The 138,143-nt window shown below is 41.1% G+C and overlaps 9 protein-coding genes, 2 long non-coding RNA genes and 6 other non-coding genes across 19 annotated transcripts in view; 12 read left to right on the top strand and 5 right to left on the bottom strand.

Annotated features, from left to right (window-relative positions):
* si:dkey-185m8.2 (trichohyalin) overlaps nucleotides 1–6,397 on the bottom strand; it is a 6,979-nt gene extending 582 nt beyond the window's left edge. Inside the window, 15 exon segments of the mRNA XM_034230372.1 lie at nucleotides 1–1,094; nucleotides 1,097–1,466; nucleotides 1,468–2,309; nucleotides 2,312–2,395; nucleotides 2,398–2,736; nucleotides 2,739–3,087; nucleotides 3,090–3,170; nucleotides 3,172–3,252; nucleotides 3,254–3,429; nucleotides 3,432–3,528; nucleotides 3,531–4,541; nucleotides 4,543–4,584; nucleotides 4,586–4,608; nucleotides 5,181–6,005; nucleotides 6,229–6,397. The exon segment at nucleotides 1–1,094 is cut by the window's left edge and continues 582 nt beyond it. Coding sequence (XP_034086263.1) covers nucleotides 1–1,094; nucleotides 1,097–1,466; nucleotides 1,468–2,309; nucleotides 2,312–2,395; nucleotides 2,398–2,736; nucleotides 2,739–3,087; nucleotides 3,090–3,170; nucleotides 3,172–3,252; nucleotides 3,254–3,429; nucleotides 3,432–3,528; nucleotides 3,531–4,541; nucleotides 4,543–4,584; nucleotides 4,586–4,608; nucleotides 5,181–6,005; nucleotides 6,229–6,277 — 5,463 coding nt within the window. The 5' untranslated portion in view covers nucleotides 6,278–6,397.
* A 7,393-nt stretch (nucleotides 6,398–13,790) lies between these two features.
* f13a1b (coagulation factor XIII, A1 polypeptide b) lies at nucleotides 13,791–27,036 on the top strand. Its single transcript, XM_034230373.1, has 15 exons — nucleotides 13,791–13,901; nucleotides 17,492–17,713; nucleotides 18,682–18,870; nucleotides 19,385–19,633; nucleotides 19,894–20,012; nucleotides 20,095–20,202; nucleotides 21,240–21,414; nucleotides 22,034–22,172; nucleotides 22,619–22,722; nucleotides 22,801–22,889; nucleotides 23,014–23,167; nucleotides 23,831–24,106; nucleotides 24,509–24,669; nucleotides 25,072–25,208; nucleotides 25,835–27,036. The coding sequence occupies exons 2-15, from the start codon at nucleotides 17,527–17,529 to the stop codon at nucleotides 25,974–25,976; spliced, it is 2,229 nt and encodes a 742-aa protein (XP_034086264.1). The 5' UTR covers nucleotides 13,791–13,901; nucleotides 17,492–17,526; the 3' UTR covers nucleotides 25,977–27,036.
* Nucleotides 27,037–27,388: 352 nt separating this feature from the next.
* LOC117555499 (protein mono-ADP-ribosyltransferase PARP15-like) lies at nucleotides 27,389–29,120 on the bottom strand. Its single transcript, XM_034230374.1, has one exon. The coding sequence runs from the start codon at nucleotides 29,010–29,012 to the stop codon at nucleotides 28,530–28,532; it is 483 nt and encodes a 160-aa protein (XP_034086265.1). The 5' UTR covers nucleotides 29,013–29,120; the 3' UTR covers nucleotides 27,389–28,529.
* A 2,663-nt stretch (nucleotides 29,121–31,783) lies between these two features.
* parp142.2 (poly(ADP-ribose) polymerase family member 14-related sequence 2.2) lies at nucleotides 31,784–40,331 on the bottom strand. The gene is made up of 14 exons (XM_034230402.1): nucleotides 40,037–40,331; nucleotides 39,814–39,938; nucleotides 38,060–39,589; nucleotides 37,734–37,970; nucleotides 37,261–37,485; nucleotides 37,131–37,185; nucleotides 36,863–37,009; nucleotides 36,720–36,779; nucleotides 36,453–36,629; nucleotides 36,194–36,376; nucleotides 35,492–36,109; nucleotides 35,025–35,161; nucleotides 33,289–33,469; nucleotides 31,784–32,677 (listed from the first exon to the last, which is right to left on the bottom strand). The coding sequence occupies exons 1-14, from the start codon at nucleotides 40,206–40,208 to the stop codon at nucleotides 32,391–32,393; spliced, it is 4,134 nt and encodes a 1,377-aa protein (XP_034086293.1). The 5' UTR covers nucleotides 40,209–40,331; the 3' UTR covers nucleotides 31,784–32,390.
* Nucleotides 34,864–51,042, top strand: LOC117555525. Its single transcript, XR_004570402.1, has 5 exons — nucleotides 34,864–35,194; nucleotides 49,429–49,615; nucleotides 49,711–49,819; nucleotides 49,912–49,992; nucleotides 50,485–51,042. It is a non-coding gene; the product is annotated as an uncharacterized LOC117555525 (long non-coding RNA).
* Nucleotides 51,043–54,686: 3,644 nt separating this feature from the next.
* On the top strand, nucleotides 54,687–60,216 carry cxcl19 (chemokine (C-X-C motif) ligand 19). The gene is made up of 3 exons (XM_034230403.1): nucleotides 54,687–54,844; nucleotides 56,598–56,733; nucleotides 59,397–60,216. The coding sequence occupies exons 1-3, from the start codon at nucleotides 54,793–54,795 to the stop codon at nucleotides 59,524–59,526; spliced, it is 318 nt and encodes a 105-aa protein (XP_034086294.1). The 5' UTR covers nucleotides 54,687–54,792; the 3' UTR covers nucleotides 59,527–60,216.
* Nucleotides 60,217–68,813: 8,597 nt separating this feature from the next.
* Nucleotides 68,814–69,030, top strand: LOC117555570. The gene has a single exon (XR_004570411.1). It is a non-coding gene; the product is annotated as a small nucleolar RNA U3 (small nucleolar RNA).
* A 2,708-nt stretch (nucleotides 69,031–71,738) lies between these two features.
* On the top strand, nucleotides 71,739–71,955 carry LOC117555572. Its single transcript, XR_004570413.1, has one exon. It is a non-coding gene; the product is annotated as a small nucleolar RNA U3 (small nucleolar RNA).
* A 2,271-nt stretch (nucleotides 71,956–74,226) lies between these two features.
* Nucleotides 74,227–74,443, top strand: LOC117555573. Its single transcript, XR_004570414.1, has one exon. It is a non-coding gene; the product is annotated as a small nucleolar RNA U3 (small nucleolar RNA).
* A 1,624-nt stretch (nucleotides 74,444–76,067) lies between these two features.
* On the top strand, nucleotides 76,068–76,284 carry LOC117555574. Its single transcript, XR_004570415.1, has one exon. It is a non-coding gene; the product is annotated as a small nucleolar RNA U3 (small nucleolar RNA).
* Nucleotides 76,285–78,652: 2,368 nt separating this feature from the next.
* Nucleotides 78,653–78,869, top strand: LOC117555575. Its single transcript, XR_004570416.1, has one exon. It is a non-coding gene; the product is annotated as a small nucleolar RNA U3 (small nucleolar RNA).
* Nucleotides 78,870–80,472: 1,603 nt separating this feature from the next.
* intu (inturned planar cell polarity protein) lies at nucleotides 80,473–102,091 on the top strand. The gene is given in 20 exon segments (XM_034230395.1): nucleotides 80,473–80,709; nucleotides 82,892–83,484; nucleotides 84,874–84,959; nucleotides 88,029–88,244; nucleotides 90,486–90,604; nucleotides 90,715–90,804; nucleotides 91,336–91,413; nucleotides 93,477–93,660; nucleotides 94,036–94,089; nucleotides 95,333–95,395; nucleotides 98,214–98,345; nucleotides 98,347–98,424; nucleotides 99,079–99,111; nucleotides 99,113–99,172; nucleotides 99,667–99,729; nucleotides 99,731–100,081; nucleotides 100,345–100,439; nucleotides 100,517–100,706; nucleotides 101,207–101,343; nucleotides 101,613–102,091. Coding segments are annotated over 20 exon segments (2,865 nt in total). The 5' UTR covers nucleotides 80,473–80,578; the 3' UTR covers nucleotides 101,725–102,091.
* On the top strand, nucleotides 88,833–88,906 carry trnan-guu. The gene has a single exon. It is a non-coding gene; the product is annotated as a tRNA-Asn (tRNA).
* On the bottom strand, nucleotides 99,371–100,501 carry LOC117555519. The gene is made up of 2 exons (XR_004570401.1): nucleotides 100,318–100,501; nucleotides 99,371–100,046 (listed from the first exon to the last, which is right to left on the bottom strand). It is a non-coding gene; the product is annotated as an uncharacterized LOC117555519 (long non-coding RNA).
* On the bottom strand, nucleotides 102,080–111,186 carry ino80b (INO80 complex subunit B). 2 transcript variants are annotated; one of them, XM_034230397.1, is made up of 6 exons: nucleotides 110,787–111,186; nucleotides 110,226–110,345; nucleotides 107,307–107,481; nucleotides 107,064–107,233; nucleotides 103,492–103,661; nucleotides 102,080–102,875 (listed from the first exon to the last, which is right to left on the bottom strand). In XM_034230397.1, the coding sequence occupies exons 2-6, from the start codon at nucleotides 110,263–110,265 to the stop codon at nucleotides 102,411–102,413; spliced, it is 1,020 nt and encodes a 339-aa protein (XP_034086288.1). In that variant the 5' UTR covers nucleotides 110,266–110,345; nucleotides 110,787–111,186; the 3' UTR covers nucleotides 102,080–102,410. The 2 variants fall into 2 exon arrangements, with proteins under 2 accessions (XP_034086288.1, XP_034086289.1); XM_034230398.1 differs by having other exon boundaries at nucleotides 103,492–103,625; nucleotides 110,787–111,184.
* Nucleotides 111,187–112,840: 1,654 nt separating this feature from the next.
* aadat (aminoadipate aminotransferase) lies at nucleotides 112,841–121,469 on the top strand. 2 transcript variants are annotated; one of them, XM_034230401.1, is made up of 14 exons: nucleotides 112,841–112,950; nucleotides 113,832–113,902; nucleotides 114,307–114,475; nucleotides 114,827–114,935; nucleotides 116,158–116,232; nucleotides 116,317–116,526; nucleotides 116,756–116,821; nucleotides 117,281–117,363; nucleotides 117,796–117,892; nucleotides 118,493–118,554; nucleotides 118,696–118,760; nucleotides 119,024–119,130; nucleotides 120,611–120,712; nucleotides 121,082–121,469. In XM_034230401.1, the coding sequence occupies exons 1-14, from the start codon at nucleotides 112,931–112,933 to the stop codon at nucleotides 121,121–121,123; spliced, it is 1,278 nt and encodes a 425-aa protein (XP_034086292.1). In that variant the 5' UTR covers nucleotides 112,841–112,930; the 3' UTR covers nucleotides 121,124–121,469. The 2 variants fall into 2 exon arrangements, with proteins under 2 accessions (XP_034086292.1, XP_034086291.1); XM_034230400.1 differs by lacking the exon at nucleotides 112,841–112,950 and adding an exon at nucleotides 113,354–113,433.
* A 6,722-nt stretch (nucleotides 121,470–128,191) lies between these two features.
* mfap3l (microfibril associated protein 3 like) lies at nucleotides 128,192–135,461 on the top strand. The gene is given in 3 exon segments (XM_034230399.1): nucleotides 128,192–128,215; nucleotides 128,217–128,511; nucleotides 132,834–135,461. Coding segments are annotated over 3 exon segments (1,377 nt in total). The 3' UTR covers nucleotides 133,892–135,461.
* The last annotated feature ends 2,682 nt before the right edge of the window (nucleotides 135,462–138,143 follow it).

Consider the following 138,143-nt stretch of genomic DNA (forward strand, 5'->3'; position numbering starts at 1 on the left):
TGGGCAACGAGACGACCAGGACTCTCCTAACACCACCCTCAGATCTTTTGAGCTTATGTGACCCTGACTTGGAGATAAAAACTGTACATCTTGAGCAACCTTTGCCCTTTTACTCTCCTTCGTCTCTTCTCCTTTATCTCCCATCCCTTCCTTTCCCTGAGCTGTCTCTATCTCTTCCAGTATTTCAAGGTGCCCATTACTACTCTCTGCTATCCTCTGATCCTCCCTTTCCTTCTCCCCTTTATCTGACTCCCTTCCTGTTCCCTTTTCCCTTCTGTCGCTGACCTCTCTGGACATTAAATGCATGTCGTCTTCTGAGCTCTCAATGGCATCTGTCCCATCGAAACAATCCATGTCAGCATATTCTCCACTCTCTTCTCTGCGCAACCCTTCCTCTCGTTCTTTGAGATTCTGTTCCCATTGGCCCAGTTTCCTGAGTGACGTCTTCAGACTTCTCTCTTTGCTGTGAAGTTCTTCCTTCAGCAGAGCCAGGTCCCTCCGCATCTCATCCAACTGCTGCGTGGTGGAGTTGACGCTCTGGTTTTGCACCTGCAACTCCGACTTCCAGTTGAGCAATTCCTGTTCTTCGTTTCTTAAGTAACACTCCTTGTCCTTCAGCTCCTTCCCCTGATCTTTCAGCCCTTTCACCTTCTCCTGAAGATTGTGACCGTGACAGTTTAGTTCTTTCTGTTTCCCCTCCAGAGCTCTGAGCAAGATCCAGCTCCCTTTCCTTTTTCTCAATGTGTGCGACCTCATGCTCACATCATGCTTGTATCTATCTTTTTCCTCTACACTTGCTTCCTTTTTACTCACTTCTTCTTCCCTACTTTCCAACCCTTTCACTTTTTCAACAAGCTCTTCCTCTTTCGCATCAAGGTCATGTCCTCTTTGACTCAACTCTTCTTCGCTTCTCCTCAGAGCCTGTTCCCTTTCCTCTACTTCGTTTTCTCTTTTCAAGAATTCCTCATCCTTCATTTTCATCTCTCTTTCTTTCTCGACACAGTCTCTCATTTCCTTAGTTTGCCTTTCTGCCTCCTCTCTCCTCCTTTCGATCTCTACTTGCAGTTTGTCGTTTGCCTCCTTCAACCCCTCACTTCCACATTTATCTTTTTAAGAATGTCTTCTGTGTTCTTCGCCTGCTCTTCATATCCTTTGAGATGTTTCCTTACTTCTTCCTCACACTCCTTCAGATCCTCGTATTTTATTTTGAGGTTGTCCGTGTCTTTTCTCAGCTTCTCGTTTTCCTCCTGCAGCTCCTCAACCCTCCTTCGACTGTCCTCATATTTCTCCGCGACTTCCTCTGAGCGACTTATAGCGCGATCTCTCTCCTTCGCTATAGTTTCTACGCTATCGTTCCTTCTCGCAATCTCCTTTTCATACCCCTGAATCATGCTTGTCGTCTCCTTCTCCATCTTGTGGGTGAGCTCCTTCAGCTCTGACTTTGTCTGCTCGATTAGAGACTTCAGGTTTGAGGATCTCTCTCTCGTTTGCTCTGTCTCTCTGCGTCAGTTCTTCATCTTTCTCCTGAAGTTTTCCCATCATGTCGGCATCTCTTTTCTGCTCCTCCTGTATCTCCAGGATACTTGAGGCTTGCTGTTCAATTTCTTTTAAGTACTTGGCACATGTCATTTTCGCCTCTTCAATTTCTTTGCCCCTCTCTGAGAGAAAACATTGTGCTCGTGTTATTTCAGCCGTTTTCTTGTCGATGATTTCCGTCAGTCGGTTCAATTCGTTCTCTGTTTCCTCGTCCTTCTTCCTCTGCTCTTCCTTCCATCTCGTCCCCGTAGATTCGACCTGCTGTTTAACACTTTCAATCTCAGTTTCCTTTTCCTTCAGTTGTTTCTCCGTGTCATTAAGAAGCTGGAGTTTCATCTCCTCCATCTCTCGCTCTCTGTCTTGCAGTCGCTGCTCTGCCTCTTTCTTCTGACTCAGAATAATCTCTCCTCTCTGTTCGTCTTTCCTCTGCAGGATTTCTTCAATATCCTTTACATGCTGAATCAACTTTTCTATCGTCTTCTCTTTTTCTTGGAGTTTTTGCTGGATCTGTTTCTTGTGATTTAAATGATCCTTGTCTCGTTCCTCTTGTTTCTGCTGCCATTGTTGCTCCAGGTCTTTGAAATGTTCTTTGAGCACTTCCGTTTCCCTTTTTGCTCCTTCCAGTTTTTCCTCCATTTCTTGCTTGTAACTTAAATAATCTTTCTCGTTCTCCTCCTTTTGTTGCAGCTTGTCTGTCATTTCTTTGACACTAAGATTGATATCCCCCATCTCCTTTAGTTTTTCCTCCAGTCTTTGCTCCATCTCTTTCTTTCCTGGTCACTTTGTTGCATTTTGTCTTGGATTTCATTCATGTGCTGACGTTTTAACTCGTCTACTAGTCCGTCTTTCTCTTGCATTTTTGCCAAATGTTTTTCTCGTGATTTCCATTCATCGCTTTCTTCTCGTTTTCATTTTCTACCGCCATTTGTTCTCCTTTGGCCGCAAACTGTTGCTCCAGCTCTCTTATCTCTCTTTGTCTCTCTCGCTCCATCTCACTGTATTTTAGTTTGACGCTTTCCACTTCTTCTTTCTTCTCTCTCACTTTTCTTTCTATTTCCTCCTTGTGTTCAGCACTTGTCGTCTCCATTAGTTTTTCCATTTCATTCATTTTTCTTGCCATTTCCCCCTGATGCTGCAGTTTGAGCACTTCTACCATCGTCGCCATGTCTTTTTTGTATTTAAGATGAATCATGTCCTTTCTTTTTCGTTTTCCAACATGTGTCCTTCAATTTCGACAAAATACCCTTGCTCCATCTCTGTTATCTCTCTCTTGTTTGCCTCTATCTGTTCCTCTGTTTCTGTTGCGAACTGCTCTTTCAGATCGGCAATCTTACCATGTTTTTCTTCCTGCATTTCCTTTATTTCCTTGTCATGCTGTTGTTTGACCCTCTCTATATGTTCTACATTGTCCATCAACTTCTGATCAATTTCTTCTTGATGTTGAACTTTCATTGCTTCCATCATTTTTTCTATTCCACAGATTTTTCTGGCCATCTCTTCCTGATGCTGCTGTTTTATTTCTTGTATCTCGGTCTCTTTCTCGTGTGCTTTTCTCTCCATCTCTTCTCGTGTTGTGATTTCATTTCTTCAACTTTCATTTCTGATTCTTTCTCACATTGTTTTAAATTTATTGAGAGTTATCTGCTTTTCCTCTGAAGCGTTCTTTCTCAGTTCTTCCTGCTCTTTGTCTTTATCTTGTTTGAGTCTTTCTTCCAATCTCTGCCATCTCCCTCTTTTTCTCTTGTTCTTTCCTCTGGAGAAAATCCTCCTGGTGTCTTTAGTTTCGTCCATTTCCACTTTTAAAGAACTCCACTTTTTCCATCCACTCTGCTGTCTCTTTCTTCTGCAGCTCAATGTTTTCTTTCAACTTCTTGACCTCATTCATCCATTCTGTTTCTTCCCTTTGATGCCGTCTTCCCACTGTTTTCTCTCATGTTCCTTTTCTACAGTGGCACGTTCAAGGTCGAGCATCTTCTGCTGCCTGCTCATCAATTTCTTTCTGTCAGCTCCTCAATCTCGCTTTCTTTTAGCTCCACTTTGAGCACGGCCTTGTCCCTTTCCCCTTGGCTCTGGTTTAGTGCCACCCGGAGTCTCTCATTTTCTTCGCTCAGATCTTGAATTTCTTTCTCTTTATCCTCCGTCAGCCATCGCATCCTCTCCTCTAGCTCCCCGATATCATTCCTCCTTTCGCCCATCCTCCTGTCCTCTTCCTCCTCCTCTTCCCTCTGAACGTCGGCCTTTCCGGGCGATTTCACCTTTTTCTTCCAGTCAAAAAACCACCTGATGCTTTTCATCTCCCTCTCTCTGATATTTTTCAACTCCTCCTCCTGACGAAGCATTTTGTCTCCTATATCCTTCAGGCGCTGGTTGAACTTCTCGTTTCTCTGCCAGCTCAGATCCCTGACGTCTTGCACCAGGCCGGAAAAAGCCTCACATCTGTTCATCGCGGCCATCTTTTCCACCTTCTGCAGAAGCTCCGTCACTTTACTGGAGTCTCCATTTCCTTTCCCTCCTCCATTTACGCTTCTGATAACGTGGTACCTGCCCCGGCACTTCTCCAGGAGCCACTGGAGGTCCCTGCCTCCAGATTGGATGTGCTGCTCGATATCCACCCCCTCCCGAAGCTGATCACCGTGTGTGAACAGCAGTATTGTGTGTCTCCATACACCCTCGCCTAAAAGCTCCAGATGTTCCTTGACATGTGCCGCCTTCACCAGTGTGTCTACTCTTAGAGTCAGCAGGAGAGCGTGAGGCCCTGGAGGACAAAGGGCCACACTACTGACAATCTCCCTCTTCACTCTTTCAGGTGTGGCCCCCGCTACGCCTACCTCCCAACCAGGAGTGTCCACCACCGTCACCAGCCGCTTGGCCACCTCCGCTTGCTGACGGACGCACTCCTCTGTTACAGCCCCGCCTTGGAAGAAGGACGTGTTTCCCAGGATGGCGTTTCCAGCGGAGCTCTTTCCTGTTTCACGCTCGCCCAGGAGGACCAGCCTGACCTCGGGGTAAACGTCGAGGAGCCTTGGAGAACGAGTGGTGGGCGTCCAGCTTCTGAACCCTGAAGACCATCACCTGCAAAGGAGGAAGGTAAACAAATGTTACTATCTCTGTGAAATAAAGTTGATGTTAAATGCTGCATCACTTAATTGATTGTACTTGCAAGACAAAAACACTTTTAAAAGCTACTGAAACAGACATCAGCCACTACCTTAAGTTTCTCCATTCATATCATATATATATATCATATATATCATATAAGCGTCTTTGGGTTCAAGAAAAGCGCTATAGAAATATCATTTATTATTATTATTATATCAGTGTTAATATAGCACCAAACAACTAGCTGTGTAATAATATAGTATTATAATGTCATCCTTTGCAGAGAATGAAGTCGCGTCATGGACTGGCACTAGTAGACATGTAAGGTACAGTGGGATTTTAAAAGTTTTTTTAAAAGTAAAAAGCTGACTGCTGCTTTTTTAAATCATACTAAGAGTTGTTTTCTTGCCAGGAAAAAACTAAACTGAGTCTTTGTGGATCCAACACTTAAAATGAAATTTTTCTTATTGTACTTATACATATTGAACATAAATATAATTGTAATAGGATTCTATGTTTTTGAGAGGACCGACTGAAGAACTTACTCATTAGAGCTGCTTTGATGGTCCCTCTCTGCATCTGCGCCTCCATCTGCCTCTGTTTCTTCCTCCTCTCCCTCGCTCTGCTCTTCCCGTCAGCTTCCAGACCCACCAGGACCGTATTATCCATCTCTAAATGACTGCTTCCACCCTTCTTCCTCGCCACCATCTCCTCCAGCTTCCTTATCAGCTCTTTCACCTGCGCCCCATCTCCTTTGCTCCGGTTATCCACCACATGGTACCTGTTCCCGCACTTCTGGAGGAGCTTCTGCAGCGCCGGGCCGCTTGTCAAAATCCGCTGCTCCATGGAAACCAAACCCAATTCATCTCCCCTGGTGAAGAGCAGCATGGTGTGCTCCCAGACTCCTTTCCCCAGCGGCTCTAGATGCTCCTCTATCTCCCTGATGTAGTCCTCTGTGACCGAGGCGCAGGAACGCACCACCAGGAGCACAGCGTGGGGTCCAGACGGGCAAAGCGAGACACTCCGTACAGTCTCTCTCCTCACCCAGTTTGGGGTGCTGTTGAGCGGGTAATACCACTCCCACCCTGGGGTGTCCACCACTGTGATTTTCCTCCCCGCCACATCAGCTCGCCTCTTCACACACTCCTCCGTAGGCTTCCCGCTCTCGAAACCTCCCGCAACTCCTAGGATGGTGTTGCCTGCTGCGCTTTTCCCAGCTCCTTTCCTGCCCAGTAGGACCAGTCTGAGCTCTTGGAGAGCCGGGGGGGCGCTATGGGAGGCAGGGGGGGTTTGAGAGTCCATGGCGTCCTGCAGACTCTCATCTGTGAAGAAAGGCAGAAGGACTTCCTCACTGCATCGTACCGGGTAAGCTTAATGACACAAAACACAGAAGTAGCAACAATGAGTCATCTGCTATGTTCCACTTCTAAAACTGCATTTTAAGCCACATTTTAACTGTATTTACCATAAGAAAGTGCATTATTGTTTTAATTACATCACACATTAAGGTGCCTTTATACAACTCACACAACATCAATAAAACTAGGTATAATAAAAGGTAAGCAAAGAATCTAAGAGCTCTGACAAACTCACCACCGTTGGTGACGATGACTGGACTAAAGCTCTCCTCTGTCGTGTCCATCACCTCTCCGTCGGCTCTCTTCCTCTTTTTAGTTCCTGTGTGTCTTTTACAGGAAGAGCTTACTCACTTAGATTGTGAAAGAAAACCCTCTGTAGTGAATTTCAAAATGACGATTCGTGCCGCACAAACTGAACACAGAAAGTGGAAGACTTGTCGTGTCACGTGACCACCGTTTGGTTTTCTAACATGCTGTCATTCAGGACGACCGGAAGTGAAACAATGGCAAGGTGAGTGTCTTTGACCCAGTAACGTGAACATGTTTGCAACACACACACAAATGCATGCTGCACAGAACTGCAACGATTCACTTATAAGAACATACAGAGCGTTTACATGCATGGTGTCACACGTATGCAGACTTCTTGTCGAAAGCTGCAGAGCTTGTATACCGACGCTGCCTGTGGTGAACGTGTGTCACTTCTGTTTCCTCTACTCACAAGACACTGAGCTGCCTTGTGGTTAAAGAGTTCCTGCCTTTAAAAAGTACATGAACGTACAAAGTTGGCAGACAAAAGAATCGTACAAAGTGCATCTACTATTATCGGCTAAATCTTTCTTTGTCAAAATGTCAAGCTGAAAGGAACAGCATCACATGGCGAGGGGCATCTTTCATCAAGTGTATCTAAATATATTCTATGTTCCTCAATTTAATCAGAAGTTATAATTCTGATGCAATGATCACTTCCCTGTATTGACTATTAACGTTAAAAGTTCAGTCTTAATCTTAAACGGTAATGCTTTTTACAAATGAAAGAATTAAATACTTTAAAATAAGTTCACATCTGCTAAAAATACTACTTCATAATGTTTATTAAACCATTATGAAGGCAAATACATTTTCGTAACACACGTGGGTTTGCTATCCTGGCTCCAAGATGGTGGAATGAGCTCCCCATTGACATCAGGACAGCAGATAGCTTGCACATCTTCCGGCGCAGACTGAAAACTCATCTCTTTCGACTCCACTTCGAGCGATAGAACTATTAACGAAGCACTTGTATACTAATAAAGGACTGGCTTACCTAAAGCCAGTTGAGTAGCACTTGAAATGTTTGTCTCTATGAAACCTGATGTACTTATATGATTCTGTTTTCTTCAAGGTTGTGTCTTCCTGGTCGAATGTACTTATGGTAAGTCGCTTTGGATAAAAGCGTCAGCTAAATGCAATGTAATGTAATGTAATTCAAGTATGTTATGTCATCAACAATAAAGTCTGAAACTCACCAAAGAAAATTCATTGGGAAATGTTTACTTGGCGAACACTTCCATAGAATAAAGCTAATTTGAGTTGGTCCATATGGTGCAGCTTCAACCTGATCTCATCAGAATGCGTGACTCCACCACGCAACCTTAACACCACATTGCGTGGTGGAGTCACGCATTCTGCTACATTTGCGTGTCGGCACCACGCAAAAAACCCCAATGTAAAGTGAATGAGGCTCTTTTGTCGTGGTGCACACACGCATTTCTACAACGTCCCGCAGTGAGCTTTTATTCTATAAAACGTTTTTTAAATCTACTTTATAGCTTGTAGTAACTCACGGGAGGCTTCTTTTATTTTATTTGTATTCATAATCATTTGTATTTGTCGTCAGAATGTATTATGGTGCATTAGTTACGAATTTTTGTTCTCAAAAAACAGTGCATTGTGTGTAATACAACTGTGATTTTTATTAAATTAGTTAGTTTTTAAGGAAGGCCAGAGCTTCAGCTGTGTCAATAGATTGTTCCCTTTAGTTAACGTTATTTAAAAGATAATGATCATGTCCCCTTTATTGTATTACGAGCGTCCATTCCCATTGGATAACGGAGAATTTTACACCCGGAAGTGAGTATTCTCTTTACTGTCGATTGATTTTACAGTGATATCTGAACTACTCATCAACTCAAAAACACCAGATTATCCTTGTTAATTACACAACATTGATTGGTTTAAATTGTGTACAATGCTTTTGTATTTTCCCCCTTCGATTCGGAGAAACGAATATTTGTTCGGAGTTTTTGGATGGCAGAAGACACTACACTACCCAGAATCCTCAGCTATCGTTTGGGACTACACCATGTGCTTAGCTTGACAAACCCCGTGATCAGTCCCAAGCTCTGTGATTGGATGTTGGAGTGGCAGTGCGCGAAGTTTACACGGAGCGTCAAAAAGCACCTTGAAATGGAATGAAACCCATCGACGGCACACTATTCAAAACAGGAATCGAACGTGTCCTATCCCCCCACCCCCCCCCCCTTAGGTTGCAGGCTCCTCCAACAGTGCAACACAATAAAACAGATACACAGAAAAAAATAGTGAAATAGTGCAATAAGAGTCTATATACAAGATTGATTGGAATCTTTTTTAATTTTTATTTAACCTTTATTTAACCAGATAAAAGCATTGAGATACAATCTCATTTTCAATGCTGACCTGGCCAAGAAGTTAGCAACGTTACACATAACACATAACACACACATATAAAAGAGAACATAACTAAGAAAACAAAGACAAAAAAGCAGTCACTACATTGTGAATATGATATATTAGATAAATAATTTCTAAGTAGCAGCCAGATGAATGTTATGGATGTTGTTTCTAAGTTCAGGTGTTTCATAGTCTTATGGCCTGTGGGATGAAGCTGTCCCTGAGTCTGGTGGTTTTAGTCCGGATGCTGCGGTACCGCCTGCCAGACGGCAGCAGACAGAACAGTTTGTGGCTGGGGTGATGGGGGTCTTTTATAATCCTGAGGGCTTTCTTTAAGGTTAACGTGGTGTTTTTACTCCACTACATTTATTTTAGTTACTTTACAGATTTGGATTAATGATGTGAAATATAAACAACCCTTAAATCAGACTTTAGTTACACCTGAGTAAAATTCAGGGAAGGTGATTGTCAAGTGCCAACAATCAGGAGAGATATTTGATAGTTGGTGCTTGAGAAGACTAAACATTTATCTGCAGATCCGTATAAAGCATATTCATTACTCGTTATTCTCTAATCGTTCATTAAAGACTGCATATAATTGATATTTTGCACATCCCTTTCAAGATTTCAAGATTTTCAAAGGTTTATTGACATATCATATACACAACTACGGTGTAGTTATGCAATGAATGAAAAACTTGGGTCGCAGGTTCCTCAACAGTGCATTACAAGACATCTATCAATATGTGTGTACCTCCACCATTAAACTGTCATATTCTGCACATTTCTTATACTATCTACATAAGAGTATAATTAATGTGTATAATATCAGTTAAAATAAATGCTTCAACATAGTTAACATTGCAGGAAAGTTGATTGTCAAGTTCCAAAACAAACCATGCAATATATTAGACATTAAGCACTTTGTCAGGCTTAATATGTATCTGTAGATAGATACCCCCAAAGCTTTTTTCTTATTTAAAAGAAGACCTTAGCCTAAAGTATTCTTTAATGTTTAAATAAAGCCTTATTAGTTTGTCTGTTTTGCACATCCTCCTATCAGGCACTAAACTGTTTTGTTGTAGATATTATTTACAGTATCTTCTTGATATTTTCTATTCTATATTTATATCATTGACCTTCTACTTTCCCACTATTTTGTATGTACTCTTAATATTTAAATGTTTTCATCAAATATAACACATTCAAAAGTGCTTTACAAAAATGAAAGACATTAAGAAAAATGCATTTTAAACAGTCATTAAAAAGCAACATAATCTTCCTGCATTGCAATTACTCCAAACGTGTAATAACGTGCTTTAACCAGTGCGGGTTAAAAAACTGTCAAGTTTAAAGTGTTAACAAAATAAAATATATTGCTGTTTCTGGTTTAGTTTACGACGGATATATGTTGTTATTGTTTTGATATTTGTAACAAAAGCGATGGAAAAAACCCCACAGTAACACAGAAAGATGGTCTTAACATGACCCAGCGGTCTAGTAGTTAATAAAAAACAATAATATCAAAACAGATTATTACTACTAACTTTATTGTGAAATTAAAACAGAACGGTAAAATAATAGTTTCCGGTCTATTCTGATGCCCGATCTCTGTAGATAAATAAAGAACTACGATAGATGTGTAATATTTAATGCAGCCAAACCATTTATTACAATGCATTCATGTGATGACTTTCAAAGAGTAAAGCAAGCACCGCTGAATAAAGTATGATTTGATCTTTTACGAAACGTTTTTTTTCATATGGAATGCAGTTGGAGGTCAACCAATCACAGAGCTTGAGGACTGATCACGGGGTTTGTCAAACAGAGCACATGGTGTAGTCCCAAACGATAGCTGAGGATTCTGGGTAGTGTAGTGTCTTCTGCCATCCAAAAACTCCGAACAAATATTCGTTTCTCCGAATCGAAGGGGAAAATACAAAAGCATTGTACACAATTTAAACCAATCAATGTTGTGTAATTAACAAGGATAATCTGGTGTTTTTGAGTTGATGAGTAGTGCAGATATCACTGTAAAATCAATCGACAGTAAGGAGAATACTTACTTCCGGGTGTAAAATTCTCCGTTATCCAATGGGAATGGATGCTCGTAATACAATAAAGGGGACATGATCATTATCTTTTAAATAACGTTAACTAAAGGGAACAATCTATTGGACACAGCTGAAGCTCTGGCCTTCCTTAAAAACTAACTAATTTAATAAAAATCACAGTTGTATTACACACAATGCACTGTTTTTTGAGAACAAAAATGTGTGACTAATGCACCATAATACATTCTGACGACAAATACAAATTATTATGAATACAAATAAAATAAAAGAAGCCTCCTGTGAGTTACTACAAGCTATAAAGTAGATTTAAAAAACGTTTTATAGAATAAAAGCTCACTGCGGGACGTTGTAGAAATGCGTGTGTGCACCACGACAAAAGAGCCTCATTCACTTTACATTGGGGTTTTTTGCGTGGTGCCGACACGTAAATGTAGCAGAATGCGTGACTCCACCACGCAATGCGGTGTTAAGGTTGCGTGGTGGAGTCACGCATTCTGGTGAGATCAGGTTGTGCAGCTTCTAACGTGATCAAATCTGACATTTGCGACTCTGGAAAAGTGCAACACAAATCTTTGTATCCTCTCTAAGCATAAGGGACTAACACCTAAATCTACACTGGTGCAAAACATAACCAAGTGATTGATGCATTTCTTAACATGATGCATTTATTTCCGAACAGTCGTCTCATTGTGTGCAGAGCCTCTCATCATGCCTGCCTGCTGTCACTGAAACTTGGCATCACACCTGGTACAACGTGTTCTCCAGTCCTTTTAAAAACACATATTATATCACACTCGCTATGATTCACCCTTTCCTTCAGCACCAGTTAGAGTTAATAAAAACAAACCCTGTTCATGGAAAGGCCTGAGTCAGCCATATTGATTTGGCGCGATTAACTTGAGTGGAGTTTGTTTTGAAGTCTGTTAAGTGTTGGCTGAATACAACCATGATGGATGCCTTTTCACAACACTGCTGCTTTCTGTAAATGTCACATGAATTACGTTTTATTGGACTCACAGCAGCAAAACCACTTCCCTCAAAATGACGCATGCATCTAAATAACATACTATAAAAAGAAAAACAGCCACAAAATAATTCCACTGCAACAACACTTAATCTCAAGGTTGCTCCTTGTGATGTACATTATTCTGCCAGTTAGATGTGCTAGAAAAAAACCCTTGCCTCTTCCTGCGTTTAGATGGAAATTAAGCTATATTTAATGTTAATGTTTTGGGTCGTACTTATGGAAATTCTTCCTCTTGGTGGCAGCATATCATTAAATGAATGAATGAAAAATAACTCTTGTGCACATACAAAGTGGAGACTGAGTTCTTCCTCTTTACTGCGCTTCAAAGTAGAGGTGCCATTATGGAAAATAAAACTGCTCCAAGAAGTAGCAATAAGAGTCATAATGATGGGGGAAATGTACAGGTGTATGCACATTATATATGCGGTCAATATCCTTTATTAACCAGGTAAAAGACTCATTGAGATTCAAATCTAGTATCTTCAAGAGGGCAGAATCAACATTGTTCCAACTAAAAAATACAACTCTTGCACCAGTCCAGATAATAAGCAATACAAAAAGTTATTATGCATAAAACAGGTATCGTTTTAAAACAATTAAAGTGGACCTATCATGCTATATTTGAAACATATATTGTAGGGCCATACCTATATTAAACATGTCTGTGAATTATTTTTTTCAAAATACCAAACAGATCATGCATTTTAGCCATGCCTCATTTCGCTCTATTTGCTCTTTTCCAGCGCTGTTTTTGCAAGGGCTGATTCTGCTTTAGTGTTAGACTACAGCTCCACTTACAGGCCTGGCATATGTACTACAGCGTCTCCAGCGCTTTCCAGCGGTCTCTCATTCCCCTGAGGTGGAGAGTTGCCCATATAGGCGGAGCACCCCTTTTCTGACGTCAGAACAATTCAAATAATAATCAGCTCTGTTGCAGCCCCGTTTTTAGAGATGTGGGTATGGAGGAAAAGAGAGAGGGTTGTGTTTTCTGACACTTGGTGAGTTCCCTGACACACCGGGGACACATATTCATGTATAAAAGACGTACAAAAGTGCATTTTGCATGATAGGTCCCCTTTAAGTCATTTTTTTGCGTTGAGTTTGATGGGACATTTCGCAGAGAATGCACACGCTGCTATTAGTTTGGGGAATGTGTATATACAAGTTTTCTTAAAATAAGGCTTTACTATTTGCCAACAAAGGTCTTAACGGTGTTAATACTCGGCTAACAAATGGCTCCAAAAAGTGTAACTGGGTAACTTTCTAAGTGATGTCGATAACCCGGGCCAATTTTGGTTGCCACAGACCAGCTTTAGGCCACTTCAGTCATCCTAAATCTGACCAGTGCACTATGTCAGTCTTTTATCACTAGTCAGCCATAAGTCAAGTCAGGAATTACCAACTGAACTTCATTAAAGAGGCCACAACAGTCTGTGTTTATTTACATCCAAAACCTATGCCCTCTTTATTTAGAGCTGAGGCCTAAAACAGAGGAACTAATGGTGGAGCAGTTGGAGTAAAGAGAGCACAAACCAACACCTGAAATAAAAGCATCACTCTTAAATATGCCACCACAAACCATCAAAAGAGTGGGTTCCTCAGCACAAGACCACGCCTTTTTAAGTAGAAAACTAGGGGGACAACATTTTTTTTTTAAAAAGGAGGCAGCATAGACCTTATCTGTTTGAGCTCCAACCAGCTGTGGGTTGTGCAGCGATGGTAGATTCTACATCCTGCTCGTAAAATAGGCTGTCCAGTTACACACACACACACACACACACACACACACACACACACACACACACACACACACACACACACACACACACACACACACACACACACACACACACACACACACACACACACACACACACACACACACACACACACACACACACACACACACACACACACACACACACACACACACACACACACACACACACACACACACACACACACACACACACACACACACACACTCTCTCATGGATGGCTCTTCCTCTCCCCTGTAGGGTATTTAAGCAGAAGCAGAAGTTTCCCAACACGGAGCAGCAGCAGCGGATCCACTCCATCCAACAGCAGCTTGTCTCTCCAACTTCATCTGAGGTGCGTCCACTCTCCATTTGAACTTACTTTATATTTACAAAAGTTGCTGTAATGCTACATTAACCGCAACATTCCTCAACAGCATGGTATCTGTTTTTGTTTATACCTTCCAGATGTGAGTTGTTGTGTAATCGTTCAAACATGCTCTAACAATGCCCTTTGTGCATCACTACGATTTAATATTAATCAATGCACTTTTCTGTTAACTTAAGTTTGATTTAATGCCTGGTTTACATTCAAATAAGTAGGAGTAACTGTAACAGTGTTATTACCTGGATTGTATAAATACTGTAGAAGTAGCAGAAACAATAGGACAAAAAGCTTTGAATCCTACTTTGTTTCAAGGTTTTCTAGATTTTTGAGGTGCATGTTGTTTTGTCTCTAGCATGTATAAAATGCATGCAACACTTTGACCATTTCACTTTACTTTTTGCCGGGTAAAGTATGGTCTTTGCAGAGAGTTTTATGGCAAGTAAAAAACCTCCCTTGAGCATTAAATGTCTCAGTCCTGCTGGTTAACGTTCAGAGTTCCTGTGTCAGCATTTGCCAAAGTTGTGTTAAAAGTCCTTGTACGCAGAAAAGTAACAAGTGTCAGTGATATGCAGTAGTGTGAAGAAACTATATGCATTCACTCCAACCCTCAAATTAACAACAGTTTGGAGATACTGTGGACTACAGTATTTCCATTGTATGCCACTTCCGTTCAAGATTTGATCATTTAAAACGTTTCTTTATGCAGAACTGATACCACCAACACACCCCTACTTTCCAAATGTAGCACTTAACCCTTGTGTTATGTTCACATTTCGCACCCTTTGGTAATGTTCGGGTCAATTTGACCCGAACACCACACAAGGGTTAACCACACAAGGGTTAACATAGATTCTGCATATTTCTTCCAGCAATGCCCGTGAAGAACAAGTATGACTTTATCTTGGATCTTGTAGGATATCTAGGATGTGTATATGACTTTGAAATCAGCAAATAAGAAAGTGGAAATGCAAATATTTAAGAAAAATTCAAATAAAAGTAAAAATGTTGCATTCAAATTCCTCTTCCAGTCAAAGTACAAAAGTATCCATCTCAAAGTGTTCTTACAGCATGAAAGAAAAGGTATTGTTGCTCCAGAAGCATGGTCATACACTGCATCAATTCACAAGTGATATCTTTATGCAGCTGGGCTGAGGTAGAGACCGTTTTTAATTAGTTGTTATGAAGTTAGGTGGTTTAGTGGGCTGGTTCTGATCCTGGGAAACCCCTGAAATTATCCCAAGATAAAGAGTTGTAGTGGTGAGATGACCAATTACATTTCGCTACACAATTAGCATAAATATTGTGGCATTTTTTTCATGTGAAATATTCAAAAGTGTTACCTCTTTGTGCCTCAAACAGTGAGTTAAATGAACCCTGTGACATGTTCCAGGTGTAAGGGAAACTTCTGCAGCAATGGAGAGTCAGGACTCAGAGAGACACGAGGAGAGTTGGAGCTTTGATGTCAAACAATGATAGTTTATTGCTAGGATACGGCCGGAGAATTCATATCACAAGTCACAGCGGCAAAAGGTTCTGACTGCACGGGTGGGTTGCCATGTCAATTCTGATCAGCCTTGCATCTTGGTAGACCCTTTAACTAATTTACAGAGAGTCAACCCACATATTGGGGGAAGGTATACGTGAACACCTGGAGACACAGAATCACTTATCTGACTCTTTGGCTCTGTGACCGAGAGTTGACCAGTCATAAAACTGAGACTAAGTGCTGGAGCACATTCCTTAAAGCTGGCGTCACAGATCAGGGTTATTGATAAACGTCAACAGGCAATATGGTTAAATATCTTAGGAGTAAGGAATAATTATTCTTTGACACTTAGGAGTAAGACAGAAATATTCCCTTACACCAGGTGTTTCAGGTGTTAATGCCAAAGAGCCCCAACTTCTGGCTGCTATTTCTTCTTTTTTTAGTAACTCTTTTTATTGGGTGTTTTTAAATAGTAAAATGGTGCTTAACTAGTACAGGTAATTAGTTCCTTTCCACCAATGAGCTGCCGCCTGTCTGTCTGCCCGCTCGTCCTGTGCCAGTCTGCAGAAGGTAGGCACGTCTCTGAGGGGGAAACAGAGCTCTCTCTGTCTTTAGCGGTGACTCATGCCGTCCAGTCGTCCCAAAAGCGTCTCTCCGGTCCAGCACACGCCCCCGTTATGCAACAGGTGCAGGTGTTCGTCCCATAAGCCTGACGTACTGTACACCCCGCTCGCACCTCATGAAAACACCTTTTGTGTACCTGATGTTTAATCAGCCTTCCCACATGGTTACATAATCGTCATGGCAGTAACTGCTCGGTGTGGTATGTAGACCCGATGTGGGTTTATGTCACTTTGGTTCTGTTTTTAGGATTAAATGAGTCACTCGGAGTACACTGAGGGTCTTTGTTTACATCAGTTTGTTGTGTTTGAACCTGATGTTCAGTTTGTGTTTATTATTCTCACCTTCACAGACTTTTTATGAGGATTTTTAAAGACTTTTATTTACCTTGTTATAGAAATAAACTCTTTACGAGACTTTAATAAAATCTTTTTTTACTAGCGTTACTCCTTGTATTGCAGTAGTACTAAAGGTCCATGACCAGTGTGTTTTCAGTCATTATTAAATGGTCACTTTACCAATTATTGGTCATTAATCTGTTTCTTTTCTCAACTAATCGATCAATTGTTTGGTCTATAAAATCCTGGTTTTGTCCAATTAAAAGTAAAAAACCCAAATATATTAAACTTTTTATCTTAAGAAACGTATTATTTTTAAATATAAAAACACTATTTTATTCCAGGACATTATAATAAAAGTATTGGTTATGTAATTATACATTTCTGGTTATCACAAGTTCTCTCCCGACTAATAGTACTGCTACTTCTACAACTTCCTTCTAGTACCAAAATCCAAACTCAACTCAATGCTTAACAATTTTAAAATGATTAACCCTGCAATTGGTTGGACTATATTGGACTGCATGCAATATGCGGTTCTAGTGTCAGCGGGTATTTATATTGTGTGTTTATTCAGGAACTTTCACAATGACATGATTTCACACCCACAGTCAGTTTCACTGTGGTTTCCCTCCATGACCGTTCTGTATTTTAATACACATGATAAATGCTTCTCTTTCCGACCACAAGGAAATATTCAAATATAATATTTGTGAAGTGTAAATAAAGCACAACAAGTGTCTTTGTTTACCAGCATCTTCCAGGAAGGGGAGTGGCCTAAAACTCTCCCCCACCCAGCACACATGGAAACCACATGGGACATAAAAGTATTCACACGGATGTAATTTTTTAACAAAGGGATAATTACACACACACACACACACACACACACACACACACACACACACACACACACACACACACACACACACACACACACACACACACACACACACACACACACACACAGGCATGTTGCCAGTTTTTCCACAGATGTGTAGCAGATGGGTTTTACACAGCTTGTCTTCACGCAGGAATGAATAGTTTTCAGTAAAAAAGTTGTTGCAACAAAAATAAAAGTGTAAAAATTAGTACAAATGTTGTGTTATCAGTCTTTTCAGATCGTCCTTCTCGAGTTATCGTCGCCATGTCTGATCCAGGCGCCACCGCGACCTCCTCTCCCGCCCCCCCTCCTCCCACCGGACCCCGACCCAAGATGACGAGCAGCGGTCGCTCTGCAGTTCCCATCTCCAGCTCCAACTCTGACTCCACCGACATCCCTGAGTTTGAACCGTTTGGTCTGCCGGGTCCAAGAGGATTCCCCCCTCTGACCGGTGAGAGAGGATTCTGCAAAAAAGTGGCTATTAAACTTAAGTTTTATTGAGTTCAAGTAATAGAAAAACCTTTATAAATCCCTGTATGGAAATGTGGGTGTCTTAGCAGCAACTGCAATAAGGGTAAACACAGGATAGGACAGATATGATTGCACACAAGCATAATAACAATAGTTATATATACATCATATAATAATAGTAGAAGAAATGTAAGAATAAAAGTGCAATGTGAAAGAAAAAGTGACAGTATAAGTTTTACGTATATACAAGTATGTATAGCTATGGGATTGTAATTATTATATAGTAAGTATTGTACTCTTAACAATAAGATCTAGTTCATACAGAATTAATTAATTTCTTAATAAAAAATTGAATTGAAGGAGACAGATGTCACTTCTTGGTTTGAGAAGACTTTCCCGACACTGATACAGTTTCCAGTAGATACATGACTGACACATGAATGACATCCAAGCCAGATACACTCTAATCACTTCATGCAGCTGTCGCACAAGATGACAGCCAGAACGACAAATGAGCGGCTGTAAGGATAATGCAAATAATAAGCCATCACTGAGTTTTCTGATAAACTGCTGACACTTAGAGAGCACTGGTCTCCACCACTCTCTTTTTTTAAGCAAATATCCAGTATAATTTGATGGCTGAGGCTCGATCTTCCATTGGTTAAAAGGATATCTAATGTTTCATTGATATAAGGTTTTAAAGAAACGGGCAGTTTAGCTGTCCCCGCATGTTCATCGGGGCTAATTCATTTCAGTTTTTAAATAATTAAAACATCTAGGTTACCTGGATGTTTAATACAAACACACACATTCAATAGTTTTGTATTTATTCACTTGAATTTTTTAAAACAAGAACGGTAGCCTTATGTGTGAACACTTAGGTCAGAAAACCACCAAACATGTTGTTCTGAGGCTTACATGGGGCTCTTTATTCCTCTTTTCCTTCAGACTATCTTGACATCTTGGACGTGGACATGATGCGACTGCCGGAGGAGAAAAATAAGCAGCAGCACCACACCAACTTTTACAACTCGGACTATCTGGTGGTGCGTCGAGGACAAGAGTTCGAGGTCAAGATCACCTTCAACCGTCCCTACAAACCTGCCTCAGACAAGTTCGCTGTGGAGTTTGTGATCGGTGAGCTCGTCTTCAAACTCATGTTTTCCATCCTAAGATACGATAATACTTTAATGGTCAGATCAAGTCTGAAATTTGACTTGCATCACAGCAGCTCCTTGTGTAACATCAACATAGAAAAATATCAAGACACAATACATGAAAAACAAACAACAAACATTTATCACAATCACTGAGAGAAAACATTTTCAATGGCCCTTTAGCGTGCCTCTGATCTGGGATTCAGCTCTGTATTTACTGAGAGGATTGACTGACGCACAAAGGATGCTTCAGTCTGACTTTATTGAATCGCGGGACCCTGTATCTCCCATTAGATGCTAGCAGTTCATATTCGCTGTTCAGAGCATGGTTTGGGTCCGAGATGATGTTGTTGGACAGCCTTATTAGGTTGTTATGATGAGTCATAAAGTCTCTGACCAACAATCTTTGAGCAGATTTGAACAGGTGGAGCAGTATCCTGCAGGTACCAAGTCTTTATTCTGTTTTAATGTCAAACGTCCCTCTTTTCCTCCAGGCTCCAGCCCTCAGTTCAGCAAGGGCACCTACATCCCCGTCTTTCCCCACAATGAGCGTCCGAGCTCCTGGGAGGGCAGCATCACCAACACCGCTGACAACACGGTCACTATGGGCGTCACGGCTGCTGCCACCTGCATCGTGGGGAAGTACCACATGTACGTCGCCGTGGTGACGCCCTTCGGTATCCGCAGGACCCGAAAGGACAAAAGACGCGACCTCTACATCCTCTTCAATCCCTGGGCCTCAGGTTGGGTTAAGGCGTCCACAACTTCTTTTTTGAACCACTTTATTTTTGCTTTTATCAGGTTTTCAAGATTCAAGTAATAATAGTGCAGAATAGTCTATATACAAGTAATTGGAATATTGATATATATAAGTTGCAAACAGATGGATGATGTTTCAAAAGTTCAGGTGTTTAACAGTCTTATGGCATGTGGGATGAAACTGTCCCTTAGTCTGGTGGTTTTATCCACAAATATCCACGTGACTTGTTGTGTTTTTCCTCAGCTGATGCCGTGTTTCTGGATGATGAGAAGGAGAGGGATGAGTGTGTGATGAATGAGATGGGGATCATCTACCACGGCGCCTATGATGACGTCGCTGAAAGAAACTGGAACTATGGGCAGGTAGAAGAAAAACGAAACAAGAGCCTCAGGATTGATTATCTTAAATATCTTTTGACTTCTTAAGGTTTTTTTTTCCTTATAGTTTAACTTTGGAGTCCTGGACGCCTGTCTGTACATCATGGACCGGTCCGACATGCCCATCACTAACAGAGGAGACCCCATCAGGGTGACCAGGAAGGCCTCTGCTATGGTGAGGAAATATTCATAGACATCCATTAAAACGTAAGATATACAGTTAAATGGTGCAACAAGGCAAACAGAATATTATTGTGCAGTTGTTACGTTCCCTCTTGGACTAGGGGTACAAAGGGAAGTAACACAAATGTAAAAATAACCGGGAGAGAGAAAGAAAAGAGGAAACCGATTGCTGAAGCCACAAAGTGATGTTTTAATTAATACAAAAGTAAAGGGGCTCACCAGCCATTTTGAAAGTGACTAAATGAAACATCTAACAATGAGCAAAATACAAGTTAACAAGTCTTATACAAAGAAACCACACAATGCTGCACATATCACACATGCAGCCAGAGGAGAAGGAGAGAGCGACTGCAGCCTTCCTCAGGTCCTTTATGGAGGCCCTGATTGGGGATTGGGACTTAACCTGGAGGGAGACAATCAGGGGGAGAGGGAGAGAGACACACACACACACACACACACACACACACACACACACACACACACACACACACACACACAAACACACACACACACACACACACACACACACACACACACACACACACACACACACACACACACACACACACAAACACCCACTACGGCACGTAACAGCAGTAAAATATGAAATATCAATGATATAGTGGAAGGAATTATGGACTATGTTTTCTTTCCATGAGACTGCATTAAGATTGTGGAACCAGCTTGAAATATAATGAGCTGTAATCAATTGTTTTGGTTTTCTCTCATAAAATGTAGATTTGTTTTTCTGGGAGACTTTTGCAGAAAGCCTTTTCACATAGCCATCACTTTTCAAAATAAAGTGTAATTGGACCAACACAAGGGTTTCTACTGTTTACATTATATTTTTACTTCAACTCCCTAAATTCTTATTTCTAGGAATTTTACACATCTTTTATTTATTGAATATAGTTTGTTCTTCTTGTTGAAAAAAGTAAATGATACAGAATTAGGCCTTTTTTAAAGTGCAAAGTGCTTGTCGGATGCTCCTTCCATAAATGTCTTAAATCTGCTCTTTGTCACACTCAGCTGAACTCTCGTGATGACGAAGGTGTGCTCGTGGGGAACTGGAGCGGCGACTACACCTACGGCGTGGCGCCCACTTCCTGGATCGGCAGCACCGAAATCCTGCTCAAATACGCCAGCGTAAAGATGCCCGTCTGCTACGCTCAGTGCTGGGTCTACGCCGCCGTCTTCAACACCTGTGAGAAGTAGAAAATATTACACAGATATACTAGTTATTTTATTGATAGCCCCTTTGAATAGTGGTGGCCCTGTTTTTACTAATAGGTAACAACCCACATTTTAGATGATATTTAACTGTTCCAGTGTTGTAGGTAGAGTTAGGGTAAGAGTTAGGGTTACGGTTAGTCACAGTAATCAACCTGAAGTTGGAAAATCAACATTATGATGGAAGTATTCGACGGCCGATTAAATGCACAATTTGGTCTTTTAAGTTGTTACAGCCATGTTTGGGTTAATATAGTTTGTTACACCGAATTGGGGCAAAACTTTTGTAACACAATTAAGTGTGTTAATTGTAAAGCCCAAATATAGAAAAACATTAGCACTTTTTTTGTTGTTGACCAAACCCCTTCAGAAAATTATTGACATCAGTTGAGAAGGTCCTAAAAGGAAAGATAAAAAGTCATTAGAAAGTAGGAAAAGACAACCATGTACAAAAATGAAACCTTGATACAAGTTTTTTTCAATTGATAGGAAAGGAAGCATATTACAAACGTTCTCCCCTTTCAACTCTTGTCTTTGCTTCTGTTTTAATCTTAATTTCAGTTTTTTATTGTCCTTTTAATGTTTGTTTCCAGTCCTGCGCTGTCTGGGCATCCCATCGAGGGTCGTCACCAACTTCTACTCCGCTCACGACACTAATGGAAACCTGAAGATGGACATCATCCTGGACGAGAACGGCAGAATCGACCGCAGTCACACCAAAGACTCTATCTGGTATCACCCTCTATGTAACTCAGCATTACACTGAGATTTAAAAACTAGTAGCTTCAACGAGTGCTGAGATTACAATGACATTCGTTATGAATAATCATGGTCCTCAGAGGATGAATCCTAATACCTTGGGTGACACCCTGACCTTTTTCTTTTACAAAGTTTCCACCTGAATATAATGTTGCTATGAAATCAATTAAGCACTTAAATGCTCCTCAGATGATGAACCCTTTTTCATTTTGACTTCTCCACGACCTTCATATTGGGCCGTTTTCAGACCAAAGCCTCAAGATATTAAATGATGAAGTTAGCTGCAAACATTCAGGCTTCCTTAGAGGATCCTTTTAGATTTTTCAAGACTTTTTCTATTGTAAGGCTTCTTTTAGTCCCACACAAGTTTTTATTTACAAAAAAAGACTGTAATTATATTTAAATGTTGTTTTTATCAGGAATTATCACTGCTGGAACGAGTGCTACATGTCCAGACCCGACCTCCCAGCTGGCTTTGGAGGCTGGCAGGTGGTGGATGCTACACCACAGGAGACCAGTGATGGTAAGTAATAATAATAACATGAATTAAAATCTTGCTTTATAAGAACAGGTAATTGATAATCCTCTCTTATCTGTAAAGGCATGTACAGATGTGGCCCTGCCTCAGTCCAGGCCATCAAACACGGGCAGATCTGCTTCCCATTTGATGCTGCCTTTCTGTTTGCTGAGGTGAGCCTTTTAAAAGGACATTATTTCAGTGTAATTTTCCTTAAAAAAAAAAAGACATGTTATTTTTACTAAAATTGCGTGAATCCAAGCCAGTGTTTTTTTCCTCTGTATTTTTTGCCAACAGGTCAACAGCGATGTGGTGTTTTATTCCCGGAATAAAGATGGCACCATGGAGCCTGTCAGAGTGAACCGGACCCACATAGGCCGCATGGTGGTGACCAAATCTCCAGGAGACATGACCCGCCGCGAAATCACCGATCAGTACAAGTTCCCTGAAGGTCAGAGACTTCATACGACACAAAGTGCAGGGTTTTTTAAAGCCTCAGCTCCTGATTAGGAAACGTTTTTACAAACAAATGTTAAATCTAAAATGATTTGAGTTTAAGAACAGTCTAAAATTAATCTTCCACGACAACTAAAACCCTGAAAGAGGCGCCAACATGAATCCTCATAATGAAAACTGAGGCACAGTGTGAGGCTTCATGTCGTGATGTTATTCTCTCAAGCAGTCTCTGAGTCAGTGTTAAGTCCATTTGTTTTTCACACTGGGCAAAAATGACGGGTCCCAGGTTAATTTGGGATGATGGTGGCTGTGTGTTTGCACAGTGGGCCTTGTTACGGCACCAGAGGAACAGCCATGTACCCCTATGTGGCTGACAGATTTGGGAAGGATTAAGCATGTGGAAATCGGTTGTAGTTTGTGTCAAATTTAGCTTGTTGTTACTTTGGGACCAAATGTTGTTTCCTCTCACGCAAAAGAACTCCCAATATCTCCAAAAATACTAAGTTTGTGAAGAAAACCATATAGAAATGTACAAGAAATGTGTAGCTTTGGGACCAAATGTAGCTTCCTTTCACAAGAGTCCTGAAATCTCGTTTAAAAAAAGCTACATTTGTGAGGAAAACCTTTGTAAGAACACACGTTCAATCCTCCTCTCCAGGCAGTACCGAGGAGCGGACCGTCCTGGAGAAGGCGGAGGAGTACGGCTGTCAACGCGATAAGTCCGAGCTTCCCGCGGCCGACGTGGACCTGATCCTGCCCACCCTGGAGGTCAGCGTGGGCGACGACTTCGAGATGAGCCTGGAGTTTGTGAACCGCAGCGACGAGCGCCGCACCATGGACATCTACATCAGCGGCAGCGTGGTTTTCTACACCGGAGTCACCAGCTCCGAGTTCCTGTTCAGGAATCCCACCGTGACCATTGGCCCAAACAAAAGTGAGAGAGGGGTTTCATTTATTTCACACCAACAAAAATAGACTCATACTAAGAAGTACTTCCTTTTACTTATCGGATGGCAACAACTGCAATACAAAGAATATTTAAACTGCATCATTTTTTTGATTGTTTCTCAGAAAACACCAAAACCATTGATAATTTGCTTGAGCTTTGGAATATAAATATTAATAATAATCTTTATTTGTATAGCACCTTTCATACGACAACTGCAGTCCAAAGTGCTTCACATAGACATTTCACAGAAAATGTATCTCACACAGAATACAGATACCATTAAAGTCCTTAAGCGTCTTTGAGTTGTGAAAAGCGCTATATAAATAAAATGCATTATAAATATTGTGTCTCTAATAGAGAAAGTTGTTATGTTTCTGCGTTCTCCAGGTGTGAAGGAGTCGGTGACAGTCGAGTCGAAGGCCTACATGAAGCATCTGGTGGAACAGGCAAACATCAACTTCATCGCCACTGGGAAGGTCCAGGAGACCGGGCAGATCATCACCGCCATGAAAGTCATCACCCTGCACAACCCCAAACTCACCATCACGGTCTGAAACAATGCTTACTTTCTGACTATACGTAAAACTAATCTTATTACTTGGCTTTAGCTTTTCGGTACAATTCCTGAGTCCAGAAAGTAATTTTTTACGACTTCTTGTGTACTCCAAGTGGCTAATAAATTCAACAAATTGACTTTAGGCCATAAGACTGTTAAACACCTGAACTAGAACATCCATAACATTCACCTGTTTACAACTTACAAATGATGTATCACTTGTATATAGACTCTTTTGCACTATTTTATCTGTTTTATTGTGTTGCACTGTTGGAAGAGCCTGTGACGTAAGATTTTCATCGACATTACTACACTGTAGCCATGTACGAATGAGAATAAAAGCCTTGAACCTTAACTTTCTTTTATGTCATGTTTTCTTATGTTGTGTCTTCAGGTGTCGGAGGGCGGCAGAGTGAGTGAGGAGATGACGGCGACCGTGGAGTTCACAAACCCCTTCTCCTTCAGCCTGGAGGGCGTCTACATCCGCATGGAGGGACCCGGGATCATGCTGCCCAAGTCCAAATATTACAGGTGAGTTCAGAACAGCAGAAACAAGTAGCCATACAAACCTTAAGCCTTAAGATGTTGAATAAAATCTGTCACATAATACAAAATGGTGCTTTAATGTCATCTGGTTATATTGGTGGATTTCTTTAAAATGGGAATTGTATTCATATTATTCTTATTGTAAGAATAGTTTTGCTTACAGTTTTCCCTTATTATTATTATTATTATTATTATTTATTTAGAATTATTATTATTTTTATGCTTCATTTAGTTTCTTACCTGAGGGCGGGGTGGGGATGGGGGGTGGGATGTTGAAAATAGAAAACTGATAGTGAGCATTATGTTCCTGTACCTTTCTTATCATTATTTTTAATTATTATATTTGTACTTTTAATGCTCAATAAAGTATATATATATATATATATAATACAAAAAAGATCTCTGCTGAGAAAATTCTCCTCATAATCAGAGATATTTAAAAATTACCATTTTGAAAGAAATCCACTGAATTTAAACACGATTACTCAGGAATGCTAAAAACACAGCTATAGATAGGATAAAATGTGTAAATTAATTGAAGCTTAGAATATCTTGATTGTCAAATGCAGCCCAACCCTTCTGACATTTAACCCAAATCCTGCTGGTTTCAGTCTGATCCAGGGTCGTACTTCCCTCTCCTGGGCGGAGTATTTCATCCCGCAGCGGGCCGGCAACAGCAGAGTGATCGCCTCTCTGGACTGTCCCGCCCTCAGGCAGGTCCTCGGCCAGGCGTCTATCACCGTGAATCCCTGAGGATCACCATAGGGTCACCGTAGGGTCACTGAGGGTCACTGTAGGACAAGAGTGTCCAAACTACATTTTTAATCGGCCCTCAGCAAATTCTAAAAGTATAATGACTTAAGTATAATAAACTTCTGCTTGTCTTCTATTCTATTTCTCAAATATATAATGTTAAAATATATTACACAGTATTCATGCCCAATTTTCAAATACATTCAGTCAATTAAAGTTGAAAACATATGGAATGCGGCCCACAAATGAAACTTGAGCTTGTATTGTATTGTACTTCTTAAATATATCTGTAAACATATATTACACCGTATTGTTCATGTAAGCCCCCAAGAGTTTGCTAACTTACAATGAGGCAATATACCTCTAGTGAGTGGCCCAGCTCTTCGTATATGTTTCTCTGTGGCCTTCGGTGAAAAAAGTTTGGACCCCCCTGCTGTAGGGGATGCGACACATCATTCACTCACTCACACACACATAAGCCTAAAAGCAGTTGTGTATCTGTAGGTTTAACAGCTTATTCAGTGTAACTTCAGCTTTTATGATAATAATGGGGATAGTTGTAGGCGTAAGAAAAGCAAGCGCAGTTATAACACATTCTGTTATAACACATTCTGACAATTAAAGGTCAACATTTTTGTTATCTGACTTTTTTTGCGGAGAAAGTACATTTTTGAAAGATCTATGATTGCTACTAAAGCTTCAATTTGTTCTCATCATTCAAAAAGTAAATTCATTTTAAAACGTTTTTTTAAAGCTTAATTCATACCTCAATTGTGGCCACCAGGGGGCACAATTACACCAAAACAAGCAGATAGTTATTTGGTTTAAATTACCCATTTGATGTTTGTTTCATTCGATACAACATAATAATTATTAAATCAGCTTTAACTAAATTGTCGAGACATACTCCCTCTGTTAAACCTGCATATCAATGTTTCTACTTGAGCACCATAAAGAGCTCTTTTAACCTTCTTCATATCGATTCATAACATCTGTTTCCTTACATTTTATTTTGTTCAACAACAAATGCAAATAACCAAATAAAAGGTTCATAACTGCATTATTTTTTGACAACATATTACCTGTGTGTGTGTGTGTGTGTGTGTGTGTGGCCTAGCATTACTATACTTGTGGGGACCTACATCTGTTTACACAGTCACGTGTGGGGACTCGCCGCCCTTATGGGGACAAATTGGAGGTCCCCATGAGGGGAATCATTAATTTTAGGGTGAAGACTTGGTTAGGATAAGGGTTAGGCATGTGTTGGTTATGGTTAAGGTTAGGTTAAGTCTCCAGGAAATGCATGTAAGTCAATGTAATGTCCCCTGAAGAGCTGAGAATTGGTTGTTATTGTGGATAATTATTATTTCTTGAACAACAAAGTCTGAAAGTAACACAACATACAGACGGCATCAAGGATTCTGAATTTTATTATTGCTTATATTGGTGGTTAATCTAAAACAAATTCAAAACCAGATACAGTAAATGTTGTAATCAAGTAATTAAGTGCAACAGAATAACGTCCTCATACCAAGACGAATAATCCTTCATGTTCCCAGCAGCAGCTAAAGTTATGTTGCAGTGCAGAAAACTTTAGAAACTGGACTGGGGAATATTTCTAAGATCAAAGACTTCAAAAACATATATCGAATCATAACTCTTCAAATCCAGTCAAATGCAATCAATACAATGCAATTGCTGAAAATAAAGAAAAACATATTTCCTTGACACCTACAGCCCTCTATACTTTGTATTGTTTATATTGTAAGCAGTGGTGTAGTGGTCGCTGGACGCGGGGGATCGCCGTACCCCCACTTATTTGGAGGCCCCACTTTTTTGAAGCATGATTTGTTTTGAATAGTCCTAATAAATGTAAAATCGTTGCAAGTGTGTATTTGTTGTAATAATGACGAAAACATAATAGATTTCATAGTAATTATAATACAAAATAAAAACGATTTCCTTCAAAAATTATGATTCGTCATCACGCTCGCCGCCCGCCGATTTTGCAGTAGCTCTTTCCCTCAAGAACGCAAACGGCTCTATAATGGCAGTCAAAAAAACGTTACTTCTTTTCCAAAAAGAATATCGTTATAATACCCGTTTTGAGAGTGCACTGCGTGCGTGCGCACTTGTAGCATTGTTTGGGATGACCTCATTAAAATAGCGTCCACCCAGTAAAAAAATCCCCACTACACCACTGATTGTAAGTGCTCTTATTAACTTTTCATTTAATGCTGACCAACTCCTTTCTGGTTTTAAACAGCAGTAGAAAAATATGGAAACTGAATTGTTACATTTAAAATATTAAAAGATGATTGGTTAACACGAATGATGGTGTAGAATAAAGACCAGATGTTTAAAAATCAGGTATCTGACATAGTCCACATTTTTAAGGCTTTGTACGAACATTGTGAACATTATTCATTTATATGACAAAAAACAACTCTTACACCATATAACTTTACATGAACATACCCCAAATTATAACTTTCTTTAATTTCTTCTACCTGTATATTCCCACACGGGATGATAAATCATATCTCCTCACGTTCACTTGAAAGTGATGAGGTAGTCGGGGTACGCTTGGTTATCATGAAACACGACGTACATTTGGGGGTTGTCCACTCTGTCGACCACGCTGTCGTAGCGGTCGTGGCCCTCCTGGTCGCTGACGGGAGGAGGGACCCTCATATTTTCTTGCCCCTGAGTGTAGAGGCCGGTCAGGACGCGGACCACGAACATGAGCTGGGAACCATCATCAGCTGGCTTGGAGTAGGTGGGTTGAGCAGAGTAGTTGGCATTTACAAGTATGTTCCTTCCCCGTAGGAAGTTGCTCAGAATAAAGGAAAAGTAAAAGTCAACTTTAATGTCAATATTTCTGTGTGTTTGTACAGACAGAGCGATCGAAATAACGTTTCCAACAATCCCGAATACATCCATCCATCCATCCATCTTCTCCCGCTTATCCGTGGTCGGGTCGCGGGGGTAGCAGTTCCAGCAGAGAGCCCCAAACTTTCTTTTCCCTGGCGACATCAACCAGCTCTGACTGGGGGATCCCAAGGCGCTCCCAGGCCAGCGAAGAGATATAATCCCTCCACCTGGTCCTAGGTCTACCCCTTGGTCTCTTCCCAGCTGGACGTGCCTGGAACACCTCCCTAGGGAGGCGCCCAGGTGGCATCCTAACTAGGTGCCCGAACCACCTCAACTGGCTCCTTTCGACGCGAAGGAGGAGCGGCTCAACTCTGAGTCCCTCCCTGATGACCGAACTTCTCACCTTATCCCTAAGGGAGACACCAGCCACCCTGCGGAGAAAACCCATCTCGGCCGCTTGTATCCGCGATCTCGTTCTTTCGGTCATGACCCATCCTTCATGACCATAGGTGAGGGTAGGAACGAAAATGGCCCGGTAGACAGAGAGCTTTGCCTTCTGGCTCAGCTCCCTTTTCGTCACAACGGTGCGGTAAAGCGACTGCAGTACCGCTCCCGCTGCTCCGATTCTCCGGCCCATCTCACGCTCCATTGTTCCCTCACTCGAGAACAAGACCCCGAGATACTCATTCCCTACTTGGAGTGGACAGTCCATCGGTTTCCTGCTGAGAACCATGGCCTCAGATTTGGAGGTGCTGATCCTCATCCCAGCCGCTTCACACTCGGTTGTGAACCGATCCAGTGAGTGCTGAAGGTCGCAGACCGATGAAGCCATTAGAACCACATCATCTGCAAAAAGCAGTGGTGCAATCCTTAGTCCACCGAACTGCAGACCCCCTCCCCCATGACTACGCCTCGAAATCCGATCTATGTATATTACAAACAGGATTGGTGACAAAGTGCAGCCCTGGCGGAGGCCAACCCTCACCGGAAATGGGTCCGACTTACTGCCGAGGACCCGGACACAGCTCTCGCTTTGGGAGTACAGAGATTGGATGGCCCTGAGTAGAGACCCCCTCACCCCATACTCCCGCAGCACCTCCCACAGTAACTCCCTGGGAACTCTGTCATACGCCTTCTCCAAGTCTACAATCCCGAATACAAAATACAATAATACAAATATACAAATCTTTATATCCAATATATATACAATCAACAGACACATTTATACATATGCACACATTAAGATAAAACACAACAATCAATATATACAAAAAAACAGTCACTTCAATATCTTAGGGAATGTACATAGTGCAAGATTGTCCAAAGCAGCGTAAAAAAACGTGTCTGGTGGGAAATAAATCTTTATAACCCTTTGAAAAAATGGCAGATATTTAAAAAAAATTGCTACAAAGTATATACGACACATTACTAGTTGAACTAAATAGGATTACTCACCTTCTATTTCCTTGAAATAGATTTTATACGTGTTGCCTCCAGCCTTTTCGATCATCCCACAATCACCTCCACCAGAATCCCGTCTTTTCCGAAAGTGCCTCCTGACTTTTTCCTTCTCTTTGTCTGTCAAATCTTTCGCTTCAATGAACAGTGGATGTTTGAATTCCTCCATTTTACCTGGAATTCTGAACTTCAAAAGTTGTCAAAAGTGTGGTGCTTCTTAGAAGGTGTCCGTCTAGAGCAGGGGTTGGCCAACTTTTTGGCTCGGGGGCCACTGAGTTTTAAAATTTGACAGACGGGCCGGGCCAGTAGCAGATCGTGAAAATATATTTAGCTGTCCACTCCTCATTAAAGACTGCACTCAATGTCGACTTTTCTTTTCTTTGGTCCACTCATTGTTACAGATGCAGGTTCAAAGATGAATTAGGTTCAAAGGTGAATTATGTAATGTAATGTAATTATTGCGTCATTGCGTCATCGCTTGCGTCATGACGTAACCGTTGACGTGCCTTCTTATGACCCACACAGTGTTTTACGTCGCTGAGTTTCTCCACAACACCGCTCACAACAACATCAATAGAGGACTGCGTCGGGTAGTTTTTAATCATACGAAGCCAGATTAAATTAAAGAACTACTTCTCCAACCTTATACCTTTCTCCAGAGTGCCAGTCTGAAGCTCTTCAGTTTATTTAGTTTTGCTTTCCCTTAGGCTACCTATTGTTTTTTATTCACTTCCTTATATGTACAGATTGATTGCTGGCAGAACCTTTAAAGTGGGATTCCCGTGGTTAATCTTGTTCTGCATGAACCCTGATACCTGTTAGTGTAATGCAGTCATGATGATAACATTAGGATGTTTTATATGATGTTGATAAGGTGTTTTTTAGAGCTTGTTTGAAGAAAAGGGTTACCTGCTGAGAATGACTATTTAGTTTGTGAGATCATAAAGACTGAAGTTACAAAGTAATTGAGCGGTTAAAACATTAAACTGAAAGGGCTTAATGATCTTGTAATTTATAAAGCAGTTAAAACAGCCCTACTTTCTAGATAGATAACCCTTCAGAGGACGAATGTTTTTATTTTTGATTTCAATTACTATAAGCGTTTTATAACTAAAACTATTCCAGCTATAAAAAGATAATTTATTATAAATTAACCATGCATTTTATGTCTTAGCAGATAATTAAAATGATAGAAAGTCAGGGAAGAGAGAGGTGGGAGAGTAATCTCCAGAAATCAATAGGATGTGTTGCGTTTCCAAACTGTAGAAAAATAAATCAAACCAACCAAAGACGAGAACAAGTTCTAGTGTTAAACTGTTACCATGAAGCGTTTCCACCGCAAACCCCTAGATGTCCTACTTTGACTAAATATTATGAGCACAAGCTCCCAGTCTGCAAATGCAATACACCTTTACAACCTCATGCAGTGATTTTAAAACAGCCCAGTAAAATGTGTGTATAAAATAATAAACATATTATATATACCTATTTGCACTGTTTAATATCCCGGGACAGGGTAGATGTTAAACTTAATAAACATTGAGACGTGACCTAAATTGGGTGATAATTCTCTGTGAATTTGCCATGAGTGACCCCTTTAACATCACACATAGTCATTTAGGCCCCGGCAGCACTACACCCCTGGTTCTAAGGGACATGTTGATGTCTTGATGGGTTGACAGCATGTCGAGGATAACATCGTATGTATATCCTTCGTTAAAATATTCCCTTAAGATTTCCATCTCTTCTTCCATTCTTTCCAACTCAGTTTAAAATTCTTGAAGAAACAGCTGAACGGTACCAAACAGGAAATAGGTGGTGCTGTCGGCCGGGTGCTGACCAATCTAATTTCTTGACTGGCAGCAAAAACAACAAATCACAGCAGTGCTTCTCTGGCTGGCTCTTTCCAATCACAAACAAGAAGTGTTCTCCCTAAAGGAATACCCTTTCCGTAAAATGTGAAATGCTGTGGTGTTTTCTGAAATGCTGTAGTGTTTTCTGAAATGTTGTAGTGTTTTCTGAAATGCTGTAGTGTTTTCTGAAATGTTGTTTTGACTTCGTGTAAATCATATCTCCTCACGGTCACTTGAAAGTGATGAGGTAGTCGGGGTACGCTTGGTTATCATGAAACACAACGTACATTTGGGGGTTGTCCACTCTGTCGACTACGCTGTCGTAGCGGTCGTGGTCCCCCTGGTTGCTGATGAGGGGAGGGACCCTCATGTTTTGTTGGCCCTGAGTGTAGATGCCGGTCAGGACGCGGGCCACGAACATGAGCTGGGAACCGTCAGCAGCTGGTCTGGAGTAGTAAGGTTGAGCAGAATAGTTGGCATTTACAGCGAAGTATGTTCCTTCCCCGTAGGAAGTTGCTGAGGATAAAGGAAAGGTTAAAGACAACTTTAATGTCAATTTGTCTGTGTGTTTGTACAGACAGAGAGATCGAAATAACGTTTCCAACAATCCTGAATACAAAATACAATAACACAAATATACAAATATGTATATCCTATATATATACACAATCAACAGACACATTTATACATATGCACACATCAAGATAAAACACAAGAATCAATATATATAAAAGAACAAAATAACAGTCACTTCAATATCTTAGGGAATGTACATGGTGCAAGATTGTCCATAGCAGCGTAAAAAAGTGTCTGGTGGGAATTTACAATAAATCTTTATAACCCTTTGAAAAAATGGCAGATATTTCAATTTGTATGGTGAGGAAAGTCTTTGAATGGCAGTCGCTGAATGACAGTAAGTATTTTTTCATATGTTCCTACCTGAAAGTCCTTTTGGTGCCTAGAGTTCATCAAATTAAATCTAGATTATTTCCTAAATTTGGGCTACAACCATAACAGCTAGTCCAAACTCAATAACAGCTCCTACCCTACATACAGTAGGAAATTATGCTTTCTAAAAACAGATGAAAGAGCAGTGATAAGATCAGATTAAATAAAAACATGTTTACCGTTCTGCCCAGAAAAGCGCCTGTTGAACCCAGTTTTTACGATGGAATCACAGTTGTCCTGGGTCGTCCCGTGGTACAGGAGCTTTTCACATTCTCCACCCTGCTGTTTGTACTTGTCAGAGATTTGCTTCTTCTGAGCTTCATAGGCGCGCCGCAGATGGACATTCTGCAGGCGCTCGATCTATCAAGAAAAATCAAATACGAAGACATAAGCTGTACAATTTAGTTTGAAAGGATGTAAATATGTTTGCAAATGCACTGTGTACAATATACTATAGAGCAGGGGTGCCCAACCTTTTTTGAACCGAGAGCTACTTTTAAAGTTGCCAGTCTGCCGAGATCTACCAGTCCAAATAGAGAGGCGTAGCCATTACTGACAGCCTACTACCAGGTAAATACACACTTCTACTTGTATAAAACTGACCTTTGTACGATGAATACTTCATAAAATACTGCAGATCCTTTATCTTACCTCTTTCTAATCTACACACATACAAGTATTTAACTGAAGTTACACAACAGTGTTGTTGATACAGAGTTGGAGTTTATTCACACGTCACCACAGTGGGTAATGTTTTCAAGAAACATTGAACAGTGCTGCCACATATGACACAGGGAAAAAGAAAATACTCTGAACCCTTTCTTTGCCATTATATAAAAATAGTGTTGCTACAAAAGTATAAATTAGGCTTACTAATAAGACAACTCAGATCTGAAGCTACACAGGAATCTGCTGCAACAGTGCAATAAAAAAGACAAAATTAATAGAATCAAACCCTTTTTTATGCATTTTAGTAGAGTATAAAAAGAAATGCCTTTAAAAAATAGGATGCAAGCAACACTAGTTTCTTAACCTGAATTGATAATAGACTATAATCAATTTAAGTTTGCATTCCTATACCATTTTGTACAATAATTATAATGAATAAGTTCAAACAAACTAAAACTTACAGCTGATTAATAACGGTATCTAACTTGAGTTTTTATTATATCAAAAACCTGTTGAAATGCTGCTGTTATTTTTACTGTCCCCCAAAAGCGCGTGGGCAGCCTCCATGAATGCTTCTTTCACAACTTCGCCGTCTTCGAAAGACTTCATGTGTTTCGCAAGAACGTGACTGGCCCGATAAGATGCTCTGGTAGCAGCCTTGCTCTTGTTGTTGGGCCTGGTGAAAATGGACTGCTGTGCATTTAGCTGTCCTCTCAGGCCCCTCCCCTTTTGGAGCGTAGGGCAGAATTAGGAGGGAATTCCGTCTCGTAGCGTTTGTGCACTGTTTTGAAATGCCGCTCCTAAATTACCCTTCTTCAATAAAGCCACGCTCGCATTGCAGATGAGACGGATGGACTTTGAATTGGAATAGATACAAAAATAATCATCCTCCCACTCGGAGTGAAAATTATATAATTTGGGCTTTTTTGCTTCTGCCATAATTGCGGTCTTGTGTGTGTGCGGACTGTCACTCCTGTTGACACGGACAACGTCAGCGAAATACTGCCCACTGCCCACCAGCCACGCCCCGACACATGGGGTCACGCCGGCCAATCACAAAGCTTTGATGCGTTCATGTACATTATTCTGCACAGGAAGATTATGTTACAGGACATTAACGATACAACAGAATGTTGTTGTTCTATTTTTAGACACATCTCGCGATCGACTGGGAGGGCACCCCTGCTATAGAGAAATAAAATGTACAGGTTCAATTAATAGTTTTCTGGACGGTGCAATTTCCTACCTTCAGCACGGTCTTGCCGACTGTTCGTTTGAAGGCCTCCTTCACTGTGCGGTACTCTGCATAGGAAGGAAGGAGTTCAACCGTCTTCAAAGCTTCACCGGCAGCCATGTTGTCCCAGTACAGAGGGAGGGTGAAGTCTGAGAGATGTTGGAGGACAAATTGGAGAAAAGGTAAATGGTCTTTACTTCGAAAACTAAATGTAATTTTCCCTCGATGTAGACAAAAAACAGACTTTAGTTTGGTTGAGTGAGATATATCTACACGGTTTTACTAGCCTCTTTTGCTTTGTTTATGATGTCACAGGATAAATCCTTAACTCTTCAGTTTTAACTTGAAAATGAAAAATATATACAAAATCCTTTGACAGAAAAGGGTTAGGGAATTCTTCCACTTTTCATTACTTTTGACCTTAACCAGAATGTATCAAGCAGGGATCTTTTTGTAACACATTAGAACCATCTTCTCACCTGGCAGATGCTCAAGTCGTTTTAGTTTTGCTGTTTGACCACCTAAATATCTCGTGGCCTCCATCCTCGGCAGATCCGCGTTCCACTTGTCGCCCTGAGCGTCCACTATCCTTCCTCCTACATCGTTATTCTCCAGACTGTGATTGGCTGTTTTGGGCAACCTCTCCCAGTTGCCTCTATGTCTCAAGATGCACCAAGCCACACGGGCGTACAGATCCTCCTCCTCCCTGACTCTCACCTCTCTTCTGAGGTTGCCGTGTAGAGAGGCGTTGATCATCTGCATTACCTTGTTGACCCCGTTATTTAGCCCGCTAACTTTCAAGGTGCCTTGGCTCAACTCAACATACAGACCCTCGGTTTCCACCAGCTGCTTCAGATCCTTCACGTCGTCCTGGGTGAGGTCTTTCAGTTCCTCCTTTCTGAAGGTTTGAGAAGAACACTGAGCCTGATACAGATCCGTCAGCTTTGTCATGGCACTGTCAACATTCTTTCTGGAGAGACCGAGGAACCTGAAGACGGACTGCTGGCTTGTAGAGCGGTTACAGACGATGCTTAGATCTGCCTCCACAGATGGAGGTTGTTGTTGTTGTTGTACATAAGGCAACTGAGGTACAGAAGCTGCAAGGCAAGGTAGGTGAGATGTTAACAATTAGTGACAATACCCGAAGAGCAAAGAGGCAGATTTATATGCTGGTAAATCACCTTTGTTGATCACAGCAGTGGAAAACATTTGCATTGCTTTTTCTTTAAAGGCCAGGAAGACGTTGATCTTTAGCAGGACGAGGCGGATATCAGTGAGAGAGTTGAGACCAAAGGACGACGTGGCATCCTTGACCCCTCGGAGGACGGCTCTTGCCACAACACCAGGGTCCAACCCACCAGCTCCTGCACATTAATTTAATGAGTAAACCTGACACATTTCTATCCTTATATCAAAAAGAAAGTGTTACAGAATACTCACCAGCACAGATAGCAGGTATGGCCACGGACTCGAACCCAAAAGATTCACAATGTTCAACGATGCGAATCACCATTTGTTTGATGACGACTGCATCGTTTTGTCCACAGACATGGAAAAGGGCTTCACAGGGGAACTCTCCCGATTGGGACACAAAAACGTCTCCACGAGTGTATTTTGCTACAAACAACAATAAACAGGAAAGCTGAGTAAAGAAGTTGTAGGAGTGTGTTGCTTAAAAATGTCTAGCAAGCCCTTTGTTTTATTTACCTGCTTTGAGTTCTGCCTCCACATCCGCTCCAGCTACAGTTAAGATGTCTTTGCACACACCTGTAGGATAACCATACATTTTAAAATCAGTGAAGGGATGTCACTTTTCTGCCTTTTTTAAAGCATCCTTAGTTCTCACTCACCATTCTGGAAATAAACAAAGTCGGTCGTGTTCACCACAGCATCCGTCGTCTCATCAGTGATGTCACCAAACACCAGTCGTAGTTTAACCCCGCCGCCCACTGTCATCGTGATTTCATCAAGGTCACTGGTGAGGGACCTAAAGATTGCTAAAACAAACAACGCTCCAATATATATTTCATGTGTGTCTGATTTTTAATCTTGGCCATTGAGAATGCGGATGGAAATGGTGAACAATGTACTTGCTAAATACTTAGTTAAACAGTTTACCTTCTCCTCCCTGGTTCACATTTAAGCCAGGGTGCCTGTAGACGTCTTGGTAGCACTGTAAATAAAAACAGCAGCATTAAACACTTTATTTCAGAAATCATGCATCTTAAAACCAAGTGATCATATTCACCTCCTCAGAGTCAGGGTAGCCTGGTTTAATGACGATCTGGATGGCGGTGAGAGACCCAGAGGATGCAGATAATCCAAGCTGGCAAATATTCTCCATAAGCACTTGAATGGCCTCTTTCATTGGGTATTTTAAAAAAACTCCGGGTCCAATGACTGGAAAGGCAACTGTGCTATAGCCCTGCTGTACGCAAAGGTCCAAGCATCTCTTCAGGGCATTACCAAGCGCCTGCAAAACAAAAATCAGAAACTTTGTTTGTGTCAAAAGTTACCCCTGCATTGCACAACACTTTCTGTGATTGTATATTTAAATGGTCGGTTGTAAATAGCAACATTTATGAAGTACAGGTTTTATTTTCCATTAATTAGCCAGATTATTTGCTCTAATTCATGGCATTTGACTGCATCACATGAGTTTGAACTCAGCCTTTGCCCGCACCTACAACAATATTAAATCCACCAAGTATTTAACTTTACCTTCACACTCTGCCCTCTGACTCCATCCCATGGCAAGCACTCGATGAAGAAGATCTTGGAACAGCCCAGAGATGGAGGCGCGTCCACCTGCAGGACATCACCAGGGGCAACGGTACAATTCGCTGCCACCGAGTCAAACTTTGACTTGATTGCATTCCCGGCTTTTTTAAACAGACATTTACCAATCTTAGTAGAAGTGAGGTTCTTGTTGAGCATGGGGACAACCAACACATTCGCCTGTGGAAACAATGTGGATTAAAATCAATGTGAGTGGTTGTATTGCTGCTTTCATTATTCTAATTAAAGTTAAGCGGAAATGTTCAAACCTGAGTATCTATCAGACTGCCAAGCTTGATCTCCAGGCTCGTCTTTATGGCCACATTGCTTCCAACAGTATTGCAGCGCAATCTGGGGAGGGGTCCGGGTGCCAAGCCGCTTGTTACAAGGCTGCTGATGCTTCGTGGTTTACTTTGCACATTTGCCGAATGCACACCTTGCTGTTCCTTGACGATAACCTGAAATGAGCTCTCTACCAACTCCTTGCCCACTTTACCTTCTGCTTGGAAGTACTGCAGAGCCCCCGGTCCATCCAGAATCAGAGTGTCGGAGGTCAGACTAGCTAGAGCTGAGATTAGACCCTGCTTGGCCTCTTTGACCAGACGACAGGGACCAGACACAAGCACACAAGGGTATGGGAAAAGTGAGGCTTTCAAGGTCACTTTGTTCTGCTTCATACCAATCATTCCTAAAATCTTATCAAAACAGTCAAGCAGTTCAGGATTCGGTAGGTTTAGAACTTCTTGTGTCCCGATTTGGTTGATCTGGTAGTCATGCAGAACCTCTTTGAGCTTATTCACATTTTCTCTGTAGCCCACCAGTTGTACTTTGGTGTTTGGGGTTCCACCGGTTCCTGGGATGAAGCTGACGTCCACTCTGAACTCTCGAGAGTTAGCTTCGTTCTTGGCTTTGAAGAGGATTTCCTTTATTCCATCTCGATCTGGAGGTGCAGCTAGTGCCCCCTGCAGCTCGACATTGGCCACATCAAAGTCTCTCTGCAGCATGGCTTCGGCCTCATCGAGGGCATCGGAGGACAAACTAGACATCACCAGCTCGGACCCAACCTCCAAGGAAACAGGATTTCTGAGTCTCTGCTGGAAGTGGGTCTGGTACTTGGATACGGCACCGCTGGATCCTATAAAGGTCATCAGGGCTGTGGATAGTTTAACTCGCTTTTCCTTTACTTTTTTCTTCAGGTCCTCAAGTGTGTTGGCTCCTGACTGCACCTCTTTGTCAGGCCCCTCTAAGGTCACCATGGCGCTGCCTATGTTGATCTTAACTTCTGGGTATTGGGTGCGCATTTCTCGATTAAACTCTTCTTCTACCAGCTTGAACAGCTTCTCCACAATTGGTAACTCCTTCCGGGTTGGCAGGCTCTTTTCGAGGATTGCTATTTTCTCATGCACAGCCTCAGTTTCTCCCACAACCACTGGATAACCGCCCTCTCTGTACACTTTAATATCATCTGTCGCAAAGGAGAGCTCCTGCAGTAGGATTTTGGCTTTTTTCGGCTCAACCACATGATAGCAGAGGTATCTCTCAGTGAAATTGATCAAGACTCGATCGACCTGTAACTCCCACTGCTCTGCAGCCCCAAAAGCTCCTCCAGGCCCCTTTTCAATATCCCCCCTTACCACTGCCTCCTCTTCCTCAAAATCTAACTCTACTTGGCAGCCGATACATGAGAGTTGTTTCTGTAATAATTTGTTTGCTTTAAGATTGTCTCTAAGGAAAAACATGAGGAAAATATCTAGTTTGAATATCTTCTCAAGGCCTTTTGTGTTGACTTTGGTGGTTGTCTGAAGCAAAAAAGAAGATTAAAAAAGTATTAATTTATAGTAATGTATCTGTAAAACATGTTGTTGTTTTTTACTTTAAGGTGCTTTTACAACAGCTGTACTGTACATAACATTGTCATTGATAGAATTGGACTGAGAAGAAATCCTCTCAAACAGGTTTGGCAAGCTCATTTGACTGTGACGTATCTTTTTCCATAAAGGGTGCAGCTAATGTTTGCATATACCTTCGGTTGACTTGTAGATGGCTGATCCGGGGTCTCTGGGCAATAACTTCGACTCACATTTAGACATAAGTCGCCAGAAGGAAGGGAGATACTATGAAACTTCCTCTGCAACACCCTTTCCTGGTCTGTAGAAACACAAATACCAAGATCTCAACAACATCCTACATTTAAACTACAAAGTATGTACGACACATTACTAGTTGAACTAAATAGGATTACTCACCTTCTATTTCCTTGAAACAGATTTTATACGCGTTGCCTCCAGCCTTTTCGATCATCCCACAATCACCTCCACCAGAATCCCGTCTTTTCTGAAAGTGCCTCCTGACTTTGTCCTTCTCTTTGTCTGTCAAATCTTTCGCTTCAAAGAACAGTGGATGTTTGAATTCATCCATTTTACCTGGAATTCTGAACTTCAAAAGTTGTAAAAAGTGTGGTGCTTCTTGGAAGGTGTCCGTCTAGAGCAAAAAGTCTGAAGCTCTTCAGTTTATTTAGTTTCGTTTTCCCTTGCCCATTGTTTTCTGTTCACTTCCTTATGTTCAGGGGCGGCGTCAGGCAGTAGCTTGCAGTTGCTACAGCACAGGCCCGGTTCTACGGGGGTGCATAAGGGTGCATTGCACCCTCAATTGAGTCATTATGCACCCTCATTTGAAAAATGTAAAGTGAAAAAAAAAAAAAGATTAAAAGTGAAAAATATTACATAATAACAATAATAATAACAGTAGTAGTAATAAGAAGAAGAAGATAGTATTTGGTCAATTTAAACGATAAGTAACGTTATTATGTCAGGTGCGCGTGACCTGTGCCGCTGCGCGTTCGTCATCTGCAAGGTGCTTACACAGCAGTCAATGATGGACATCAGAAAATGGTTTTAAAAAACAGCCCTTATCGCCAGCAGTAACACTGCATCTACTGCAGGTAATAACAGTTCAGATCATGGGGACATTACGTTACCCGCGGCCACTGTCGTGGACACTAACGTCCTCCCGTCCTCGCCGGCTTTGCCCGCCTCGCCCACGGAGGCGGAGCAGTCGCTGCCGTCTTCGTTGCCCCAAACACCGCCACCCCTCGGCGGCACACAAGTGCCAGAGGACCTCGGCAAAACAGAGCCTGCCCAGGTATATTTAAAAAAGTACCCAACTCGTCTGTACAGTGGGGTAAGGCGCTCATTTTGCAGCTCATGGTTTCAAAACAGAGATTGGCTGGAATATTCATGTAAAAAAGATGCCATCTTCTGCTATGCATGTAGACATTTCGGTCTTAAAAAGGGAGTGATTTGTAAAATATCCATAAAGAAAAAGTAAATCTGTTTCTAGTTCTGTTTCATATGCCCCCGGACCCCCCTAGAGGGTGTTAGGTCCACTCCCCACTTGTAAAAAATAGCACTTTACCACTGCACCCTCTCTAATCTCAGATGCACCCTGAGTCATTTTGTTCTGGAACCGGGTCTGCTACAGCAACACCAACAATTGGCTTAGCAACTGCAAAGCAACCCCAAGAAATGTATGTTTTTTTTATATATATCTGAAATTCATAATTAGAAAAATTATTGATTTGAAAATGATATGCTACATTACAGTACAACTACTTCTGGGTTTTTCATTCAAGCTCGGCTCTGTGTGTGTGGCACGAGCGCACGAGTGAGTGAGTGAGCGAGCGAGAGAGCACCGGTACTGGAGATTGTTGTTGCTGCGCTAACGGATATTAGAAGCTGTTTCTACAACTAAGTGAAAGGAAAGTCCTCTCCTGTCAGATAACGTCAGCTCAGTGAGGTAAATGACTCTCTCAGTGTTTAGATAGTTAACTTTAGTGTAAGTTATCTCAGTGGATCTCAAAACGGTTTGATCACTTTATGTAAACAAGTATTTCCGAGGCACACCTTCATTTCATTATAATTATAAAACAATAAGAATAAATGAAAAACAGTTATGAAATACTATATGAATACAGTTTAAAAGGGGAGTGTTTAGTAAAACATCCATCAAGAAAAAGTAAATCTGCCTACAGTTCTGTTTCATATGGACAGGGGCGGTTCTAGGGGGGGCCAGTGCCCCCCTAATACTGACCTCCCTGTGGCCCCCCTAACAATGAAAAGTATTTTTTTTTTTTTTAAATGTATATTTTCTGGTACTCGGTTTGCCAAAAACCGCAGGATTTTGTTGCTGTAATGTGAGATTGTGCAGACACCCTTATGTAAAGTAGAGATGTAACTGTTCATTGCCTTTATTTTTATATAAATATGGTGTTAGTGCAAATATTGCACTATAACTTAAGCTGAAGCTAACAGTAATAACTATAAGATCTATCTGAAATACATAAGTGTACAGAAACAAATACCAATAACTGTATTGCATTGTTTTCTTATGCGCAATTACTTCATACGGTCTAGTTCTCTTTTTCGTCCTGCATTTATTGTGCCCCCCTCAGAAAATAACTGGCCTCCCAGTGGCCCCCCCCAGTCAAATTGGTATAGAACCGCCACTGCATATGGGTGTTGAGAGATGTATCCATATCTCTCAATGTTGCTCTCAAAGTGCACCAGATTGATGCTTTTAACTTCAATAATTAAAAATCTTCCCGGGGGAGCATTTCCCCCGGACTCTCCTAGGAGGCTGGTCCGCCCCCCACCTATAAAAGATAGCACTTTACCCCTGCCTATATGCCATGAGCTGATTATCGAGCCTTCATTGTAACAAGTGCACACATGTGTGTGTGGGGAGTGTTGCTGTAGAACAGGGGTGCCCACACTTTTTTGGCTGGTGAGCTACTTTTGAAATGACCAGCTCACCAAGGTCTACCAACCAAAAATAAAATCCCAAATTGCAAGGGTTGCTGAATAACACGTTTTATTTATACATGGGATAATAGGGCTGCAACAAACGACTAATTTGATAATCGATTAATCTATCGATTAATGAAACGATTAATCGACTATTCAGACTATTACTGTATTCCTTGCACAATTTCTCAAACGCTCTTATTTAGCCATCAACTTTTAGATTTATCTTGAGGTTATTTTAGGCATGTGGAAACTAACAATGAAGACAATAAAGATGAATACTTGATTCAAAAATACATATATTATTAAATTAACTTAACAAATTGTGAACAAAATTAACATTGCTTTTTATTTAAATAAAATAAATAATATTTCACATCAAAAGAAACAACAATGTTTTAACAAATCGTATTAAATAATCTGATGACAGAACTGTAAACAGAATAGCTGAAACTTTAACAAAATAAATAACTCAGTTACCTCTAATCATTAACCCATATTTGTATAATTGAGTTAACTCTGTGTGCTGCTGCTAGCATACATAACACCTGACGTGGAAACGTTACTCGTGGATGGGGGGGCTACTAGAAAGACAGTGGAACCCGGTGCATTTCTCCGTCTGAATGTGGTGCACTTTCGATAAATGTTTAGACACATTGCTCGTGTTACCGCCCTTACATGCTAAACACTCTTGGCAAGGAGCATTGTCCACCTCAAGACGGGTAACATTTAACCACACCTTGGAGCGCTTCTCTCCCCATCCCCTCCGTGTGTAAACTGCCCCACCCCCTCGCACACAGACGGGGGGGAGATCTCGTCTGGATTGGAAAAGTCGAAAATACACCGACCATTCTTTCACACACACATACGGGTATTGGGCCGAGCGCGACAGCGTACTTCCGGTCTGCACCGTTTTACGCGAGGTGCAAGCAGCCGTACACCGTCTAGGTGTTGCTAAGCTTCCTGTACTGAATATCATAGTCTATTGCCTTAATCAATATCTAGTCAACTCTAAAATACCACATATATGCAATGGCATGATAATATTATTGTGACAAGTGGGGTATTCACCTGGTGTTTCCAGAAATTAGACGTAGATGCAGCCAAAATCGATGAAGGCCACTGTCGTTTTTCCATACATCTGCAGGCAGTCTGTAACAACCCACACAGCTCTAGTTTACGCTGGTAACGACCTAGAGCACACCCCTCAAGTCCAGAGATGTAATCCGAAGACATGCAGCGATTTCTTCGGTCGTTAATTCAGAAAAAAAACCTACTGCGCTCTGCCTGGCTAGTTAGCTAGCTGTTTATATTGCACTTCCAGGATATTAGCACCTCCAGGAAAATGGCGCATTTATATATATTTATATGGCGCGTGTTGCATTGTGGGTAGCTCGTGACGTCACTGTGTGTGAAAGAATAGATGCATTTGTTTGTCTTTTTGCATGTTAGAAACGAGTTGGCGACACTAAGACTGCAAGATAATGTTTCTGTAGCAATAATACATGACCTTTCTCAACTCGCTACTCGGAGGGAAGTCGCTGTCATATGCCTTGTGAACACTCCGATAATGCCTCTCCACGTTACCTTTCTTTGGCAGAGCGACGCTTGCTTTACAAATAATAACCTTTGAATGTGACATCACAAAAAAATATTCTTCCTCCCATTCTGGGTGGAAGTGCTCGGTCCCGCACTCATTTTGTTGTTTGTCTCTAACTTAATTTGAGTTTTCCCGGCACTTGACTGATTTTGTATCGCTTTACATTCTGGGTTAACAGACTGGAAAGCGATAGGTCGCTTTTTCTGTCAATCAAGTAAACTCCTGAACTAAGTAGCAGGGAGGCCAAGGGAGGAGGGATCAAAACCTGTTTTGTCTATTTTAACGGAGCTGGATTATTTAATTTTTGAATGACTCGCGATCTACCAGCATTGCCCCCGCGGTCGTCCGGTCGACCGCGGTCGACGTACTGGGCACCTCTGCTGTAGAACATTCAACTGTAGCGCCCGGTACATTAATGGGAAACCCTATGTTTGAGCACCCTCTATGAAACGTCAAGCTACCCCACAGCACCCCCAAAAGAAAATCTCTGGCGCCGCCCATGCTTATGTTTAAATAGACACACCTAATGACAGATTGATTGCTGGCAGAACCTTTAAAGTGGGATCTCCGTGGTTAATTTTGTTCTGCATGAACCCAGATACCTGTTAGCGTAATGCAGTCATGATGATAGCATTTATGAGGATGTTTTATATGATGTTTGTTAGAGAATATTCCTTCTCTCTTCCTAAGTGTCAAATAATAATTCTTCCTTACTCCTAAGATATTTAACATTTACTGTGTGTTTACATTTACGATCAGCCCTGCTCCTTATCTTCCGTAAGCAGTGGTGTAGTGGGGATTTTTTTACTGGGGGGGGACGCTATTTTAATTAGGTAATCCCAAACAATGCCACACAAGTGCGCGCGCGCAGTGCACTCACAAAATGGGCAGACAGGTCAGAAACTACCGGTATGATTAGTCCTACTTTAGTTACTGTACTGCAAAAAGCAGACGGCGCTGCGCTCAACACACACAGACTCAAAACCATGGACACACTGGCACATAAATTACATAAACAATTTTTAGGCCTAAATTGCATAAATTACAGTATTGCAACTAAGCAGTCTCTCTCTCTCAATCTATTTAAAACTCATAACAAACAAACACAATTCCCAAAGTTGTCCTAAAATTAACTTATTAAATAAATGAAACGAAAAATATAGCCTACTTATGCAAACAACATTGAATCTGGACTTGAAATTATTCTGACAGCGCTGCTTTTCACACACACACACACACACACACACACACACACACACACACACACACACACACACACACACACACACACACACACACACCTTGGGTTTTGAAGACTGATAAATCCGTAATGGATGAACAAACTTTGCAGCCCAGTTTCCCAGCTTTGCAGTCTATCCACGGGTAGCCTCTTGTTTCCTCCGCCACATCTCCTCCGTCCATACCTCTGGGAAAGGTGAGCTTGAGCTAGCCAGGGGAACGTTGCTAGCGCAGCTAACGTTGACGTTAGCATTATCCACATCTTTAGGCGGCTCTTGATGATGTAGTGCTAGTAGCAGCTTCACTTGTAGCTTCGGTGCTGCTAGCCTCTTTCTTCTTGTGAATTATATTCTTTTTAGAAAATAAGTCAAGTAAAAAATGTTTGCCTGCCATTATAGAGCTTTTTCGTTAGTGTTCTTGAGGGAAAGAGCTGCCGCAAAATCGGCGGGCGGCGAGCTGGTTCGCCGTGGGCGTGTCACTGACACACCCCCAGCTCGCTGCGGGGTCCCGAGACTGATGACGAATCATAATTCTTTAAGGAAATCTTTTTTATTTCGTATTATAATTACTGTAAAATGTATTATGTTTTTGTCATTATTACAACAAATACACTCTTGCAACTGATAACACTGGCAATTATTTTTATATTTATTAGACTATTAAAAAAAAGATCATGCTCCAAATAAGTGGGGGTACGGCATACCCCCGCGTCCAACGCCCACTACACCACTGTCCGTAAGTAATGTGATAATGCAGTCGTATGTTGATACTAGGTTTTACAGCTTGACCTACAGGGCATAGGGAGGTTTTGAGAGTGTGAGAACGCTAGCTTCTAAGCTCCAGAGTTGGGGGATATCTCCTGTGTCTCCAGATGTTAACGCCCCATCTCCTCAAATATGTTGTTTACTCTCTCTGAACTAGTTAAAAGGTCTATCAAGAGATAGGCTGGTCAGAATTGACATGACAACCCACCCGTGCAGTCAGAACCTTTTGCTTCTGTGACTTATATGAATTCTCCGGCCGTTGACTTGTAATAAACTACCAGTGTTTGACATCAAAGCTCCAACTCTCCTCGTGTCTCTCTGAGTCCTGACTCTCCATTGCTGCAGAAGTTTCCCTTACAATGTTGATAAGACTAACATTTGGGTGAGGTGTTTTTTAGAGCTTGTTTGAAGAAAAAGGTTACCTGCTGAGAATGACTATTTAGTTTGTGAGATCATAAAGACTGAAGTTAAAAAGTAATTGAGCGGTTAAAACATTTAACTGAAAGGGCTTAATGATCTTGTAATTAAAAAATCAGAGTTAAAACAGCCCTACTTTCTAGATAGATAACCCTTCACAGGACCAAGTTTTAATTTTGATTTCAATTACTGTAATTATTCCAGTTATAAAAAGATAATTTATTATAAATTAACCATGCTCATGTTGAAATAGTGTTGATGACAAGAAATTGTTTTGTTTTAAAGCATTTTATGTCTTGGCAGATAATTAAAATGATAGAAAGTCAGGGAAGAGAGAGGTGGGAGTGTAATCTCCAGAAATCAATAGGATGTGTTGCGTTTCCACACTGTAGAAAAATAAATCAAACTAACCAAAGACTAGAACAAGTTCTGGTGTTAAACTGTTACCATTGAAGCATTTCCACCGCAAACCCCTAGATGTCCTACTTAGACTAAAGATTCTGAGAACAAGCTCCCAGTCTGCAAATGCAATAGAGTGGTGCAGGGAGGACGTATTTACCCTTTATGTTGTATTGATGTCCTTTTTGTTTTATGTTGTTTTTATGTGTAACCAATGTGCTGCAGGTCTCCCTTGAAAAAGAGATCGTTGATCTCAATGGGATTTTCACCTGGTTAAATAAAGGCTACAAACAAACAAACCCGGAAATAAGCTGCGCATGACAAAAAAGCAATGGGATTTCTCCATAGGATTTTGGAAAATAGCTCGAAATAAGGTCTGTGGAAAGCAAACCTGTTTGATAAATGCACGTTTTGTTCAGCCGGATAATCTCCACATGTCTACCCTACCTTTATAAATGTCGAATAATAAATCTAATCGCCAGAAGCAAAATGCTAACGTTATGCTATAAACGAACTACAGCAACGTCACGCCATATAGATATTCAAAACTACAGATTCTAAATGGTAAAAGTTGAAGCGTTTGTTTGAACAGTTTGCGGGAGGCAGGTACTTGCTTTCAAGCAGAACAGGGCAAACAAACTTAGCAGGAGTGTTTACGTGTTCGGCGTAATGACGTACAACGGCCTCGACAACTTCCGTAGTCCTATTCAGCCACTTGTTAAATCGTTTTTCAGACACGTCAACTCTTCAAAAATCACCAGTGGGGTCACTGCTGATGGATTTAATGTCGTAGAACAAAACGTGATCCGTCTCTTAAATCTGTGTCAACCACAGACTTTATTTCCAGCTATTTTCCAAAATTCTATGGAGACATCCCATTGGCGAGACGAGGGAACCGGTAATGGTAAAATGCTAACTCACTTCCGGGTTATAGAACTCGTCACTGCGCCACTCTATACACCTTTACAACCTCAGGCAGTGATTTTATAACAGCCCAGTAAAATCTGTGCACAAGATAATATAAATGTTATACATACCTAATTGCTCCGTTTAAAATCCCAGAAAAATGTGCTTCATGTTTTTAACATCTTAGCTGAAAGTTAAGCTATGCTCATTTTCAGGTTGTATATTTGTATGTTGTGTCTCTACTGGGACATGCTTCCATGCTTTAATGTTCAAAAAGCTCTTTATTTAATTTGACCTTTTTTCACCCTCTGTCTGTAACCAGAGCCCAGTCTGCTCTGATCGGTTAGCTGGCCAGCTCTGTTGTGATTGGTCAACCGCTTAGAGATGTCCCGCCTCTTGGCCTATCCAGTACGATGTGTATAATGTTCGAGTGTTACATAGTGATGTCACTCAGTTAGCCTCGCAGACCATTTACATGCACATAAACTTATATAACTGCACTTCAGAAAAGGGACCACTCAGAAAAAGCATAATACGGCCCCTTTAAGGTTATTTTTACTGTATTCGAAGGTTACTGCTGCAATCTTTCCTTAGAACTGGCATCAAAATGGTGTTGGACAGGTCTCTCTATACACACTTCCCTTCCAATAAAGCAATTTATAGCTCAGTCTGATCCATGTTTAGTGCCATTAAATCCATATCTGGCAGTGATGCAATATTCATGTGAGAGCGTATAGCTTTGCCAAAGGCCTGTTGCGTCACTGCTAATATTTTATTTGTTTCTTGAGAGAAACTTGGATTTAAAAATAATCCCTGTCATAACAGATTTAAAGTTAAAAAAGGATTGATAGAAAGACTTCTGCCTAAGGGCGGATTTCTGAGCTTACTTTATTTGTTTAGGCTGTGAACGATCGTCCAGCCAGCCAGAAATTACCCAAAAATGTAGATTTAAAAAGAAAACGACAGACAATCCAAATGAATAAAATTAAATAATGTCAAAAAAATTAAGGATCCAGGAGGACTTCATAAAGCTTCCAGATGCCACCAACAAGTAATATATATATATATGTATCCGTATATGATCATTTAATTAATTTCTTGTTTAACAGCTACTTACCTGCATATCATTTTAATTGTGTCTTAAATTGTATTAATCTTGTGTGAACTGTACTACTACTGTACTACTACTGTACTACTACTGTACTACTACTGTACTACTACTGTACTACTTTCGCTCTTACTCTGTTGCTGCTTAAACTCCTGACATTTCCTCACAGGGATAAATAAAGGTCTTATCTTATTTTATCTTACCATGGGTTTCAGAGAGGAAAAGGGCAACAGAGAGAAATCCTGACTAAACACAACCAGAGCAGGATGTGAATAACAGTTCAAAGGATTAATGCTTTATTTGACTTCTGCGATTAGATGTAATTAAAAGCAGGGAGTCCTCATTAGAAAGTGAGTCATGGGGATTGAAAGTGAATTCTGAATAAACGTATCCCACTTCTCAGGAAACCATCCCAATCTAACTGCAAGGGTATAAAAGGGTGTTCAGAAAACAGGGATCTTCACTCAGAGGAGACACAGCACAGAGGAGAGGAAATCATTGCAACATCTCCTTTCACTACCATTCGAGGATGAATTATGCAATCCAGTGCATCGTTTTGCTGGCATGCATTATCACTTGCACTTCACTCCGTAAGTGTGTTGTCTTATCATTATTATTATAGCATTTTAAGCTTTTTGTTGTATTTCTGCATTTATTCATCTTCACTTTTGTCCTGATTTTACAGATATTTTGAATTGCCGGTGTATAAAAACCAGCTCGTTCGTAAATAAGTCCCTCATTGCTAATATCAAAGACCTCCCGCCTCGTCCCTACTGCAACAAGAGAGAAGTCATGTATGTATCTATATTTAAACATGAATACATTGCATTTCTTTCAAGTGTTGCTTTAAACTGTTTTACATTAAATCTTCCTCTATCTCCTGCAGTGTTTTCCTGAAAGATAAGCGCCCAGTCTGTCTTGACCCTGAAGGAGCATTCACCCAAGCAGTCTTGCGAACAATTCAAAAGTAGGTTTTTGTTGTTTGTTTGTCATTTTACCAAAATCAGGGAGCTCAGCAGTTACTTGTTATTGCTCCGTGAATCAGGACCAGTCTGTGTGTATGAAAGACAGAGGAAGCGGCATCTAATTCAACTTTGATGACTTAATTTTGCAGATAAGCATGAGGGTCCATGAGACTGTTAAATGAATGGGAACATTAATTCTGATATCAAAGTCCCCCCCCCCAGACTTCCCTATTTTCATTGCTGCAGAACTGTAAAAATAGAATAAAGAAAAACTACATTTGATTATAAGGGGGTCTGATGTAGTCGTAGCTTTTTTATTAAGGAATGACAGGCTTAATACAGCGTTGAATTAAATGTGTCAAAGTATTATGAATAATCAACTTAGAAGTAGACATTTGTTCATGTTGACGTGTAACAAGGCAAACAGTCTGGAAAACCACTCTGTTTTTAAAGGCTTACATTTTTAAATTGAACATGATGTGTTTTCTTTACAGGCAGAAAGTGATACAGGCCTATAAGATTAACAAAACAACTGGACCACCAGCCCAAAAACAACCACAGCATCAACCACAGCATCAGCATCCGTAGTGCCAACATGGTCATAATGCAAATGTGCTTTTCATCAATGCAATTCAACCAGTGTGTAAGAAGATCTGCACGGCACACCTTCTGAATATCCTCTCAGGCATGATGTCACTTATTTGTATCCAGATATGGTCAAATACTTGTCATTTTGTTGTATGCATATCACCGGATGCCACTTTTCTGTTAGTTGTTTTTTCCAAACCTTTAATACAGTCTTTCAATGTGTACACACCAGAGCTGAGTATCATGGCGGCTTGACATCACACTGTGAAGTTTAGTAATGACGTTTTATTAATAATGGTAAATGTGAATTGTTTTTCTTTGTGGTTCATGTAAGGCCATTGTTTCTTATGAAATGTGAAGGTCACTGTATGTTGTATAATACAATAATAATGTACACTACTGACACGTGTCATGTGATGAAAAGCTCTTAATCTTCAATAAATAATACAAATGTGAAATATTGGCAAACGCAGTGAATTACATTTTTATTTTTCTGTGTCGGTCCGTCTGTCTCTCTCGAACTTCACGTTGAAATAATACAATACAATACAACTTTATTTATAAAGCACTTTAAACCTCCAAACCAGTGCTGTACAGGCAAATAGATAAAACAAAGCATACAAAAAAGTAACACAGCTCAGCTCACACACCATAAAACAAGTACAAGTAAAAACAAAAAACTATTTAAATGCAAAAAAGCAACACTCTGAAAGATGTTGAAACGCCAAATATTAAAACGCTAAGGACAAGAGGTGGGTTTTAAGAAGCGATTTAAAAGCAGGCAGTGTGGAGGCCTGTCTGATCTCCAGGGGCAGAGCGTTCCACAGTTTGGGAGCCGCTACAGAGAAGCAACCCTCTGAGCTTTGACCTGGTTTTAGGCACATTCAGGAGCAGTTGGTCCGCTGACCTGAGAGGGCGGTTCGGCGTGTAATGCTGTAGCAGCTCAGCAAGGTATGGTGGGGTCATGCCATTTAGGGATTTAAAAGTAAATAAAAGAATTAAATCAATCATAAATCACAATTAATGAAAGTAATTCATTATCTAAAGTATACAGTAAGCAATATAATAGTATTTATGTTATTCAGCTTCTTATTCCCACTAAAAGGTGTTTTTTTGCCAAGTCATACTGTAATACATCGTTGTATTTCAGTCATGTGTTGTTGAGGCTTGGCATGATGACCCACTGTTTTCCCACATCACTGACCCCAATGTCTGATAAAGACACATGCCTTCGATCATGAGGGAACAATATTTCTCAAGTCTGTGACTGCTTTGTCAGCTAAATATGATTTCAGCTGTTATGTTTGCCACTTATTATATTTACTGAACTTTGAGGAACAGAAACAGGAAGATCATATAATAGCAATTTCAATCTTCTGACAAATGGACTAAACTCAGAGAAATAGACTTCAAACATAACTTTAACTTGTATTTTCAATGTTCATTAATCAGTTTAACCTGAAAACTCCTCTATTGATACAGAGTAGATGGTGGTTAATGATTATATTTATGACATATTATCAAATTAATATATTTCCCCGATGAGTGTTTTTGAGGCTGCACAGCTTGTAAAAAAGTATTCTTGAAGTTCAATGTTCATTTTACCCTCCATCTTTTAAAATGTTTATTTTACCCTCCATCTTTTAAAATGTTTATTTTGATTGTGAATTTGAACTGAAATGGAGTGACAGGCTAGATGTTCAACTTAATAAACATTGAGACAAATACCAGGTGATTGAATTGAAACGGCGCCCGAAAGAGAAACCTAACTGAAATGTTAGTTTATTTGTATCGCTATGCACAGGATGACAACATTTGGGGATTTTTTAAACAGTACAATAATAATGTCAAAAACAAGAAGAATAGAATAGAAGAATATAATTGTTTAATGTCATTATACATGTACAATGAGATAATAATAAATGCTTCTCCCTTTCAAGGGTGCCATCAAAACAAAAACAAAAACATCAGAACATAAGACAACAAATACACGCAGCATACATAGCCTACTTAGGAATAAGGAATAAAGGAATAAGGAATAAAGTGCAGTAATTATTTCCAGGAGTAGTAATTATTTATTATTATTAATTCCTCGAAACTACTACAACTTAAGGATCCATTATAATTCACTCTGAGTTGTTTTTCTGGCCTTAATGAATGTTAGTCAGATATTCTCTCGCTTGTTTGCACATTTTTGTTCCTGACCAAATCTAAAGGAAATACCTGCGTCTTTAGCGGCTAAACGCCCAACTCTGTTCACCAGCTAGTTGATATCTTTATCTGTCTGCCATTATCTGTGGCCCGGTTGCATACAGAGGTCTTCCCAAGGTTTTTGGCTGAAATTATGCTTACGAGAGCCAAGAGAGTGAACCAAAGAAGTAAAATTGTATGCCTTAAAACAACACAAAAAGCTAAATTATCATTACACCTGGGTAAAACAGAGTCCATTCTCTTCGGTTCGAAACATAATCTCAGCAAATCCGACGACTTCTCAGTTGCAGTGGGCGACATTATTGTCACAAGTAAGAAGGAAATTACATACCTAGGATCTATTCTTGAGGCAAACCTCTCCTGTGACAAAATGGCATCCAATGTAATAAAAGAAGTCAATCAAAGAACTAGATTCCTATACCGGATCTCCTCTCTGGTAAACAAAAACACCCTGAAAACTCTGGCAGGAGCACTCATTCAAGGGTACTATGACTATGCTTGCACGTCATGGTACCATAGCACCTCCAAGGCGCAAAAAATAAAACTTCAAACATCGCAAAATAAACTGGTCAGACTACTGCTTGACCTTTCATCTAGAACCCACCTCACCTCTGCCCACTTTGACAACCTAGGATGGCTTAGAGTAGACGACAGAGTACAGCTACTTGCAATGGGCCTGGTCTACAAGATCCACTACACCTCTATGGTACCCATGTACATGTCAAAATTCTTCCCAAAGGTCAAGGAATACCATGATCATAACACCAGAGGGAGCTCCACAAATCATGTGAAACCCAGATTTGGCACAAAAAAGGGGGAATACACGTTTCGCAATTATGCCACATCAAGGTGGAACGCTCTTCCCACAACTGTAAAGGAAAGTAAAACTATACTTACCTTCAAAACCTCTCTTAAAGAGCACCTTCGGGGGAGAGCATTGCAAAACTGGCCCCGGTAATGGTACAAATCTCAACCTGTCGTTCAATGGACAGCTTCCCCCCCCCATCTATGTATATACTCGCATTTTAGACTCTGTTACTAACTGTATATCTGTAGACTTGGTATGTCTTAAATGTCCGGTTAGGATGTATTAGAACGAAATCTAAAATGAAAATTGTAAATAAGCAATCTGTATGTAAAAAACCACCTGTATGTAAATTGTAAATAAGCCATCTGTATGTCAAATATGTCTTATATGTCTTAAATGATATGATGAATTGGAAATGGGGGACCCTGATGTAAACAAGACGAAAGTCTTTCTCTGGTCTGCATCCCCTTAACAATTGTATGTTTTGAGCTGTACTGTACTGTACCCAATATACAAGCTGTTAATAAACTTTTCAATCAATCAATCAATCAAAGAAGCAAAAACGCTCAGAGCAGACGGAACCGGTAAATTGGGTGATAATTCTCTGTGAATTTGCCATGAGTGACCCCTTTAACATCACACGTAGTCATTTAATCTGCATCATAACACCAAACTGAATTGAGTAAACATATTGACAACAGTGTGAGAAAATCTTTTTCACATAGTGACTCTATTGTGCTGTACATAGGGGGTCAGGACAAGCCCAGAGGGCCAAAAAACAACATGCAGTAGCTGCGAGTCAAACTGTGATATGTGTTTATTATTTTATCGTTTCATCTTTGAGTTGGAGGGAAAACACAGAGTTGCCTTATTTTTACAGAGAGAAATGAAGCCGTTCAGACAGACAACCTCCGTCTGAATGACTCGATTCTCGCCAGCCGCGAACACAACGTCTCTTAACCTCAACAGGGCCTCTTGTCTGTCCCTGAACTCACCATCCCATGACTGCCTTCTGCTGCACACGAACGCATCAAAGTGAAACCAACACACACACGTATACAAATTGTTTTTTTCCCCAATTTCCCACAGTTAAGAAAAGCACATGATCGATGTGTTGGAGGGGGGTATATATACATGTTGTCAGGCAGCTGTATGATATCAGTCTGAAGTGACAACCAACAGCTGCAAAAACAAGATGAAGCTCTGCATCGTGCTCGTGTTCGGGACCCTGATTGCCCTCGCCTACGGTAAGACCACAATGTGTTTTAGCTTCTGTTTGACTTTTGCTGCATTTAAATAACCTACTAAAGCTCAGGGTTTTTAGAAATACTGCAGAAACTGACGTGTTCCTTGCACAATACTGAAACAATTCCTCAATCTGGAAACTTTAGTAAAAGCCTTTTAGTTAAAGCAATAATGGAGTTACCTGTATCCTAAAAGTTCCCTTGAGAAACATGTCAAAAGGTCCATTGTATTGAAATACACTAACATATTAAATAACTATAGCTGTGTTTTTGCAGGTAAATTAATTGTTGATCACTTTTTGCTGCATTTAAGATTTTCTTTAACATGTTTTCCACATTTCAGACAGCTATTGGAGTATTTTCATTTCTCTGAAGTATGACTATCAACTTGCAGAGACTTAAAACTTTAAATTGTCTAATCGTTGCATTATAATATATGTGCTGTATCTAAAAAAGCCTGTGTAAGCAAGGCCAAAGCGTAACTAGATGAGTAAAAGTTAACTAAATGTATCAGCTAAATGTGCTTGAAGCATTAAAAGTAATAGTATGGTGTTTTCTTATTATATACTGAAGCATTTTATCTGTAAGAATAATTAAAATGCAGTTGGTCGAGGGGGAGCTCCACTTTTGTACTGTTATCTTTCCAAATCAGTTCTAGACCCATTTTATTTGGGGGGCCATGCTCAGGATAGTTTATTATGACAGGGCCACATTTTATGCGGGATAAAAGACACAAAAGACAGTGTTCAACATTATTATTATTTTTAGTTTTGTATAAATTCAAAGCGCACAACTGAAGCAAAGTAACATAATTTGTTTCAGTGGTTAAATTGTTATTCAATCACATTTTGAGAAACAAAATGCATTCAAGTTAATTTTGTCTAATTACAGCACAACGCTACCTACAATTGTATTATCTTTATAAACTCTTCCCCCAGAACCGCCCACGATCGAAATGTCTCATATTAAGAATATCAATCTGCCATTAATATAAAGTGAAAAATACAATATCTGCCTCTGAGATATAGTGTAATAGAAGTATGAAGTACCACAAAACAAACAGTACTGCGGTTTTTAGCTACAATCCTCCGCTGAAGGCCCCTCCAGACCAAAAGATGCATTCAAGATTTTGACTCATGTGTTTCCCCTTTGTGTAACCCAGTAAACTTTTCATCATGACTTGGAGAATTTACGCTGTAGTGAACAGGAAGATGACTAAAGGAGAAGATGGGGAAGTGAGCGTTGTAGCAACACAGAGGGAGTTGTAATGAAAGCATTTAGAAGGACCTGTCAGCATTTAATTCTTTGGAGCACACAAACATCAGGTCTAATGCAATCACAATGTCACAGTGCCAAGTTCCCAGTAAAATAAAAGAAGGAAGGGGAGCATGCAGTTTGATTGCGTGAATTATACAAGTGCGAACTTTTGATCTCTGACTAATCTTTAAACAGCCAAACAAAACGATGGACTCAGACATATGAGATTCTTATTTCCTTGGGAAATGCAACACTGCAAGACTGTGGTGGGGTTTGAACCTGTCCACTGCACCTCACGCCTCCGCATATTGTGCAAGACTGACAGGATTTCAACAACTGCTAAACTGATATTTCAACATTACAATGACTATTACTAAAAGCCTCGAAACACTATAAGTCATCTCCATGTTGTGAGATGTTTTATATATACAGTCTATGGTTGTGACACATGATTGAACACATGGTATAACATGACTAAATAAATGTCTTTTGATGACAGGTATGCCACCGATCAGCAGAGACTACAACACTCACTGCCGGTGCGTTCAAGTGGAGTCGAGAATCATCCCGCCGGACAGCCTGAGGAGCATCAAGCTGTTCCCTGAAGGGCCCCACTGCCCCGACATAGAAGTCATGTAAGTGTTAAATAAAAGTCATCAACATGCAAGAGTTTAAATTAGAATTAGAAACCATTTTTACTCCTCAGGACTTATACAAATGGTCAAAAATCCCTCCCAAAGACAGGTACTATACTTATGGTGCATTTCCACTGCAGCAGGTAGCCCCGTTTAAGCGTCCTTAATCGTCCTCAAGCGGCCAGGCCAGTTTTGGTGGCCTTTCCATATAGCCTAGTACCGGCTAGCGGGTACTTTTTCCCTCTTTTTCCGGCCACATAAAATCGTGGTTCTATCAGACCAGGGCCAGGGCTGAACTAGTGACGTCAACACTCTCGACTGCTGATTGGTCAGAGAGAATCATCACAAGATGGCGCGCGAGATCATCCCTAGCGTCGCATATATTAGAAGCAAGCTTGCAGCATTTTTATACACAGCATTTTTGTAAACGGAGGAGCTACAAAAATGGCAACGTCAAAGAAAAGCACACCGTGGTCGACCGAGGAGGTGACGACGTTCCTACATCTCATTGGGGATGATCAAATCCAGCGGGAGCTCGACGGAACAACAAAGCCGATCGCCCCGCCTACACTGCGTTGCTACCCCAGGTCCTAAACTGTAATGGAAATGCGCCACGGCCTCGGACGGCCAGCGAGGCAGCCCGAGGCCTGAGCGATGACGCTTAGGGACGCTTAAACGGGGCTACCCCACTGCAGTGGAAATGTGCCATAAAACACCAAGTCCTCGAGGAATACATTAGAAAAATCCATGCTGATAAAACACTGGCACTGGCACTGAAAACTGTTGGCGTACGGAGAAAAGCTTAATGTGGACCCTTTGGAATTTCCTGGTTTTATGCATGAATTGGTCATTAAATGTGATCTGTCACAATTATAGACAAACACAATGTGCTTAAGCTAATAGCAAACCAACATTTATATTCTTTCATGTATTTATGAAGAACACCCTTTAAACATTCACAGTGCCGGTTTTGGAGCAATAACCTCAGACAAACTCTTAAACCCTCCAGATCCAAGAATAAGTTCTGGACTCGGACTGAACCTCTCTAAAATGCGGATTTTCTTTTTTTACAGCCACTCTGACATTATACTATACTAGAACAATACGATAGCTGTGTGCTATTTAGTAGAAACAGATTGTGTTTGTCTATATAGGTCCAGTGGCGACTGGTCATTAGGGCAGGTGGGGCACAGCCCCACCTAGTGTCAGCAGAAAGTATTAAAAGTAATGATTACAAAAAAATGCAAAAAATAAATTAAAAAATATATAAAATATATTTTAAGATCATGTTTAATCATCTGATTCGTCTGTACATTGCTGTTTTAGTCTGTGTTCTTCTAATTAGTGTCTACAGTGTGTGCCTATTGAGCTGTTTAGAGCCATGTGGGACTAAACCCGATCCTGCCCCTCCCTCTCCCTGTTTAAGTCAATGGTGACTGTAAAAACTACAATGCGCATGCTCAGAGTATTTTCCTATTTAATGTGTGTGGCAACAAAATAATGACCATAGGGGCATAGTGCTGCCATCCCCACCATACATCATCTCACATAATTCAGAGCTGATTGGCTGTAAGTACGTGTGCCGCGAAAAGTGTGGTGTGTGAAGAGGAGGAGAGAGAGCTGCAGTGAGGCGTCCTAAAACCCGGAAATAAACTGCGCATGGCTTCCCTCCACAAAAAAAGCAATGATATTTCTCCATAGGATTTTAGAAAATAGCTCCAAATAAGATCTGTGGGAAACAAACCTGTTAGATAAATGCACGTTTTGTTCAGCCGGATAATATCCACATGTCTACCCTACTTTTATAATTTTCGAATCATAAATCTATTGATTAGATCAGATTTATGATAGACTTTTGAAACTACAAGAACATAAGGAGGACTTTTACAAAAAAGTAATAGAGATTTTTGTCCAGAGGGATAGGCAAATGGACTTCATCTTCATGTCAAGGTAAGACTGCAATTTGATTGAAAATGGGATCTTACTAAGAGAGAACAATTCAATATTTAAATGATACAATTACATTTTTGGGTATCCTTTTGTTGAACTGTCTGTTTAAAATTAATTGAAGCATCAGACAAAAAAAGCTTTTGAAAATAATATTATATTTTGATTTAGGTCAAAATATAATATTTGTAAACCTGAAGAGTCAGAGCCTCACCAGCCATGAACCTCACTGCAGAAGCTTATATATAGACATCTAAGTTTTGTGTGCCCCACCACTTTTGTACATATAAAAACGCCACTGTATAGGTCAGATCACATTTATTGACCAAATCAAGCAAAACAGGAAATTCCAAAGGGTTCACATATTCTTCTTGCCATTGTATATTATACATTGAGTTCAACACATACTGTAGCTCTGACTTTAATGCAGGGGAGATTTCCAATGTCTTGCTCATTTGTATGTGATACAACGAGGATTAGTATCATTGAAGAGCCCTAATAATGTCCAGAAGACACATGAATATATATCTAAGGTAAAACAACTGTAATGGTGTCAGCACATGCCATTTGTATTATGTATTTTCTTTCAAATAACTTCACTTAACTTAGATCCTTCTCAGCAGAAACTCCTGGAGGGGGTCGGCTTATTTTTGGAAACATAATCTCTGTGTCGCTAAAAATCTTTGCTCTGTTTAATACATTATTATTTTTTACAGAGCTGGACTAGCGAGCGGGGAGAAAGTTTGTCTGAACCCGCGGTCCTCCTGGGTGAAGAAGCTCATCCAGTTTGTTCTTGCAAAACAACTTCATCAGAAGGGGGGGTCACTTCCAAATAATCAAGCATAGTATCAAAAGACAAACGGTGAATCATGTGTAATGAATTCCTCTCTGCAGCGATGAGCCATGCTGTTGTACTTTAATCAATCACACTTAACACAGTTTGTATAGCTTATTTATACTGTTAGTGTTTGAATGCTCTTCTAACCAAACAGAGAACAGGAAGTGTCTAAATAGCACTGTGACTGTATGTCTAAGCATTACATTACATTACATTGCATTTAGCTGACGCTTTTATCCAAAGCGACTTACAATAAGTACATTCGACCAGGAAGACACAACCTTGAAGAAAACAGAATCATATAAGTACATCAGGTTTCATAGAGCCAAACATTTCAAGTGCTACTCAACTGGCTTTAGATAAGCCAGTCCTTTATTAGTATATAAGTGCTTCGTTAATAGTTCTATCGCTCGAAGTGGAGTCGAAAGAAGTAATAGGAAGTAGTAAGTATTATAGGAAGTAAGGAAGTGTAAATTGTAAAGAAAATCAAGTGTGAATGAGTGTTAACTATTCTCTTTATAGAACGTTTGGTTGTATGTCGGATGCAGACACTTTGTAGCATATCATGTGTAATATTCAAAACATCATTTTCTTTATTTTGTGAAAATCACTTGCTTTGTTAAACCCCTTTCCCAATGTTGGCACCGTCAGGGTCTATATCCAATTTGAGAAAACAAAATAAATGATAAAAAGTCAAATGTTTCTTGTCTTGCATTTAATCTGAAACACACTTTTTCTCCAGATGTGAATTTTGTGGAGACAATTTTGAACTTTTGCACTCATTTAAAAAGAAACTGACAACGGCCAAGTTGGTTGATTTCCCTGTGTTGTTCGAACAGCTTTTGCAATGTTAATGAAGGTTTAAAGTCTGAAAAGTACAATGTGTAACCGAGCACCTTAATGCATCATTAAGCACTTAGTTTGCCTAGTTTGACATGTTCTCAGGTCTTTTGGTGTTTGCTTTAAAAGAGACGTTTATTCCAGTAAACTTCTCATACTCCTGAAACACTCTGTTTTAAAAAGGACCAGGGGTTGATACCTTCAGGGCCCTCAGGAAACCTCATGGACATTTATAATCAACCTTATCCCACTTTTCCTCTTCATTAGATGCACCCATGTAAAACGGAGGAGGGGATGTAATGAAAGAAGTGACGTCAGTGCATACCTTGGAAACCTAAAAGTACTTGTGGGAGTGTGCAGAGACTTGTGCCTTTCTATATCAATGTTTAAAACTTTTTTTTTTTTTTTTAAATTGAGCGTGTGCAAAAAAGAGAAAACCCATATTTGTAGGATCCCTGATGTCTAACGTTCTAACAGCAGTAGTTTGTCAGTAAAACAGACGGGTCTCCAAAGAGTCATTAAGAGGATTGTAAATGTTTACATGTTAGGAGCTCTTATTAACTGGAAGCCGAACTTGCTTCTAAACAAAGGAGATGGAAATTGATTTTAGAATAGCACAATCCCCCAACCCTACTCTTTTCAATAGGGAGCCTATTCAATGTGTCACTGAGTACAAGTATCTTGGTGTCGTGCTTGACCACAAGCTCAGATGGGATGTTTGGTCTGAGAAAGTAAATGCCAAGTCTCAACAAAGAATGTTCTTTTTACGTTAATGATTGTCTTTTAATGTCAGCAACAGAATGGTTAAGATGTTTTATCATGCTTTTATTGAAAGTGTGCTCTCCTTCGGCATTATATGCTGGTTCGGCAACGCCACTGAGGCACAGAAAAAGTCAGAAAGGAGGGCCATATTGTCCAGTAAATTGACAGGAATCTCATTTTCTAGTCTAGAAAGCTTATACAAGGACTGAGTTTTAAAAATGGCACACAATATTGTGAGTGACCTGGGGCACCCTCTTGCCTCTTATTTTGAACTGTTGCCACCCCGGGCGGAGATATCGTGCCCCTCTGTTAAAAAAGAACAGATCTAGGCTGTTTTTCGTCCCACAAGCCATCAAACTCCTTAACCAATGATGGCTAGCCTAGGACGCACTGTTTACCCCTCGCAAATGAGGGCCTAGGCCCCTTGTCATGTCTGCCGATATCTGTTTTTTTTATGTCTGTTCTTTTTAATCTGTGTCTATGTTGATGTCAGTGACGTATGTTTTATGTTTTTTGAATCAACACGACAATGCTGGCGTCAATGGAGGTTACTTTTCAAACTCCCAAACCTTTGCAACTAGTTTGAAATACAAGCCAAAACACTGCCAGAGAACAAAAGGTTAATCTGAGGTGGTTGTGCTAAAGAGATGCTCCATATCCGTGCATCCTTAAATAACCTTGTGAAGTCGGATTCAATTTCATCTTAAAGGGGCCCTATTGTGCTTTTTGGGTTTTCCGTTTCCTGCAGTGGTCTGCAAAGGCTACAAATCCCTGTGTTCCCTCCAGAGGGAGATTCTGTCTTCAACATACTTTGACCACTCTGTCTCTATTTGTGAACATTTTACAATACAATCAGAACTTGAAAGCACTTCCATATTACATGACATGTTACTTGTTAGACGCTTTTATCCAAAGCGACATACATACTCAATACTGTGGACAATCCCCACAGGAGCATTTGGGGTGAAGTGTCTTGCCCGTGGCAGTGGGTTTTGAACCTGATCCCCTGATACGAACACCAACGCACTAACCCACTGCGCCACACTCCTCCCATATAAAACAGTCAAGATGTTTTCTGGCAACATTGCTTTGAAAAAACAAAACAGCTGTGTGAGATTAGTGTTTAATCTTAAGCAAATAAAAAAACATGTAATTGATTTCAAACATAAAACAAAGACACGTTTAATACTCCAGCTCTCCATGAACTCACCCCCTTTTTATTCGCTGGAAATCAGATAATTCAATCAAAGGAGTGAATAGGGAGTGTAACTATTTACCAGAGAAAGAGGCAATTAACAGAGAGTAATCCAGTGTTATCATTCAGGAAAAACAGTCAGAAAAAAAGATCGAGATCTTTTCTGGGAAGCTAAAAAGTCGATGAAAGTTCAAGCTGCTTACGGTAAAACACACAAAAAGTATAAATAAGGAATAACAATAGACAAACATCTTACAATATACAATCTTTCAAGTACAATCGCCAAACCTAAAGCTGACACAAAGTGCCTCTTAAATCATTTAACAGTTCTGAAGTTGCTTAAGGCTAAACACTTTCAAAGTGTTACTTCGCTTTTTTCGGTAGCAAGGTCATCCAGACAGGGCTGCCCCTTGAGTCCAGGGCTCTTCGCCCTCTCGCTCGAGCCACTGCAAACATTCCTGTGGTAGAACATTTAAAATATCTTGGTGTTGAAATATTCCCAAACCTTAACAAGACTATATAGAATAATTATACAGACACGTACAACAAGGTTCTCCAGGACCTCAATAGGTAGTCGAGCCAGCCCAACTCACTACAAGCCAGAGCTTCAATAATTAAAATGAATATACTGCCTAGAGTTCATTTTATCAGTTCAATGCTTCCTCTATCGCCCCCCAATGGTCATTGGCAGAAACTACAGTCGGCAATTTCAAAATGTATTTGGAACAACAAGCGGCCTAGACTCACATTTAAAATTATATTTCTGGTCCTTTTCATTAAGACCTTTGATTAATTGGTTTGACCCCAAAGCTGTGGTTTCATGGCGTGCTTTAGAATAGAAGTTACGGAGCGTCCACACAGCAGCGTGCGTTGACGCTTGGAGGTGGGCGTATCTGAAGCTTGGGGATTTTTTGCGACCAACGCGAAACAACAACCAATCACATGAATCTCCTGCCCCCGACATACAAAGCAATAGCAATGTTAAAACGAAGTAAACTGGATATAAAATCCCCAAACAGGCGAAAACCTCCCTCCATGCCTCGCTCCTCCGGTTTGTATCCCGGTAGATCAACAGAGACTGATCATACAGCACCGGGTGATTCACTACCGCTATAATGAATTTTCCCTCCATTTTTTTGAATATGAGGAAATGACCTGCGTAGTCTCTCCCAGCATACACGCGGTTTGATTGGCTAGCGATTGTACTGGCAGATTTGCATAAACGGGATTTCATTGGCTGACGGCCCGTACACACAGCAGCTTTTGGCGATTTGTCCACCGCTTCCAGCGCGTCTCCGCCCATTGACTTTGAATGGGGATGACGTGACTTTCCCTCGCTTGTCGCCGAACTGCATTGTGGGGGGGCGAGGCGAAGATTTCCAGGATTTCCAGGATGTCATTCGCGGGCCATGCCCCCCCAAATGAGTCACTGTGCCCCCCCAAACCTTGCCACTTTTTTTTTTCTTGTTTGAATCATATAAGTGAAAACGTTTCCACTAAAGGTTTTTTGTGTGAAATACATCAGAAATAAAGAATACAAATAAAACACAGCCTGAGGTGTGCTCACTGCTGCTCTCTGATTGGTGTGTTGCTTGACCAATGGCCCCCGACCTTTGTTTTGTTATCATTACGTGACTGTGTGTTTAGATGAAAGCCAGTGGCGATTTGTTCATCTGTTACACTGATTATACAGTAAAGCCATCGAAAATAATATGATATACAGTACAAGTCCTACTTCTGGGTCTCTGTGTTTCATTCAAGCTCGGCTCTGTGTGTGTGGCACGATCGCATTTTGTGAGTGCATGAGCGGTAACGTGGAATGTTGTTGTTAGCATCTGGTTAGCTAGCTATGCTAACGGATATAAAGAGCTGTTTCTACACCAAGGTGGAGGAGAGTCCTCTCCTGTCAGACTGAGAGGATCGTATAACCTCAGCTCAGTGAGGTAAGGACTCTCAGTGTTTAGATAGTTAACTTTAGTGTAAGTTATCTCAGTGGGTCTCAAACGGTTTGGTCAACATTTATGTAAACAAGTATTTGCGAGGAACACATTTATATGATCATTAGCCTATAGTTATTAAAAAAACAAGAGAATAAATGAAAAACGGGTATGAAATAGGCTACTATAGGACAGTAACACAAGAATACAGTTTAAAAGGGGAGTGATTAGTAAAATATCCATAAAGAAAAAGTAAATCTGTGTACAGTTGTGTTTCATATGGATGCTGAGAGATGTAGGCTATCCATAGATCTCTTCATTTTGCTCTCAAAGTGCACCAGATTGATGCATTTAACTTCAATATTTTTAAAATAATCTTCCCGGGGGAGCATGCCCCCAGACCCTCCTAGAGGACGTTAGGTCCACCCCCACTTAAAACATGTTCACATGGATAGGATACTAAACACATTTGCACACTTTTTATATGGTGGCCTATGTCCATGTTTCTGTTTTGGTGATCGTGCCACAACTGTGCATGTATGCACAGGTCATAGGTGCGCTAGAAAATAGCACTACACCCTGCAATGTGTGTGAAAGACAATAGACTTTACAGCATGTTTTTTGAAATTGAAGTTGTGTTTGTGTGTTGGTTGTTGACGGCAGTGTGTGCCCCCCCCCCCCCCCCCCCCCCCTTGGTAAATGATTGCCCCCCCCATTCGATTTGTTCTAGAGCCGACCCTGGATATAGTTGTTTGCAGTCATTGGTCCTGAGAGGTCCTGGGATTGGGGGTGGGAGGGTTTATTTTTGATTTTTTTATCCTTAGTTTTGTCCTCTCGTCTGATTGTTGTTATTGTTTGTTTTTTCTGTATATTTTGTAATTTGTGTTGTATTGGTTGTGATTGTACATTGTATTTTTCTAAATGTGTATGAATAAAAACATTTGATCAAAAATATGGACTGTGTTTATATTCAATAGCATTATTTAATATGCTCACCTAAATATCACCCAAACATATTATTTTATAATATGCTTATAGTTCTATTAATAACACTAGTAGTATTCCTAGTGACTCTTTATGTCATATCATCTATTGTATTTTATGTATCTTTATTTGTAATCATAGGAACAATTGTCATGAAGACCAATCATTCCTGGGATAATGAAGTATTCCTGATTCTGTGACGGCCGCATAAACGTGGTCCGAATGCGCCTCCTGCTGTCCTAAGCATGCAACTAAAATATGTTATGCTCATGATTTAAAGTGTATTTCCTCCATTGAGACTAATCTTTCAAACCTTGTTCAGCATCTGGGGTGAGGTAGACGACACTTTCTGGAGGAAAACGATCCAGAAAGCTTTCTTCTGTTATGTCCATCTGAAATAAAAATACAGAGGGAGTAAAACATTAACATAATCAGAGTCTCTCACTCGACACTCAAAGTATTCTTGCTCCACATTCTGTACCAATGGATGTATTCAATACTGACAGTATTTCTGCAGGTTTCTGCTATATGTATTTGTTTATTTGTTTATTCCACACATGGCAGTTATTTTAATGTGCACTTAACAAAACATGTACACTTATACTGTTTTTTTTTAATAGCACATGGTGGAAAGAAGCAGGGAGAAGAACATCTTATTTGACCTGCTCCTTCTTCAGGGACTCAGGTGTTGCACTTTTCCTTATACATGTGATGTTTCGGTGTTGTTGTTTTTTGTTTTCTTTCTTTCCGTTAACTGTCAAGTGGGAACTAAGTATTTTTTGTGGTAAGTTTTTGTGTTTCTCTTATTATCCTACGATACTGTTATGTTTGGCTGTGAATGAAAAAATATGAAGGACAGACCATCTATTTCTATTTATTTTTGAATTTTTTAGAAAAGGGCAGGTAATTTAAGATTATTTTCTTCTCCCTGCTCCTTTTCGGTCAATAGTGTGTTTACAGAGACATGTTTTGTAAACAATTGTTATACATTAAGTTGTGCATACCATGAACGGAACAAATACAAATTAAATGAAAATATCCTTCCCTAAGTGTTTACAGGTAGGTAATACTCACCATGTAGCCTATGGGAAGCCTGCGTTCTTCCATAGACACTCCCTGTAGAGCCGGCTGTCCTCCCTCATGTCCGTCAGCAGAAGGTGAAACGGTCGGCTCGCCTTCCTGTTCGAGCCGTACAGCCGTCTCAACTGGCCCGCCAGTCGACCTAACTCCTGACATCACACACGCACAATGTGTGAATTCACAGGTGAACAAATTACCATTATTTGGATGTAACCGGCTTCAGTAAAGGGAACTGAGAACTTCCACACCAACACTATGTGCAATATAAATATCATTACCATCATTACAATACACTCGCTGCTATATAACAATATTATTATTATTATTATTCATAATATGCTATGATAACGTGCAATTACGTATCTGCTACTAAATACTGGTAATTACATTAATTATGTGACCGTCTATTTTTCATGTTTTCTGTAGATATTTAATTTTGACTGCACTGTTAGTGTTACTATTATGCTGCTGTGTTTCCAACAATTTCCTTCAGGATGAATGAAGTCTTCTCTTATCTTATCTTTTGTACAGATAGAAGGCTGTTTGAGAGTACAGGATGCAGGTTTAAGGCCCTTACCTTGTCAGACATGCTGTCACTCATACATACTCAGGTCCACAGTTTGAGCCTGACGCACTGGGCCTCAGCTAGACGCTCTTCGTGATGGCTTTCATGACTCGTTTGGTGAAAACAGTTCCAGCATCAGTGACAGTTACAATTTCTGTATGCATGCCAGAAGAGGGCAGCCTAATACCTGTCAAAAATGCATGTTAAATGGAATACACCTTTATATTTAATAATGTATTTGCACATCGCAATGTTAGTAAATATGCCCATGTCATTTAATCAAGTAATTGAATAGAAAGCTCTTTCTGTTCTCCCTTCAGCATAGTTTAGAATAATTTTTGAGATAACACAAAAATAATTAGGCCAACAGTCAGATCAGGAAAAGCACACCATTTTGTTCTTATTATTTAATTAGACTTTTCCATACTTTGTTGTCTTCCGGTCCTGATTATGCGCAAGGGGGCGCTATTTCTGCGAGGAACACTTAACCGTGAACACCTTACACAGGGTGAGTCAATTAACTTGTTTATAATTGTATTGTGTTGGTAAATTTAGTCCAACAAATATGCATTTCGGACTGTATTTGATTCTGAGAAGTAACTTTAGTTGGGACAGTCAAATAAAATGTACAATCAGACGTGAGGTAAATGTCCTTAGATGCTAAAGGTTAGCTACTGTTAGCAGAGTTCTAGAACATATTTGCTGTTGGCCGCTAGCTATCGTTCCCTTAATGTTATCCATGTACTTGTCTGAAATAGGTCTTTTGATGACCTATTTTCTCAGTATTTGTTATCGTGTTGTGGTTTGATCTTGTTAATTATACAAAGATGAACTTTATTATTAAGTCTCGCTTCTAAAACGTGTCAAGGTCGTGGTCGATTAACAATGCTAGCTAAGGCGATGCTATGTAAGCTAGGCTAAGTTGACCGTTAATGTATAACATATATGATGCTGGTGAATGCATAAATATGAACACACACAAAAATAAAAGCCAATTATTTAATGATATGCACATAATATACAGATATGGAAATGTACATCTACTGGGCCTTGTGTCAGGAACACATTTAAATGTAAGAAGGCTCATTGACCATAACATCTGTTGTTTACATCTCTTTACACTATTTTTAAATACATTTTTACATTATTTAATGAATACAAATAATACTGCAATCAGTTGTTATGTTTGCTAACACTCGTAGTTATTTAAACGAAAAAAGTGTATCAAGCGTTTCCTAGTGCCGCAAACCGGAACACTCGTGTACTCTCGTTTGTAGTCGGAAGCCTAAAGGTGGTGCACACTTGTACTCTTACTAACCAACTGTAGCTTACGTAAAAGCTTACTTTGGTTGACTATTCCTGGGTGACATTATATATATATGGAATTGTTTAGCAGAGTTTTACACCAGCATTTAGCCAATGTACATATATTGAGGATTGTTTTATATTTCGGACCATAAAACAGTGATTTTGACGCTGTTGTTGTTAGCATTTGAAGCTAACACGCTGCCATGCTGCATCACAGCAGCCTATGAGAGACTCACAGAGGAGAGATATGCTACCAGACAGCATTGTGGGTATTCTCAATACATTATATAGATTATTTAACAGTTAATAAGGGTTTTATTCAGGGGACCGTTGGCATGTTCATGTCGTTCTTTTTATGTCCAGTATAACTTTGTTAAATGTATATTTTGGGGCAAATATTGTCATTATGTTTCGCTCTAAGCGTTATGAAATTATGCTAAGCAATACATATGTATGTGCTAAGAATGGCTTTTATTTAGTGTTATTGGCCGCGTAGCTTTTTAGATGTTTCTTTGCTTATTTATATAGAATTGCAATCATTTGTAGGAGTGTTGGAAGTGAGGACCATGTCTGAGAGTCGCATCTCTGTCATACTAGTAGTAGGGCTTGAGCGTTGTTAACGTTAAGACTATACTTTCAGGGATCATTTCTATAGTTTCTGACTTGAGAAATGTGTTTCTAAAGTGATTGGTCTCGCTAACCACGATGAAGAGATGGTGATACTCTTTCCTGAGCGCGAAGCTGGCAGAGAGTCTTGATTCAGTTCTTATGCTCTCTGCCTTTGATGACCGTTCACTGCCTCCTCTGGGGGCTTTGAGGGAGAGAGTATGTTCAGAGTGGCAGTGCAATGTGTTCAATATAAAGCATGATGAATAACGAGTTTTAATCAAGAGTGTTATTCACGGTATCATTGAGGCATTTGATGCAATGCATGTGTATTTCGCAAAGATTGCAAAAGGATGATGCGTTTTACTCCACTCCATGTATTCACTTTGTCCCTAGTATATATAGTTTATTTCCATGAAGGGTATGCAGTCTACAATTGTTTACAATATGCTAGTGTTATTTAAGCTAGTCACATGTCTTTCCTCATGGTGGGTTATTCATTACATGTGTAATTCACAATGAATACAAAAGGATATAGGTGTTTTACTTCACTCCATTTGTTTCTTTATTATTATTTTATTGTCTGCTTTAGTTACTTTGCAGATTAGTGTTTTCCTACAACCCATCATTTTCTCAATCTTATCAATTGATTTAAAGCAGTGGTCACCAACCCTTTTAAGCCCAAGATCACCGACCTCGGCCTAGGTGAAAGGCGAGATCTACCTATTGCAGAATTGAGGGGAAAAGACGGCCCAGACAGTGCTTCCAATTTGAGGCCTTTTATATAGGCATCTGAATTACTGTTACAATGAAGGCTCCATCATCAGCTCACGGCATATAGGCAGGGGTAAAGTGCTATTTTTTATGAGTGGGGGGCGGACCTCACCTCCTCTAGGGGGGACCTCACCTCCTCTAGGTCCTCACCTCCTCTAGGGGGGACCTCACCTCCTCTAGGTCCTCACCTCCTCTAGGGGGGTCCGGGGGGATGCTCCCCTGGGAAGATTTTTTTTTAAATATTGAAGTTGAAAGCATCAATCTGGTGCACTTTGAGAGCAACATGAAGAGATCTATGGATACCTCTCTCAGCACCCAGATGAAACAGAACTGTAAACAGTAGTGCTGCCGACGCGTCGACTTCAAAATATCGTCGACGACATATTTCCGCGTCGACGCGTCGCTACACACACGTGGGTCACCCAAAGCAACAAGCAGTTCGCAATCGCACTTCAAACACAATGGAGACTGAAACGGCTACCACCTCCTCCTCACAGGATTGCGCACGAAGCCCCCAAACGAAAACATCTCGCCCTAGGTCTTCAAAAGCATGGGAATATTTTTAAGTTAGTCCAAAACGCAAAGATATTGTCATTTGCAGTCTTTGCCAAATGGAGTTGGCATATCACACTGAGACTGCTGCATTGCCTAGACCGGAGGCAGCAGCTAGCTGTGGTGGCTACCATTAGCAGCTAGCATTTGCTCTCCGATTTTTACATAAAAATGGAATTATGGATTATAAATTCAATCATATTTTTATACATAGACGTTAAAAACCTATGGATTCACCGATTCAGCCGCGTTTTTTCTCATTGTAATGCCATTGAACACGTCTTTTGATCAGATTGACAGCTACGGTGGTGAGACGATCTCCCTAGAAGCTCTGTGAAGGTACGTGTTGTGATGACTGTATTTGCTTCCCCTGTCGCGAGTCCGGATCACTCAGTGATGATACTATATACCTACATAATCTGTGGAGTCTCAGCTTTAATCGGATATCTTGTATGTGCAGCTACGATAAGTAATAAGGGTACTTTTATCTTGAGTTCTGTGCCAATGCCCGTTAGCATTTTTCGCTCAGGGGTCATTTAGATGCTTCTTATGAGACTTGTTTTGTTTTGGTAAACATGGTTTGTATCGTCAGTTAGCTGAGATTATTTCCGTTAATCTGGTATAACACATTAATAGGTTCTTAAATATTAAGATCCCCTGAGACACAGTATCGTGAAAAAAATTTGTTTTTACATGACGTTTTTTTTACATTACGTTTTTTATGAATTGAACAACAGAAAAATAATCGTTAGATTAGTCGACTAATCGATCAAATAATCGCCCGATTAATCGTTTTCAAAATAATCGTTTCCCCCCAGCACTAGTGAACAGATTTTCTTTTTCTTTATGGATATTTTACAAATCACTCCCCTTTTAAACTGTATTCTTGTTTTACTGCCATAAAGTATTTCATACCTGTTTTTCATTTATTCTCTTATTGTTTGTATAACTATAATGATCATATGAAGGTGTGCCGCGGAAATAATCTTTTGAATAATTTGTGACAAAACCGTTCTAAACACTTTAGCTCGCAGCTTGTTGTGGAAACAGCTCCTTATGTCCGTTAGTGCAGCTAGCTAACCATATGCTAACATCACGGTCCCCGCTAGCACCGGTCCCTCTCTCCCTCTCTCTCTCTCTATCACACTAAATGCGCTATTGCCACACACACAGAGCCGAGCTTGAATGACACAAGTACACGTGTATTTCCATGCAACTCTCTGATTGGTCTGGTGACTTGCCTCTGTTGCATTCACTGAACACGGGAAATTGCAGTCCTGGCGTCCTCTCTTGTGTCATGATGAGGTTCACGTAAAGCATGGTTAATGTATTATATTATTGAGGTGTCTCAAATATACGTCAATCAAGTGGCACCTGCTAACGGGGTAGTGGATGATAGGTTTACATCTAAAAACGTATTTTTCAAACATTATTATTTTTATTTTATTTTTATTTCTTTTGTTACTTTTTTTGTAACGGTCCGCGATCTACCCGCACCACACTGCGATCACGATCGACTGCTTGGCGACCACTGATTTAAAGTATTGGAAGTGAGCACCATAACAGGGAGGTGCATGCCCTTCATACTAGTACTAGGGCTGGCTGAGTTTAGAGGTTAAGACTATACTTTCAGGGATCATTTCTATAGTTTCTGACTTGAGAAATGTGTTTCTAAAGTGATTGGTCTCGCTAACCACGATGAAGAGATGGTGATACTCTTTCCTGAGCGCGAAGCTGGCAGAGAGTCTTGATTCAGTTCTTATGCTCTCTGCCTTTGATGACCGTTCACTGCCTCCTCTGGGGGCTTTGAGGGAGAGAGTATGTTCAGAGTGGCAGTGCAAGAGTGTTCAATATAAAGCATGATCGATATCAAAGTGATAGTCGTTAGTGATGGGAATTATGGCTCTTTGAAGGGAGCCGGATCTTTTGGCTCCATTCCTTTCAAAAGAGCCGTTTTTAGGGTTAATAGGTTTATCTGCGCAATAATCACCAGGACAATGATTGACTGTATTGCCAGACCTAATGTCAATAATCTGCATTGTAAACATGACACAAGGTGGCGCCATATCCATGTCAGTGAATGTACTACTTTGAATTTACCCTCTGTATGTGTTAAGTAAATAAAGTTGCTTTGCCTTGAATGAAATTCACGCAACTCTTAATATTAGATACTGTGTTTTTAAGTGGCGATGGAGATTATTTGTTGACCCTGCTTTAAAGGATATTTAGCCTTTACAAATGGTGTGCTTTATCACTGCCTGGGTTTTGGTTGAAGTGCATCCAAGTGCTGCTGCGTTTTCGCATTTGTCTAATTTTCCATCCGAAAAACGTCGTCCTGTACCACTTGTTATGACTTCTCTCTCTCGCATATTCCGTTAAGACCCACCCCATCTTACTCCTCGTGCTGAAACCTAACAATCAGAGTAGGGGCGGGTCTTCACAGAATACGTTTGGGGAACAAAATCAAGCTTTTTAAAAGGCGAGTGGATGTTGGCAGGCAGTGAGTGCGGACCAACGATTTAACGATAACAAGAACGGCTCTCACCAAGTACGACTCGGTTCCCCTCGTTCGTACCAAAGAGCCGTTCAAAAGAATCGGCTCGTTCGCGACCGACACATCACTAATAGTCATGATGTCAGTGTTATTGAGGCGTCCTGTTATTGTGTGCCCGTTGGCGTTTATTAAATGTATTCATATTTGACTATGTGGCAACAATTACACAAGGATACATGATACATTTACTCCACTCCATGTATTTACTGTATCCTTATTTTATTATTTACTTAGGGTACATGTGTCAAACTGAAGGCCCGGGGGCCAAATCAGGCCCTTGGTGGATTTAATTTCGGCCCGCAGGATAATTTCTAATTCCTATTAGATCTGGCCCGCCGGTATATTGCACGCACACCTTCACTCCATCCTGAGGGTCTCCTCAGCTCAGAGCCTGAGCCCAAACATTGATGAACTTGCACCCAAGATGAGATGCCAAGAATCTGCTTGAACTAGCATCACAGAGCAGCACACTGAGTTTAATGGATGTTTCCTTCTGCACTTTTTCTCTCGCGACAACAGGGCATGTTTGGTGTTTTCTTTGAGGGAAATAGTTTTGTTGAAGCTGTTGTTGGCCTGTGGGAAAATGTAATCATAAGAAATGACTCCAGAAAAGCTGCAGATAGAGCCATAAGAAATGAATGCAACTGATTATTTAATGTGTAATGTTGTTTTTATAGGCGATCATGTAAGCTTTGTTAGTTCCAGGTTTAATATGTGCAATAAGTTCATTTCAATAAGTTTTGCAATAAACATTGAACCAGTCCGGCCCTCGACTAGTACCCATTTTTTTATTTCGGCCCACTGTGTATTTGAGTTTGACACCCCTGATGTAGGGTATGTAGAGTTGTTCACAATATGCTGGTGTTATTTAGGCTTTTTAAAAATTAATATTATGCCCATTATTGTTGACTCAATGCATGTGTAACTTACACTAATTGCAAAAGGATATAAGAAGTGTTGTACTCCATTCAGTATATTTACTTTATTATTTTACGGTTGACTATAGGTACTTTGCAGAATTTGGATTTACCTACAACACATTATAGTCTTATTACATTTTTGAAAGAATAAACTACCAAAAGCAGCTTAAATATATTTATGTTTCATCATTATCATCTGATCTATAGTGTTTCATGTGAGCACCATAACATATCAAATGAGATCAACTTTATTAATCCCAACATTTTTTGAAATGTGTTTGATGCAACAGCATTGCACATAATTATAAAGTAAACATTTTTTTATATTTTATATTATAAAATAAAGAGAACACATTGTAAGAGAAGGGAAAATATAAAGATTATACAAAGAAAATATAAAAAAATAAATTATTTAACATTACAAAATAATAAACAATTATTTATACCAAATACAAATATACTAACTAATCTAAAACGACTAAATATGGTTCCTTTTTTAAATAGTAAACTAAAAAGCAGCAGACTTTGTTTCTCAGTATTATCATCTGTTCTAAAGTATTGCAAGTGAGCACCATAACTGTGAGTCGCATGTCCTTCATACTAGTACTAGGGCTAGCTCAGTGCAGAGGTTAAGACTATACTTTCAGGGATCATTTCTATAGTTTCTGACTTGAGAAATGTGTTTCTAAAGTGATTGGTCTCGCTAACCACGATGAAGAGATGGTGATACTCTTTCCTGAGCGCGAAGCTGGCAGAGAGTCTTGATTCAGTTCTTATGCTCTCTGCCTTTGATGACCGTTCACTGCCTCCTCTGGGGGCTTTGAGGGAGAGAGTATGTTCAGAGTGGCAGTGCAAGAGTGTTGAAAGTAAATGCCAATGGATCGTGGGATTCAGTTTAAAGTGTAATCAGTGACATCACTGTTATCCAGGCGTCCTTTTATCATTGTGTGCCCATGGTCGTTTAATAAATGTATTCATATTACATATGTTGCAACAATTGCACAAGGATACTCCACTCCATGTATTTACTGTTTCCTTGTTTTATTGTTTACTTCAAAGTATGCATGAAGCTTACAGTTGTTTACAATATGCTCGTGTTATTTAAACAATTTTTTTGTATGTCTTTCGTCATGGTGGGTTATTCATTGCATGTGTAGTTCATAATGAATACTAAAGGTTATATGAGGTGTTTTACTCCACTCCGTTATTATTATTTTGTGGTTTGCTTTAGTTACTTTGCAGATTAGTGTTTTACCTACATCCCATTATGGTCCTATTACATTTGGTTCCTTCTTGATAGAATAAACTCCCAAAAGCAGCTAAAATATACTTATTTTCTAGTTTTTATTATTATTATTATCTGATCTATAATATTTGATGTGAGCACCTTAACAGATTAGAACATATATACTTTATTGATCCCAAATGTGGAAATGTATTCGATGCGGCAGCATACAAAACAGGGCATTGCACATGATAAGACATTTTAAAAAAAAGAAAATGTTTATATCTCAAAATAGAGAATAAAACAGGAGTACAACATATTCAAGTTGACCGAAAAGATACAAATCTGTAAACTATCTGACAAATAAAATACTATTGAAGAGTGATATTAATGCTAACACAATATAAAAGTAGGATATTATGTACATTAAGTGAGCAAGGAATGCCATATTAAATTAAATGTAAATGTACAGTGTGTGTCAGAGTTCCCGTTAGAATATTTTTTCACCGGTCAACATGTCCGTTAAAGTTTAAATCTTCCGGACAACATTTGAAAAGTGCCGGTCAAAGGTCTTCTTTGTTATTTATTGAGCTAACACGGGAATAATAAACGGAGCACTCTCTCCCTCTCCTGACAGCCCGCCAGTATCATGCAGCTCGCGGAACAGTGATGAGTGACCCGACAGTAAAACTAAACATATCTATAACTAGTTTAGGTAGTTTGAGAGCTAATTAAAATAGCTACGTGTGATATTCTAACCTGAAGTGTGAAGGGAAATTATTTTGACTGGAGAGATTTAGATTTGCCCGTCTTCAGCATATTTTACCGGTCATAGTCCGGTAATTACCGGCTAACGGGAACTCTGGTGTGAAGTAATAAGTCCAGTTAACAAAAGAGAAACTATGGAGCTGTGAGTTTACACATACAAGGGAATTGCTTTGATGTATGGAGCAAAACATAAACAACATAAGAAACAAATTGTAAGAGAAGGTAAGAAATATAAAGATTTTAAAAAGAACATGAAAAAATAAATAATTTAACATAAAAAAATAAGACAAGTATTCATACCAAATTAAAATATACTAAATTATCGACAACTGTTAAATATGGATCCTTTCTGAGATAATAAACTACCAATACTTTTGTTTTCAATATTATCAATTGATTTAAAGAATTGGAAGTGAGCACCATAACAGGGAGGTGCATGTCCTTCATACTAGTACTAGGGCTGGCACAGTGTAGAGGTTAAGACTATACTTTCAGGGATCATTTCTATAGTTTCTGACTTGAGAAATGTGTTTCTAAAGTGATTGGTCTCGCTAACCACGATGAAGAGATGGTGATACTCTTTCCTGAGCGCGAAGCTGGCAGAGAGTCTTGATTCAGTTCTTATGCTCTCTGCCTTTGATGACCGTTCACTGCCTCCTCTGGGGGCTTTGAGGGAGAGAGTATGTTCAGAGTGGCAGTGCTAAAGTGTTTAAAACAAGTCATGATGGATAGGTGGAATCAGCCTAAATTGATTATCACAACTTCAGTGTTGTTGAGGCACTCTATTACTTTAATGAGCCCATAATTGTTTAATCATTGTTTATGTATTTAGCAACATTTGCAAAAGGATACATGAAATTTTTACTCTACTCCATTCAGTTTATATACTTTATTATGTTACTGTTTGCTACAGTTACTTTGCACTTTATGGTTCTACCTACAACCCATTATGTTCTTATCATAATCAGAATAGAGTGTGAGAGGTATGTTTACACATACAAGAAATGTGCTTTGATGTATGGTGGTGCAAAAAAGTTATAAGAGAAGCTCAAAAATATAAAGGTTATAAAAACAAAAAATATTTCCCAAAAATATTTAACATTAATAAAAGAATAAGGACAAGTATTTATACCAAATAAAAATATACAAAATAATCTAAAAAAAACTAAAACTACTAAATATGGTTCCTTTTTTAAATAATAAACTTCCAAAAGCAGCTAAAATATACGTATTCTCTCAGTATTACCATCTGACGTATAACTAAGTCATAGCATTTATTTTAGCGCTTTTCCAAGTGCTCAAAGCGCTTTAAATGACATATTACATATATTAGACATGTAATCAATACTGTGGACAAAACCCACAGGAGCATTTAGGGTGAAGTGTTGCCCAAGGACAATGAACCACTCCCTACCTTTTTACCTAATCTTCCTTCCTCCCTCCCAAACCTAAACCCCAAAACCTCTCCTACTGTAAGAAATTAAAATCAATGTTGATATGACGTAATTTAAATTAAATACAGGGGTTGAAGTCGAATAGTCCATTTAGCTTAGGAACCTTCCTAACGGAGTGAAATGACCCGGAAGTCCCTCAGTGGCAGCCATGATAAGTGCCGTTCCAATTCTCTAGAATGAAAGGAAAGGAGGTTTCAAACTTCCTTTATAACCTCCTTTAGCTTAGGAACCACTGGACCTCCCTAACCGAAAGGAAAGGAGAGGAGAAAATGCTGCCCCACAATGCCTTGCAGCCGCAGCATTTGCGTCACTCAACAGTCGGCCGTTCACGGAAACAACCGATTATGACGGAGAAATGATATCATGAAAGTTACGGTGCTTATTAAGCTTTTTAAAACGTATGTGGTAAGTTGCCAAAGTGCTTTTTTCTGAACGTTCATCAGTATTATAATCAAAAAGAGAAATATGAACGTTAGTTTTTACTGAAATGATCAAATAAAGTCAACATTTCACAGTCTTTACTGAGCTGTGTGGAGTTTGTTCAACTTTTAAAAGATGTTTAAATGGTGATATACACAGTGATAGATGTTAAGGACTAACGTTTATAATAAATACATTTGTATTGATTTTAAGATCTTTTCATAGTTCATACAATCATACGTATTGGGATCATTTGTATTAAAGTGGACCGGAGGGAGAGGGTGATGAGCATAAGTTTCACTTTCCTTTTTTATTTCAATTCCAACTTTGGTCATGAAGAATATGTTTCTCTGTTGTCCACGTTCATAAAGCATAAAGCAACAGCGTCAGAGCACGGTGCAGAGTCTCTAGATGAGTCCCTCGTTCTTATTAAACATCCATGTTGTAGTCCTCTGTATAGAAAACTGTAGTTTCCATAGTTACCCCACAGCAGCAGACGCACAAAATGACGTCCGCTGGCGCATCATAAACACGTCAGATAGTGAAAGTGCATTCGGATTCTCTAAAGTACCGCAGTCTCTTCTCCTAAGTCCTTTTGAATTCTCCTATCCACTATCCCTTAACCCCGTGACGTTTCACTCAGAGGTCAAGGAATAGGAGATAGGGTTAGAATTTAGGAGCTGATTTTTGGATAATCGGAACGCAACCATGGTTTTAATTTAAAGCAGTTTTATTCTGAAAACAGAAGTTCACACTAACTATTAATTTAACACTTTTATTCTGAAAATTATCCATTTCCGGTTAGCATTAGCATGTGGCTAACGTTTTGAAAACCGTGAATTGAAGGTGAAATGACATGTGATGTTGTACACTAAACACACTGGGATTAACACTCATTTATTGACGCTGAAATAACGTTTATCGGGGAATGTTTAAATAACCACAGACATCAGAATTATATATATATTAATAATATAAGATATAATATATAACTTTTGTGACTGGGTAACAACACGGGAGTCGGGACGTCACTTGCCTCAAAGGTTGAGCTCTCGCTTACGTTGAGATGTTGAGGCATTGCGCACTGTATTGAGTGGTACTACCTTGAAGCTGATCTGAGGCAGTGAGCACCATGACTGAGAGTCGCATGTCCTTCATACTAGTACTAGGGCTAGCACAGTGTAGAAGTTAAGACTATACTTTCAGGGATCATTTCTATAGTTTCTGACTTGAGAAATGTGTTTCTAAAGTGATTGGTCTCGCTAACCACGATGAAGAGATGGTGATACTCTTTCCTGAGCGCGAAGCTGGCAGAGAGTCTTGATTCAGTTCTTATGCTCTCTGCCTTTGATGACCGTTCACTGCCTCCTCTGGGGGCTTTGAGGGAGAGAGTATGTTCAGAGTGGCAGTGCAAGAGTGTTGAAAGTAAATCATGATGAATATATGGATCAAGGTTACTGGTTAGTCGTTTTAACCTGTATGTCAACATGACCTGCGTATTGTTATATACTCGTATACCAGAATCAGGTTTATTAACCAGGTTGGTTTACAGATACGAGGAATTTGACTTGATGTCGTGGTGCATACATAAAAGTATAACAATAATTAAAAACACAGGTAGAGAACTAAAACAATAAAAAATATAACAGTATTTACATTGGAATGGAATAAGAAGGAATACAAATAGCATTATACCATTTTATATACTCCAAATTCTTTATATTGCATGTAACTGATATAAACAGATGTTTTTTGCCGCATTGTTACTTGTTGTGTGTCTTCAACAGATACTTGTACGTGATTTGTTGTTGTGATTAAGTAACGTTATTTTCCCATGCTTGAATAGCCTACTTCTTATAAAAACAGTTCTATTATAGATAGAACTATTAACGAAGCACTTTTATACTAATAATGTAATGTATTATAGGCATGTGTGCGGAGCGTTTTGTTGGTGCCCAGAGTAGGCGGGGTTTTGCTCCACCTGCCAAGAAAACCATTGGGACCAATTCCACTGTGCTGGCCTGGAGAAACACTCAAAACTTAAAAAGAAAAAAAGCACCAGCGGGTTTCTGCTCTCTTTGAATAGAGTCGGCGTTAAACCAGTGATTGACGTGAGAAACTGGAGCAGGATTCGTTGCGCGTTTGGAGACGCAGTGCATCCTGTATAGTGGCGCAGAAACTGCATGCATACATGACAAAGGAAAGGAATACATTTTGATCACTTTTGTCGCTTTTTAAGGCCTGTTTTTTTTGGCTCTTTTGGAGTTTTAAATTGCATCTTCATTCACCGGACAATTGGGAGTTAACGCAGTGTTATTGGCCGGAGCTATAAAACATGACGCACAAACGATGTTTAACATTTCTATAGATGGAGGATCATTCTCTAAAAACTTGGAGGACTTTGATTCAATTCGAAGTGTTCTTCTTTACAGGTCAGTAGCAAATTCACACGATGCATGGATGGCACAATTACCTTTCTTTTCTCTTTTTTTACACACACCTAAAGTGTTGTACTTTTGTTTGGTCGTAGTGGCTTTGCTGAATACCGGAGGGGATTTAAATGACTCGTGCAGGTCGGTAGGGAGGTGGAGAAAGAGGGGACATTATATGCAACATTTTAAATGCCACAAACGTACTAAAAATTGTAAAAATGTGCTCTAAAGTTCATTGAATTATTGTATTGTATAAGCGTTGTTCTCAAACATTCTGATGTATTTTACACCGTGTTATTTTAATAAACTGTACCTACCCGGTGTTTTTGTGTATAGGGTTAATTAAATGTTCCTGTAGATATAGTAAAACAACGTATTTGGTGTTTTATGTGTGGTAAATACATTATTTAGCGTGCGAGAGTCTCGTGCTGCCAAGTAAACTAGCACGCACTTGCCTGCCCATGCCTGAGACAGCAAGGCAACAGAAAGCTTCTGTGTTGTTAGGGGCAACTGCACTGTCCACCAATCAGATTGCTCTCTTTAGAATCACGTGATCACACCGTGGCCAGCTCGTCAACGAGTTCCAACATGGCGACAGAACAGCAGCGTTTGTTTTGGTAAAAAGTTTAGCTTTTTTAAGAAGTATCTCGCATTGCATGAGGAATACAACGTCTCGTAATCAACATGGCGACTGCAAACGCCCGAAAGTGTATCGATACAAATGTTTGTGGCGGGAAAACAGAAGAAGACGGTGTTGAAATGCACGGTTGCGACTGTGAATCCACATCAAGTTTCAACAGCTCCGACTACTCAGAGTAAGAAGATAATGTATCCTCTTTTAGGCAACAAACAAACACTTATCCTCCTTTAGACAACAAACAAACACACCGCATATACGCGGAGTTGACATTGTGAAACCCCGTAAATCTACTGCAGATTGGACAGATGTTTGAACGAGCTAGCAAACAGACAAGTTAATTAGCAGGAGATCCTGTAACGCGACACTAACATTTTGATGGTGTTTAAAACGTGAGCTTTGGTGTGTGGCTCCTTCAGAGGGGGAAGAAGTATCAGATGCTTTAGTAACATTAACAATACGTTATTGTCAAATTACTTTATTACAAGTAAAAGTCCTGCATTCAAAACCTTACTTTAGTACAATTAAGTGTTCTTATTACTATGTATATACTATGTATGTATAACAAGTCAAAGTAATCATATTGCAGAAGAGTGTGTATATAATTATATCTATATATGTGACCTACATATATAATAGTGTTGCATCGTGTAGCATTTTACTGTTGTACTTGTAGACGAAGAAAGTTCTGATTGACTTTTTGTCAAATACTTAAATTATTTGTCTCGTTTGTGTCTTAAATAGTTAGCCCATAGTTTAATGTTAAGAAACACTGTTTGATTAAAGAAGCTAAGTTGGTTTGTGATCATAAGAAGTGCTTGTTAATGTAAGTCTGTCCAGCTTTGAGGGAGTGTGTTTTCACATCCACTCAGTTTCCATCTCACCTCCCTTTTGCTTTTCATGGCTCTTGGGGACTGTTTTCAATTTGGGACGTAAACCTTCATAAATAATTGTATGCTTCTCGCCACCCTCAGTACATCTATGGATAACACATCAAAGCTGCTTACCACAGCTTCTTCAAAGCAGGTTTAAATAGAGAAAAGCCACACGGAAATATCACTATTACACCATACACTATTTTGGACATGCATGTGATCATGCTTTGTACATGTTTCGTTTTTTTCATTCATACATGTACAGCTCTGATAATAGTAACATTGTCTCAGTATCGATTCATAATTTGGAGACAAGTTGCACACATTTTCACAAGCATCGCCTAAATACTGACACTTCATAAATAATATTTTACCATATTCCTTTCAGGAGAGAAACAGTTATTGATATAGTGGCAGGAGAGGGGAGGCATTTATTGTTCACATATTCACTCATTTCACTCCTAAGCTTAGCATAGCTTTTTAGACCAGAAGTTAGCTTTATCGCAATATCAAGATATCCAACCTCCCAAGTGTTATACAATCCTGTAACAGAATATTAAGTACCATTCAGTGATTCCCACAGCATGTTAATACTTTGGGGGGCCCCCAAAGTATAATGGCTCCCCCCAAAGTATAATGGCTCCCCCCAAAGTATAATGGCTCCCCCCAAAGTATAATTTGTGTGTTTTTAGTTTTTTTTTACTCAGTGAGCACTCATTTGCATTTGCATTGGTGGCAATGAGTGCTCAGTGAGTAAAAAAAACTTAAAAAAACATAAATTATACTTTGGGGGGAGCCACCCATAAATGATACTTTGGGGGGAGCCATTATACTGGTAAACAGCCTCTATGGGCGCGAGTCCAGACCCACTTTTGGAATCAAATGATGACGTCAGTGGGATTATCTCCTTTATCAACTCCTAAGCATCCCCGGGACAACATCACTAGCCCCGCCCCTAAAAAGGTGTGAACTTGAGCCAATCAAGGACTACTACTACTAGGTCGTCCTTAGACGAGTTTGCCAACGGGTTCGCCAATCCTCACGGTCCTCCATACACCCGGCCAGCTCTGTGGAGCTTTCCACCCCCACATCCTTCCTCAGCACCTCCACGTATGTTGGCGTGGGGCGCCCTCTTGGTCGGTGCCCGTGTGTTGGCTCCCACTTGGTAAGATGTGTGTGTGAAAGAAGACCACAAAAAACAGCAGTGACTGCTCTCAGCTGTTTAACACTTAAAGGCCTAGACACCATCACCAGTTGTAGGTTGTCTGAAGTGCAGTGTTACTAAGAAAATTCACTAGAATGCAGGAATTGAGAAAAAAATGTCAACATTTTCCCCGCCCCGAGTCGTTCCCCAAAGTATATTTCATTTCTGCGGGAATCACTGCCATTGATGGTACATCTCTCATACTTTACCATCTCTTCCCAGTTCCATACCACTCTGCCTTTTAATAATACGCATCTTTCAATTCCCTTTTTCTCTCTCAGTGACTTGGAACCAGAATGGCTCGACGACATCCAGAAGAACGGAGAGCTTTTCTACCTGGAGCTGAGTGAGGGCGAAGAGGAGGCTGCACTGGCCAACGCCAATCAAGGTGTGGCCACTAATCACGTCCGCTTTAGCGAAAAGGAGGCCGAGATCCTCACCGAGCAAAACAAGAATCAGCGATGCGCCTCTCGGACTAAAGGCGAGCCCACGCTCAAACGGCTAGCCAGGATCCTGAGGAGAAAACGTCGGCCATCTCAGCGCAAACCTGGAGCAAAGGATGGGGGTAAAGAGAACTCTGCTCTATCGTCAGCTCCAGCGTCCATCCTGAAGAACCAGCCGGGTCAGAGGCAGGCTGTGACGGTCCAGCAGCTGAAGGAAGTGTGTGTGTACCTCAACCCCAAACGTCTAGCAGGGTCTTCCGCACCTCTCTGTGAAGGTGGAGGCCTGCTGGAGGCGCTGCTGGGGGTGGTGCATCGAGCCTCCTGGAGCCGAGGGCTGGGGGACCCTCCGGAGGTCCGACAGGAGGACAGACTGACCGTCCATGGATTGATACCCAACAGCCCGGCCATCAAATGTGGACAAATCCTAATTGGTAAGACCATACTGTTTCATGGGGTTTTATATTTCATATTGTTGCACGTTGGCTAACACACCCGTACAGACCTCGGTAGACGAGGGATATATCTAAAGAGCTTTGGAGGAACATTTTATTTTGATAAATATAACATACTTTTGTCACTGACTCACTTTCCCCGTCCTGTAAAAGAATCAATTGGAAAATGCAGCTCGTCTGATTTCAATAGCAGTCATACTGAGTCATCTACATTTCCACTCCACACAAATGCACTGCCAGATCACGGGGCTGCAAATAATACAACACAGTCCTCTTGAGAAAAAGAGCCCACAGCATTCATAATGACTCTGTATTATTGTGAGTAAATGTACACGAAGAACTAGCCTTGGTCTGCCATCTCGTTCAGAAACATTCATCCATAGCAACAACTACAAAGTGACGAAAACCTTGTCATAGTTTCTGTGTTGAGAAACCACTAAGGTGTTTAATAGCTACTTCTCATTGCTAACTCTTCGCAGCAAGTATATTCAGTCCTAGTGGAGCGTTCAGTGCACTTCCTGAAGAAAATGAAGCTCCTGGTCTTGAGGAAATGTCTGATGGAAAGCTTGTCTCCTCTGAAGTAATTGTCCCCCATCAAGGTTAATGATCGGACAGTTTTGAATAGATCGAGGAACGTCGAGCTTCAACACAAATGACTTCCCACACGAGTAACTGAGAAGCTTCTATGCAGCATGCTTAAACAATAAGAGTGGTAAAATACCTAGAATAGCTCCGTTACTGACTCCCTGCTGCACACAGAGCAGGTGGAGCTGTTTGTCCTCCCTTTACTGGGTCTATAAAGCGCATAGGGCAGAAGCACATACTACTCTGTTGTTAAGCCAAGTAAACATTAAAGGCATGTATCTCATCCCAAATGGTTCCAGACTGAGAAATATGTCCTTTTTAATCTGGGTTTTATTTAGTCACCTGTAATGGCGGCATATCCCTTTTCAGTTTGCCTTCCAGAAACTCAGATTAAGGATCAGGTTAATGTATTTTGTTAGCATTCGAAGGACATTGTACCCATCGTGACACACATTTACGGACAACAGAGACAATAGACAAATATCTTTGTATACCGTTTTGTTCGACGCTTAATTTCGGGGATTAAAAACCTCGTCATAAATCGTTGATGCAATGCTTACGTTGTTTCAATTTAACGTGAAATGAATTTCCTTTATTGTGGACAGCATTTCCCTCACCTGTGAATCTAGTATCTATCATCTCCTCCCTTTCTGGTTTTTCTACTTCCAATTTCTTGCTGCGACAAATCAAATTCAAATATGTTAAACATCCACACTATTTATTTTATTTTCTATCTAAAGCCAGGTTTCCAACTGATAAATGTCCTTTTTCTTCTTTGTTCAGGTGATGTGCTCGTGGCGGTGGACGATGTGGACGTTTCCTCTGAAAACATCGAGAGGGTTCTGTCCTGCATCCCAGGACCTACGCAGGTGTGTGTAAACCTTTTAAATAAAAGCACAGCAACAACAACAGTTTGGAGGTGTTAGCAATCAATATTGATCCAAACATTGTTAATCCTTTCTTATAGGAGGCCCACAATGTGTCTTGTCCCAAACTGCAAACACAGACATGAAAGTACTTTGAAATGCATGGGTTCATCTAAGCTGCTCAAATGTGAATAGAAAGCAGAAGTCAGCGCTGTTTGACATTAGAAAACCCTCAATTACTGAGAAACAATCCTTTTGATTTGCAGCTGAAGTATCCAGTCAGTCGTGCGTTTCTACCGAGAAAGCAGACCATCAGAAAGTAGGAATTTGCAAATGACAGAGTGTGACCGGGCGGCTGGCGGATAGACGGGACTGCGGTGCGACGCTTTTCTCGGCGCCCACAGGAAGCTGTTGCGGGTTTGGACGCGCAGCTGATTAGAAGATGTAGTCGGAAACTAAATTACACTGTAGGGAAAAGAGCAGGGGCAAAATACAAGGTTCCCCAGACAACACGATGACCCTCGAGACACTTGAAATAGAGTTGTATTGCTGACAGGATGATTGTGTTGGAGGATGTTTTTCTGTCTGCCAGCCCTCCCACACAGCACCTATTATTTCTGGAGGAATACATATTAGTATTAAAGTCCTTCCACCGTGTGTGTGTGTGTGTGTGTGTGTGTGTGTGTGTGTGTGTGTGTGTGTGTGTGTGTGTGTGTGTGTGTGTGTGTGTGTGTGTGTGTGTGTGTGTGTGTGTGTGTGTGTGTGTGTGTGTGTGTGTGTGTGTGTGTGTGTGTGTGTGTGGTGTGTGTGTGGTGTGTGTGTCTCTCTGTGTGTGTGTGTGTGTGTGTGTGTGTGTGTGTGTGTGCGTGTGTGTGTGTGTGTGTGTGTGTGTGTGTGTGTGTGGCCTAGCATTACTATACTTGTGGGGACCTAAATCTGTTTACAAGGTCACGTGTGGGGACTCGCCTCCCTTATGGGGACAAATTGGAGGTCCCCATAAGGGGAATCATTCATTTTAGGGTGAAGACTTGGTTAGGGTTAGGCATGTGTTGGTTATGGTTAAGGTTAGGATAAGTCTCCAGGAAATGCATGTAAGTCAATGTAATGTCCCCTGAAGTGATGTATACATGGTGTGTGTGTGTGTGTTGCACTCTCCGCACTAACCACATCCTTTTTATTCATGACGAGAGAAAGTGCTGCAGTTAGCCCCCTCAGCATCTTCACCCTGTGATTGTTCAAATTTGAGGTTAGCCTAAACCCATTTTCATGAATTCCTCATCTCAATATAACCAAAGCTTTCTCTTGCAAACAATTGTAGATATCCCTTTCACAACCTCTGACTTCAAGGACTCAGAATCACCAATTGAACGGTCCGTCACATGTATTTTTCTTTCCACCCCTATTGGGCTCTTCTTTAATAATAACGCTACTTTTGGCTGAAATGGCTCGCAGCCCAGATGCCGGCGCCTGTGGTTCCCGCTGACAGGCCTCCGGGAGTTCTTGAAGTGATGGTTGGATTAGAAAAATACTGTTTCGACATTTTATCCCAGGGAATATGATATTTATTTCCTTCTATGTATTTGATAGGTACCGTATAATATATGCCTACCCGCATTTTGTGGAAAGTAACAACCTCAGCACCCCATTTATTTCTCGGAGCTTGGGTTAGTTTCGGAAACATGTAACTCCCCTGTATGTGAGTGTTCAATAAAATGGCATATAGCATATACAGTCAAACACTCTAATGTAGTGGGCGTGTCCAGTTAGTGCTTTAACTGGATCTGTACGTTTCATAGTGGGTTAAGATTTTTTTTAGATTTCTGCATATAGTCATTTTCATACAATATTTACATTGAGATTTGACAGATTGCTTTAACGACGACATTTCTTGCAGTATCTCATCTCTGTCTCCACTGCATGTGTTTCCATACGAGTGCTAGTTAGATTACCGCGCTGCTCCGTTTCTGTTTCTGTAAAATAGAGAAATGTGGTATGGAAAGTAAAAAAAAGACCGCATGAACAAGAGAAGATTCCTTCGGGTTGCAAGGGTCTGGTTATAATTTACTCAAACACGCTCAGACACAAAAACAAAAAACCCCAACACAGATCCCTGCAATTTGTTATGCTGCGGTTAGCTCTGGATGTTAGTGTGACTTTCTCCCAGACGATCTCCATCCTGCTGTTCGCTCTCCACCCTAACCCTCAATGATCGTGTAATGATTGAAGGGTTTTCTCCCTCTTGGCAGCGCGCCACACACACACACACACACACACACACACACACACACACACACACACACACCATGTATACATCACTTCAGGGGACATTACATTGACTTACATGCATTTCCTGGAGACTTATCCTAACCCTAACCAACACATGCCTAACCCTAACCCTTACCCTAATCCTAACCAAGTCTTCACCCTAACATTAACGATTCCCCACACGTGACAGATTTAGGTCCCCACAAGGATTGTAATGCTAGGCCACACACACACACACACACACACACACACACACACACACACACACCTCTATGTTCCTTCAACAGACACATGAACACTGCTAAGTGTAACTAACCATGCAGCACCATAGTGGCTACTTTTAAAGAATGAACGAACTCTTAACAGGGACTAAAGGCAGCCTGATACAGTTATATTAGAATATTAATTATAACAAGATACATGTGGTTTTTTGTTGTAGTTTTTTAACAACATTACTGGATATTCAAAACCATCTCCCCTTTTTATTTAGTTGTTTCTGTTGACATGCACCTGGGTCTATCTTCTCCTTACAGACACATGATCCTTTCTAGCATTTAGACTGTCTTTGTTGCAAATGTATTTTCTTTTTCTTTGAAACACACAACACCTATTGTCCGTCTTTGGAGAAGGATCCTCCTCTGTTGCTTTTGGAGTTTGTCCTTGTGTGCGAGTCTAAGCCCAGGACAGAGGGTTTCGTATTCTGTATAAACCGTAAAGCCCCCCGAGACAAAGAATGTGTGATATCGGGCTTTACAAATACACTTCGATTGATGGATTGATTGATATTTGTCATCGCTCCTCTGCCAGGTGAGGCTGTTGTTGGAGACGTTGGCTCCGGCGGACGACAGCAGAGCTGAGCACACTTCATCGGTCCGTAAGACGAAGGCCTCTCCTCCCGTCAGCCAGCTGGTGCGTCTGCTGTGGGGCGAAGACACCGCCGAGCTTCAGATGTCCATTGCACACGTCCCGCACATCGTCATGTTCCTCTCGCTCAAACTGGACTCGGCGTCACCGCAGGAAGAGGTCAGTCAGTGTGAAGTGTATGATAAAACATGCACAATGCAAAATGAATGACAAATTAACCAACAAACCTCATTAAAGACTTCTATCTTAACTTCAATTGAAACCTTATCTTGGCCAATGTCCTCCTTCTGTGCATGGGTTTCTGTTATTCCATTGCCCTGGTTGCTTTAAAAGTGATTTTATGTGAAAAAACATCATTGTTTGTGCATAATATATCAATATATTCCAATTACTTGTATATAGACTATTCTGCACTAATTCTATTCTATTTTATTTGTATTTACTTGCACTATTTGATCTGTGTTGTTCTGTTGGAGGAGCCTGTGACCTAAGATTTTCATTGTCATAACTTGTGGCTATGCACACGTGACAATAAAAGCCTTGAGTGATTTTGTAAAACAGATGCACAATAAAGAGTGAGAATGGAAATGCCTGAAGTCTGAGATAATAAAGAAATCTCCTTTTTAGCTGTAAAACAAAGTGTTATGAAACAAACCCCAGTGTCTGCTTAGCAAATGCTGAGTTCCTTAGAGCAGGCAACCCCCACCCTTAAGCTCATATATAAGCTCCACCCATGTTGGTGCAGCTGTCTCTGTGGCGCAATTGGTTAGCGCGTTCGGCTGTTAACCGAAAGGTTGGTGGTTCAAGCCCACCCAGGGACGACTTGTTTTTTCGTTAAAATAGGCAGCATGTGAATGAGTAACCAGATATCTGTGCAGTAGGATAAGGGTAAAAATAATTAGGAGAGAGCGGCGTAGCGAAAGGAAGAAAGCATGCATTTGACTCTAGTGGGAACACTTTACCCCTTTAGGATCACATTTTTCTTAGTGGGTGATTTGACGGAGAGCAGCTATAAAACTGGATTTGAAACAGAAGAAGTGAGCTGTATTCTTATATCTGAGTGTTAAGAATGACCTGATTTGAATAGGAAATCTCAAGCACAGGAGTGGAAAGCTTTTAGGTCAGACTTCTAGAGAAAACTACTGCTCTGGACGGTCTCCAAATCCTGTGGGTGCCAGTAACAGAAAGCAGAGAGAAAGGGGGGAGGTTGAGGCTCCTTCCCCCGAGTGAAGCGCCTGTCCTTTTCTGTCTCTCTAGGGTGAATCCACACATGCCATCTTTGCGAAAGTGCAGTAGTCTATATACAAAACCTAGACACCTTTCTTTATTGAGTTAAGTTTGTACATAATGGAGAAACAAAACAGAGAAATCACATTGTACTTGTGGCTTTTCTCGGCTTATAACAATGATAGAAAACACAAGTACAAGATCATAAATAAAAGACAATGAAATAAATAAAATAAAAATTCAACAGTCATGGTTACAATGTGCATTCAGATATATTGTGTAGTCTCCTGACAGTGTCATAAATGACCCATTCCTTTCATCTACTCTAAAGTGTTTACTCTCATCAGAGACACCTTTTGGTAGGATATTATGTTCTTGTCCCGTTAAACTGCAGTTCCTTTTTTGTATCTGCAATTATTTGTATTTTTTCCACCCAAACATCAGAGTAGACTTTGATGTCTGCAGCCTCATCAGCCAGCGGTGGATTTCCTAAATGACAGAGTCGTGCAGGAGCATCCACTTTGATTTGATAGTCCTTTGATTGCAGGGTAGAAACCACAGTGGAATTTAGATTCTTAGCCGTGTGATGATTTTGTGATCTGAGCACTTTCTGGCTTGTATGAACAGACGAGACGTAGCTTAAGTGATGGCTGTTGCTGTTGTTTTTGTGTTCTGGTTGGCAAGGCTACGAGGGGCCCGTTCATTCAAGGTTTGTATCCCCTCAGCGGCTCAGCTCTTATCCACTCTGTATTCTTTAAAGTTGCCAGCGTGCTGCGAGGAATCTTACAAACTATACACTGAATCTGCCTGAAGAACCCTCTCGTCAATAGTCAGAAATAATGTTCATACTTCAACCGTGAAAACGATTTGTGTGCACATATTACAGGAAGCACTGATGAGTTTCTCTGAGCTTCAGCGAACTTCCTGAATCTACTCTTCTTTACTCTGGACAGTCCGACATGTCAAATATTTTAGGAACATTAATCTTTTAAAGTGACATTTAGATATCCGCTCCAAAGGGAAAATGGGTTGAACAGTAAAACCCTTTTTATGTGACATTTCTTTTGATAGGCTCACCAGAGAGGTTTCTTTCAGCTGAATATATATCTTTGTGACACACGGCAAGACTTTGACCTTTTATCTCTGTGTGACTGTGTTCTTGTGTGTGTGCAGGAGGAGATCTTGTACCAGTACCCTGCGTCCGAAGCATCGGGGCAGCTGAAGGGAGTGAGGGGGATCTTCCTCACGCTGTGTGACATGCTGGAGAACGTCACAGGAGGAAGGATACTCAGGTGGGTTAACATTTAATCCCAGTTGTAGTTCCCCTCAAATAACTAACTTTTCAGTTAATTCCTGGATGTTCTACACTTTGCTCACTCGTCTCCTCTATCCTCTCCCCCAGCTCTTCTCTCCTGCTCGGGAAGCAGCTGGTCCATGTGGGCTACTGGAAGGAAAGCAACAATCTTCTAGTCATCGGTCTTCCTGCTGAGAGGTAGCACGAAACACTCGTTTCCCACAGACACTGTAAAATACCTCCTCCACATTTCATTTTAACTGCAGACTGATGAAAAAAACAACGTAGACATCGCCCGGCAAGATTGAATTTCATATGGCAGTTGCACATTTCTAAGAGATTAGGAATGAGCTTCATTTGTAGAAGTGGAGACGTATTTAAGAGCAGTATCTGTTAAAACAATTTCAACGTGCGTACGGTCTTCTTTTCGTCCTCTGCTGGCAGCATGAATACCTCCTTTAAGGAGCTTGTGGTTGTTCATGAGACGACTCGTTTTACCCCACGTTTTATATTTTTTGAAACCAGGTCAACCCGATCAATCATCATCTCAGTTATGAAATTCATTCATGCTTAAAAGCTCACAGATAGATTTTTTAGGAACACCAACGTTGAGAAAAAAAACCTATGAAATGTTTTCGCTTCATGGTTCCTGGCAGTTAGTCCAGGTATTTGATGACGTCCGCTGAAGTTCATTCATGTCTGGGTTCAACATGTCTCTGTTTCCTCCAGAGTTCCTCTGCTGTGTCTGCAGACGGTGGTGGGAGACGTGGTCCGGACGCTGAAAGTGATGTACGGCTCCTTGGACAGGTGGGTCGCTCTTTGCTTTCCTGCTGAGAGAGCCTGGTCAAACTGCCCCTTTTTGGCAGTCATTTTGTTCTGCTTGATGCTAAACATATTAAAAGAAAAACATGTGTGTTCCACCCATTTAAAATTTCAACAAAGACTTCTTTGTTGAAATTATAAATGGGTGGAACACACTTGTTTTTTTTCCCGCAAGGACACATAGGAAAGACTAAAGGGAAGACACATAGGAAAGACACATAGGAAAGACTGAAGGGAAGACACATAGGAAAGACTAAAGGGAAGACACATAGGAAAGACTGAAGGGAAGACACATAGGAAAGACTAAAGGGAAGACACATAGGAAAGACTGAAGGGAAGACACATAGGAAAGACTGAAGGGAAGACACATAGGAAAGACTGAAGGAAAGACACATAGGAAAGACTGAAGGGATGACACATAGGAAAGACTAAAGGGAAGACACATAGGAAAGACTGAAGGAAAGACACATAGGAAAGACTGAAGGGATGACACATAGGAAAGACTAAAGGGAAGACACATAGGAAAGACTGAAGGGAAGACACATAGGAAAGACTGAAGGGAAGACACATAGGAAAGACTAAAGGGATGACACATAGGAAAGACTGAAGGGAAGACACATAGGAAAGACTGAAGGGAAGACACATAGGAAAGACTGAAGGGAAGACACATAGGAAAGACTGAAGGGAAGACACATAGGAAAGACTGAAGGAAAGACTAAAGGGAAGACACATAGGAAAGACTAAAGGAAAGACACATAGGAAAGACTAAAGGGAAGACACATAGGAAAGACTGAAGGGAAGACACATAGGAAAGACACATAGGAAAGACTGAAGGGAAGACACATAGGAAAGACTGAAGGGAAGACACATAGGAAAGACTGAAGGGAAGACACATAGGAAAGACTGAAGGGAAGACACATAGGAAAGACTAAAGGGAAGACACATAGGAAAGACTGAAGGGAAGACACATAGGAAAGACTGAAGGGAAGACACATAGGAAAGACTGAAGGAAAGACTAAAGGGAAGACACATAGGAAAGACTAAAGGAAAGACACATAGGAAAGACTAAAGGGAAGACACATAGGAAAGACTAAAGGAAAGACACATAGGAAAGACTAAAGGGAAGACACATAGGAAAGACTAAAGGGAAGACACATAGGAAAGACTGAAGGGATGACACATTGGGAAGACTGAAGGGAAGACACATAGGAAAGACTAAAGGGAAGACACATAGGAAAGACTAAAGGGAAGACACATAGGAAAGACTGAAGGGAAGACACATAGGAAAGACTGAAGGGAAGACACATAGGGATGACACATAGGAAAGACTAAAGGGAAGACACATAGGAAAGACTGAAGGGAAGACACATAGGGAAGACTGAAGGGATGACACATAGGAAAGACTGAAGGGAAGACACATAGGGATGACACATCGGAAAGACTAAAGGGAAGACACATAGGAAAGACTAAAGGGAAGACACATAGGAAAGACTGAAGGGAAGACACATAGGGAAGACACATAGGAAAGACTAAAGGGATGACACATAGGAAAGACTGAAGGGAAGACACATAGGGAAGACACATAGGAAAGACTAAAGGGAAGACACATAGGGAGGTTGTGAGCAGCTCATGTCATGGACACAGGCAGGAACATACAGGAAGAAAGCACACAGATACACCCGGGAGCCGGGATGTGGATCATTCCAATTCACACGATAAGTAGTTTCATAGCATCCCAATAATAAATAAATAATCAAGTTAAAAAACCTATCAAGAATTTAAAAGTTTGAGTTCAGAGGGGATGAATGACTTTGAAAAGCGATTTGTCTGAAAAGCAGGTAGAGCATATCTACGCCCTGATGGCAACAGACAAAATGAATCTGCAAGAACATGACCTGGAGAGGCCAGTATGCTCTCTGCTTGACATACTGGAGATGTAAACTGCAACTTGACTGCTACCAAGGCAGCCATGGTATTTGTAGTTCTTGAAATGTAGTCATTCTTCTGTAGTCCTATGATTGACTTATTCTTCATTGTGTCCTCTGTAGAGCGTTCTGTCAGGCGGACCACGCCCCCAGGTTGGACCACTTCTTCTGCCTGTTCTTCCAGCAGCTCATCCAGCCGTCTCGCCTGAGGGACGGCTCCTCCGCCCCCCCCACCGACGTCTCAGGGACCCTCTTTCTGGACGGACTGCCGGCGGTCCGATGGCTCACGCTGCCTCCAGAAATCAAGGTTCATTTCTCTCTGTGGGGACAGAGACAAGAATATCATGTAGACATGTAATTAGTGATGGAGTCGAAGTAAATGCATTGTAACAGATATTTGATTATTGCAGTGTCTCTTTTTTTTAATTGTTTAATGTTGGTTGTGATGAAGTTGTTTAAAAATGTAGCAATGGCGCCCTCTAGTGTCCAATGTTGGAAACGTAGCAAATACATAATTCATAGAGTATCTGTATTGAAAATAGATGCAAATGTAATGATGTATGGTTAAAGTGGATAAATGCAGATGTTTGGACTTTGGATAAGACTATAAGTAATTGGAAATACAAAAGGATTTAACATATTTTAAATGCTATTAAGCTTTTATCTGATGTTCTCTCTACAGATGGAGGTGGATACTGTTCTCTCTGATTTCGAGTCTTCTGATTTTGGAGAAATGGTGAGAAAACACACCAGTACTGCTGTCAAGCGTTACATACTTTTATATCCATTTTTAAAGGGGGCGGGGTTAATAGGTTTATCTGCGAAATAATCACCAGGATAATGATTGACTGTATTGCCAGACCTAATGTCAATAATCTGCATTGTAAACATGACACAAGGTGGCGCCATATCCATGTCAGTGAATGTACTTTGAATTTACCCTCTGTATGTGTTAAGTAAATAAAGTTGCCTTGCCTTGAATGAAATTCACGCAACTCTTAATATTAGATACTGTGTTTTTAAGTGGCGATGGAGATTATTTGTTGACCCTGCTTTAAAGTATATTTAGCCTTTACAAATGGTGCGCTTTATCACTGCCTGGGTTTTGGTTGAAGTGCATCCAAGTGCTGCTGCGTTTTCGCATTTGTCTAATTTTCCATCCGAAAAACGTCGTCCTGTACCACTTGTTATGACTTCTCTCTCTCGCATATTCCGTTAAGACCCACCCCATCTCACTCCTCGTGCTGAAACCTACCAATCAAGTATAGTGGGGGGGGTCTTCACAGAATACGTGTGGGGAACAAAATCAAGCTTTTTAAAGGCAGTGAGTGCGGACCAACGATTGAACGATAACAAGAACGGCTCTCGCCAAATACGACTCGGTTCCCCTCGTTCGTACCAAAGAGCCGTTCAAATGAATCGGCTCGTTCGCGACCGACACATCACTAATAGGAATGGACGTCTATCATAACAATTTAGCCAATTACAAATAGGTGCTGTCGGCTTTAGACCCACACATGTTTAATGTGTGGGTCCTGCTATGTATTAGTACATGCATGTGAGCTGAGATGCCATCTGCTTTCTGGCCTCAGCAGGGGAGAGGAAAGGTCAGACTGTTTTTAGAGTTGTGTTCGTGTACCTGTTGTATTATTAATGAGAAGCTAATGTCTGGTTTGCCTGTGTACGTGCAGCGCTAGCCGATTACATGAAGCAGCACTTTAGGTCAGACAAAGTGAGAGCGAGGGGAGATTCATACAGGAAGTGGTTGAGTTCAATTGAAGCTCCATTGAAATGTGTTTTATATATATATTTATATAGATATTTATATTATCATCTCACCAAGCTTTGTTAAGTTTCCTTATTTGTTCATTGTTGTTTAAAGAGTTCCTGGTTTATAATAGGTCCAATTTGTATCGAGGTCAAACAATGTCACTACTCTATTTGTTGTATTTATTTATCTTTATTTCCTTCTCTAACAGTCTGAGGACTTTTTTGGCCTGAGGCGTCTGTATGTCATTCTTGGCTCCTGTTTGTTCTACAAGGTAGGGGTCTCAGTGAAAACACACTCGCTCATAATAACTCATATCGCTCATATCTCATATCACTCATATCGCTCATAACTCATATCACTCATATCGCTCATAACTCATATCACTCATATCACTCATATCACTCATATCACTCATATCACTCATCTCTCATATCGCTCATATCGCTCATATCTCTCATATCTCTCATATCTCTCATATCACTCATATCACTCATATCACTCATATCACTCATCTCTCATATCACTCATATCTCTCATATCACTCATATCACTCATATCACTCATCTCTCATATCGCTCATATCGCTCATATCTCTCATATCACTCATATCACTCATATCACTCATCTCTCATATCACTCATATCTCTCATATCACTCATATCACTCATATCACTCATATCACTCATCTCTCATATCACTCATATCTCTCATATCGCTCATATCTCTCATATCACTCATATCACTCATATCTCTCATATCTCTCATATCTCTCATATCACTCATATCACTCATATCACTCATATCACTCATATCTCATATCACTCATATCACTCATATCTCATATCACTCATCTCTCATATCACTCATATCTCTCATATCACTCATATCTCTCATATCACTCATATCTCTCATATCACTCATATCTCTCATATCACTCATATCACTCATATCACTCATATCACTCATATCTCTCATATCACTCATATCACTCATCTCTCATATCACTCATATCACTCATATCATTCATCTCTCATATCACTCATATCACTCATATCTCTCATATCACTCATATCACTCATATCTCTCATATCGCTCATATCTCTCATATCACTCATATCACTCATATCACTCATATCTCTCATATCACTCATATCACTCATCTCTCATATCACTCATATCACTCATATCATTCATCTCTCATATCACTCATATCACTCATATCTCTCATATCACTCATATCACTCATATCACTCATATCTCTCATATCACTCATATCACTCATATCTCTCATATCTCTCATATCACTCATATCACTCATATCTCTCATATCTCTCATATCACTCATATCACTCATATCACTCATATCACTCATATCTCTCATATCTCTCATATCACTCATATCTCTCATATCACTCATATCACTCATATCACTCATATCTCTCATATCACTCATATCTCTCATATCACTCATATCTCTCATATCACTCATATCTCTCATATCACTCATATCACTCATATCTCATATCACTCATATCTCTCATATCACTCATATCACTCATATCACTCATATCACTCATATCACTCATATCTCATATCACTCATATCTCATATCTCTCATATCACTCATCTCTCATATCACTCATATCTCTCATATCACTCATCTCTCATATCTCTCATATCTCATATCTCTCATATCACTCATATCTCATATCACTCATCTCTCATCTCTCTCATATCTCATATCTCTCATATCACTCATCTCTCATATCTCTCATCTCTCATATCTCTCATATCTCATATCACTCATATCTCATATCACTCATCTCTCATATCACTCATATCTCTCATATCTCATATCACTCATATCACTCATCTCTCATATCACTCATATCATAATGTAATTACAAAGATACTTCAAGAAAACCACCTCACCGGGTCAAAAAAGACCCACTTATGCATCTAAGGCAGGGGTGCCCATTACGTCGATCGCAAAGGTAGTGTGGGTAGATCGCATGGCATTGGAAAAATAAAATATATTTAATTTTTTTTAAGTTAGCCTATCATCCATCCTTACTATGGCATTTGCCACTTGATTGACGTACAGGAAAGCCAGTCTGAGTTGCATTGTGCCATACGGGTTCATGCAGTTATGAGGGGGCACCTCCTCATCTGAAGCGCAAATGCGACGCAGTATTATGCGGCGCAATTAGTGTAAGCGCGCCAACTAGCACCCCCCCCCCCCCCCCTCGCGACACAGATTGGGCAGGGGCGGCCCCGTAGGTAGATCTTTTGGGCTTGGTCATTTTAAAAGTAGCTCCCACGCTAAAAAGTGTGGGCACCCCTGATCTAAGGGTATGGCAACAGCAGCCAGCTATCAGAAGCTTTCGCACACGATAGCAGAACACGCCTCTTTATGGCTCTGTGACTAATCACCAACCGGATGACTCTGATCAAATATTAACCAAGTACAAACGGGGGACAGTGAGCTCTACCCTATACCAGTGAAGCTGTGAGAAACACTTAGCATGAAGGGAAGAATCTTATCTTGGTATTTAGATGTGTTTTATCATTACACATAGAAATGAAGTGGGACCTTTAGGAAAGCGTTGTTTGTAAAGATAATGAGAATGCATTCCTTCTGTTTTAAAGTGAAATGGAGCTCAACAAAGCCCCGCCTGTATCTTTCACTGCAGTTAACTAAACAATGATATTGGAAAAGTGCTTTTTGTACTTCAAAGTCAACTTTATTGTCAATCTTTCAGTTTGTGTGTACAGACGGAGAGATCGAAATACCGTTTCCCACAATAGAAAAATACAAATATGTAAAAAATATGTATATCCTATATATATATATACACAACCAACAGACACATATGCACACATTAAGATAAAAGCACAACAATCAATATATACAAAATAACAGTTACTTCAATATCTTTGGGGATGTACATTAGTGCAACATTGTCCATAGCAGTGTAAAAATAAGTTGTATTACACTATCAAATGTATTTTCGCTCACAATGCTGGCTTCAAACCCTACATTTGTTTGATAAAAACTGCACTGAATTGTCTACACGCTCCCCTTGCAGTCCTACCTGATCGCCAACCACCTGCCTAAAGAGGACCTGCTGGACGTGTGCCTGTACTGCCAGCACTACTGCCTGCTGCCTCTGGCCTCTGAGCAGCGCGTGGGTCAGCTGGTCATCTGGAGGGAGGTGTTCTCCCCAGCAGAGAGCGAGCACCAACAACCCAGGATACAGCCAACCCCAAGGACGCCACTTCCTCCTCATAGTGGGGCTGGTGAGGAGGCCAACTGTCGTGTCAAATTATCATATAGTCATTTAATACCTCTAGTCTTATACTCTGATTGCCTGTTACACACTGTTACATTGTAATTTAGTCTTGTATGTGTTTAACAGACATATGTTAAGGGTTTACATTGCAGGAGGGCAAAGGAAGTGTAAAAGGGGGGTATGCAACTGGTTAGGGACTGGGGGGTTTCATGGTTTAATGGTGGGGGTGTTTAGATAATAAAGGGAATGTAAGGGTGGGACCAGTTGGCTCTGTTCCTACATTTGGGATTTCACTTGTACATTGACTTTCTTTATTACTTTATTAAATATAACAAAGACGAACTTTGTCCATTAATCATTTATCAGTTTCTCTTAAGAATTTCCTCCACACCAATCACTCCTTGTTGCCCGATTTCTACTATCTTTTTTACATGGTACAAGTTATATTTTCCCTGCTTGTAATTCTCTCTCTCTCTCCCTCTCTCTCCCTCTCTCTCTCCCTCTCTCTCTCTCCCCCTCTCCCTCTCTCTCTCTCTCTCTTTCTCTCCCCCTCTCTCTCTCCCCCCTCTCTCTCCCCCTCTCTCTCCCCCTCTCTCTCTCTCCCTCTCTCTCTCTCCCCCCCTCTCTCTCTCCCTCCCCTCCCCTCCCCTCCCCTCCTCAGAGGCACTTCATGCAGTGCGTGCTGCTGGAGGCCCGGCGGCTGTGCTTCAGCCGCTCTGGGCTCTCCAGGACCCGACTGTGTCTACGTAGATCAGGTGAACCTTGTGATTCTTCAAAGCTAATGCCTAACATATTACCTAGTCACTCTTATAGCCTAAACAATGTAAATAGGTGTCTCAGGTGCAATAAATAGGCGGAGATACTGTCCACTACACTGACGAGGAAGGATAAAGGGACATTCTGTAGCCGAGGAATGTATCAAGTCTTGCAAGAAAAATAGAAGTACTGCGACATTCATTTTTCAAGGTTTTTATTTGAATGCAAACCAAACACTAAGATTAAGAACTAATATGGATGAAAAAGCATATCAAGTTTGTGTTAGTTCGGAGGGGGGAAGGGAGGTTTGGGTCAGTGTTCGTTTATGAGTGGGGATGACGTATTAATTGCTACTATTTCATTTAAGTCAAATTGTGTTGCCAGTTAATTTCTTGGTGTCATGACATCTTGAATGTGATGTCCTTGTACCCTCCTCACTCATCCTGCTGAAAAAAGGAAAAGCCTATAAAGTGCCACTCCTCTCTGAGCCCAGGTGAAGGCCACCCTGCTGCAGCTGGAGGTGTTGCAGGCTGGTGTTGAGGAGCGCCTGAACGCCCCCCCCGGCCCCCTGCCTGTCCTGTGCCGACTGGTTCCTCCCCGCGGCCCGCGACCGCCTGGACAGCCTCGCCTCGTCCTCCCCCGTCTTCAGTAAGCTGGCGGGGGCCGTCAGAGGCTCCTCGGGGGGGTCGAGGGGCCGCAGCCTGTTCGGAGAGAGGGCCCGGCGGAGCAGCCCTCAGAGGAGCCAATCGGACAGCGGCAGCGAGGGCCAGATGGATGCTGGGACATCACTGGCTCCAGGCCTCAGTCCACACTCTACACCGGACTCGGGGAGAAAGCTGGGGGGCCGTCGGGACTCCCTGGGGTCCGGAGGGTCTGAGGGGAGTGGAGGCAGCGGAGGACTCTTTAAGGTACAGTTGGAGTCTTTCCTTGAGGCTTATACCTGTTCCTGTTGTTTATTACTGTGTCTTCAGAGGAATGTGTAATACACCCCCAACAACATTGACACATAGAATCAGATATACAAAGGAAGGTCACAAAACATGTTTTTAGTTGGAATACAGAACAGTATTAGAATGAAACCTTTCTATGCCCTGACACCAGTCATGTAGATTTAAAACAACAGGCTAAATGACGTATAACGTACCACAGGGTAAAAATGCTTTGTCATCAGATTCCCAGGATGAAGCACCCGAACCCATTCTTCCTGGGCACCCTGAAGAAGACCCTGACGGAAAGGGAGACGGAGGAGATGTACAACACCATGAAGTGGGTAATGAGATGCATTTCTTGTATTTTAACATTTTGGCTAGAACTTGCTAAAAACCTTCTTCTCGTTGTGACAGACTGACCTCTGGAGCAGAGAACACGTTGTTCCACTACGTCGTGATGGAGAGTGTCCAGGGGATCTTCATCGCTCCGACCCACAGGGAGGAGGCTCAGCTCAGCGGCTCCATCCACCCGCAGCTCATCCGCAACTTCCACCACTGCTGCCTCTCCATCCGCGCCGCGTTCCAGCAGAGCCTGCCGGCCAGGGTGGGTCACCTCTAGGAGGCCATGAAGAAATGTGTTTAGAACCGCAGACCGTATCTGATCAACATACTGTGTCGATAATATGCAAAAAAAACGACATGTCAAATAATAGGAATAACCGACAAAGTATAGTATATCGAAAATATGCAAAGAAACGTCATACTATGTCGATAATATGCAAAGAAACGACAAAGTATACTATCTCGAAAATATGCAAAAAAAAAGTATAGTATTTTGAAAATATGCAAAAAAAACGACATTCTATACTACTACTATACTATGTCGTTTTCGAAAATACTATACTTTCATTTTTTGCATATTTGCAACTAGTATTGTACAATAGTTGCAAATATGCAAAAAACGACATCCGAATACCTTTATTCGTCCCCCAGAGGGAATGTCCAAAATATGCTAAAGAAAATACATGTCAAATGTTCTGAAAAAAACACATGTCCAAAATATGCAAAGATCGACAGTATAATGAATGACCTGTCCCCCTGCAGGGCCGGCGCGCTGCAGACCGGCCTCAGGGCTGGGGTCTCGGCCCAGTGAAGGAGCACGGGGTCCTGTTTCAGTGCAAACCTGAGAACTGGACGGACCAGAGGAAGCCCGCTCCCACCATGACCTACTGGGTGATAGGGTACGCTTTATCCTATTACATGATAACTATGGAATACCTGGATGGAACTATTCGAATTAGGCTCAACATTCCCCGTTCTACTTGAGAGCGCTTTGCCTTCATTTGGGCTTTTTTTAGAAGTACATAAAAAAAAGAAGTTTTGATCTATCTGTGTGTCTTATGACATTTCATGATTATCTCTAACTTCCTAAAATGACATTCTGGATAATTTGGTGAAAATATCAAGCCTGCCTTTCCCCCCCAGTCTAATGTATTTTTCCATGTCTCAGTCGCATGCTGCTCGAGCCGGTCCCTCAGGAGTTCTACGTGTGTTTCCACGACTCGGTGGCAGAGGTTCCCGTAGAGATGGCCTTCAGACTCTCCTTCGGCCTGGCCTTGTGATCAGATCTGTGACGAGAAGGATGGACACGCTACAACACTTCTTAGCATCTGTTGAACTCTCAGGAAAAAAACTGTTGTGGATTATTATTATTATTATATAGCAGTGAGTTCTAACCAGGTCATGGTTGTGTGCTTTGTTGCCGACCACAGATGTGTGCACACGTGAATAACGTGTTGTTTATCTCTGTTAAGAGCAGACGCCCTAACGTTTACTAAGCTGGACCAACTGAAACTATTGTGCTGCAGCTATGCTTCATGTTGACAGCAAATAAGGTAGTAACAACTTGCAGTGTTGGAACAAATAAATGATATTTAAGATGTACAGTTTTGTATGGAAATAGATTAACAAAGTCAATTAAAGAAGCAACTCTTTTATTGTTTGTCCGCCTCCACAACATAATTCTACACTACTGACAAAGGGAGTGGAAATAAAGCGATTCTTACTCCAAACATATCCAACAAATATTAATCTTATCAGTATTGTTTAAGACTCAGCAAACAAATCGTAGAATTCTGCATTTTATAATGTACATAATTGAATGTGTGACCAGGGAAAACCATTATTATAATGACACTGAAATGATTTGTGTGGAGTTCAAATGATCCTTTCCAGGATGTAGTCTGTATGCACCTTCATCCGGATGTAGTAACACAACTGGTGTTAGAGTTCATTCGTCCGTTAGAGTTCACGCTGCGCTCTGAACCAGCAGCATGTTCCTCTTGTAGCACTCGAGGCTGCAGAGGGGCACCCCGCTCTTGGAGCAGGCGTACCTCTTGATGTTGGGGCAGCCGGTGACCCCGCAGGTCAGGGGGGGTGCAGGAGGAGCAGAGGGGGGGGTGGGGGTCGGCGCAGGAACCCCCGAGGGGAAGGAGATGTTCATTCCCAGGGCGTTGTCTCTGTAGCGCACCATGGGGCTCTGGCTCAGCTTGGACTTCCTCTCCCTCATGCTCTTGATCTTGGCCTTGCTGGTTTTGGTCAGCCTCTCGATGGTCTGGTTCTTGCTGTCCTCCGCCTTCTTGGCCGCCTGCAGGCGTCTCTTCCGCGCTCGCTCCTCCCGCTTCTGCATCATCTCCGCCGTCATCTCCTTCTCCTTGTAGCCCATCGGCAGCTCCAGGAGCGGCTGGCTCTGCTGCTTGTGTAACAGCGCTTTCTGAAAACACGACAAACACTCCTTAAAGCACACGTTTCTATTTCAGAGAGCATGCTGGCAGATTACATATTTGTTGAACATCAGTTAAATGACTACCTCGGTTTGTTGTATATATTGATATCAGTGGACCATGCTAACTTCATGTTCCTGTTATTTCATTACGACAGGCGATCCTGCCCGAAAGCAGCTTTTAGTGACTCAAAATAGTTTTTCACTACGGTATGCTAGTAAGATGCTGGAAGTCACAACAAGTTTTTGACCAGGTAGCCAAGTATTAGATATTGAATCCAGTGATATGGCATTAAATCATTAACGCTGTACTGAAGCGCGCAAGACGTCATTTGGATGGAAATCAGTTGCTTTAACGCTGTCATTTACTTTCAATAAACCCTTTGAGTTTGATCCGCCTCCTGTGAGTCAGAACTTAAATAGATTACAGAATAAGTGGAATAGGAACTGAGTTCATTACATAAACGGCCACTTGTTTATAGCAACCATCTGTAAAGCCACATGCACTCTGTAACAAATATCTAAATGAAATCCTAGTCTTCCACGTTCCACCTTAAAGCATGTTCTGACTAACAGGTGATGAGAGTTCAGAGTCTCTCCTCCTCACCTGTCGGGCTGTGAGCAGAGACTCGTCCACCTCCTTCTTCAGCTCCCCGTTGTCGTCGAGCTCTCCTTTCTCCAGAGCCTCGAGCCACCGCTCCTCCTCGTCCACGGGCACCATCATGGAGTCTGAGTCTATGTCTGGCATAGGGGATGTGGCCAGGTTACTGTCTTCGTCTGACGCAATACAAACCGGATAAACATGATGAATGTGGGGTCCAGGAAATAAATCCTCACCATGGTACAACTGAAATACAGCTGATGTGAGGTTAACTAGCATCCACTCGGAGTAAGAAAGGCTTTTGATGTGAATAGAGGGAACATTCACAAGCATTAAAGCTTTTGTTTAGCTATCATTGGATGTTGTTCAACTGACAATTAAGGTACATAATACATTTTAAAGGCTATTCATAAAATAAGTATCATATATGGAGAGATCTTAAAGTACTGTACCGGTGCAAGTTAATGTGTTTGCATCAATGTGATACACTTAATACTCTTGGTTGTATTTTTACTACTGTTCTGGGGATCTTTGGGTTTCCCCAACCCGTGTCGTGAGACCACATAAAAAGAAATAAAGTTGACGTGTTAAGAGATAAAACTCAAATATTTAAAAAGCTCAAATTAGAGAAATGAACAGAAAACCAACAATCTGTCCACCTAGATCAGTGTTTCTCAAACTTGTTCATACCAAGGACCACTTAACCAATAAAAAAACACTCGCGGACCACCTAACTCCACAAATATCCAAAAACACATCGTTTTAGAACAGATTACAAATCGCCTGAAAATGGTACAAACAAAGTAGGGCTACTCAATTAAGCAGATTTTAATCGCAATTACGATGCTGGCTTGAAACGACTATGAAAACAACATAATCGAAATAAAACGATTTCTAAAAAAAGAAATAATGGTGTTTTGAATTATACTTAAAGAGCCTGTGACACGAGTTTCCCCCATCATCCAACCCCATCAATTTGAGTAAATATTGTCCCCTTGAAAACCGTTACTGGACTGATTTTGGATATTTGTACTTTGATAACCATTAATCTGCCCTTCAATGTCGACCATTTTCTGGATCTTCTCGGGATTCTTCAAGTCCCGCCAAATTATGTGTGACGTCATTGCGGGCACAGAGCTCCAGCTGCACCGTTCAGGATCCCAGCAGCTGCATGTAAACGCACGATGGCGCACACAGCAGCAAGCTCAGACAGCGATGACAGTTTAATGTTGAACGTGTCTGAGAGCTCATATGAGGCTGAAGGATCGGTTTATTGTATCTGTTAGAAGTTTAGGAATTAGGTGCGTCAATATGGGCGATAATACGGTCATGTAGCCAGTGGTGGACTGGGACTAAAAATCAGCCCGGGACTCTCGACCGGCCCACTTCGGTACCGCTAGTAAATTGTCAACGGGGGGATGTCAGGGGCGGCGGGTGCTGTAGGCTAGGGAAGGCTAAGCCTTCCCAAATATTTGTGTCACTGCATCCTGGTAAAATACAAATATAATGCAATGTCTGTGTCTTTGACATTAGCGCTGCTAGCCACCTGTGCCCTGTACTACGAAGCCAGTTCAACAGACCCTGGATATGTTTGAGTAACAAACTAACAACAACAAACGAGATCTCCCTAAGCGGTCCTACGACGCTGGTTATCAACTCGGTAAATCAAGCCAGGGTTTCTCTCTCCAGCTGAGAGCGCGTTCACGTGAAAGGGGCGGGGTTAGCTACATTTGACCAATCACAAACAGGGACAAGTGTACTGACAACGCAGCGTCATACTTCATTAATGAAAAGTAAACTAATATTAGACAAATATGAGCTTTAAACATCCATGACTTAAACATATAATCCAGGATACAAGCCACAGAGATGCACCTGCAAGGTGAATACAGAACAACTGGTTAAAAAATAACTAGGCCTACCGAGTGTTTGAAAGCGTATAGTTTTATGATATCAATGTGACACTGTAAGTGTTGCACGGCCAGATACGGCTGGAGAAGCTGACTCAGATAAGGAAATATATGATATATTATGATATTATATGATCGATGATCTGATTGATGATGTAATGATAAGTGCGACACGTCGGCGTCTTCTCTGCATACGGCAGTTTAAACTGTATTTCCTTTATCCTGTAATATGACTTGAGAGATTTAAACTCCGCACACTGAGTTGATCTCTTTTCTATAGACGCCGGAGGCGGGCAGCGTCAGGTAAAACAAGTTATTTAGCCTTCCCAAACCTGAGCCTCACGCGCCGCCTATGGAGGATGTGCTAGTGACTTATCCGACCGGCCCACTTCGGTACCGGCCCATCGGGATTCGTCCCGATGGGCCGGTCCGCCACTGCACCCAGCCAACGTAAACTGTCAACGGGGGGAGCCTCGCTGCGGGGAAACGGTGGACCTGATGTCCCGATCGGAGTGGGAATAATAATAATAATAATCCGTGCATTTTATCCATTAATTTCCCCAACATTGAGGTGAAAAAAACACACGTTTAATCCACGTTGGTGTACAACTACAAAAAGCATCGGTTTGTTTTCTCATCAGGAAATGCAGACCGGCTCAAACAAACGATTTTTAAATCATCATCCTCACGATCATTTAATGTATCATATGTTCGCCGAATTGACATGAAAGCACTAATAAATGTAGTTTCATCCACTTGAGTTTACAACTACAAAAATAATCGATTTGTTTTTATATCACATCCTACGGGAGGAAATTCAGCAGCTCTCACTACCGATTTTTAACCCTAATGTAATCATCATCTTCACCACGATCATGTATGTTTATGTTCGCCGAATTGACATGAAAGCACTGACAAATATGAATATACTGTAGTCAACTTCATTAAAACGTTATTAACGAGCCTAAACTCAGTAATTCACCATTTCTACGCATGACAACACACTTTGTCCGTGTTTGGCTCTCTCGCCGCACAGTGAAGCGTTCCCGCATTGACGTCACTTCCGGCTTCCCCCAAAACTTCAAAATGAGTCGAAGGAATTTCCCCGCGATGTTCGAAATTATTGATATTTATCGGAACGGTATCGCTTTTTCTTTTTTAAACTGACGGTTCGAGATGACTAGTAACCCAATATTTCATTGCACAACAGTTGTTGGGATGCTGTCACAGGCTCTTTAAAGTTCAGGGTAATCAACTGTTAAAAACATACCGTTTGTTTTTCAATAAATGGATGTTTTCAAAGTAAATGGATAATCGTTTTTAATAATCGTGATATCAATTATTCACCCAAATAATCAAGATTAGGATTTTTGCCATAATCGAGCAGCCCTACAAACAAGTGGCAACATGTGTGATGAAGGTGTTGCGCTGGGCTATATCATGCAATCGAAAGTTAAACTTAAGCTCGCTCCATTGCGGAGATATTCCCGCGAGAGTGCGGAAAACTTAAATGTATTTATTTATTTCAAATGTTATCAATATGCTCGCGGACCACTAGGGGGCGCTCACGGACCACACTTTGAGAAGCACTGATTGACCTTTGGAGAATCCTGTGGTGTCAAGGTCCAGTATTTAGCATTTGACCTTACATCTCAACATTGAACTCACCAAGCCAGGCTCGATACTGCTCCAAAGGCACAGACGGCTCATCGTCGTCACCATCATCCTCATCTGAGTCCTCATCATCATCGGAGTCATTGTCATTATCAACATTGTTAATAATCATCAAAGGAGAGGGAGGACAGGCGACGCCGGGGTGCACGGTGAAGGTGGGAACGCTGGGAGAGGAAACAGAGCTCAGTGAGGGACTGGGTTTGGATGGAAATTACTTCATATTTAGACTCCCCTCACCTCTTGGTTCCCAGCGTCTGCCCCCCCAGTTTGATCTTGAGTCGGAGCTGTGGGGGGGGGCGAGGGACCGGGGGGGGCTCCGGCGCCTCGGGGAAGCTGTGGTGCTTCCTCTTGTGCTTCTTGTGTTTTTTGTGTTTGCGCTTGTGAACGCTGTGCAGGCTGGAGCCGCCCTCACCTGAGAGGAAGAGGGGAGACACAGATACATCAGATACATGTGTTATCTATTTCATTACAGTTGCTATTATTGACGTTACGCCATATCGATCAAGAGGAAGTATATGAAGCAATGATTTTAGTCCTGTGATACAGTGCTTTTTGGTGTACTACTTACTGAACAAAAAGAGTACATTTTGAACAAATTATCTAAACAATAGCTATGTGTGGTTTTTCATTGGTTTGGCTTCACATTCTCCTCTATGCGTGAAAGTCAATCAGTTCACGCAGCGTTACAAAAATATGAATATAAAATGTGCTCCACATCTTAGGACAACTGGTTTGTGAAAACGAATCCAATGAACTACAAACTGAGAGTCTGTTTTAATTAGGGGTCGATATTCCGCATTTGACCGATTATCGGTATCGGCCTTTTTTTTCTTCAAATTGCCGATAAAACGTTGGCTCTGATGCGGCCTGCGGCTGCAGTCACCGCTCTGTGTACACGAGCAATGTCTCTGATAGGCTATTACTGAAGATTTCCGGGCGGGAGCCAGCCAGAGAGGCGGGACCTTCTCAGATTACAGGCGGGTGCGAAAGAACCATGGAAAGACCGCAGACACAGACTCAGGGTCGGCGTCATGGGGGGTCATTCGCGGGCCATACCCCCCCAAATGAGTCACTGTGCCCCCCCCAACGCAGGGTGGGCAAGCCTTGCCACTTTGCCGTTTAAAAAAAAAAAAATCATATAAGTGAAAACGTTTCCACTAAAGGTTTTTTGTGTGAAATACGTCAGAAATAAAGAATACAAATATAAAACACAGCCTGAGGTGTGCTCACTGCTGCTCTCTGATTGGTGTGTTGCTTGACCAATGACCCCCGACCTTTGTTTTGTTATCATTACGTGGCTGTGTGTTTAGATGAAAGCCAGTGGCGATCTCTTCATCTGTTACACTGATTATACAGTAAAGCCATCGAAAATAATATGATATACAGTACAGTACAAGTACATGGGTCTCTGTGTTTCATTCAAGCTCGGCTCTGTGTGTGTGTGGCACGAGCGCATTTTGTGAGTGTGCAAGCGGTAACGTGGAATGTTGATGTTAGCATCTGGTTAGCTAGCTATGCTAACGGATATAAAGAGCTGTTTCTACACCAAGGTGGAGGAGAGTCCTCTCCTGTCAGACTGAGAGGATCGTATAACCTCAGCTCAGTGAGGTAAGGACTCTCAGTGTTTAGATAGTTAACTTTAGTGTAAGTTATCTCAGTGGGTCTCAAACGGTTTGGTCACCATTTATGTAAACAAGTATTTGCGAGGAATACCTTTATATGATCATTATAGTTATTAAAGAATAAGAGAATAAATGAAAAACGGGTATGAAATACTATAGGACAGTAACACAAGAATACAGTTTAAAAGGGGAGTGATTAGTAAAATATCCATAAAGAAAAAGTAAATCTGTGTACAGTTCTGTTTCATATGGATGCTGAGAGATGTAGGCTATCCATAGATCTCTTAATTTTGCTCTCAAAGTGCACCAGATTGATGCATTTAACTTCAATATTTTTAAAATAATCTTCCCGGGGGAGCATGCCCCCAGACCCTCCTAGAGGACGTTAGGTCCACCCCCACCTAAAACATGTTCACATGGATAGGATACTAAATACATTTGCACCCTTTTTATATGGTGGCCTATGTCCATGTTTCTGTTTTGGTGGTCGTGCCACAACCGTGGCGTGCATGTATGCACAAGTCATAGGTGCGCTATACAATAGCACTACAATGTGTGTGAAAGACAATAGACTTTACAGCATGTTTTTTTAAGTTGCGTTGGTGTTTGTGTGTTGGTTGTTGACGGCAGTGTGTGCCCCCCCCTTTGTAAATGATTGCCCCCCCATTCAATTTGTTCTAGAGCCGACCCTGCACAGACTGAAGCAAGCAGCAGCGCTGAGCGGCAGAGCCATACATGTGTTAAACCGAAGTTCAATAAACATCCCTATCCTCTATGCTGAAGTTGCAAAAACACCACGATCTTATGATCCAATTCTATCAGTTTCCCAGTTACACAGGGACGCGGGAAGTCAGTCAGAGTTGAGGGTGCATGCAGCGTCTCGCAGCGGAGTAACTGTGGTGGGGGGGGGGCTGCGAGTGGAGTCTCGCAGTTTTTCATGTTGATATGTGAAGCTCATTAGCTAGCCAACATGTGTCTAGCAAATGTTTAGCTAAATATTAGAAGTGAGGCTACTAGACTAACGTTAGGTCTACTGTAATAGCCTCACTTTTAATAGTTTGCAAAACATTAGCTAGCACTAGTGTTTTGCAGTTGCTAGCAGCTTATTGGGATTTTATGCTAGATAGACAGATATAATAAATTAAGCATTATTGTAAGTTAAGCATGTCAGCCTGCAGCCCCACTTTTAACTCTCGGTCTCTCTCTAACTCATTGCAGATGACTGCACTAAAGAAAAGGGCACAGAGAGGAAACCAGTTGTAAGATGTTTAAAAGTTAATTAAACATAATATATGCTTAAATGCATTTCAAAGAAGTTGAGTTGTGTTGGAGTTTGTGTTATTCTACATTTTGACACCAAGATTTTTTTTTACTGCAAATGTATATCGGTTCCAAATATCGGTTATCGTCTCCTTGATTACTAATAATCGGTATCGGCCTTGAAAAAGCCATATCGGTCGATCCCTAGTTTTAATTGTCATCTGAGAAATGTAGTGACTGAGAAAGACTGTAAGTGTTACTGTTATTTACTCACCGAGGAACCTGGGGTGAATCATGTCTTTCCTTTTCCCCATTGAAGCGGCAACAGGGATGTAAACACGGAGAACAGCAGCCAGTGAGCAGATCTACATGGCTGCAGAACTTATCTGCAAAACTGAGAGGAAAACACACCTGATTACCAGAGGTGGGAGAAGTACTCTGACCTTATACTTGAGTAAAAGTAGAAGTACCAGACTGTATGAATACAGTACAAAATAAAGAGTAAAAGTATACTATTAGCCTCTGAATTGTAGTGGAGTATGAGTTCAAGCAAACAATTAAAATACTCTAGTAAAGTGCAAGTCTGTCAGAAAAGTACAGTGCTTGAGTGAATGTACACTTTACACGGCACTGCTTATTACTGAAATCGTTACATTAAATCGATTTAAATGCATGTAAATATTCTCTATTAGTTGAGTTAGCTAAGCAAAAACCTTATATTTAGTAAACTGTATAAGGTTAGCTTCAATAGTTAGCTTTATCCTTATTTACCCATGTGATGCCTCATCACATAAACTAGCATACACTCAACGTTAAGACAAGCAACAACATTTACCATTTTTGAAAGAAAGCCCACGCTGCAAAGCTGAGGCGAATTGACCCTTAACTGATATGAACTAACAGTAACGGTACCTAACAAACATTACATTATAATGATTTAGCCGCTTCATAACGTTGTTAATATACTAGTAGTGTTAATGTACACCTAAGCTAACCTAACAACACAGAACTTCATCTTCTTCGTCATTTCCGGTCTTTTTGAGATCCGGTATACTGCCTCTAGTGGAGAAGGAAAAAAACGGTCAAACAAGAGCGAGACTAAACTGCGAGACTGCCTCAAGCCCCCAGGAAGTGCGCCGGAGTCTGATGAGAATATTCGTTGTGGCCAAACGGCGGTACTACACTTCCTTTAGGTTGCTGGGCCCCGGAAACACTTTTTCCCATTGACTTACATGGGGAAAGAGTGGTCTGTAACTCGTTGGATAAACTAAATAAACAACCCAGTATGAACACTTGTATAGCCCTTATTAAAAACATTCGTTCCTCAAGTTGTAAAAATGTGCTAATAACGTTATTCTGAGAGTTATTTCCCTCTGCATTATGAACGCGCATCTAACCCACGGGACCGCGCCGCCCGGCACGTTCATGTTACGTGTCCCGACCGCGTCTATCGTTATTCCAACCCAGTTTAGATTTTGCTTCCGCATTACGCAAGAACGTAGCTCTACGCGATAGCGTCATAGCCTTCTTCTTCGGCTGTTATAGCAACCTGGCGTTACATCTCTATGGGCGGCAAATATGAATCTGACAAGCGAAATACCGTCCTTTTAAACGCCCATAATTATAATTATAATTATAATAATAAAATAGTGCTTCTTTGTCAATATGACTGACGACCACACTTATGCAGTGCTGAGGTAATGTTAATTCATCCTTTAATATTAATTCCTGATGGATATAAGAGGGATACATTAGCAAACATCTGTATATATAGCCTATATAATGTTTCGTTTTTTTGTTTGTCATGTAACATATTAACGTTTTGACCTTCTGTTTAGGATGTAAAGGTATCTATTTAATATTTTATTTAATGTCTATTTTGTTATATAATACAACATATAACATTTGACATTAATAACATATAAACGTTTGTAAAATATAAAAATGAAATGTTGGGGACATTTATAAAAAATGTATTCCTTTACATAAAAGTGCTTTCCAGAGGTGTAAGAAGTGATAAGATCTTGTACTGTACTTGAGTAAAGGTACAAGTACCAGAGTGTAGAAATACTCAATACTTTTATTATATTGTGTTGTTTATATATATATATATATATATATATATATATATATATATATATATGTATGTGTACAAATGAATTAATATAAAGTGTATGTGAGTGTGTGTATAAATGAATGAATACATCTGTGTGTATACATGTGTGAGTACATATAAGTGTGTGTTTATATGTTTATAAATGAAATAAATGTGTGTATATATATATAAAACAGTATCATTAAATAATGCTGTGTGTGTATAAATGAATGAATACATCTGTGTATATTTATGAATAAATACATGTGTGAGTACATATAAGTGTGTGTGTGTATATGAATAAATGTATATATAAAATAGTATCATTAAATATATATATAAAATAGTATCATTAAATAATGCTGTCAAATAAATGAAGTGCACAGTAATAGTCAAGGTGATATTCAATATTCTGCTGATAAGATAAGATATTTAAAACGTCTTTTGTTTGTCCTGAAACGACATTTGAGAATACACACAGGCTATTTATAGATGATAAAACACCAGTAATACAATCTCAGGAATCTTCGATATGGCTTTGATTACAGGATCGTTTACTTTCAGTCAACAAACAAACAGGATCGTTTACTTTCAGTCAACAAATCCTTTGGAAAGACAAAAAACAACTATTCATCCTGCTTTACCGCGACCGCTATAACAGCCGAAGAATAACAGCCGAAGAAGAAGGCTATGACGCTATCGCGTAGAGCTACATTCTTGCGTAATGCGGAAGCAAAATCTAAACTGGGTTGGAATAACGATAGACGCGTCCCGACCAATCAGAGCACACTGCTCACAGGGAGGGTGGGGCTGGAGCTATTGGAGCTACAACGAGCCGTTAAAGGCAGAGAGTGAAATTCAGTGAATACACGTAGTTTACAGAGATGCTGTATGAGGAACCAATGTGAGTTGCGTTTATCTTTACCCATGGATGCACAATAAGAACGGATCCATATCGTCTTACTGCCATCCCACGGAGCTGTAATAATGGATATATTACACATGTTTGCTGTAATTCATTATCATACTACATGGGCTGTATGATTAAATCTTGTACCGTAAATGTTGTATTAAATAAAGTTAATATTACAAGTATATATACACAGTGCAATCATTCTTTCATGCTAAATGAAGCTCTGTTGCTTGGATATCCATATATATCCATTTTCTCTGTTAGGAATTAATCCAACTCAAATTAGTTACATGAAACTAACCCGAAGAATATAATATCAAAAAGTTAAGCGAAGTTATTGAACTGTTTGTTCAATTTTAGTTGTTTATTGTTTTTTACATCTTGGAAGATTAGTTAACTTTGCAAGTATCGCGAGATGACCACTGTAGGTCTCGGACAAAAGGTCCACGGTGCGGTCAAGCCGAGTTACGCAAGGTTAGTTTGCAGAAAGCGGAACGTGGTCGAGTTAATACCTTTATTAGTGTGACTTTAAGACATGTATCGAGTATAATTTGCATGCACCTCGGCACTGCAGTGTCCCAAAAACAGGTGTCTCACCTGGTGCTTATGTGGGCTCACTTTTACGGAGTTTCTTTATAACATGAATCTAATGTGACAGTGCTGCTGGTCTGTAGTAGGCTACAACAATAGTTATTTATTTTAAGCAAGTTAAAAGTGGGAACTATTTGATATCAAGTTAACTTGGGTCACAACATAATAATACGCTGATGAATGTTTTCAGGCTTCCAGCAACATGTGGAGGCTGAGGAAGTTAATGCAATGCAAATATGTGAGCTGTGAGGATGAATATTTCTGATTTCTTAATTCTGCAGGATCATGAATTACGCTCGGTTTCTGACAGCTGTCAGTGCAGCTAGAAAGCCCTCCGCGATCAGGATGCTGAGTGAGTATTTTTAAATAAACACGTGTTTAAAATGTGACACTCGTTTCATAGAAAATATGCAGAAAATGTTGTGTTATCTAGTAGTGAATGCATGTACAGGCTTACCTGCTATAAGTTTAGCAGTGCAGCCCCTATTCACTGGTTTTGAACTGGTAAATGTGCAATATATAGGCATCACTTTGGGATACAAGTGAACAAATATGACATTTTATGGATCAACAAATCAAATAATTCTAGAAGAAATTTCACATTATTCGATGTCACTCCTATTAACCTGGCCATACACACATAGAGCCAAATATGCTTTAAAACACACCTTATATGTATATCAAATGGGGGAAATGATTACGAATGTAGGTTGCTAGTAATCAGTCCCTCTCATCCATCTCTCTGCTTGTAATCAGCTGAGCTGCAGCAGCGGTCTCCTCCGACTATGATCTCTTTGGCCGGAGGAGCTCCAAACCCCAACACCTTCCCCTTCCTGTCAGCCTCCTTCGGGCTGAAGGACGGACAGACGCTCAACTTCGACGAGGCGCTGATGAAGAGGGCTCTGCAGTACTCTGCCTCTAATGGGTGAGAAAATCTCCTGAACAAAAACAGAGACATTACAGTACATCAGAAAAGTGTGCAGCAGCAGGTGGAGGTTATCATTCTTCTACTAAAGTTTTATTTTATTCAACATTTGCCTCTTTAAACTGTGTCAGGCTGAAATATAATATTCATTTAACCTAATGTTGATTTTTCGTTTTTAGGTGAGACGTTTTTGTTACTTTTTTATGACTATTCCAAACACAATATACGTATATCTACTGAAACCTACCCAGCAACAGCACCTAAAAGTGCTTTTATAAAAGTATAATTAACTGGACTGACAGCATTATAACAGCATGTTCAGTTCTGGAGTTAATGTTCATCACTGTGTAGAATCCCCGAGCTGCTGACATGGATGAAGAAACTGCAGAAGGACCTCCACAACCCTCCGAGCCCGATGGACATGTGTGTGACGACGGGGAGCCAGGAGGGGCTCTGCAAGGTACCCACACCACCTCTACTGTTAGCTGTTATAGTAGCAGGCGGTTAGAGGATCAGCTAAGGGTGATGATGGTGAATGAAGTCCATTGAAGCACAACATATTGACTGAGAGTTTGCAAAGAGCCTTGCTGTTAGCGCCGACGTGATCCAGGAATAATGTGTGCAAGTTTGTGACACCCCGAGGGTCCCAGCAGGCCAAGTTCTCATAATGCACCTGGCTCCGCTACCGGCCTCATCAACAAGGCCCGGCTAGGGCTGCACGATTTTGGGAAAAAATTGAATTGCGATTTTTCTGACAAATATTGCGATTTGTGATATTTGTTTTTAAGCGACCCAACGGAAGTTTATTGTAAAATGCGGCCATATCTCTGGCTAGGAACGTCGCATCAATGCGCTCCCGTCTCTAGCACCCCCGCAGCCCGAGCTACGAGTGAAAGAACTAAACTTACATGAAACTTCCGTTGGGTTGCTTTAAAGTCAAGCTTCAGTTTAAGATTCACCCTGTAATTCAAAAATACTTGGCAGGTGGATCAATCTGTCTATCACCTTCTATCATGGGCCACTTCTGATTGGTTAACAATGGCTGGTACATGTGGAGCACAGCACTTCTGATTGGTGTGGATGACTGACACAGAAGAAGAAAAAAAAATAAAATTGCAGGCTTTGCGATTCGATAATCGCATCATTTGAGATTTCGATTTAAAATCGATTAATCGTTCAGCCCTTGGCCCGGCCCCCCCACTGACGCTTTACCTCAGCCACAACGCAGACCCTATGCATTACATTAATGCAATATCGTTTTTTGTTTTTTTTATTACTGCCAATTTTTATTCCATATTTAATTCCATTCCATTGCAATGTAATACTGTTATATATTTTTAATTATTTTTCTAATTCTCAACCCGTGTTTTTAATTCTTGTTTTACTTTTATGTATGCACCACGACACCGAGTCAAATTCCTTGTATGTGTAAACCGACCTGATTCTGATTCTGTTAGGACAGGAGTGTGAAAACAAATGCAAGCCAAAAGCCTGTGGTTCTTCCTCAGCGCCAATCAGTTGTTGTCACGTCAAAGAAAGACGTTGAATGCAGGAGGAACAACAGATTTCCTGAGGCACAATTTAAGCTTCAACTATCGACCTACTGGCAACACTAGTTTGACATCCACATAAAAAGTGACAATGTTGTTTTTATGACGTGGGGTGATGTTTGGGGTTTCTAGGTGTTTGAGATGCTGGTCAACCCTGGAGACAACGTCCTGCTGGATGCTCCCACCTATTCAGGCACATTAGCAGCGGTGAGAGAATGCTTTGTTTCTTTATGACTACACACTCCTACAGTAACTCCAGCTGCTGTGACCCTCTTACCTTTTGGTTTTCAGCTCCAGCCTCTGGGTTGCAACTTAATAAACGTCTCCAGCGATCAGCACGGCATGATACCTGCGGCCCTGAAGGAGGTTTTGTCTCGCTGGGACCCCTCAGAGGTCCACAAGCCCGGCAGCACCGCGCCCAAGATCCTCTACACCATCCCCAACGGAGGAAACCCCACCGGTGCCTCCATGACGACGCAGAGGAAGCAGGAAGTGTACGAGGTTTGTCTTCTTCTACCAAGTCACACATCACAGCCTCATTTAGATTTGTAATATGACTGCATGTTCACACGGCAGATGGTTAATGACTCACTCTTCTCTGATTGATGCAAAGTGGCCGTTTGAGCGCTGACTCAGCTAATTAGAGCTTGTTGTGAAGCTGATTTCCCTGCAGATTCACTCAGTCGTTTTTTAATGAACGTGTCGTGTTTAATGAACGTGTCGTTAATAGCTGGCCAGGCAGTACGACATGCTGATCATCGAGGACGACCCGTACTACTTCCTGCAGTTTGACAAGGTACAAAGAGAGTTCCCCCACATCAAGTGTTTGGCAGAGACAGTTCATTTCCTCACATTTAAAAAGGTGAAATAATCAATCTGTGTCTTCTGTTATTACTCTGTGGTCTGATCTCAGCATACAGGCTGTACCGAGGAGCCCTTTTTTAAACACATTTAAATCTTCCATTGAGATTTTTGGAACAAAGCTTTGACTACAAGTCGTTATATTTTACGACATCCTACCCTGACTTTTTTTATATATCAGTGGAAGCCTCACTTTGTGTGCAGCAGCCGAGCAAACCGTTTTTAAATGAATTAAAACTGTTGTTTTAGGAAAACGTAATGCTAAGTACTAGGGATTGAAGCAGAATGTTAACTTAGACAAAAACATGTGGTTATTTTTCAGAATGATTCCATTTTCTTTTTTAAATAGATTTTGGTCTTCAAAGTATGATTTATGTTGTGACTCATTTGTCAGCCGTGGGCTCCCACCTTCCTCTCCATGGATGTTGACGGGAGGATCCTCAGGACCGACTCCTTCTCTAAGATCCTGTCCTCGGGGTGAGCGTCTCACTCTGTGTTCAAACCCAGAGTGTGTGAAGCTCTGCTGTTCAAATGTTTGTTTCCCTTAAAGAATCAGGACCTGAATTACAAACTCTAAAAACAAATGTTAACAGACACGTCCTTTCACAAATACACCAATAACCATGTTAATCTTTAAGACCCTGTTCACATTCTTCAGAACCAAGTCGTAAAAATCAGATGTTTGAAATATTCTAACATGCTTGGACAGGTTTTAGGCTTAGTGGTGCCGACTGTACATGAGGACATTTGTTAGCCACATTTTCTTCAGGGTCAGTCAGGATATCCAAATCAGATCTGCGTTTGTTCGTTGATTCCTTGCTTTACTGTTTCATGGATAATGGGACTCTATTCAAGACTAAGGAAAATAAAGTATATATGTTGATGTCTTTGACTCTCTGTTTGTTTCAGGCTGAGAATTGGCTTTGTGACGGGTCCCAAGCCTCTGGTGGACAGGGTGGTGCTGCACATCCAGGCCTCCACCATGCACACCAGCACCTTCACACAGGTAAATGAAGCCATCGCTTCACACCGCCACACCCTGCTCAATCAACATGCTGCATTACTGGTGTGGATGCTTTTAACTGTGTGAAGTCATTTATTCATTCTAAACTACAGCAGATAGAACCTCACAGATACATAGCATTTTATGGCTAACGTCTTTGATGCTTTCAACCTCCAGCAACCTGACATTTACCATGCAGCATGAGGTTCAGCATGCTCTCTCCACACACACAGTGACACCGCAGACTTGTACACACTGCCAGGAGACGTGTTGAGGCCAAGCGAGTCTTTGTGGAGCGACTGGATCGGCAGCAGCTGCAGAGGAGGGCTTAAAAAGGAGGAGGAGGGAGATTAATTAGGACCTGCTGTCAACCTCGCCTCTGCGTTTTTATATGATCTGCATTAAAACAGTGGCAATAACTCTGAGATATTTAAAAATAGAAACATGAAAGCGGAAAGCATTTTAAGTCAAAGAAAGAAAGGTGCGTCACACTCCAGATGTACAGATCTGAGGGGGGATTTTATACCTTAGGGTCATTTTACAGTACAACAATGTTCTGATCTGTTCCAGTCAGTATATAACATGTAACCTGCTTCCTCACAGCTCATGGTGTCTCAGTTGCTGCACAGCTGGGGACAAGATGGCTTCCTTCAACACATAGACGGGTACGCCACTAATGCAGCTGCACCTGCTCGACATTACTAGTTCGACTGGTTAAGAAAGACATTTGATATTGAACACATGATACAGCCATCACTAGGCCACACTGGCAGCGGTGCATGACACCGTTTTCTCTCCTCCCACAGGGTGATTGAGTTCTACAGGAAACAACGCAATGCCATGATCAGCTCTGCGGACAAGTGGCTCAAAGGTGTGTGAACAAGTCAAAACACATTATAATAATAGACAGTGCATAGTTCATATTTGGTTGAATTGATGAGAATCTTTTGAAACGTGATGAAAATAAGAGATCAAATTGGGATGAGTCATGAAGCGCACACCCCAGGCGTTCCTTTTTTTTCTCCTAATGTGTGTGTGTGTGTGTGTGTGTGTGTGTGTGTGTGTGTGTGTGTGTGTTGTGTGTGTGTGTGTGTGTGTGTGTGTGTGTGTGTGTGTGGTGTGTGTGTGTGTTAGATGTAGCAGAGTGGCACACCCCATCAGCAGGCATGTTCCTGTGGATCAAGCTAAAGGGCATAGCCGATACCCAGCAGCTCATTATGGAGAAAGCCTTGGAGAAAGAGGTCAGCACACTTCCTGTTGAATCTCACTCTAACCCTCACACATTAATCCTCTTTGTGGTTTAATATGAAACAAAACCCAATGTAATTACTGCAGGTTAACTTTCTGTACTATAATATCAGTACCCAGAATGCCATTGCTTCTTTCCGCTCGGTTAGTCTCTGTCTGTCAGCAGATCTTTTGCATAAGGGGCAAAGCAGGTTTTGTGTCTGAACAGGAGCCTCATCCCAATACCCCTCCTCGACTCCTCCTTTCCCTCACTCGTGTCCCTTCCTTGCATCTTAGCTCCGCCTCCGTAAGATGCGAGCGAGGGACACGAGGAGGTGACGCGAGGACGGAGGAGTCCTCAGGTATTAATTGGGATGTCCTCGTTCACTCAAACGTTACTCTTAAACGACGTCTGTTAATGATGACATGTGCACAGCTGTATCCCCTCTCATCGGGCTTAACTGAATAACCCCTTAGAACCGGCCCATTTGTGATTAAATATTTATTTAAATGAATGAATCTTTCTCTTGTTAGTCAAGGAATTCAATGATGGTTGGTTCTGCTTTTGTGTTTTAGAAATGAATTGCACATAATAATTCCCACGGAGCTGTGAGCACTTATACATTTATGTGACGCTTTTCCACTCATCTTCCAGTTGTCGGTTTTCCTCTGTTGAAATCGACCAGCTGTGAAGGTTGGAGCGGGGCTTTTATACGCGACTAGTGAAAACACTTCCGCGTAGTCTGCTCGCGTGTCTCCTCCCTTTCGTCTCCTCCCGCACCCCTCCTCCCTCACCCCTCCTCGACTCCTCCGTGTGCATTTCAGCTATTCGGACGTCCTTCAAAATGGCGTGTCTTGATCGATTTCCGGGTCAAGTCCCGGAGGAGGGGAAGAGAGGAGTCGAGGAGGGGTATTGGGATGAGGCTAGTGTGTGGGATGCTGCGGCCGAGCTGCCATTGTGAGAAGGGCTAGAAGCTGAGTGTTTCATCTCCCACACAGAGCATCTAAATCCCTGCTAGCAAATAGCTGATTAGCCGAGTTCAAACAAGAGTGGGTATTATCAGGATGTTCCTAGGTTTCAGGATATTATAAACTACCACACATACAGGGGGAAACACAACTCCTGTTGGGTTAGCTTAGTTTAGCACGAAGACTTAAGGCAGGGAGAAACCGTTAGCTTTGATCCATCCAAATGAAAACTAATAAAAAAGCCAGCACTGCTAAAGCTAACTAATTAACATGGCATTTATGATTTGTTTGATCTGTATCAAGTGTCAAAACTATTTAGGAGTTATGTGTTGGACTATTATTGGCCAGTTCAAATCTGTCTGCATTTGCAATTAATTAAACACACAAACAACTGCTGATTAAATGAGAAAATAATGGTTTTGTTCCCATAAAAATAGGATTAATCAATATTTACCTCTAGCCTCCGAGAATAATCTGGCATTAAACTAAGAGAACATAAGTCATGTGTGTGTTTGTGCGCTGTAGGTGCTGCTGGTTCCCGGGGGGGTCTTCATGATCAACAGCAGTGACCCCTGCCCCTACGTCAGAGCTGCCTTTTCTCTCTCCACACCTGAGCAGATAGACGAGGTACACACACACACACACACACACACACACACACACACACACACACACACACACACACACACACACACACACACACAACACACACACACACCACAACACAACACACACACACACACACACACACACACACACACACACACACACACACACACACACACACACACCACACACACACACACACACACACACACACACACACCACACACACACCACACCACACACACCACACACCACACACACACACACACACACACACACACACACACACACACACACACACACACCACACACACACACACACCACACCACACACACACACCACACACACACACTTTACCAAGACTCTAATCCCTCATAATTTTTCGACAGGCTTTCAGAAGACTCTCATCTCTCATCAAAGAGGCCAAGTGATCAACGAAGATTTGTATTTCCCCTTAAAGATGCGGTTTTTTGTTTTAAGTTATTGTTAAAGGATTATTTTTTAAATATATTATATATTACAGTTGAAATATATTTGAATGTTGTCTAACCTGACTAAAATGTTAAAATAGCCAATGGAGGACCCTCAGAGTCCATGTACTTGATGCTGAATGTTGAACCATTCGTACAAATGAATGAGTTTTAAAACAAATGAAAAGACTACATTATGTTAAAAGATGACAGTTGCTAACCTCCTTACTTGTTGCTCCATCAATACACAACACATGAACCCTGTACTGTATAAAAAAGTAAATACACTTTTTTGTATCTCTTTGTATTTGGTCGTTTGAGTCTTTTTCCTTTTAAACAACATATTTCCCTTGTGGATACAACAGTTACACCACTTACCAACAAATTCATCTTGAGTTGGTACGAAGGATAAAAAACAGTCGTCTAAATCATCATGACCTCTTTCTACACTGGATTGCACACTCTTTTAACCTCAACGATCAAATCTCTAGCAACACATGCCGCATCAACAACAAGTGGATTGTGAAACTGACACAAGCGTTAACCTGACACAGAAGAAAGCCACGAGTCCAAACACAATAAAGTTGTTCTTAAAGGTGGGGTAGGTAAGTTTCAGAAACCGGCTCGAGTGCACTACAATTTGAAAGTACACAGCCGAAAATAATCCGCCCCTTCCTTCAGACTTCCTTACAGAGCACCTCCTCCAACACACATGAACACATGACGTCAGCAGACTGGTGAAAGTGGCTGCCTGTTGCTGGCGAGTCATTGAAGTACTGCTGCAATGCACGCCCAATGACGGCACGCCCAATGAGGGCACGAGATACATTTGTGCGTGCACGAGATGGAAGGCTGACGGACAGGGCGGCAATCCAATCCGTTTAGCCGGCTTCCACAGATGACATTTTTTTATGGAGTTTTTGTCAAAGCATTTAAGATATTCATTGCTATCGGGATGTTAAGAGCATTCCATGGAATATAACAAAAAGTGTATCTCGAGCCGGTTTCTGAAATTTACCTACCCCACCTTTAAAACTCCACATTGCAAGCAAGCGGGTGAATGGTGTCAGATAATCTTCATATTATGAGGTTTTGTCGTCACTGGGGGTTGACCCGCCTTGTGTTCTGCACCCAGTTGTTCAACACTTTTAATCCCTATCTGATCGGATCAGATTTGGATTTTGGGTAGTTCAAAACCAAAAAACAGGATTAGGATTACTTTGATATCCAATCAGATCAGCACATCAAATCCAAGCTTTAATCTGGATCAAATCTTCAAAACGGGTAGTTCAAACCGACAACACAGGATTGGGATCAGTCTGATCCCCAAAAAACTGGATTATCTTGATCCCACCAGAGGGCTGGATTTCCAGAGCAAAATGTACTGTACAATTTATTTGAAAATATGTTTCAGTATAAACCAAACCAGTGAGTTGGAAGGATGGACAAAAAGGGGCCGAATTTTACATCTGCTGAGACGCATGCACTGCTGCAGAGTGTAAGGAATAATTATGACTCCATAGTTGGTATCTTTAACAGAGAGGGTGGAGCGACTAAAGTGAAGAGCGGAATATGGATGGAAGTTACAGACAATGTGAATGCCACAGGATCTGGACACAAGAGGACGGTGGACCAAGTGAGGTTGAGGTGGAAGAATTTGAAGCAGCATGCTACCAAAGACCACAGCCAGGCTAAAAACCCACAGACGGGTAACAAACCATATAGGGGACAATACACAGATGTGGTGCTTGATATCATTGGTGGTCAGCAGTCACAATCTTTTCATGGAATACCAAACGTTGTACTGGATGGCGAGTCGCAGGTATGTGTCATTTTATCCTTGTCCCAGAACTACAATTATTATCTTGTATAATTGCTATTTTCATAGTACAATGGCTATATTTCTTATATAGCATCCTTGTTCTTATAGTATTACAATTTTCCAGGAGCTTGCATGCTTTTGATCATCTTATTAAGGGGTATAAAGTATAGATAAACGTTCATTTCAGGTCGTCAATGCACCTGATGTGACACACACCATTGAAGACGAGGTCCTCCTGACCCATGTGGATCCAGAAGCTGGACCTTCAGCCAGGCCTGATGACACACTGCAAGAGCCACCTCGAAAGAGAAAATGCAAGCGCACTAGACAACCAGAGCAGAGGGACGATGCCTACGAGACTCTGCTGAGCCGTGAAACCGAGAGGGCAGAGATGCAGATCCGTCTGGCCAAAGAACAAATACAGCTGTGCCGGCTTCAGCAAACTGAAACCTCACTGAGAATTCAGCTCCTCAAAGCACGCCTGGGTGATCCAGCTGCCTTTGAATGAATGTTTTTGTTGTTGTTACCCTAGTGGGAGTATTTTTTTAAATTACAATTCCATTATGATTTAATGTCCTATATGTATTTAAAATATATAATTAGACATTATAGAAGTCTCTGCAATGTGGTATCTTGTCGTCCGGCAGCGGCTCAGTCAGTAGGGGCTTGGACTGTGAGCTAGGGTCGCCGGTTCAAGTCCCCGACCAGACCTAAAATATGGAGTGTGGACTGCTACTTAGAGAGGTCCCAGTTCACCTCCTGCCCTGCCGTGGTGCCCTTGAGCAAGGCACCCCCCCCACACTCCAATTGCTCCGCGGGCGCTGTACAATAGCTGCCCACTGCTCCTAGTACTAGACTCCTGGTACTAGGATGGGTTAAATGCAGAGAACAAATGTCACTGTGTGCTCTGCATGTGTGACCATTAAAGAGGGTTTCATCCCCCAGATTCTATTCTTCCTTGTATTGTTTTTCATATCCACGTGACTAGATGGAGATCGGTAGGATTAAAGCACAGATATTCAGGATCTAGTAATCTTGAAAAGTCTGAATCTGGATCAGGGTGATCCCAGCTTTGAAATACTGGGACAAAATCTGTCTGAGTTGTCTGATCCTGGATCACAAAACATGGGATTTCAAAATCTGATCGGATCTGATTGAGATTAAAAATGTTGAACTGCTGGGCCCTCATGACCTGAATAAACAGCAGCGTGGTTAGCGATCAGAACGTTCTGTGAGTTGGTGGACACTGTTGTATTTCCCTTGGCACAGACTTCCTCCCCGTTGTGTTAATATGTGGCACCTCGTGAGCAGAGGGACTGAGCTCTCAGGAGTGTTTGTGTAAAGCTGAAACATTCATCCGTGAAGAAAAATGGGGTCAGATTGTGGGCTTTAAAATCAGGCTTTTGCAGCACTGAAGAAAAGGTACTGGAATCCTCTAATAAGAGATTAGTGTCCTGACTAGTAAAAGTTAAATATGAGTAGTCAAATGCAAGTATTAAAGAGGGAACCCTTACAGAAAGTTACCTTTAAATGTTATGAAATTGAATGTAGAAAAATAACAATACAAATGTTAAAAAGAAAGCACCAGAACCTCTAAACTGTGCTTAGAGAACAGTTAATTACATTACATTACATTGCATTTAGCTGACGCTTTTATCCAAAGCGACTTACAATAAGTGCGTTCGACCAACAAAATACAACTTGAAGAAAACAGAATCATATAAGTACATCAGGCTTCATAGAGCAAAAACATTTCAAGTGCTACTCAACTGGCTTTAGATAAGCCAGTCCTTTATTAGTATATAAGTGCTTCGTTAATAATTCTATCGCTCGAAGTGGAGTCGAAAGAGATGAGTTTTCAGTTTGCGCCGGAAGATGTGCAAGCTATCTGCCGTCCTGATGTCAATGGGGAGCTCATTCCACCATCCTGGAGCCAGGACAGCAAACCCACGTGTTTTTGCTGATGGGAACTTGGGTCCCCCTCGCAGCGAGGGTGCAGCGAGTCGTTTGGCTGATGCAGAGCGTAGTGCACGCGCTGGGGTGTACGGTTTAATGTTACAGCTAATGTGTGATAAACACAACCACACACATTACTTTAAATATCCATATTTCTATACATAGATGGAGCATTATTGACTGTTTGACCTGTTACAGAGTGTCCATTTCAGACTTTAACAGTGGTTTCAAGGTCAGTCACTTATCAGCTCCTGTACACAAACATAACCCTGACCTAGTCTTTATTTAGAAGAGCTTCTGTTCTGCCTCGATTTCTTCCAGGAATTATTTTTTGTTCAATGGGAAGTGTGATGTTCCCTCCTGCTTTTTAGGCCCCTGATCCCATTTATATTGCAGCTTCTATCCACAACACTGAAGTCCACCTTAACGTCTTTTCATACTCCAACCTTTTAGCTTTCAATAATCATAAATGCAGAAGAAATGGGTTTCCATTTACCTGTCATTATATTCTACGTCTTAAAGCACTCAAACCACTACCTGCAAAACCAAATTAAATGCACTAGCACTTTACCTTTATGCAAGCAAGGTTTTCAAGGCCGTCTTTTTCTGTATAGTGTTTGATGACACACTGGAAAACTGCCAAGCTGCTGCTGGCTGTTCAGGAAGCTTCAAGGCCAGGCTGCACAGACACATGTCAGGAATACAGATGGGTGACATATTGAAAGAAAGAACAACATTGTAAGTCTCAAAATGTTGCATAGCTGTTGGGTTGAGATTTGGTGCATGCATGCTGCACTGATGACTGAGAGAAATGTGAAAGGGGTGGCTTGTATTGACAAATCAAAGGAAATTATCACCTAGATCTCAATCTTTTCGTAGCTTTATGGAGCATTTATGGCATGTAACAGGCACATATTAACGTCAGGAGTGAATGTTGTTGAATGTTGACTCTAAATGGATGCTAATTTCTCTTGGTTGCCCTCTCAACTTAAAACATTATCATGCCTTGTGCTTACTCCCCATAAGTGGCCAAAAAGTCCATTGATGCAGCTTTAAACTGGTGTGAGGAAATATCAATAATAGGGACCCCTGTGACAACAACATCCATCTATTTTATGCAATGGGGAAAAGTACATTTACTCAAGTACTGTACTGTAATATTTTGAAATGGACCAATCTGCAGAATGAGTACTTTTACTTTTGGTACTTAAAGTATATTGTGATGCTAATATTTTTGTAGTTTTACTTGATTTGCAATTCAGGAGTTTTACTTGTAACATAGTATTCCTACACTCTGGTAGGCTACTTCTACTTTTACTCAAGTAGCCTACAAGTTCAGAGTAGCCTACTTTTCCCACCTCTGATTATATGTTCTACCAGTAAGACAGACATATTATACACATGTCCTCTTAAAATGTACTGAAATGCAATTAAGGTCCCATTTCAGGGTTGGTATGAATGCTCAAATCAAATCAAGTTTTATTTATATAACATATTTATAAACGATTTTTGGTCGAGCCAAAGTGCTGTACATAAAATAAAAATAGCCTACAGTAGAGACACTTTACAGCAAATACAACAGCACGTGCTCATACAGGGCAAGGGCATCTTAGTCTTAATAAACATGTAATTGCTCCACCTGCTCTGCATACACCACTGGGCGATGTTTCCTCCAGTCTTTAGTCTGGATCTGCAGGTTATAGCGGACTATTATCGGTAGGGGGAGGATGGAGATGCGGAGAAACAGCTAACGACGGACATCCACTCCTCTGGTGTTCCCCACTAAACGTTAACAACGACAGACAATGATGTGAGTATACATATATGTATTTATAACCTGTAAAATATCTTATTAAATAGGCTTTACGTCAACGTTTGAGCTGCTGACGTCGACGTTAAGTTGGTCGTTTTGCAGGAGGCAACGTTACCGCAACCCTCGACATAAATGCAGCTTTGACGTCATTCACTTTATTCATATAATATGTTTCGTTAACTGTAGTTACACTTAAATAATGTGTCATATTGTGAAAGAGCTACCTTAATTGTTTGCACATTTATAGAAAGGGTGCCGTGATGTAAAACCCTCCAGCACGTAGCCGTGTCCCACGCCCTTGTTTTGTAATGTCTGGCGATCAAACTGCACGAAATCTTCAAAGCTTTTTCACATGACATGACTGATGTAATTCAATAAACTATTATTCTTGAAGATGTCATCATCGGTGTGCATTTAAAAGCCGGACATGCGATCTTCTGGGGCTGTATGTGGGAAAAACGAAGCGAACAGGGAATTAGACGGATCCCACATACAGTTCCGTTATGTTGCAGTGGCTTAGTTTTTCCTTCAAATCCAGCAAAAAATGCATCTCTTATAACACAGGATACATCTGTTAGTTTTAATTTAAGTTTCAGATGACCTAATGTAGCTCTATTGCACGTTTTGGATACCTACATGTACTGTGAATGTTTATAGCTGCTTTTAGCTGTGAACACGTAGCTAGTCTTTGTGTAACAGATTAAATGCAGTCATTTTACTTAACTGAATGAACATGAATATGCTCAATATGTAAGATCAATAGTACAGCAGGCAATGATTTCAGTGCTGATGGATTATGTGAAATCATAAATCTACAACACAATGACTTTGGAGGGGAACATGTTTTATTTCTTCCATTTATAGTATAGGTAATGTATATAGTTTAAGTTAAATATGTTTGAACCTTTGGTGTGGGTTGATTAAAGAACAGCTACTTGAAGATTTTACCTTGGGCTGTTGTGAATTTTGTGATGGCATTTGTCAAAGATTGTGGGTCAACACTGTGAGAAACTATATGAATCAGCCAAGCCTACCATAATATTGAAGCTGGCCAACAACATTGTCTCTGACCCCAACGAAGTCCTGAACCGTGAATATGAATTGTTATCAAATCAGAGGTACCTGGTCCTATATGTAATGAAGTTACTGAAGCACTCTTTTGAGCACCAGTTAATCCTCAAATAAATACAGAGGTTAAACCCAGTTCAAATGTACGATAGAGGGTCCAGATAATGCTGTCTTCAGTAATTGTAATAGTATGTAAATGTCTGTTTCCTTGTATCGTGCTGCTGTGTTGTTAAGTCCTGAGGCATTATGACTAACACATGTCATTCACCTTCTTGTTTTCTAGTGAGGTGTTTCAAGCCACAGAGCTGAATACCAAATTGCCTTCTACTTCAAAGAGATAGCCAGTGTGCTGGATGGATAACCAGGAGGCATGACAGAGTCTCTTCCCCCGCGGGGTGACGCACCAACAGTTGGAGAAAATGCAGTGGGCTGGAGGATACGTTTTCCTGATCCTGGCATCCCTTATCGCCTCTCACACCACCGGGGCCTTATCAGTGGACACGGACGCAAACCAAACAGAGAGCGGCAATGTGACAGACGGATTTGGCCCGGTTGTGTTCACAAAAGTGAGCCAGATAATTGCCCGTGAGGGGAACTGTGCGCTGATTGATTGCAATATCACCGGGGAGCCGTTCCCCAGTGTTCAGTGGTTCAACTCCCATGGAGAGCGCCTGGACACGGAGACTAATGGTAAGACAGATTGTACCGTTACTTAAAACCCCTGCTCTCTTTGTCACCAGCAATGCTAGGAGTGTCTGGGTTATTATTCACTCGGAATATGGCTTCTGAAAGTTAACATTTATGTGCATAATATAGTTGTAACACTTGAATTAGTAGTTAGTACACGCACGGTTTCCAACAGGATATGAAAATTCTCCTCAGCCTGCTCAGTGTGTATCAACATGGTTCACATTCTGTATCTCAAAATCTCAAAGATAGCCAGGGGGCATTTATGAGATGTGCGTACACGCTATAAAATGGCCACACATCCATTTGATCCGCTATTAAGGGTAGTATTGGCCCGCTGCCTGGCTCAGTGACACTTCCAGGTGTCGCATATTGTATTCAGCCAATCGTTTGTGTCGCAGAAATAAACCCGGAGGACTCAAGTTATGGGCAAAAATCTGCACACTACTTATTATTTTGTACTGTGTTTTCTGTGGCAGTATGTCTTGTTTTGAATAAACCAGTGCATTCAATTAACAAAACTTCATACATTTGGTCCAAAAATCCTTCAAAGATATGCAGAAATGCCCATAGCTCTGGCCAGATCTCACCTTGGTGGACAGTCTATTAATATCACATTACATATCACCCATCCCTAGAAACTGATATTTCATTTAGAGTGTTATAACTGGCATTAATGTAGTATACAATACGTAGATAAGGTCTTAAGGATACTCACCCAAATGTGCTTCTCTGGAGGTGTTTTCAGCTTAGTCACTGGGAAATATGACGGTGGTGGGTCCTGACGCTGTGCATCATTTAAAGGCACAGCCAGTGTGTGAGCCTGCATGGAAAACACCAGTACTCTCAGGTGTTTCAGTGCGCATCGTAGAATACCAATCATAGAAAGGGTTGAAGTACACCTTGTCTCTTTTAGGAGAAAAGAAGAACTGTGTCAAAATGTACATGCTACATTCAAAGAACAGGAAATCACATTTTTCGAGATGACTGCAGATATGTTGAATTAAGTGATCAAATCCTATCTTCTGTTACATGGGAAAGATATTTTGTATATTCAAGGGCGAGACAGGAAACCGTTTTTTTTGTCATAGTTCCAGACGTTTCTCTAAAACGCCCTCATGCTGAGAAGTCAGGATTGGTTCTCAACAGATTTGTATAATTATTTCACATTTTGTCTGAACACAGAAGTGATTATTTCCTTAATAATTAGATTCAGGAAACCATTTAAAGAGGTTTTCAGTAGTGATTTTCATTAAAGCCGAGACTCCTCCGCCTGTGTTTTGATGACTGGCTGCGTCTCAGGTCGACTATTTTCATTTCCTCGCTCGTCGGTCCTCGGTCTCACCGGAAGTTGATTTGTCTGCGCCATCTTGAGTAGCTATTATTTCTGCCAGAGGATCGAGGAGCGAGGAGCGATAACCGAGGAACCACCAGACCATCCTCCGGTGAAATCCTCAGACACTCGCCCCGCCCCCTTACTGTGTATCGCTCACTGATTGGACGATGCAGTGCATGCACTGATCTGATGCTTCTTGACATGAGAGCCGTTTCCCAGCGGAGTGAAGAAAATACATGAAACTCACGAGAGTCACTCCTCAGTTTATACCGTGTTTTGTTTAAATTCATGTTTCATTTAGTGACAAATATGTGATAAATCTGAACAACTGGTGGGAGGGACTAAACGCAGGGAAACGACGCAAGGATTCCATTTAATCGACCTGAGATGCAGCCTGTGGTTCACCTGAGGAAGGGAACAATGCTTCTCCTAAGCCGGCCTGTTGAAGCCTGCCATCAGAGCGCAGTGTTGTTATTATGACTCACAAACCCAGAGCAGTGTGTGCACCATCATAGAGATTCTCCCCTGGGCGACACACAGGAATATAATGAGCGAGGAGGATGTTTCCCTCACAGCAGGCAGCACTTCCAGAGCAGTGACTGCAACCTGCCTGCTCTTGTTTCCTCTGCAGATATCTGGCATTTATAAGCTGCCTTTTCCCCTTCCTACAAAGTTGCTTGTAGTATTGGGCAGCACATCAATCGCATCACATGGTCCGGTGATTGGGGTTAAAATTAGAAATCTCTCAGTGGAGAAGGCGGACGGGCGGGACGTTGTTGTCGGCCTGGCTGCGTTTCCTGAACCCCATTCATCTCCTCCAGAGGATACCAGTGTGGGAAATCAATCATTAGAGCTTGGAGAAGACGGGGGAATCGTTTTATCATCTCCTCCAGACCTCTGGATTTACAAACGCCTTCTGTGATATCTGTCTATCATTTTCCTCAAGACTTTGCTGCATGTGGATGAAATGCTGCTCTGGGGGTTGTCATTTTTATCAGGAGCGGTATTAAGCCAAAGGTATACAAATACAAATAACTGTTGACAGTACAGTACAGCCAGCAGCCCTGTTAGCTTAGCATAGCTGGCATAAAGACTGACTTATCCGAACAAATGTCAAAACAACCCTGGGTTTACCTCCTTTGTTTAAAAGGACACTACTTAAATTACACTTGAATCCCTAACAGGACAAGCAGCCAAATATCATGCATGTGTTTTTACCATTTGTATTTTGCTGAACTCGCAGAAGGTCGACCTCTAGGGTCCATCACAGAAGCTGCAAAGGAGGGATATTTCAGTTATTTAAGGGTTATTATGTGTAAAAAATCATATGTATAATATTCATTTCATTTGCCTTCAACACAGCTTTGTAGGAATATTGTCTTTTTACAGTAAAAAGGCCTAAGGGTGTATGCTTATAGTTCCCCTGTTTTAAGTCTTTGTGCTAAGCTAACCATCTGCCGCCTCAGCTTTATGTTGAAAATAGAGACACGAGCGAGGCATCAATCTTCTTATCTAACTCTCCCACAGAAAGCAAATAAGCGGATTTCCCTAAATGTCAAACTATGGAACTGTGGAAACATTGGTATAACTGCCTTTTTTATTATATTTGAGTGTTGTATGTTTTTGTAATAATGGACCAAGAGTCTCTTTAAATAAAGATGATATCCCTTTGAACCGCACAAAGGGTGTCACATCACAATAAAGCTCGATCACTCTATCAGTCAGAATCACCACCTTATTACTTAGATAAGAACTGATAAACAAAGCAAATGAACCCGACACTCATACATCTACCACCGGTGTCCACTGCTCGGCAGGTGCTCTGTATCTATTTACATAAATTAAATCTTTTCCAAAGGTTCTGGTAGTGTACTGTCACCGCCTTGGTTTGAACAGTGCGCTTCAACATTTGACCTAATTGTGACTTTGAAGATGGTTTATTTTGTAATGTGAGAGAAACAACCCTTAAACCTCTCCAACATGTAAATGGATCGTCCTTGCTTTGATTACACAAACGTCAGCACACAGAGCAGCCCCACCTGTTTAAATATTGAAGGCACGAATAATAAAGTCACTGCTGCCCTTCTATCTGAACACACAAGCCGATATAAATATACCCTATTGATCATAACATGGCTGTTCATTTCAGCGCCAAACGTTGAGAAAGGCACAGATGGAGAGGGGACACTGCTGCTTTCAAATGTTAACAAACCGCTGCTCAAAGACACTTGTTATTTTCCATTGCTTTAGTGCCAAAACAATGTGTTCTCTTGAGCTTAAAAAGAGTCAGTGCAGAGGTGCAACATCAGCACATCTGAATAAGCAGTTCCTATTGGAGAGCAGCTGCAACAACACTGCAGAGGAGAGTTCACTGTTGATCACACGGGGAGGGGAACAGATGCATTAAGAGGATTTCAGGATTTAAACCTTGATTGTGAGTTACTGGGCAAACTGCATGTTCACTGGGTTATGCAGTACCAGTCCATAATGTCTTTTTTTAAATAACAGGTCAGCAATGTGTGGTACCGAAAGAAAAGGATTGGTTGTAGCTTTTTTTCTCGTACTTGGCTGTCGTTTAGATAGCTTTGGTTTTTCACTTAAGTAATTGGTTAGATCTCATAATGTGGAACAGTCGTACAATTCCCTGGACATCTTCAAGTCATCATTAAAAACTCACCTGTTCACCATGGCCTTTGACCCCTAACCCATCACAGCCTGCTTCCACCCCTACTGCTATTTATTCAATGTGTTACTTTATTATTTGCCCCTTGTGTTTGTTTGTTCGCCATGTGTTCACCATGGGTCCTTTGAAAGGCGCTATACAAATGTCATCTATTATTATTATGATACATGAAGAAAATCGCAAGTGAATCATACCATCATACAGGTTGTAATTAGAGAAGAGCTGCAATAACACAACCCAAGTTATAATTAATCATAGTTTGTTGGTAGTTTGTTTTACTCATGACTTTCCTCCGTCTCTCTGCAGGGGAGAAATGGTGGCTGATGGATTCGGGGATCCTCAACATCACCAACATCGAGTTTGCAGACCGTGGGAAGTACACCTGCATGGCGTCCAACGCTCTGGGCAGCTCTAACTGCACGGTGACTCTGCGTGTGGTCATCACTAACGGCGACATGGGCGTGTACTACATGGTGGTGTGTTTGGTGACCTTCACCATCATCATGGCCCTGAACATCACGCGCCTCTGCATGATGAGCAGCCACCTGAAGAAGACGGAGAAAGCCATCAACGAGTTCTTCCGCACCGAGGGCGCCGAGAAGCTTCAGAAGGCCTTCGAGATCGCCAAGCGGATCCCCATCATCACCTCGGCCAAGACGCTGGAGCTGGCCAAGGTCACACAGTTTAAAACCATGGAGTTTGCGCGGTACATCGAGGAGCTGGCGCGCAGCATCCCCCTCCCGCCGCTCATCATGAACTGCCGCACCTTCATGGAGGAAATCCTGGAGGTGGTGGGGGTGGACGAGATGAGACACACCTTCCTCAGACAGTCGCCCGAGGGGTGCCGCGAGATCGTCACCAGGAGCATCGGGGCGAGGGACGTGTTCACCATCCTGCAGGAGAGGGAGATGGAGCGAGGGCGAGAGAGGGAGCGCAGCGAATCGCCCGCCGCCGACTCGGACAACTCGTCGGTCCACGAGCAGCCGCAGCACATCGCCATCCAGGTGTCGGTGCACCCGCAGCTCGCCATCGAAGGTTGCTGCAGCATCGAGGCTCCTCCCCCTCAGCCAGAGACCACGCCCTCATCGCCCCCCCCCTCTTCCCCACCTCCACTCCCTCCTCTGGAACAGGAGGAGGAGGAGCCGGAGCTGGAGCCTGAGGCAGCAGTAGAGCAGGAAGTAGAGCAGGAAGTAGAGCAGGAAGTCAAGCAGGCAGTAGAGCAGGCAGTAGAGCAGGAAGTAGAGCAGGAAGTGGAGCAGGAAGTGGAGCAGGAAGTCGAGCAGGAAGTAGAGCAGGCAGAGTCCGAACCCATAGACGACAGTAAACCCGCCCCCTGCCAGGTGTTCTACGAGAGCCACGTGTGACGAGACAAACGAACCCTTGAGGAGCGAAGAGTTATCCTGCTATGCATTTCCACTTGAAGGTCAAAGGTCAAATAAACAATCACATTTGTATCCATCTTTCCTGAACGAAACAATCCTGAAACCTTTGTAGGCGACTGAGAAAAGACACTTTAGCGGGTTCCCTCTCTGGACTCTCATGCTTGAATGTACATGGCAGGGGTAATCAATATTATTAATGTAATAAGCAGCGAATTGTAAAGGATCACGTGATTTTCATAGCTCAGATTTGATGATTTCTTTTCGGTTTTTTTGTTTCTGACAATGCGAGGGGTTTTATGACTTACTCCAGAAAACTGCCTCAAGCTGGTCTTCGTGCCGTTTCCTCAAACCGTGAACACTAAGCTTCTTTCATCCGCTCCAGAATCACATCCAGCTTCTGCAGAGCTACAGCTGATCTGCTGTTAGTGAACAACGTCCTGCTCAAATAGAGAGGCATGCTCGGTCACTACTTCATGATCGTACGGGCTACGAGTAAGCCAGGTTAATCTATGTGTGTACAGTATATTACAGGACCGGGTCACACACACCTCTGGGTAGAGTTTTTGTGTTTTAACTGAAATATTTCTAATAGTATTACCCATTGTGGTGTGATTTTGTGTCTCAGCTAGCAGTTTTAATTTAAATATTTTTTGTTTCTTTTCCTCCGCTTTGTGCCGTTTTTAATTTATTTAATTCCCGACCTGCTCTCGGCACCTTCTTGCTTCTGCAGAGGCTTTACACTAGTACCGTTGCATTTTTGCTGCATGTGAACGTTGGGACTGAAAGGTCCTTCTTCCTTTGCTTGGAGAGGAGCTGGACGTGTTCTGCTTTTACTGGTGCTCTTAAAGATGGCTCTTTTTTTGTAGTGGATTAAATGAAAGTGCTGTGTTAAAAAAGACATTGGTATTTTTTTTTTGCCCAGACATAAACACAGCTTCATCTACTATGACTTCACGGCTCATCGAGGGAATTCATCTCCTTTTCCTACAACCATACGTGTTAAAACTTGAACTGAGATAAGTCTCATTCAGAGGGGCTTTAGACAAAGTAGTTTAAAAACCCTTCTGTCTTTAAAAGAAGTCAAATACATCAATCCAGAAGTATATATGTATCCCTGCAGTCCCAAATCTATAACAAATCATACACAAAAATCCTCATAACTCCAATACTTTTTTGAAGTTACTTTTGAAGTATCAAGGTAATGATTATAATGACCTGTTCTTCCATGAGTACACGGCAAACAGGAACTGCTTATAGCTAATTCTGCTTACTTAACGCGGTGCCAATCTGCCAAAAAATAAATATATATAGAAGATAGGATACTAACATTATTTAAGCCAACCGATACACAAGGTGTTTACAGAGCTCGATATCTTCCATTGTCTGTCTCTGTTTGCAGGAGAAAAGAGCAAAAAGGACAGAAAGTGTGCTTGCTTTGTTCATGCAGGAAGGTCTATATATTAACCAGTACAACAGCTGTGATACCACTTGCAACCAGGACATTTACAGTATACCAAATACACCCTGTTTTAATAAAAAATACTTAACAAAACATTTCCATAACTTTGTCAACGAAGCAGTTAAAAAGGGTGATATTTATGAGTTTTTGCCGCTCTTGCCAGCCAGCAGACACACAGACAAGTGTCCGGTTTCCGACGGCCATGAATGATAGATGTTCTGTAACGGGACACGAGGAGAAGACATGAAGCAGTCTCTCTCTCTCTCAGCCACTGTTGTGTCTCCGAGCTTCTTTTAAACTCTGAAAACCAAAGGCTGCTCTCAACAAAGACTACTCTGTGTTTGGGGAAGTGGAGGGCCCCCATCGCCTCCCCCAGACTCAGCTCAAAATCTCTCTTAATCCACCACCCCCCCCCTCACCCAACAGTAAATCCACTGTTAACTCGAATGGTGATGCAGACAGACACTGCACTGTTAAGCTGTCTCTAAGCAGCAAGACAACAACCAGACCACACAGTGAGGTGCACTGGAGGTATGGGTACAGAAGGGGGCAGCAGTAAATCAACTATGGACTAGAGCTGTGAAATTAATGATTAGTAGAGCTTTGATGCCCCCTACAGGAGGTCACGACCATGGGCGGACTGGGACTCTCGACCGGCCCGCCTCGGTACCGTAAGTAAATACCGCTAGTGTCACGATTATAGGTGTTTGTTTGCATAGCCATTAAATAGTGGGACTTCCATGATACAGATTTGACAAATATTGGTCAAAATCAAAGCGTTTATTTGAGACGGAAAAAAACCTAGTGTGATGCAAATAAGTGTGTAGCTTCGAGACTTAATCTTGTTTATTTTTGATTGAGTGTAAGAACAATAATTTACAGTTTGAAAATAAAACACTACTAAAATGTCCACTTACTTGTTCCTGAGCTTTTGGTTGGTTAACAAGGTGCTTTTAAAACGTCTCCTGCATTCATTCTTGACCCTAGAAACAGCAACACTGAACATTGTATCTGTTGATGAAGACGTCGAGATGGGGTGGAAACATGGAGATCTTGTTCTTACAGGGATGAAACATTGTAATAAATAGTCCGCTCTCTGGTGCGCACCAGACCACAGTTTGTTACATTGTTTCATTTTTCAGAAGGTTCGGTTTGCGTTCACACCATGGTTCACACGGGCAAAATTCAAACGGACTATAAACTTTAAACACAAGTCATGTGCACGGAAATGCTGTTCAACCAGTGGCGGCCGGCCCATAGGGGTGCTAGGGGCGCCGCCCCACCTCTTCCCACATACACAAATTAATTTAATTAAAAAATATATTTTTATTTTTATTTTTAATGAACAAGGTAAATATCATACAATTGGTATCAGTAAAATGTATAATCTACCATAAAATCTCGTTTAAAATTGTGTTACGATGTCTAAAGTTACTGATAAGTCCTGCCTGGCCTTGCCCATGGCATTAGTTTATCATTACCGGGCGGAGCCCCCGAGACAAACGGCAGCAACAAGCACGTTGCAAAAGTCTCAATAGTAAACTGTGTCGCCGAAACATAATTTCAGCCAATCAGCGCCGTCAAATATTTTGGCGCCCACGTTGCTTACGTGCGTTGACGTGAGTTGTTTTTTAGACTCGTGAGTGACCAAGGTGACGCAGTATTTGGATGAGAATGGTGTGCAGGTGGAGTCGCCGGACCTCGGTCCGCACCCAATTCCGTGCAAGAGCTACTCTCCAATCCTTTCCAAAGGAGAAGTTTGGGAGATAAATTGATACTTAAAGGGATAGTGGAAATCCGCGAATTTTGGGTTTAACTTATGTATTTTTATTAAAAAGAAGCATATTAAACAATTTTTTTTTATTTCATCCGCCTAGTTTCATTTTATTTTCAATTTTACTGCGCCCTCTCAATGAAATGAAATACTTCGGGAATCGTCGGGAATCTTCGGGTGATGACGAGAGCTCAGGAAGACGGGCACAAACAATGGCGGACATTCAATAGCATTTGCATGTGAATAGCCGACCTTTATTATGGTGAATAGATGTGTTTTGTATGGCTGTAGTGCGACAGAAAAATTCTACGTGACACAACGACATTGGATTAACCTTGAGATGCGTTTTTATTCCGTTGAACACAACTTTTGATCACAAATCAAAAAAGGTAAGACGTAATTATTGTAATATTTTTGGAACCGGATGTTGTTTACTTTCTCTTTTCTGGCTGATAGCTCCAGGAATTCGAGGTCTTACAGTGATGACATTACATCTGTGGAGTCTCAGCTTTAAATCGTATATCTTGTTTGTGCAGTTAAGATAGTAATAAGGGCATTTCTACCGTGTGTTGTGTGTAAAAAAGCGTTAGCATTAGTTAGCATTGTTTCGCTCAATGCTAATTCAAAGGCTTGGTATTACTCTTGTGTTTTTTCTAGCTAACAATTGTTCTTATTGTCAGTTAGCGGAGTTTCTTACCTTTAAAAGGGTATGAAACATTAATAGTTTCATAAATGTTAAGAAGCCCTGAGACATGTGAGAGAGAAAAAACGGTGGGAGGGGTCCACTGGGGGGACCTTCGGGCTTAACTGGTTAACAATGATTAATATTTGTAAAGGCTACAGGTGATCTTAAGATGCGTGAGCTATGCTTAGGGACCTACCAGTCAAGATTATTTGTGCGTAGGGGTGCATCATCTGGCGCCTGGTCCTGGTCATCCTCGCCATTGCCCATGCCGTGAACCATCACCTCGGGCTCGGGCTCGAACAAATAAGGACGTAAT

This window comes from Gymnodraco acuticeps, unplaced genomic scaffold, assembly GCF_902827175.1.
Source record: "Gymnodraco acuticeps unplaced genomic scaffold, fGymAcu1.1, whole genome shotgun sequence".
Taxonomy (NCBI): domain Eukaryota; kingdom Metazoa; phylum Chordata; class Actinopteri; order Perciformes; family Bathydraconidae; genus Gymnodraco; species Gymnodraco acuticeps.

Coding starts and splice junctions, on each gene's coding strand:
- aadat (XM_034230400.1), top strand. CDS start 113,375: ATGACCACTGTAGGTCTCGGACAAAAGGTCCACGGTGCGGTCAAGCCG. Junction 113,434..113,831: donor GTCAAGCCGAGTTACGCAAG/GTTAGTTTGCAG, acceptor TTAATTCTGCAG/GATCATGAATTACGCTCGGT. Junction 117,364..117,795: donor TCTAAGATCCTGTCCTCGGG/GTGAGCGTCTCA, acceptor TGTTTGTTTCAG/GCTGAGAATTGGCTTTGTGA.
- cxcl19 (XM_034230403.1), top strand. CDS start 54,793: ATGAAGCTCTGCATCGTGCTCGTGTTCGGGACCCTGATTGCCCTCGCC. Junction 54,845..56,597: donor CCTGATTGCCCTCGCCTACG/GTAAGACCACAA, acceptor TTTTGATGACAG/GTATGCCACCGATCAGCAGA. Junction 56,734..59,396: donor TGCCCCGACATAGAAGTCAT/GTAAGTGTTAAA, acceptor TATTTTTTACAG/AGCTGGACTAGCGAGCGGGG.
- f13a1b (XM_034230373.1), top strand. CDS start 17,527: ATGTCTGATCCAGGCGCCACCGCGACCTCCTCTCCCGCCCCCCCTCCT. Junction 20,013..20,094: donor GAAACTGGAACTATGGGCAG/GTAGAAGAAAAA, acceptor TTTTCCTTATAG/TTTAACTTTGGAGTCCTGGA. Junction 22,173..22,618: donor CACACCAAAGACTCTATCTG/GTATCACCCTCT, acceptor TGTTTTTATCAG/GAATTATCACTGCTGGAACG.
- ino80b (XM_034230397.1), bottom strand. CDS start 110,265: ATGGGGAAAAGGAAAGACATGATTCACCCCAGGTTCCTCG. Junction 107,234..107,306: donor CAGACGCTGGGAACCAAGAG/GTGAGGGGAGTC, acceptor TTCCTCTCCCAG/CGTTCCCACCTTCACCGTGC. Junction 102,876..103,491: donor CTCTGCTCACAGCCCGACAG/GTGAGGAGGAGA, acceptor TCGTGTTTTCAG/AAAGCGCTGTTACACAAGCA.
- parp142.2 (XM_034230402.1), bottom strand. CDS start 40,208: ATGGATGAATTCAAACATCCACTGTTCTTTGAAGCGAAAGATTTGACA. Junction 37,186..37,260: donor GCTACCCTGACTCTGAGGAG/GTGAATATGATC, acceptor TTTTATTTACAG/TGCTACCAAGACGTCTACAG. Junction 35,162..35,491: donor ACGACTTGAGCATCTGCCAG/GTGAGAAGATGG, acceptor AACATCTCTCAG/ACTTCACCCTCCCTCTGTAC.
- LOC117555499 (XM_034230374.1), bottom strand. CDS start 29,012: ATGTCGCCAGGGAAAAGAAAGTTTGGGGCTCTCTGCTGGAACTGCTAC.